This window comes from Anabrus simplex, chromosome 1 (assembly GCF_040414725.1).
Source record: "Anabrus simplex isolate iqAnaSimp1 chromosome 1, ASM4041472v1, whole genome shotgun sequence".
In the NCBI taxonomy this organism is placed as follows: domain Eukaryota; kingdom Metazoa; phylum Arthropoda; class Insecta; order Orthoptera; family Tettigoniidae; genus Anabrus; species Anabrus simplex.
In genome coordinates, this window is record NC_090265.1 from 1741558701 (window position 1) to 1741702879 (window position 144179).

The 144179-nt window shown below is 39.6% G+C and overlaps 1 protein-coding gene across 3 annotated transcripts; it reads right to left on the minus strand.

Moving 5' to 3' along the window:
* Nucleotides 1-16464: 16464 nt before the first annotated feature.
* On the minus strand, nucleotides 16465-113632 carry LOC136882526 (uncharacterized). Of its 3 annotated transcripts, none has more exons than XM_067155134.2 (8): nucleotides 113560-113632; nucleotides 59048-59173; nucleotides 50080-50167; nucleotides 41316-41490; nucleotides 31906-32064; nucleotides 31035-31254; nucleotides 24637-24706; nucleotides 16465-20240 (listed from the first exon to the last, which is right to left on the minus strand). In XM_067155134.2, exons 2-8 carry the CDS (start codon nucleotides 59143-59145, stop codon nucleotides 19107-19109), a joined length of 1944 nt encoding a protein of 647 aa, XP_067011235.2. In that variant the 5' UTR covers nucleotides 59146-59173; nucleotides 113560-113632; the 3' UTR covers nucleotides 16465-19106. The 3 variants fall into 3 exon arrangements, with proteins under 3 accessions (XP_067011235.2, XP_068085760.1, XP_068085763.1); XM_068229659.1 differs by lacking the exon at nucleotides 113560-113632 and adding an exon at nucleotides 96333-96433; XM_068229662.1 differs by lacking the exons at nucleotides 59048-59173; nucleotides 113560-113632 and adding an exon at nucleotides 52683-52808.
* Nucleotides 113633-144179: the final 30547 nt, after the last annotated feature.

The window sequence follows — 144179 nt, forward strand, 5'->3', positions numbered from 1 at the left end:
TAATAATAACAGTAATGATGCCGTTGGTTGATCAGTGAAATAATTATAATTGCGACCGATATCTTAATATATTTTGACGGAAGTGACCGGTTCATTAATAATAATAACCTCTTGAGTGACGTGAATAATAATAATAATAATAATAATAATAATAATAATAATAATAATAATAATAATAATAATAATAATAATTTCAAGGATGATAATTTCGTGGATAAATGAATATTCTGACGATAGTTAATTAATTAATTAATTGGTGACAACATCCCTCTATTCGTGTGTTGAATAATAAGGATGATAAATATTATAGTCATGGGTTACCTCGTTATCGTACGGTCTCCGCACGGTATTTCCCACCGCTTCTCGTTATCTCATCTGTGGCAGTAGTCTACTGAGGCTACTTTGTAACATCTCAGATCATGTGTAAATAAAATATAAATGCTAATTCAGTGGTATGGCATCAGCTGGACATCGTAAGATAGGAACTGTCCGTGTAATCCATTTTTCGTAATTCACGAGAAACATTACCCAGTCCGAGTACCGGTCTCGGAAAAATGTATATAGCCGGAGTACATCATCTTAGTTAAATCGAGAAGCCGACCGTAACATGCGTTATGCTCGGGCTCCCGATAAAAGGAAGCTATATCCTTGAACAACGGTTCGATTCAAATGGAATCGATCCATAAGTTATACTCCAATTGTATTTTCTTCCAGAAGCAACCCAGCAACATATTGATACCACTTGCGGTATAGCAAGTGATTTATTTATGTAACATGTGTGGGAATTTAAATATCGTTGTCAAATGTATCAAAGTTTCGTACGCCGGGTGGCGTAATAAACTGCTCCTTCTGGCAAATTATTTCAAAGGAAACCATTCTCATAATCTTTTTATTGTAGTTAGATGATGCCCTTTTTAAAAGTTAACAGTCACTTCCTAGTCCTATCATGGAGTCCTTAAATTCAAGTTTACAATCGAGCCTTCCCCATTTTAATTTTAAATTGCTCCGTTCATTCCCGTGTTCATTTATGCCGCTATATTTATATTTGATGACTTAAATAATGAACCGACACCCCTGAGATAAATGCTAGTCTGGGACTCGGGAGGTGGACGGGTGCAGTACCATATGGCTGAAAAATCAGACATGAGGGAGTTTTTAATAAGTAACTATGATCGGTGGAAAACGGTAAATAAAAATGTAAACAGACTCTGGGATGGGTTTAAAGAAATTGTTAAGGAATGTGAAAATAGGTTTGTACCTTTAAAGGTGGTAAGGAATGGTAATTTCTTGATGGATAAAGTACTTTTGTATCCATCTCTTGGCACAGGCCAGAGTAAAGTGTAGCTTCCACCGAAGTCCCAATCTCATCCATGGCTGTGACAATATGGAAGCTGCTGGGGCATGGGTGGTGCTGAGTAATGACGTTCAGAGCATGACTAGTGCATATGAGTGTTATGAAAGGTGTTGCTCATAGGGTCAGTCGTGCTGCAATAGCACTTTCTGACCCAGTGAGGAAAGCAATGGCAAACTACGTCACTCCTCGTCTTGCCTAGTACGCCTCATTTTGGTGCTGCCATTGGTTTTTGCGGTTTCCTTATAACCGCATAACCTTTGGTGGTGCTATTTGAGGATCCAACCAGCCTCTGGGCTGATGATCTAACAGACAGACAGAAAAGGAATGGTAAATATCCACTATATTATAACAGGGAAGTAAAGAGACTAAGAAGGAGGTGCATGTTGGAAAGAAATAGAGTTAGAAATGGCTGTGGAAGTACGGAGAAATTGAAGGAACTTACTAGGAAATTGAATCTAGCAAAGAAGTCAGCTAAGGATAACATGATGGCAAGCATAATTGGTGGCCATACTAATTTTAGTGAAAAATGGAAGAGTATGTATAGGTACTGTACCAGGAAGAAAATGTTTATCTTAGAGGCGCTTGACACTAAATTGATGAGCATGGAGTATATCTTAGGGTGTGGCTTAAAACATTGAAGTTGGTACAGAGAGGGGTATAGTTCATCGAACTTAGAGATTTTTTTGATAATCTGAGTTTATTGATCATTGAAAACAAGTTAATATCACCTTCATACAGTAGAATTGAAATGTTGTGGCCGGTTGGTAACTCCGGGTCCTGGGATGGTGCTGGATACGGCCTGGGTAGGAACCACGCCCGCCTGGATGTGAAGTTCTGGAATTTCTCAAAGTTCCAGATGCACACGTTCCGGGGTTCGATTTTTAAGATGTGATTCACATGCAAGTTCCATTTACTTGTGGCACTGTTAAATAGATATGACCTTTCAATGATTGCATCTACTCGTACAATGAAATGTGACAAGTGTTACTAAATCCTTGATTCAGATACTTCATTGAATCAAAAATGTTCCTAAATCGTCACTTAAAAAACAGGATGATTGTATTAAATATTTGACCTTGTATTGGTCGAACTGATGTGAAAAATGTTAAGTTCATGACATGATCTTACTAACACAGGCACGGTAAACTAGAATGTTCTATAGGGTTACCAGTTATAGTCACCGCAGTTCTCAATGCACAGTTTATGAAGGTTCGGAACACATTTGCACATTTGCAATAAGCTTAGTAAATGAAATAGCACTCGGAAAATGTCTTATTCGGTCGATAAGCAAAGTAAATAATCATTAAAGAAAAATGGTACTTGGGAAAAGTCTAACTCCATAAATTATGAGTTCACTTATAACGCTGGAAAGTTCTATGTTCCCTCGGAACATGGCATGTGTACTCTGAGTTGTCACAGTACATTATGTTGACACGAGCCTAAGCACAAGTCCTGATGCAGTACTCGGAAAGTATTTCATGTTTTCACAATCAAACGCAATGTTTAAAAATACCCTAAGTTCCACAGTTTGTCACAAGACATAAGTTCAATGTGGTACTTGGAAGAAAAATCATACCATTCACACAAAAGTTTACGTTGACACAGCTTTGTTGTAGAACACAAGTCCAACTTACACACTCAGAGAATTTCTATGTTCCTGAAATTGATCCACGAAAGTACAAGTTCGAAATATAAGTTCAAACGTGGTACTTGCAGAAGTCATGACACTCACGAGAATTCTAAGTTCCTTCAATAGTCACCGGAGCACAACGTCCCAACGTGGCACTTCAAGAAAATAACAAAGTTCCAATGCGGCACTTGAAGAAAATAACAAAGTCCCAACACTCGGATTTCAAAGACTTATCCAACTATAAGTTCAGTCTGCACTCACAGCGCTCCTCCCGTCACCCGTGCTGCAGAGACGGTGGAGTGACATATACTGAATTTGTAGTCCGGGTCATCCTCCTTTTATACCGGATTGTGGGGAAGTATCTAGAACATGGGTATTATCTACCCTTATAACTCTTAAAGTACACAGTGGATTTTCCTGAAATTTTGACAGGCTGCGTCCATTATAATGGTCTTTACGATGGCAGTGTCAAAATTTTGACAGGCTGCGTCCATTATAATGGTCTTTACGATGGCAGTGTCAAAATAGCAATATTTTAACGCAAAAATAGACTTTTGCAGATGGGCTGGGAGGGTCATGTAGAGCTCACTTGAGGCGGCTACGTCACTCGCTGCGTACGTCATTGAGTTCGGTGGGCTGCATATATTACGCCTCGTGCGAAGTTCAATAAACATACTTCGAACTTCGCTTCCATAGCGGCGTTCCCAGTACAGTACTTTAAGGCAGAAACAGGTTCCAAAAAGGACATTCCAGGAATCATTAATGAACAAGGGGAGTGTGTATGCGAGGATCTTCAAAAGGCAGAAGTATTCAGTCAGCAGTATGTAAAGATTGTTGGTTACAAGGATAATGTCCAGATAGAGGAAGTGACTAATACTAAAGAAGTATTAAAAGTTACCTATCACAACAACAATGACATTTACAGTAAGATACAAAAGTTGAAAACTAGAAAGGCAGCTGGAATTGATAAAATTTCTGGGGATATACTAAAGGCAATGGGTTGGGATATACTGTAGTACCATATCTGAAGTAATTATTTGATTATTGTTTGGATGAAGGAGCTATACCAAATGAATGGAGAGTTGCTATAGTAGCCCCTGTATATAAAGGAAAGTGTGATAGACATAAAGCTGAAAATTACAGGCCAGTCAGTTTGACTTGTATTGTATGTAAGCTTTGGGAAAGCATTCTTTCTGATTATATGTTTGCAAAATTAATAACTGGTTTGACAGAAGGCAGATTGGGTTTAGGAAAGATTAGTCCACTGAAGCTCAACTTGTAGGAATCCAGCAAGATATAGCAGATATCCTGGATTCAGGAGGTGAATTGGACTGTATCATGATTGACCTGTCTAAGGCATTTGATAGGGCAGATCATGGGAGACTACTGGCTAAAATGAGCGCAATTGGACTTGAAAAAAGAGTGACTGAATGAGTGGCTCTGTTTCTAGAAAATAGAACTCAGAGAAGTAGAGTACGTGAAGCTTTATCTGTCCCTGTAAAAATGAAGAGGGGAATTCGTCAAGGCAGTATTATTGGACCTTTATGTTTTCTTATATATATCAATGATATGTGTAAAGAAGTGGAATCAGAGATAAGGCTTTTCGCAGGTGATGTTATTCTGTACAGAGTAATAAATAACTTACAACATTGTGAGCAACTGCAGACCTCGATAATGTTGTGAGATGGACAGTAGGCAATGGTATGATGATAAACGGGGATAAAAGTCAGGTTGTGAGTTTCACAAATAGGAAAAGTCCTCTCAGTTTTAATTACTGCGTTGATGGGGTGAAAGTTCCCTTTGCGGATCATTGTAAATACCTAGGTATTAATATAAGGAAAGATCTTCATTGGGGTGATCACATAAATATGATTGTAAATAAAGGGTAGGCCTACAGATCTCTGCACATGGTTATAGGAGTATTTAGGGGTTGTAGTCAGGATGTAAAGGAGAGAGCATATTTGTCTTGGGTGAGACCCCAACTAGAATATTGTTCCAGTGTATGAGATCCTTACCAGGATTACTTGATTCAGGAACTGGAAAAAATCCAAAGAAAAGCAGCTCGATTTGTTCTGGGCGATTTCCGACAAAAGAGTAGCGTTACAAAAATATTGCAATATTTGGGCTGGGAAGACTTGGGAAAAAGGAGACGACCTGCTCGACTGTATGTTCCTAGCTGTCAGTGGAGAGATGGCGTGGGAGGACATCAGTGGACGAATAAATTTGGATGGTGTCTTTAAAAGTAGGAAAGATCACAATATGAAGATAAAGTTGGAATTCGAGAGGACAAATTGGGGCAAATATTCGTTTATAGGAAGGGGAGTTAGGGATTGGAATAACTTACCAAGGGAGATGTTCAATAAATTTCCAATTTCTTTGCAATCATTCAAGAAAAGGCTAGGAAAACAACAGTAGGGAATCTGCCACCTGAGCAACTGCCCTAAATGCAGATCAGTAGTGATTGATTGATTGATTGATTGATTGATTGATTGAATTTAATCACTACAAAATATAATTGTATTGAATAGGTGGACACAGTAATTTTATTCAAGAAAGAATTTACTTCTAGATTTTAGGTGTGAATTTATAGTTCCTTCATGTTCTGTAGTAATGTAAACAAGACAGTAAGTATGTGCATTATATTATCCTGTAGCCATAGCATGGAACTCATAGAAGCTTACACATTGGGTTGGCCCAGGAAACAAGCCGGGTAGGCTGGAACATCAAAATAATGAAAAATAACATTCTTGTTTTGTATTTAATGAAGGTTTAATATTCTGTAGCAAAAATTCTATCCAGTAGTTGAATTGCTCTATTACAGGCATTTTCAACTTGGTACTCCTTAAATGACATTTGGATCTCTCGTCGCCATCATCATCTTGAACATTTTCCAGCCTTTACCTGCGTCTGTTGTTGATTCTGGAGCAAATGTTGAAATTCTTGTCTTGCTCATGAGAATGAACACTCCAGAGACTCTTTCTTCAATTCAAACTTTGTTGAAAGTATGAGAATATTAGTGTTGCTATCCATCCAATATAATGTTTTAGCATTTAGTGACTTTAAAGTTCTTAATTTGGTTATGCTATCAGTAGTTTAATCTTACCTATTGTTCTATGTTTGGAAATATTTGAAATTTGAAAAAATTTGGCTGCTTGTTAAGAACTTGAACTGATAGATCTCCAGTACTCCTTAGCGCTGGAATATTTGTTCAAAAAGAAACAATTTGTTGTCTTTTGGGGAGCAGATGATAACATAATGTACCAGTACTAAATACTGTGGAGTGCTTCAAATGTTCAGCTATGTTCAGGACAATTAACTTGTGTACTAGGAAGTTAGTTTTCTCATTTTTAAAATACTGGGAAACTACTGGCAAAAATGAGTGCAATTGGACTAGACAAAAGAGTGACTGAATGGGTTGCTATATTTCTAGAAAAGAGATCTCAGAGAATTAGAGTAGGTGAAGCTTTATTTGACCCTGTAATAATTAAGCGGGGAATTCGTCAAGGCAGTATTATCGGACCTTTATATTTTCTTATATATATAAATGATATGAGTAAAGGAGTGGAATCAGAGGTAAGGCTTTTTGTGGATGATGTTATTCTCTATACAGTAATAAATAAGTTACAAGATTGTGAGCAACTGCAACGTGACTTGGAAAATGTTGTGAGATGGACAGCAGGCAATGGTATGTTGATAAACGGGGTTAAAAGTCAGGTTGTGAGTTTCACAAATAGGGAAAGTCCTCTCAGTTTTAATTACTGCATTGATGGGGGTGAAAGTTCCTTTTGGGGATCATTGTAAGTATCTACGTGTTAATATAAGGTAAGATCTTCATTGGGGTGATCACATAAATGGGATTTTAAATAAAGGGTACAGATCTCTGCACATGGTTATGAGGGTGTTTAGGGGTTGTAGTAAGGATGTAAAGGAGAGGGCGTATAAGTCTCTGGTAAGACCCCAACTAGAGTATGGTTCCAGTGTATGGGACCCTCACCAGGATTACCTGATTCAAGAACTGGGAAAAATCCAAAGAAAAGCAGCTCGATTTGTTCTGGGTGATTTCCGACAAAAGAGTAGCATTACAAAAATGTTGCAAAGTTTAGGTTGGGAAGACTTGGGAGAAAGAAGGAGAGCTGCTCGACTAAGTGGTTTGTTCCGAGCTGTCAGCTGATAGATGGCGTGGAATGACATTAGTAGACGAATAAGTTTGAGTGGCGTTTATAAAAGTAGGAAAGATCACAATATGAAGATAAAGTTGGAATTCAAGAGGACAAATTGGGGCAAATATTCATTTATAGGAAGGGGAGTTAGGGATTGGAATAACTTACCAAGGGAAATGTTCTTTAAATTTCCAATTTCTTTGAAATCATTTAGGAAAAGGCTGGGAAAACAACAGATAGGGAATCTGCCATCTGGGCGACTGCCCTAAATGCAGATCAGTATTGATTGTTTGATACTAAATACTGTAGAGTGCTTCACATGTTCAGCTATGTTCATGACAATTAACCTGTGTGCAAGGAAGTTAGTTTTTTATTTTTAAAATACCTCAACAATAAAGTCCTGCTTTGGAGAAAAGTTCCAAATTTCCAATTCCTAGGTGTTGACAGAAATATTCAGTGTGACTTAAATAGAATCTGATGATATTCTTTTAAGAACGAGACATGTCATTCTTGTTTAAGTGTATTTTTAATTGTGTTTATATGTTATAGTGTAATATTTATGTTGAACTTGTATGTTTGACAGACAGAAAAGCTTTTAAGTTACATATAAAAGATCTAGCTTTGTTGAAATAAGGAGGTATACAATGTGGTAAGACAGGAGGTGAATGGAGGATAGGAACATAAACAAAACAATATTGTTACAAATTTTGTCATTTTATTAAAAATATATTTGGTACTAACAGGATATATACATTGCATTTACATTGTAAATATTTTCATATTTTAAAAATTTTCATACAAAAATAAAACAAACTGAACTACAAGCTTGATAAATTAGAAATATTAGAAAGAAAGATTATAAGGAAAATATTAGGTCCTCTAAGAATTGCAGAGTTTTGGAAATTAAGAAGTAACAATGAAATTTACCAGAACATAGAAAACATATCAGAAACAACAAGAAAAAGGAGATTGCTATTTCTTGGACACATTTATAGAATGGATGACAATAGACTAACTAAACGAATCTTCAAGTACCTTTGGGAAAAGAAATCAACTACCACCTGTATTCAAGAAGTCAAGAAAGACCTGGAAAGGAACAACATTCAAGAAGAAGAATTATTAGAAAGAAAGATTTTTAGGAAGAAAGTCTTACAAATGGAAGGATTCCAATGGAGGAAAGAAAAGAAAACAGGCACAAAGTGGACTGAAGACAAGCGCAGTGAAACAATGAAAGAATACTGGAAGAAAAGGAAAGAACAACTAAGGAGGAAGAATTGAAATTGTAACGTGGTCCTTAGAAGGCTGGAATGCAAGAAGAAGAAGAAAACAAATTTATTAAAGCAGTGCTTGTAGAAATGATACTGTATTGTACAGAGTATTAAATAAGTTACAGGATAGTGAACAAACTGCAAAAAGATATTTGCAATGTTTTCAGATGGACAACAGACAACAGTGCAAATTCAGGTTGTAAGTTTCACCAAGAGGATAAGTCCTTTCAGTTTTAATTACTGTGCTGATAAAGTGAAAGTACCTCATGGGGACAACCATCAGTACCAATGTGTTATACAAGGAAAGATTTTAATTTGGGTAATCACATTAACAAGACTGTAAGTAAAGATTACAGATCTCTTCACATGGTTATGAAAGTATTTAGGGATTGCAGCGAGGATGTAAAGGAGAGGGCATATAAGTCACTGGTAAGATTGCAATTAGAGTATGGAACCCTCATCAGGATTACTTGACCCAATAACGAGAAAGGATCCAAAGGAAAGCAACACAATTCAGTCTGGATGATTTCTAACAAGTAATGTTATGAAAATGTTGAAAACTTTGATTTGGGAAGACTTGAGAGTAAGGAGATGAGCTGCTTGTCCAATCCAATCCGATCCGATCCGATCCGATCCGATCCGATCCGATCCAATCCAGTCCAACCTAATCCAACCCAACCCAACCCAACCCAACCCAACCCATCACCACTGATCTGCATTTAGGGCAGTTGCCCAGGTGGCAGATTCCCTATCTGGTTTTTACCTAGTCTCTTCAATTGCAAAGAATTCGGAAATCAATTGAACAACTCCCCTGGTAAATTATTCCAATTCCCAACTCCTTTTCCTATAAGCAAATATTTCCTATAAACGAATAACGAATATATGCTCTGAGCTGTCTGTGGAGAGATGACATGGAATGAAATGAGTAGATGAATATACTTGTTTGGATATTTTTAAAAATAGAAAATATCATAATGAATGAAAACCTATAACCTGTTTTCCAGTCATTGACCGGGTCAGGGATGGAATGAATTAAGCCCGCATCTTGCGGCGAGGATAAGAATTGTGCCGGCTGCCGAGGTCTGTCACACTCCTTTGGAGCAATGATTAATGACTGACAGATGAAATGAAATGATAGTGGAGAGTGTTGCTGGAATAAAAGATGACAGGGAAAACCGGAGTACCCAGAGAAAAACCTGTCCCGTCTCCTCTTTGTCCAGCACAAATCTCACATGGAATGACCAGGATTTGAACCACGGAACCCAGTGGTAAGAGGCCGACGAGCTGCTGCCTGAGCTATGAAGGCTTAAGAGAGATCATAGTATGAAGATAAAGTTGCAATTCAGGAGGAGAACCAGGGTAATATTTATTTATAAGAAGAGGAATTAGGGACTGAAATAATTTACAGAGAAAAAAATGTTTGATAAATTTCCAATTCCTTTGAAATCACTTAAGACTAGATAAACAATTGATGGGGAACTGTACCTTGGGCAGCATGCAAATCAGTACTGACTGGAGAAAGAAAATTGAATATCGATACTAGAAACTAGGGAAACTCTAGTCAGATTTTATCATTTCAGGTCATATTTCAAAAATAGGTTCATAGTTTATATGTCAATCTTTATATATATAGGTATATACACACACATGCATCAACCTGCTGTCACATCGAATTCTGGACAGATGATGTGTCCCTGGAGTATTGCGTGTGCTTGTGTAAATGTTAACGGAGGGTATTTTGAAGTTTCATCTGGTATGCTGGTACATTCTGTTTCCGTGTGTTTCCCATGATTAATGTACTATGTAGAGTTGTAGAAAATGAGTTCTAGCATTTCCGAACCCATGTCTATATAACATACTTCCTCCTTCTATGTGTATGGAATGTCTCCTGGAAGTCTGGCCGTACCTTATTGTTGTGTTGTGTATATTTAATCATATCATCTTCATCATCTTCATTTCCCGTTTTCCAGCTTCCCGGGTTGGGTTAAGAATCAAGGACCTCCATCGCTACCTGTCTCTCCACCAATCTTCTCCTTTTTTAAGTACATCTTCTGGTTTTCCTCCCCTCTTCTCTATGCATTCCCACACCGAATCTGTCCACCTCTTTCAGGGTCTTTCTCATGGTCTTTTTCTTGTTAACTTCTCTGAAAAATTTTTAGGCACTCTCCCTTCTCCCATTCTCATCATATGCCCATACCACTTTAGTTTTGTTGTTTCTATCCTGTCTTGAAGTTTCAAGATTCCTGTCCTTTTCCTTATCTCTTCATTTCTAATCCTATCCTTTCTGGTCTTGTCCTCAATACCTCTTAGGAATTTCACCTCCGCTGCCTGTATTCTACTCTCCTCTAGTTTTGTTGTAGTCCACGATCCAGCTGCATAGGTTAGTATGGGTTCATAATAGGTTGAAGATAATACTTTCTGACATTTCTTTGGGATATCTTGGTTCCACAAAATACCACTTACACTCTGGTAGAAGCTGTTTGCTTGTTGTATTCCTTTTCCAATTTCCTTGGTAATCTTTCCATCTTCTGTGATCACACTTCCCAAGTACTTGAAACTTTTAACCACTTCTGGAATTTTACCATTCAGTTTTATCTTTCCTCTTCCTTCCTTCCTTCCTTCCTTCCTTCCTTCCTTCCTTCCTTCCCCTTGTCATCCCTATTGTTTTACTTTTCTTTGTGCTTACTTCCATCCCAAATTTTTCTATCTCTTGATTCCATACATCTACCTGTTTTTGCACTTCCGTTTCATCATCACCCCATATCACTATATCATCTGCAAACAACATGGCTTTTGTTGCCTGTCTTCCCAATCTCTGTTTAATGTTCTTATGAATTTCATCCATGACTATGATGAATAGTATGGGGGGATAGTACACTTCCCTGCCGGAGACCAGTTTCAACTTTAAACCATTTTGTTTTTCCTATACTAGTCTTTACACTACTGACACAATTTTTGTACATAGCTTTTATCATTTGCACTTCCACTCTGTTTAATTTGTTTTTTCCTTAATGTTTATTTAATATTTAATCATACATTTTGTTTATTATGTTTAAATTTTATAAACATTTCTAAATTAATAGAAATGATTCAAACAACTTTAATAATTGTAATTTTATATGGCTACTGCTACCCTGATGCAACCCTCGTAAGACAGACCCTCCGACGAGGGTGAGCGACATCTACTATGTGTAGGAAACTGTGTGCTAGTGTGGTGTATGATCATATTGTACATGTTATATGAATTGCAGGGATGTTGGTAGCTGTACAAACACCCAGTCTCCAAGCTAACAGAATTAATTATTTACGATTGCAATCCCTTGCCCCAGTTGGGAATTGAACCTGGGGCCCCCAAGGAATGAAGGCCAAAATGCTAACCATTCAGCCACCAAGCTTGATGTTCAAAAGTCCACTGTTCTATCCCTTCAGGCAAGCAACTCAATGTTGAAAATATCCTAGGGATATGAGCTAAAAATTTTAGGTAAATAAAATATAATAAAGTATGAGAATATATTATTTATTCCTAAAAATTACTATCCTTTCCTTAATCATCATTATCTGGTCAATTAGATTAGCAGTTCACCCTTTTTTAAAGAACCACTTCCTCTTCTACTTCCTGATACGTTCCTGCTTATGCAGGTCGTTCAATATGAGTTTTTTGTACAACCCTTGTCCCATTTCCCTATTGGGTCGGGTATGAGGTGACATGAATCTGCCATGGCAGGTTTTTATGACCGGATGCCCTTCCTGACGTCAACCTTATCAGAGGAGTTAATGAGATTTCAGTCACTATGAGCGCTAATATGAGTCAATGCAGAGTTTCACTTAAGCCCTTATAACTACACTCGGTGTGGATACTTTTCAAAAAATCCAAAAACCCCTGAGGGTTTTGAAACAAGGAACACATTACAGAAAGAACTATGTAAGTTAATTTGGCTAGGATTTGAATCAAAAAGAAAACAAGTAAAGAAACAAGTGATCTTAGGCTTGTTTTCCAGAACTGCATTTAGGCTGAAAGTGATTTTTCAAAATTTGTTTTTTTTTGTAGTTTGATAGAGCTGTCCAAGACTCACAATTTGAAACCTTTCCAGGCCCTTTAGCCCTTCAGTGTTCAGCACAATTGAGGAAATTGCTTAATTGTATGTTTTTCCTAATATGGGGATCCCTTATTTAACTGCTAAAAAATGTTTTTAACATTAAAAGCTCAAATGTGGAGATGCTAGGCATAATCAGTTGAATCAGATCTTATTCAAACAGAGTAAATTAATTCTCAAAACATATAGAAGACAAGGAGAACAGCAACTTTCCAGGTGAACACGTGTAAATAGGGAGCACATAAAAGAACTGTTGTGTTAAAAAATTTCAGTAGCAGCCTTCATCAGTGGAGATCATTGGTGGAATATAGACACAGGTTGGAGATAGTGGGGGAAATCATAGGGACAAGGGAATGGAAAAATAAAGTGCTTATATGATAAGGACTTATTTCTTCAAAGAAAATGTGATGGTAGATGATGGCCATGGAATCAGCAGTGATGCCCTGTATAATCAACTTGGGAGATCATGATGTGAAATGTTGCGAGTACTTGGACCATGGACCATAGTTCATCGTACTCCAAATAGGAGGCCATGAACAATAAACTGACAGCTTCTGTAGTATTCCCATTATTCCTCTCTCCAGAAAGAAATGCAGCCTTTATAAATGTCCTTTATCTCTTGATTGACTTGCGCAGATTGATGATATATTGTCAAATATGCAAAATTATCCTGATAAGATTTGTCTGTCACAACCTTATTTTCTAATATTTTACATGAAGTGTCATGTTGCTCTACTGAAGAGATAAAATAAATTTCATTTCTAAAAAACTGCTTCTTTCTTTTTGCTTTATTCACAGTCATATCACATAGCCTCAACATTTAATTTGACTTACAGTTTAAAAAGTTGGGAGAGCTTAGGATTGTAGCTTTGGAACACCATTAAAAAGAGATTCTTAAATGTTCATATTTGCAGTGTTACATAGCAATAATTAGAGTATAATGCAATAGAGTGCAAGACAGTGTTGGGTTAGAGTGGGGAGGCAGAGGAGTAATTCATATAGCTGAGTGGAAAATGATCATGTTTATGTTGATGAAGATGAACCACTCGGACTCTGCCTCCCAAAAGCATTAACATCATCGATGGACTGACATAAAAAGTCTGAAGTACTGTACAACCGCATCTATACTAATATTATAAAGAGAAAAAGATTTGTATGTTTGTATATTTATTTATAATGGATAAACTCAAAAACTCCTGAATCGAGGCGGAAATTCTTTCACCTATAGAAAGTTACATTATCAGTGAGTAACATGGGCTGTATTTTATTTTCAAAATAATTAGAGATACCTTCAAAAATTGAAATAATGTAACCCAAGGTATCAAACATTTGCCTATAAATGTCCTTATAGGCCAATATTAACAAAATATCGTATTTGTTGCACAAGGACGAGACAAAGCTCATTTTAATCCTCACAATGCAAAGAACAAAACTCAGTAACATACAAATAACTGGTATATTCAGAATTTACACAAATTAAGCTATGATGTGTTCCTCCGTAATGTTAACCCATATTCACCCACCCGCCATTTGCTCTGACATTGCTAGGAATCTACCAACTTTTTAGTATGCAACCTGGGTGTTGCAAGCTTTCGGTTAAAATATTATAGTGGGTGATCGACTGCGCGTATTATCACGGGACCTGTTTTATATTATTGAGAAATTCCACACTATTCCTCATGACACAAAAAACAGAATAATACAGAAATATAACACATAAAAATCCCTTTGAAATTTTAAATTTTTCATTAACTTAACTCACCTCGGAAGTTCTTTAGTGTGTGTTATGGCCTTAATTATAAGACACGAGCCTAACATGTGCCTGATTTTGAAATAAAGAAATAATAGGAAACCAATATGACATGAGCCTAACATTTGCCTGATTTGGAAGTAAGGAACTAATGGGAAACAAATCACGAGTAAGCGAATGATGAGATTCGAACCTATATCCCAAATACGAACTTAGAGCCGTATGTCTCACTCGGTGTATTATTATTATTAAGATTCAGTCTGAGGATCAGTGGTAAAGTGTTCACATCCAGGTACCAAGATCGTAGGTTCAAATCCGGCAATCGCAATTGGATCTTGAAGGGCGGGAGAAAGTTAATTCGGCATTCCATGTCGTACGATATTACTACGCGAAAGATCTCTGGTGATATATTTCGTGTTCATTCATACACAGGATCACTAATACCTTCTTCCTCACTAACACTGCTGAAATCAGAACCTAAAACATCAAATATGCTTTGAATTTTGCTATTACTGAGCATTTCGCGCGAGCAAGCAACTTCCTTCTCAGCCATCTTGTCAACAACAGAATATAGATTTCTCGATCGATATTTTAATCATTTCTCTTTGCCAAAGAAGCATACCACAGCACTCTGGTGACACTTTGAGACACCAAGAACAGATTTAAATTAGAAATGTTTCTGGAAAAAGCCAACAGATGTCACAAATATCTCCAATATGTGACCTTGCATCCCGGCGTACCAGTCCGCTTGTGGAGTCCTAGCCCAGCCTCTCGAGCACGTACCAGTCCGCTTATGGGTGCATTGGGGTTAAGTTAATCTTCACATGGATACCAGGGCATTCTGTTATCCAGGGCAACATAAGTCCCCATAGGCCCTGAAAATAATGTTTTAAGGGCCTAAAACCAACCATTGTGGAGATATTGCCATCACTCTATCCCGCTCTAGGAATCAGATGAAGAAATGACCAGCCGTAACCATGGCAACATCAGCTCAAGGATTCTACAGTAGAATACGGGCCTGTGGTTCAAAATAGGCACGTGGATGAACGTAGGCTAGGCCAAGGAGAGATTCTGCTACACATATGACTATGTGGAAAAAAAAAACAAAGCACTGTGGGGATAAGCCACCCCTGTGGGTGGAGGTGGGCAGGGGATGGCATATAAAAATAATCAAAAGTATTGTTGAATCCATAGATTTTGGGGTTGCTGAGATGAACAGTGACACTCTGCATGTTGTTTAAGTCCAAGTTCAGCCCTCATTGACATGGGGAGTGAGAAGGCAGTAAAAATAAAGTACAAAGTGGCCCAGGTTATGGATTTATGTGTGTGCACCCTTCTGGGTAGGGGTAGAAAGTGGGTGAAGTATCAGTCAACGTCACAATAACGAAATATACAAAAATTTGCTTTACGGATAATTAACAGATTATAAAATACCTAAAAGTAAAAAAATCAATAAAGTACCCAGGCAGTGCCGGGTAATATAGCTAGTCATACATACAAAACTATCTTTCTAATCACATTGTTGGCAAAAGACATTATACTTCAAGTGTTTCCATACCAGGAGTCAACTGCAAATGATGATCATAACCCAATGACGGTTTATCAATATGGGCTTCTATGCTGTGGTACATTGTAAAATTCTTTGCAAAATTCAAGAATTGATTTTTATCCAGTTCCGTACTTTAATCTATTTGTACATTTCGCTTAAAACAAACTGGCACTGCAATGATGCTGAAACATAAATAGCATGTTAGCAAGCTGGGAGTCCACATGTGATCTCACCCATTCAGCCTGCCAGCATCAATACCTAGCCCCTCTCAACCTTCATTCCATCATGCTAGTGGGCTACTCCTGGCAATTGTTCTCCAGGTTCCAGATGGGAGGAAATTGTAAGCTGTATGTGCTTTCTATTTGCAAGTGATTGTGGATGTTGTAAAAAAGTTACATTCCTCTATTTAGTGCATGTGTTGGTGTCTCTAGTGTAAATAACTGACTTCAAAAATAGTTCAATATAGATGGTACAGAAATAAACATATTATAGTCATATGTCAGTCTCACATAGGGCTATAATGAATTCTGCAGATGAGCTTCTAAAACATCCCTTTTCTGCCAGGACTCTGGAAGAGAAAATGAAATGAAAAAAAAAAAAAGGAAGAAAAGAAAAATGTTGACCAACTCCAGATCTAAATATTATTAAAACAGTGAAGAAGAAACAAGATAAATATAGAGTTTCAATACCGGTACTTAAGAAGTATGAGATCACATCTTAACAGAAACACAGAGCCAATTCCAATCTCCTAGCCACCTTCATGTTGCCAAATTGCTAAATTCTGATAATTTTATTGAATGTTTACATGATTTCTCAGAAAATTTGTTACAGTAGACCATTAAACATTATCTTTTACAAAAAAAAAAAAAAAAAAAGAGAATTTCTGACAGACTCAAGGTTTCAATAAATAAACTTGATAAATTCCCAAGTTTGTTGAAAATATTTAAGAACAAGCTAAGTAAACAGTTATAAATAAATGTAAATATGAGGCAAACCATTGATAGAGAATCTGCCACCTGGGCAACCGCCCTAAATGCAGATCATTTGTGACGGATTGATGATTGATTGATGTGTCCTATGAAAAAAAAAGGACCTTCAAAATGTAGATGGTGGAGTACCACTACTAGAGATATAATTATATGAACAACAAATTGGAATACACCTTTTCTGAAGTAACTGCTCCTCACAACTGGTATAATTGTTATCATACAAATTATGATATCAAAACCTGAACACTGTTACTCCTCACAAAACCACATTGAAACCTTCCTTTGAAATACAATAAAATGGGAATGTTTGTGTGCAATCAGTGAACAGTATATAAGTAATAATAATAACAACGTAAACGTTTCCACCTTTTCAATACTAAGATATATTCACAAAATTATAAATTACACGGTACTAGTTTCGACCCATCTAGGGGTCATCATCAGCCGTATTGGAGCAAAGATCACTTTTGGCGAGTATATTTTAGTATTGAAAAGGTGGAAACGTTTACGTTGTTATTATTATTACTTATATATTATTCTCAGTTCAATATGGACCAAAAACATGAAATTCATAACCATTAATCAGTGAACAGGACGAAAGGGATTCAAAAGGAGGGTTATTGAGAAATATGTCCAGCAAAGAAAACAGGAATGGTGTTCAACTTCAATCAGTCAATACTGATCTGCATTTAGGGCAGTCGACCAGGTGGCAGATTCCCTATCTGTTGTTTTCTAGCCTTTTCTTAAATGATTTCAAAGAAATTGGAAATTCATTGAACTTTTGTCATTATCAGGTAAGACTTGTAAGATGTGAGTTAATTTCTGTGTGAACTGCCACTGTCATAATCACAGATGAGAGTGCTCCAATAAGAAAAGTTGTTTGTCTTTAACAAGCATAATGAATTTGGAAAATTAAGTGTAATAAACAGAGTCAAACAAGATATATGGTTCTTCCTCAGGTATTTACAGTCTTCTGTAGATGGTAATTCTGGTGCTTCATTGAAGCTGGGTCTTAGATCTGTGTGTTTATAGAATGAGTACTCTACAATACAGAGCGATGAGTGATTTAAACTTGTCTCCAATTGATATCCGGCTGTTAGAAAATTTGAACAATTCTTATTATGTGGGGAAAATGTGTAATAAAAAAAAAAAGTATTTAAAATTATGGCAAAAGTCCTTGACTTTCCCAAGTATTTTAATCTTAGTGTGAGGAGACATCTCCTGAAGAATTGTCTGATGTGAACGGCAGTGAACCCAGTCAGAGAGTCAAGCAAAGTAGCTGACCATGAGACCTTCCAGTAGCTGCAGGTCAAATGGCTGGGCAGTAGTCATCTTGGCAGGTCTAAGGCTCTTAATGGACTGTACAGGCTACCTGGAACAGAGGTGTGTTGTTCACCTATCAAGTTAGTTGAAGATACTGTTTGTTACCTCCCCCCTCTTTTTCATTGTTTATATAGAATAGGCAGTAAAGGATATCAAAGAGGAATTTGGGAAGGGAATCATAATCCAAGGAGAGGAAATCAAAACCCTGAGATTTGCTGATGATATTGTTATTTTATCTGAGATTGCAGAAGATTGGGAGAAATTGCTGAATAGTATGGACAGAGTCTTGGGTAAGGAGTACAAGATGAAAATAAATAAGTCCAAAACAAAAGTAAGGGAGTAGAGTTGAACAAAGTCAAGTGATGCCGGAAATATTAGATTAGGAAATGCAAGTCTTAAAGAAAGTAGATGAATATTGTTACTTGGGTAGTAAAATAACTAACAATTGCAGAAGTAAGGAGGACATAAAATGCAGACTATCACAGGCAAGGAAGGCCTTTTTAAGAAAAGAGATTTGCTCGCTTCGAACATTGTTATAGGAATTAGAAAGATGTTTATGAAGACTTTTTTCTGGAGCATGGCATTGTATGGAAGTGAAACATGGACAATAACTAGTTCACAAAGAAAGAGAATAGAAGCATTTGAAATGTGGTGTTACAGAAGAATACTGAAGGTCAGATTGATGGATTCAATCACAAAGGAAGAGATACTGAATTAAATTGGTGAGAGGAGATTGATTTGGCTAAATTTGATGAGAAGAAGTGATAGGATACATCTTAAGACACCCAGGACTTGTTCAGTTGGTTTTTGACGGAAGTGTAGGTGGTAAGAATGGTAGGGGTAGACCATGGTATAGATATGATAAACAGATTAGAGCAGATGTAGGATGCAGCAGTTAATTAGAAGTGAAATAAGGTTAGCACATGCTAGGGTGGCATGGAGAGCTGCATCACTCTATGAACGGATGACTCAAAAACAACAACAACTGATCATAAGGATAGAGTAAATGGATAATTTTTCATTTCATGCTTTGTATCAATCATGTCCCTAATTGCTTCTGGACTGATGAGAACAAGGAGGCAAGTACAGCGAGAAGCCATTATATACACTTTGCGACGATCTTCAGCATCTTGAAAGTCAAAATCTTCATCATCGATGACCATGATAACTACTTTGAACTCGAGACCTTTCACTCTTAACACCCAGGGTATCAGAAAATGGTTAGCTTTTCTTGAGAGTATAAAACTTTCCACAATGTTTACCGCTTGTGGCATGAAACCCCCTTCAACAAAGTGGTTCCCTATAACACTGTTCACTTTATTCAACTCGTAATTATTAGCTAGGTAAGGAAGGACACAGAGATCATTTGGTTTTATTCCTTTTGTAGAGCACAGATCCACCACCACAGAAACTACAGTGTCAATGCACGTTGCTTTGTAGTTAGAACTAACCCAGTATATGGGAGGACCAGCTATGTTATGTCCAATAGAAAGTTCTTGTAGCTTCTGGTACACTGGTAACTTCAAGGCAGCCGGAGGAACTTTAATAAGTGGTTCTTGGTAGAACCGATCAAAGATACTATAAATGGATTTAGTGGAACGAATTACTTTTGTTAGGATGATATCGGGTGTTTTAAGGAGGTTGGGAGAATATTTAGGTAGGAAGAGAGAAGCTTGGTTGATATCAACCATAAACCACAATGCTCCAGGTTCTTCTCCAAATGAGGTAGAATTTCCTTGCTCATAAAGATAGAAAATCCTCTGAAAAGTGTGGGTAATAATTTTCTCATCAAATGCTAGACAAATAGCTTCTGACTCGTCCATGAAGATATGTTTATAACCTTGGGAATGCAGATCTAGGAATCCTGGTAGGCTAATAAAGAAACGTTCTGTGTCAACATATTGCCCTATACCTAATGCCTCTAATTTCTGTTCAACGTCAGAGCGTATACCAGGCCAGTAACAGATGAACAGAGCCCGTGCTTTCTCGTGAAGACGTCCTTCTTCGTATAGCTGTTGAAGTTTTCGAATAATTAACATGGTCTTCCCAGTGCCTGCAGCTCCGTGGATGATGAGAGGACGTCTCTCATTGAATTCACGCCTGCTAAGTAAATCAACTTGTTCCTGAAATCAGAATCAACATATGATTACTGCAGTGATGGGGTGAAAGTTCCTTTTGGGGATCATTGTAAGTACCTAGGTGTTAATATAAGGAAAGATCTTCATTGGGGTAATCACACAAATATGATTGTAAATAAAGGGTACAAATCTCTGCACATGGTTATGAGTGTATTTAGGGTTTGTAGTAAGGATGTAAAGGAGAGGGCATGTAAATCTCTGGTAAGACCACAACTAGAGTATGGTTCCAGTGTATGGGAGACCCACACCAGGATTACTTGATTCAAGAAATGGAAAAAATCCAACGAAAAGCAGCTTGATTTGTTCTGGGTGATTTCTGATAAAAGAGTAGCATTACAAAAATGATGCAAAGTTTAGGCTGGGAAGACTTGAGAGAAAGGGGACGAGCTACTCAACAAAGAATGTTTAATATATTTTAATATTGAATGTGTTTTCTCTTGTAAAGTGAAGTGTATTGATTGGGTGGACCATTAAACCTAACACTAGTTCTTAATTTAAATTGTATCAATATGGATCTATATGATGAAGTTCGTAAATTGTAATAAGTAGTATGTTCTGAGCTGGCCCCATGGTGTAGGAGTAGCATGACTGCCTCTTACCCGCTGGCCCCGGGTTCGATTCCCGTCTAGGTCAGGGATTTTTACCTGGACCTGAGGGCTGGTCCAAGGTCCACTCAGCCTACATGATTAGAATTGAGGAGCTCCCTGACGGTGAGGTAGCGGCCCCGGTCTAGAAAGCCAAGAATAACGGCCGAAATAATTCGTCGTGGTGACCACACAACACCTCGTAATCTGCAGGCCTTTGGGCTGAGCAGCGGTCGCTTGGTAGGCCAAGGCCCTTCCAGGGCTGGAGTGCCATGGGGTTTGGTTTTAGTTTGGTTTTTGGTATGTTCTGAGCTGCTAGTGGAGAGATGGCATGGAATGACATTAGTAGATGAATAACTTTGAGAGGTGTCTTTAAAAGTAGGAAAGATCACAATATGAAGATAAAGCTGGAATTCAAGAGGATAAATTGGGAAGGGGAGTTAGGGGTTGGAATAATTTACCAACGGAGATATTCAATAAATTTCCAATATCTTTGCAATCATTTGACAAAAGGCTAGGAAAACAACAGATAGGGAATCTGCCACCTGGGCAACAGCCCTAAATGCAGATCAGTAGTGTTTGATTGAATGAGTGATTGATATGATATTGTGAATTACACTGAGATAAATATTTACGAAAGTTTACCGTGAGATGCATAATACAGGTTAAGAAAACAAATGGAAAGCAGTGACCGAAGCAGTCAGAATATGGTCAATAGGATAATAAAATACTCAAGAGAGGCAGAGAGTTTATGAATGTAGAATGCACTGACAATGGTTGTAACTTATATTTGGGTCCAAGTGATGTGTTTTCCCTCCAGGGCCATGCCCGGAATTTTTCAATGGAGGGCATCTTATTGAAAATAAAAATAGTCTTACATATAATTTTTGACAAATTTGAACCATTGGCCTTTATCTAACATGGTGTGTTCCAAGAGACCAGTCAAACTTTTGTGGTTATAAAGTTAAAAAACATAGTTTTAGATATAAAATGGGAATAAATATTGAGCAAAAAGCATAAAATGACAGAAATTATCACTTATTGTTCGTATTCAAAAAATTTTGAAGTTAGTGTACAAACATTACTAAAAAATACCTACATTGTACTATAAAAGAAAAAACATAAAATTCTTTACCTTCTCAATAGGCCTACATCAAGAATTCAGAAAATAATGCCATTTTGAAAAACTGTGACACTCTAGAAACTGAAATCCTTAATTTCCGGTTTAAGTTTCAGAAGTTTTCACAGTATTACTTGCAGATCTGCAAACAACGCTGCATGCAGATGGTTTCTTGCAGACAAAGCATGACTGAAAAGTCTTTCTTTTATTATATTCCCTGAAAATTCTGCATGTTTTCTTGATATTTGGACCCTTTGTTTCTTTGGATGGACCATCAAGTCCAAGTAGGAATGATTTAACAGAGAGAAGAAGGTCAAAACAGCTGAGGCAATGACTGCAGCAACACAGAATAATACATTAATGTGCATGACGGATGAAAGTTAAATGAGCAATATGAATCTGTCATAGAACACAGAAACACGCCTGATCATATTTGCTGTAAATGAGACATCTGAATGCAGAAGCCCGTCTGATTGTGTTGTTGTGAGTAAGACAACTGCCAGCTTCTTCTATAAAGGCAATGACCTGTGATGACATAGGTCTTTTGAACACCCCTGATGCAAAACTCTTTGAATTTTCTTTAGCATTGGTACTTGTCTATTATTTTAAAAATTAATTCTGTTAGCCATTTTTCAATTTTAAACAGGTGCCTCTAGAATTTTAGTCATTGTCTCCTTATTAACCCTGACAGTAACACCATACGTTTTTCTGACGTGTTATGCGAATGAATGCCATCTATTCCTCTTAAGTAGGGGAGAGTTATCCCCTCCACCACCTCTATTCCTTGTTCATTCCATCTGGTAACTTTAATGTAACTTTAAATAATAGGCTTTGAGTGACACGTCTTCGAAACGTGTGGTGTAACTAAAGCGATATTTATAGACGTGTTACTGTCAGGGTTAACTCCATCAGTCATTGGTTTTGCCAATGAAATTAATTCTTTATCTCATAACCTACACTGTTCATCCACAATCTCTGGGCCCATTATCTTGCAAAGGATCACCCTCAAGCTTCCCTTAGTTTAACCTTTCTAGTAATTTAGAGGCATTCATTAGACATTTGGTTTTAGTCACTTTGTGATAAATTTTAACCCATCACTCTGGTGAAAGTCTTGCATTTTGAGCCTATCTTTCCAACAAACTAACTCCTTCAACAATAACTTAAAGGGCTTTCACAAAGAACAAGATTACAGCAGCAGATGGACAGAGGAAAGAAAAGAGGCTGTGAGAGAATGAATACAGTGATTCAGGGCTGGTAAAATGTGTTCTAAAAATAAGTAATGGTTACTCAAAATGGTCCTTAATGACAATAAATGATATTTTACAATGAATCAGTAGCAGTAGGCTAGTATATTTTATCCCAGATGGAGGATTTTTGCACCCGTGAACAAAATGTAACTTTGAGCTTTTCAGTCTCTTCAACACACAAGTTAAATATATATTATTACACTATAACATACCTGTAAAAACATATGTTATTAACCCATTCACATCATTTGATGAGCTGTGGTTGCACCTGATGTTTTGGCACATGAATCAAATGATGAGCTCAGCTCGCAATGATGCAGGGTCTCGCTTATCTTCGTATATTACATTCCCTTTTCAATATAAGTTCTCACAATACACACTGTAAGGAACTAGAGATTTGTACTGTTGGTAAACAATACTGTCTGTATTTCTGAGGAACACTGGGATTGCTGAACAACTGTTTATCTTCATCAGTATTCAGTATACATTACGCAATAGAACAGGCATTGCGATAATGACGAGAGTTTGAATGCACTTGTAGACATTATTTCAGATGGCGATTATGGTAATAATTAAGTTTTAGAAAATGAATCCGTGTTCTAGGATAGTGGTAGCAACAGTAAAAGTTATTTATTGAAGAAAGTGAGAGTGAAAATGCTGCAAAAAGTCCTACCAAATGCGCGTGGCCAGTGACACAAAAGAACTGTAGCGATTGGAAATCGGAGAACAAATACATTAATCCTGATATATATCCATTTTGTGGATGCAGCAGTGTTTCAGAAATACTTACAAAAAATTTAGAGTCCTCCCACTGCCCAAACTTGCGGTATGCTTCGAGTACACGGATCCATTCTTTCTGAAATGATTTCAAATGAGACATTTATACGGCAGCCAGCAGTCATTCAATGAATGAAGAATGGGTAATCCACAACATTCAGTGCCATGTATGCAAAATTTGAGTGAATTATTTTTATTCGTTTGAATATTATGCTTGTTTTCTTGTGACAGGTACACTCGAACTACTGGCGGACAAATTAAATCTGATTCCACAGTCAACAGCGTGGCCATTTATTGAGACTTGAATGGGTTAAACAAGGAATAAAAATATAAAATAATGTGTTTTTACAGGTATGTTATAGAGTAATGTTTATATTTAACTTGTGTGTTCAACAGACTGGAAAATATTTAATTTAGTTTAACTGAGTTGATGCTGGAAAGTATGTCTTCCTTCTTAACAAAGTGAACGAAATGACAAATACTTCCAGCTTGTTCTTGAGAAAGGGAGAGATGAAGACACTCTGATTAAGGGGAAAATAATGATGTAAACATTTTCATACAGAATAAAATTTTACATGTGACTAAGTCAGAGTTTAAGATAATATTGGCAAGGGATTAAGTCTTCCTGTGATTAAAACTGAGCTAGTATTTACCTGAGATAAGAGTGCCAGCATTCCTTGATGGATTTCATCGACAAACACTCCACAGCTTAGTATGATGAACCTATAAAAACATGTTTAATAAGAATCTCAGTTGGACATTCTTATAATAATTCCAAACACATAAAATGTATGTTTTCTCTTGAGCAAATTTTAAGAGTTGAGATGCCCCAGTTCCAATGTAGAACTAAATAAAGGTTATATTGTCCATCGGTTGAGCCTACCAGAGTCAAATCATCAGTCGAGGTGTGAGCAATTTCCATCTTCATCACATACATCATTTGGAATGTTTCTCACAAGAAAGTTTCTATTTGTATTTTTGTTCCAGTATGGTAGAACATTTTTCTTTCTTTCTTTAAAATTTTGTGAAAAAATACAAAATATTAATATGTCTCATTATGCAAATAAAGGATGAGTACTGTGATCAAATCATTAACAGTCCAGTGAATATGTTCACACACAGGTTAAGCAAAAAAAATAGGACTAGAACACGGACGAGACCTCCTGCGTGGACAAAGTCATGTATGTGCTGATCATGGTGGACCTCAGGGTGGTGAACAGAAATGAGGTGAAGGTCATCTTGGAGGTCAACTTTTCAGAGGAGGTTGTGATCGTGAGAGAAGCAAATGCATCTACCAAAATCACTTGAATCAACTCAGTCCTCAGACTCTCGGGATAAGCCAACTTCAGTGTCATTATGTGATTCTTCTAACAGCCACTAAATTACCTGAGCTTCTGAATGGTCCATTGTTACTATAGATTACTATTATAACCTTCAGCACAGAAATGGTAAACAAAAAATTTTAAACATTCACCTACTGAACTGAATTTTAATACATGCAGTCCAATGATCTAATAATCACAACACAAAAACAAATTCTTTTAAATTTCACTAACACCATTGGTCAAAATGTGAGCGCTGCACTCATGGCTTCACAAAAGGCAATCTAGTTCACTTTAATGACTGGCACAAAACCTGTTGCCAGCGTTATTCAATTCTTAACATTTCAATGGACAGTTAGATGGCAGCATATAAGTAGAACAACAGAATAACATGTAGTGGCTGGAGAAAGTCTAATATTAGCGCTGCACTCACCCCTCAACTGATGGTGGTTTAAGTTAGATAAAGAGAAAATTCGCAACTAGCACTATGGCTTCTTCTGCTTTTGCCTTCTTACCTCAAAATCACAAAACATAACAATACTGTCTCACAATATCACAAAGAACCAATAATAAGAGTCAGACAGGACTAGCAGCCACCAAGCTGACGTGAGACAAGGATTAACAACAATTGGTTATCATTCCTTGTCTGAAAACATGGCTACAAAGCTGTGAAACTAGTTACAAGCTAAAATTTGCAACAAAGGTAAGATTTTTTGTTATTTTAATTACGCTGTGGTGTACCTAAATGTTTAGTACACATGAAATTTATTGCCACAAACATATTTGTAATATTTTAACCATAATCTTTGGTGCTGTTTTTCTAAATATCCATGAAATATAACATAAATGTTTGTTCGCTGTTGTTATTCAAATATTGGTACTGAAACATAAAACAATACTTCAACAGTTAATTCTAGCCGTACTAACTGTTGCTGATAGAATATTCCCATGTCAGTGATACTTGCCATTGATTAAGATTGCTAACTCCAAAATGTAAAAATACTTGAGATTTGAATTTGAAATAAGTGTTATATTGATATCAAGATTAAAGATCTCCTGAACCTGTCTATCTGATATTTATTTTTAACAAATAATAATTCAAATTACACAAGACTACAGAATATTATTGAAAACATTTTCTGCATGACATGTTGAAATTAATGACTACCAAAAGTTCAGCTCTTGACCCAAATTCATGTTCCACTCTTAGAAAACTTTGCAGAGGAGCACTTCTTGATATTTCCCAGAAATAAATGCATAAATCAAGGGGTCTACTTCCAGTGTAATGTGTAGCATGCCTACTGTTTTCTGAACCATCTCTGAGTTGCTCTATTTAGAAATCAGCTGGAGAACTCTACTACAATAGTACTTGTATATGATGCCACAGAGCATTTTTGTGATGACCCTGTTTTAATATATATAAACTTCATGTCACATCTGAAAGAATCTCATCATAACCAGGGATGTGCTATCCAGTTACTGGTTACTTGTTACTGTAGACTGGTCAATTGTTATAAAAATCAGAATCTCCCATTCAAAACAGTTGGCAGTCCTATCTGTGACAGACCTGGCAATAAGAATCTAATTTTCTTAATATTTCTGTTACCATCTATATATATAAAATAACTTGTCCTGACTGACTGACTGACTGACTGACTGATTCATCATCGCCGAGCCAAAACTACTGGACATAAAGAAATGAAATTTTGGGGATATGTTCATATTAAGATGTAGGTGCTCGCTAAGAGAGGATTTTTTGATATTCCTTCGCTAAGGGGGTGAAAAGGGGGGTTAAATTTTAAAATGAGTGTCTCTATATCTCAAAACTTTAAAAGTTTACAGATGTAAAAATTGGTATTTAGAATCGTCTTTAAAAATAAGGAAACACGTATTTTTTTGTTTTCAGAAAATCCCAATAGGAGGGGTGAAAATGGGTGAAAATGGGGAAAAATGGGTTGAATGCCTTTAATCAGGATACCGGTACTTATATCTCAGAAACTGAAGATATTACAGACCTGAAAATTGGTACTTTTGATCTCTTTTAAAAATAAAGAAACACGTATTTTTTGTTTTTGGGAAATCAAATTAATGGGAGGGTGAAAAGGGGGGTGAATTTTTAAAATGAGTGATTCTATATCTCCAAACTTTTAAAGTTTGCAGATGTAAAAATTGGCATTTAGAATGTTCATTAAAAATAAAGAAACACGTATTTTTTCGTTTTCGAAAAATCGCGATAGGAGGAGTGAAAAGGGGTGAAAAAAGGGTTAAATGCATTTAATGAGGCTACTTATATCCCAGAAACTGAAGATATTACAGACCTGAAAATTGGTGTTTGGGATCTCCTTTAAAAATAAAGAAACACGGATTTTTTTGTTTCTGGAAAATCCAATTAAGGGGGTGGTAAAAAGGGGGTAATATTTTAAAATGAGTGTATCTATATCTCAAAACTTTTAAAGGTTATAGATGTGAAAATTGGTGTTTAGAATCTCCTTTAAAAATAAAGAAACATGTGTATTTTGTTTTCGGAAAATCCTAATAGGAAGGGTGGAAAAGTTTGAAAAAGTTGTCCAATGCCTTTCATGAGTCTACTTATATTTCAGAACCTGAAGATATTACAGACCTGAAAATTGGTGTTTGGGATCTCCTTAAAAATAAAGAAACACGTTTTTTTCTCGGAAATTCCAGTTAATGGGGGGGGGGGGGTGAAAAGGGGGTAATTTTTTAAAATTAGTGTATCTATATCTCGAAACTTTTAAAGTTTATAGATGGAAAAATTGGTATTTAGAATCTCTTTTAAAAATAAAGAAACACGTATTCTTTTGTTTTCGGAAAATCCCAATAGGAAGGGTGTAAAAGGGTGAATAATGGGTTGAATGCCTTAAATGAGGCTACTCTTATTTCAGAACCTGAAGATATTACAGACCTGAAAATTGGTATTTGGGATCTACTTTAAAAGTAAAGAAACACGTATTTTTTCGTTTTTGAAAATTCCAAATATTGGAGGGTGAAAAGGGGGGGTGAATTTTTTAAAATGAGTGTGTCTTCATCTTAGAACTTAAAAATTTACAGATGTAATAATTGGTAGTTAGAATCTCCTCTAAAAATAAAGGAACACGTATTTTTTGGTTTGCTGTAAATCGCAATAGGTGGGGTGTAAAAGGATGAAAAATGGGTTGAATGCCTTTAATGAGGAAACATATATCTCAGAAACGAAAGATATTACAGAACAGAAAATTTGTATATGGGATCTCCTTTATAAATAAAGAAACACGTATTTTTTAATTTTTGGAAAATCCAATTAATGGCGGCTAAACAGGAGTGACAAATTGGGGTGAATTTTTTGAAAGACTATATCTACAGAATATCTTGGAAATGTAAAATGTTACAGACGTAAAAAGTGGGTGTTTGGAATCTCCTGTAAATGTAAAGAAACATAGGTGATTTGTTTTTGGAAACTCCACTTAAGGGGAACTCAAAAGGGGAGAAATTTTAAAATGAGAATTTTTACAGTATATCTAAAAAACATAGCATGTTACAGAAGTTAAAAATGGTATTTTTTATCTCTATTAAACATAAAGAAACGTGTATTTTTAGTTTTCGGAAATGCCACTTGGGTGGAGGGGGGTAAATGTGACTGAAAATGGTGTTGAATTATTTTAATTAAGCTACTGATATCTCAAAAATGAAGATGTTACAGACGTGAAATTTGATATTTGCAATCTGCTTTAAAAGTAAAGGAACACGTATTCTCGGAAAATCCAATGAAGTGGGGGGGGGGGGTGAAATAAATTTAGTTGACTTAATTGTATGAGAATACATACATCTAATAAAACCTAAAGCTGTTACAGACGTGAAAATTCGGATTTGGATCTCCTTTAAAAACAAAGAAAAACGCGTTTTTGGGAGGAAATCATCTTGGAGGGCGGGAGTGTAAAGGAGTTGAATTCCTTTCATAAGGACACATAAATAAAAAACTGAAGAAGTTAGAGTCGTGATAATTGGTATTTAGACGATCCTTTACTATTAAAGAAACAAGTAATTTTTGCGGGAATATTCACTTAGTTAAGGGGGTGGGAGTATTCTGAAATGAAGTGAAAAAATAAATTATTCTTATGGGGATACTTATATCTCAAGACTGAAGGTAATAGACGTGAATATTGGTGTTTGGAATCTCCCTTAAACATAAAGAAACAAGCCTTCTTTTAATTTTTTTTGGGGGGGGGAGTGGGTGGCGGTAAATAAACTTAACGGTGGTGGGGTGTAGAAGGAGGTGAGACCAATTGATTTTACTGTTCTTAATGTACTTATAAGGATCCTCCGTTGCTCAGGCGGCAGCGCGCCGGCCTCTCACAGCTGGGTTCCGTGGTTCAAATCCCGGTCACTACATGTGTCATTCGTGCTGGACAAAACGGAGGCGGGACAGGTTTTTCTCCGGATACTCCGGTTTTCCCTGTCATCAGCCATTACAGCAACACATAATAGAAACAATAATAATATAAATATTATTAATAATAATAATAATGTTCCGGACTGTCGTCAGTTGTGCGGACTGCGCTGGAAACGGCTCCTGGACTGGTAATGACTAAGAATGCAGTCCGGCCGCGGGTTTAGTGCCGCCAAGGCACCAATATGACACCACGCCGGTTCTCCTGAAGGATTTTGTCCATATTAAAAATGATTATAGGAAAATATGGCAAAGATTTAGGGACCCAACTGACCGGGAGGAATACCTGAGCCTAGCCCGGGAAGTACGAAATCGATTGCTGGAAAGGAAGATTGAAAAATGGGAGGAAACCTGCCGTAATCTAATAGAAAACGAGTCAGATCGGGAATTTTGGTGGATTCTCGCCGAAAACGAGTCAGATCGCGAATTTCGGCGGATTATGTATCTAAAATAATAAGCATTTAATTATAAATTTCAGTATAATACCGTAGCGAAGCGCGGGTATCTTGCTAGTACCTCATATGGTAACAATGTATAGGGCATAAATGGCAGAAATATATGTGATGTGAAAGATCAGAAATTAAATATTTTAGAACTGTTATTATTATTTTTCATTACAGCTAATATTGGGAAGCCTCCGTGGCTCAGGCAGCAGTGCTCTGGCCTCTGATCACTGGGTTTTGTGTTTCAAATCCCAGTCACTCCATGTGCGATTTGTGCTGGAAAGGAGAGGTTTTTCTCCAGGTACTCTGTCATCTTTCATTCCAGCAACACTTTCTAATATCATTTCATTTCATTTGTTAGTAGCCATTAATGATTGCCCTAGAGGAGTGCGACAGGCTTTGGCAGCTGGCACAATTCCTATCCTCGCTGTTAGATGAGGACTTCATTCATTCCATTCCTGACCTGGTCAAATGACTGGAAACAGGATGTGGATTTTCATTTACAGCTAGTATTAACAGAGAAATTTTACATTTCTTTCTTCTTTTTCCCCCCTCTCTTCCTTACTATTTGCTACACCACCATGCACCAATCAAATAATATAGAGCCTAATGTGCATACCCCAGCTATCCGTGTACTTATATACCGAGCTTGAAGATATTCTGTTTAGCCATTTTCTTCCTGATGTCAACGCAAGCAAGTAAACAAACAAACAGACTGGCAGAGACATCAAAATTCAACTGAACCTATTGTACTCCCAATCCAAGAATAGATAATGAGATAAAAATTTGTTGTGAATGGACAAAATTACAATAGAAGAAGGAGAAGAAGAAGAAACATATACCTTTGAAAAATGCGTTTCCATGTATCATCTCCAAAGACACTAGGACTTTGTAAAATGTTATTCTGAAACCATTCTTGAAAGGAATCCTCTGACTGGAAAATATCCTTAAATGCATGAAGATTCCCATCATCCTTCCATCGGGTGATGATGTTGTCTTGTGGGTCTCTTGTTCGTGAAGAAAGAAAGGGCCAGAATATGTGACAATCCAAGGTTATTTTAGCTGTAAACAGATCATTTTTATTACATCAAAAAGGCATTGTTTAAGTATGAGTTTAACAATATTATTTAGATAGATAGTTATATTTCCTGAATATTATTGTTACAACATCATAAGATATAAATTTTATGGTGATTCGTATTGACAGTTGTTATACTTGATAGGGTGAAGTGAATAGGTGGACCCATTTCACCCTATCAAGTATATTGTTGTTACACCTGCAAAACGTGCTAGGTATGTAAAAATACTGATTGAGAAATACTGAAAGATATACATTAAATAAAATTATATTACACACTTTTAGTCTTAAAACCATAACATGTACATGTATATCTTTCTATGCTTTTTAGAATTGTTCTGACTTCATTAAGTAAATGAAGATGTCTCAGAAGAAGGGATGGAACATGTCCTACTTGACATAATTATATTTTCATAAGTGAATACAGCCTCCGTGGCTCAGGCCAGATCCTAGATGATTACATGAATCGCTTGAGGTGAAACTTAATAAGCATTTCTCAGAGTGCAGCAGGAGAAGGAAGATTATTTTCACACACACATACTGTGGAGGTGCAGGCAAAGTTAGGTAGTAGGAATTGAGGCTCAACAAATAGTGTGATCAGACAGCTATGTTGACCAAATAGAAAGTGGACTTACCAAGGCCAAGATCATTGTACAAGATGTCTAAATGGTCCCTCAACTGATGCTGAGCTGTGCGCTTGTTATTTTTGATAGCCCTGGCATCACTCAGCACCAGACCTCCTTCAGTAGAATCACTAGTTGACTTCACTTCAATCAGTGTCACTCTTCGAACTCCTGTTAAAGAATAACAATATCATGTTGCTGTAAAATGGTAAAATAATGAGACATATTCAAGGAAAATCTGTTTCAAGGATTTAAAAAAAATGAAAAATAAATAAATAATGACAAAAACAAAAAACATCTGATGACTACAGATAAGTATTGGGACACCCTTGAGGAAACCCTAGACCACATCCCACATCATCATACGACAATACTGCTGGGAGATTTCAACGCTCAGATTGGGAGAGAACAGAAATACCGGAAGATTGTAGGAAGATACCCCGCCCATAAGAGAACCAACAAGAATGGGGAACGGATAATCAGTCTGTGCACCAAGTATGGATTACTCTTGAAGTCTAAGGCTTTTAAACGCCTACCTAGGAAGGCCATGATGTGGCGCAGCCCAGACAGCATGATAGGCGAGTTCCAAATTGACCATGTAGCAATAGATACGAAGCACCACTGCGACATTATGAACGTGAAGGTTTTACGAGGAGCTAACATAGACTCCGATCATTACCTGTCCATGGTTAAGATGAATCTGAAACCACTGTATAAGACCAAGGCTATGCTTATGAAGAAAAAGAAGATTCCTAGGTTTGATATCACCGAACTTAAAGAAAACAATGCAAGTTACCAAGAGAGCCTGAACCAACACATCAATAGGATTAACACCACTACAAATTGGGACCCACTTCGGGATGCTATAACAGACGCGGCTCAGAAGACGATCCCCAACAGACCTAAAGGAAACAAGCACCCATGGTGGTCAAACGAATGTGATGAGGCTATAGAAGCCAGGCGACTAGCATGGCTCAAATGGAACCATCATAAAAACGAAACCTACCTACAAGCCTTTATTACACAAAGAAAGAACACCTCCAGCATCATAAGAGGAGCAAAAAGAAAATACAACAAAGAACTGATTAAGCAAGCCGAGGAGGATTTTGGAAGAAACCACTCCAGAGACTTATACAAAGGTCTAAAACAACAGACGACACAGTTCACACCCCAAACTTTACACTTCCAGAGAACAGACAGATCACTGTGCCTCAATGATGATGACTGCATCAAGACCCTAGCTGATTATTTCCAAGGACTTTTGAATGCTGAAGAACCTGAGCAGCACCTCCCAGTTAGAGAACCAGCTAACCCGGACACCAAAGACATCCCTCCTCCCACCTATGAAGAAGTAAGAGAGACCATTCAACTTCTCAAGAACAACAAAGCTCCTGGAGAAGACGGAATAGTGGCAGAAATGTTGAAACAAGCTGGTGAGCAAACATTCAGGCACATACACAAAGTAATACTGGACATATGGGCTAAGGAAAGGCTCCGAGATGATTGGACATCAGCTGTTATCCATCCAATCCACAAGAAGGGAAGCAAAACAGATCCCAGCAACTATAGAGGAATATCACTCCTTTCAGTATCGTATAAAGTCTTTTCCAAGATTCTGGAACAGCACATAACAAGACAACTGGATAAAGAATTAGGAGAATATCAAGCAGGGTTCAGAACTGCAAGGTCTTGTGCTGAACAGATACAAAATATGAAGACCATCCTTCAATATAGCAAGAAAAGGTGCCGACAGTGGGTAGCTATCTTTGTCGACTTCCAGAAGGCATACGACTCCGTGGATAGGATCACACTCTTCAACACCTTAAGAGAACTGGGACTAAACGAAAAAATGAATAGGTTAGTGCAAGCCACCCTGCACAACACCACTTCCAAAGTTAAGTTTTGAGGTCTATTATCAGAGAGCTTCACAATCAAAACAGGGGTGAGGCAAGGAGATGGTATCTCATGCATATTATTTCACTGTGTCCTGGAAAAGATCATAAGAGAATGGACCAAGTCATTACCTGAGAACACCGGATTAAGGATGGGGTTTAAATCAGGCAACCTGAGGATTCCATGCCTGGCCTTTGCTGATGACCTTACTTTATTAGCAAACGACATGCATGAGGCCACTATGCAGCTTCAAACACTGCACTCTATAGCAGCTAAAGCAGGCCTCATGATCAACATTGGAAAGACCGAGTTTATGACCAACATCAAAGATGCCCCTACAACAATGGGAGTCAGTGATACAAAACACATCAAGAGAGCTAAAAATGTGAAGTACCTCAGAGAGTGGATATCGGAGGACCTAAGTAAAACGAGAATAAAATTAGACAAGGCCTACCATGCCTGCAGAAAACTGTATGCCTCAAAGCATTTATCAAAGAATGTAAAACTTAGACACTATAATGCAGTAGTCAGACCATCAGTCCTCTATGCAGCAGAAGGCCTATCCCTAACTAAAAAGACCCCACTGAGAGCCCTGGAAGTGCAAGAACGGAAATTCCTGAGAAGAATAATAGGGCCAAGGATCCTATCAGATGGAAGGCGATGGTACAAACCCAACAATGAGCTCTACCAGCATCAAGAAAACCTCATAGATGCCATCAGGAGAAAACGTCTGACTTTCTATGGACACCTATACAGAATGGATCCTAATAGATTATCCCATAAGATCTTCAAGGTTGCTAACAAAGGCAAAGCTACTGGATTCCCCTGGACCAAACAAGTGGACAAAGATCTTGCAGAGCTTAATATTAATCAAGCCGCCATTACTGACAGAAATGCATACCGTTTAATGGTCAAAACTAAACCTTTCCTAACATCCCTAACATCAGCTAGCCACAAAGGAGCCGGGAATTGGTCAGAGGACTGCAGGAAAGAATTCAGCAATAAAATGAAGGAATACTGGGCCAACAGGAAGGCTCAAGAGGCCACTAAGAACACAATCCAGTATGCTAAATGGGCAGATGACAACAAAAACACAGCTATAGAACGTTCCAACCTTAAATTGCAGTACAGCAGTAATGGGATAATTCCGTCTCTTTCCTTCTCCCATGTTTTGCGGGTAGCGCTGTCCTACTCTAACGCAGCGCGTTTGCCAAATATCCGTGAATCAGAATGTTATCGGTTAAAATGGGTGAATATTGTGTTATGTACAAAATTTCAAGGCGCATTTGATGCCGTTAACAAAAAAAATGTAAAAAAATAATTTAGTGTGAAAATGGTAATATAATGGAAAGTTTCGCCAAATGCAAAATCTTCATTGCATAGAACTTATCATGCCATAACTCCTATTTTATATTCATTATTTTCCTAATTTTTTCACTGCTGGTAAAGAAACATTTCAGTTCGATGTAGATAAGTTTATTTTTAAATTTAAATGATAACAAAATGCAGTATATGCGTTTATTTTCAGTCATGTTCAGGAAATTTTATGTGCAGGCACGAAAAAGTCAGTCACTGGCCAGCGTCTTTCCTATTGAATTTGCATGGGGGGTCAAAGTGAGGCAAATGGTCTTCGGATATGGAAGTTATTTTTAAAACAATCCCGAAGTTCCTATCTTGCTTAGTTATTAATTTGTGACAGGAAGAATATCTCCTTGAATTTTGGTTTCACGCGTGACTCGGCTGGCTGTCTGGCTGGCTGAAGTACTGGTAGTCATCTCCCAAACATGCGCTTTTTTTTTTTTTGCTAGGGGCTTTACGTCGCACTGACACAGATTGGGATAGGATACCTACTATCTCCCGGATGCAAGCTCACAGCCGTGCGCCTCTACGCTCACGGCCAACTCGCCCGGTAACATGCGCTTTTAACATTTCCAGACAGTCGCATGCAGTGCAGTGCTCATTTCGTCAGTAGATGGGATAGGAAAGGCCTAGGAGTTGGAAGGAAGCAGCCGTGGCCTTAATTAAGGTACAGCCTGGTGTGAAAATGGGAAACCACGGAAAACCATTTTCAGGGCTGCCGATAGTGGGATTCGAACCTACTATCTCCCGGATGCAAGCTCACAGCCGTGCGCCTCTACGCTCACGGCCAACTCGCCCGGTAACATGCGCTTTTAACATTTCCAGACAGTCGCATGCAGTGCAGTGCTCATTTCGTCAGTAGTATGTATAATAGTGATTAAATACATATCAGTGACATATGTACAATTCTTGAGGGAAAGTGTATTTCGTTTGTGTGGTTTGTGAGTTCGTGCTCGTGCATGGGGATCTAATTTCGAAGAAAATGTGCAGAAGGATCATGGCGTGGCTAAAGCAAAGCAAACGCTCTTCGAATATGGAAATTATTTTAAAATCATACCTCAAGTCCCTATGTTGTTATCTCTTAATTTATGACAGGGAGAACGTCTCGTTTTGTTTATGTTTCATGAGTGACTCGGCTAGCTGAGCTTTTAAATATACTGGCAGCTGTGTGCAGTGGTGTTCATTTAATCAGTATTCTAAGATTGATTAAATAAAGATCAGTGATATATATAATATTTAATGGCGTGTGGCCTCCGAAGAGGCCGAGTGCAGGTCTTTCCAGTGTTGACGCCCCATAGGCGACCTGCGCATCTATAAGAATGGGGCCCCTACCTGTGATGAATTCTAATGCTAAAAACGGCACACACACACCCAGCCCCCGAGCCATTGGAATTAACCAATGAAGGTTAAAATCCCCGAACCGGGCAGGAATCGAACCCGGGACCCTCTGGACCAAAGGCCAGCATGCTAACCATTTAGCCATGGAGCAGGGCAAGATCAGTGATAAATGTATAGTTCTTGAGGACAAGTGGATTGTGTTTGTGTAGTCTGTGTAGTTGTCAGTTCGTGCTCGTATGTATAGTTCTTAGTTCAAAGAAAAAGTGCAGAAGGATGTATAATGGATCGTCAAATTAAAAAGAAACGTTCCGTAGGTAAACTCAGGGGAAAAGAACGCAATATTATAATGAGTGTCCTGGATTATTTTTTAAAGACTATGAATATGCGCAGCGCAATCAGTGAAACAGCTAAAGCTACAGGTTGTTCCGAAAGAACAGTCTATGCTATAAGGGAGGAACACACACATGGTCGTTTGTGAACTCTCGAAAAAAAAAAAAAAGGAGAAGAGCGACAGAAAAATTAAATATGATGAAATTGTTAGAAGTGGATGCGTCGGGTGGTTCACTCTTTTATTTGCTAACATACCACCGACATTGAACGTGATTTTGAGTCGCGTAAATGGAGAAGATTCTTTGCCACGATTTTCCAAAACTACGTTGAATCACTTCTTACATGATATAGGCTTCCATTATTTAAGACGGGGTAATAAAGCAGCTTTCGCTGAAACCGATGAAATTATTAATTGGAGGCACAGATATCTCAGGGAGATTAAACGTTTAAGAGCGCAAAATAAAGCTATAATTTACACAGATGAATCGTGGGTAAATATTGGGCAGACAGTGACAAGAGAATGGAAGGATACGACAGTGAAAAGTGCACAGCAGACCCCTTTTGAAGGGGTGTGTTCGGGACTTAGGCCACCGAAAAAACGAGGACCGTGATTTGCCTTAGTGCACGCGGGTAATGAACATGGTTTTGTTCCAAATGCTGAACTAAAATTTTTATGCCATAAAAATATAAGACAATTGGGCAAATTACGTGAACGAAGTAAAGAAAAATGAAAGAGTTTTGTGGAAGGCAGGCGAATTACAGGACGATGTCCACGATGAAAAGTTTTTAATACGACTTTCTTCATCGTCCGGATCATCCTCAAGTTCATATCCCGAACCCGTTTCATCCAAAGCGGGAACATCAGGCCTTGCAGAAATGTTAGAAGGTGTACGTCCAATGTCTGAGAGCAATGCCAGTGATTAAGGTTTGTTGTATTTATTTTACCATCCTACAAATATTAATTAATGAATGAATGAACTTAAAATTACAAAATTACAAACGAAAAATGTGGAACTGTGACGCCCTGTTTGAGTCACACTCGAGCGTGATCTTCACGAGTCGATTTTGCAACAGCGCGCTCCATCTACGCTGTACTGCAATTTAAGGTTGGAACGCTCAATAGAACACAAGCACTGTGGTCCACATATGGCCTAAATGCAAATAAAAAAATAAAAAAATAAATAATAATAATAATAATAATAATAATAATAATAATAATAATAATGGTCTGCCTCTGTGTAGTAGTGGTTAGTGTGATTAGCTGCCACCCTTGCAGGCCCAGGCTCAATTCTCGGTTCTGCCATGAAATTTGAAAAGTGGTACGAGGACTGGAACACGGTCCACTCTGCCTCGGGAGGTCAACTAAGTACAGGGGGTTTGATTTGCACCTCAGCGATCCTCGAAGTGGTTTTCCGTGGTTTCCCCACTTATCCTCGAGGAAAACGCCGGAATGGTACCTAACTTAAGGCCACAGCTGCTTCCTTCCCTCTTCCTAGCCTATCCCTTCCAATCTTCCCATTCCCCCACAAGATCCCTGTTCAGCACAGCAGATGAGGCTGCCTGGGCAAGGTACTGGTCCTCCTACCCAGGTGTAACCCCAAACCAAAGTTTCAGGAGACAGCCCTTGACGCGTGAGAGGTGGGATCCCTCATTGAGTCTGAGGGAAAAACCAACCCCGGACAGTAAACGGATTAAGAAAGAAAGAAAGAAAGAATAACAACAGCAGCAGCAGCAACAACAATGATGATGACAATAACAAGATAATAATTATAATAATAATAATAATAATTTCATGGGGCTATTTCTAGTCGGGTGCAGCCCTTGTAAGGCAGACCCTCCGATGAGGGTGGGAGGTATCTGCCATGTGTAGGTAACTGCGTGCTATTGTGCTGGAGGATAGTGTTATGTGCAGTGGGTGAGTTGTAGGGATGTTCGGGACATCACAAACACCCAGCCCTCAAGCCAGTGGAATTAACCAACGAAGGTTAAAATCCCCGACCCCGTGACCCCGTGACCCCAAGGCCAGTACGCCGACCATTCAGCCAACGAGTTGGAAAATAACAAGACGATTCAAGCTGAAGGACATTAATATCAATTGATCTTGAGGGTGATGGTGATGAGGAGCCGACTTTACATCTGGTCCTTCTGTGGTTTTATGCCTTAAAAGTCCATTGTACTCTACAGGATGATGATGAAGAACAGGTAATATTTCATTGCTTGTAACTTTTAATGCCAGTGTCCTGATTATTTAAATGTAAAAATGTTTTCATACTAAATTAATTTTCAGTACGTGAAGCTTTTGAAAGAAACCGGTGGTGTCTTCCTAGACCAGAAAATGGAAGTCACTATGTTCCACAAAATTACAACTTTTTGGTGCCTAACTATCGCACATTAAAGAAACTAAAAGCAGGAGAACAAATGTCTGTTTTTTATGACAAATTTGTACTGAAGGTACGATTCTGTGGTTATTTTTTCATTATTATTATTATTATTATTATTATGTATTATACTTATGCAAACGAAGAAAATTCAGTGCAATGTAAGAAAGCTAAATTTGATGATTGGGCAGAAAATTCGCCAATGATACATGATGAGGTCAGTAGGTACTTGCAAGAAGAGTTTACAACTGATGAGCCCACCCTAGCACACGAGGGCGAAACGCTGGCAACCAAGAGTGAGCTAGCTGGAAAATTTATAATGTCCCTCCAGTGAGACGGTCTTCAGCTGTTCGGGAAATTTAATCAGCGAGAAATGTTCCTGTCTTGATGCACAAAGACTTAGTGACCTCATAGTAATACACACAAACGATAATGTGTCCATGCATTAAATATTGGTACCGTATGCAATATGTACAGTATGAGGCGACCACAAACCAAGAGAGCAAGTGGTAAAAATACACTTCTAAACTGATTAGGTTTATAATTATTTCTTCTGGTTTTGTGGGGAAGAGGTTTCTAAATTCAAAAAGTTACCTATAAAATTAATCTTTTTAAAGATATTTATGACCTGTAACTACATTATGTATATCTTTGCTTCTAATTTTATCAAATAATCCATATTACATTATATTTATGGTCATATTTCCATGAACTGTCATTATGTTTATTTCAATATTCAAATACTTTGTTCAGGGAACCTACTTTTTATTAAGTAACTATTTTTGACAGAGAGAAATATTATTTGTTAATTAGTTACATAAGACGTCTGAATTATGAAATAAATTTAAACATAACTTTGTAATGATTAACATAATACCAAATAACCTTATAAAATAATATTTGGGTTGATGAATCCTATATAAATTCTGGCATATAATAACTCCTTTCCTGTCTGCATTCATGCGAGTCTCATATCAGCACAATGAACGAGCAAACATCGATTAATGCAGCAGGAAGAAGAAAGCAAGCAAGCAAGCTAACCTGTAGCCTGCCCAAGTTGGGCTGAGCTTGACCTGGCCAGCAGTGCAGCAGCCTGCCTGTACTGTTGTTTACGTACAGGCAAGCATGGGAAAGTTAAATGTGGAGTTTGTATACCTCTGTCTGCAGTCTAATATCTTGGAACTTGAAAATAGGTTCAATGAGTATGAAAATTAGCCTTTCAAAAACTAAATTGAAGTCAGTAGGTAAGAAATTCAACAGAATTGAATGCCAAATTGGTGATATAAAGCTGGAACAGGTAGATAATTTCAAGTATTTAGGTTGTCCCAGGATGGTAATATGGTAAGTGAGATTGAATCAAGGTGTAGTAAAGCTAATGCAGTTAGCTCGCAGTTGCGATCAACAATGTTCTGTAAGAAGGAAGTCAGCTCCCGGACAAAACTATCTTTACATCGGTCTGTTTTCAGACCACCTTTGCTTTATGGGAGTGAAAGCTGGTTGGACTCAGGATATCTCATTCATACGTTAGAAGTAACAGACATGAAAGTAGCGAGAATGTTTGCTGGTACAAATAGGTGGAAACAATGACAGGAGGGTACACGGAATGAGGAGATAAAGGCTAAGTTAGGAATGAACTTGATGGATGAAGCTGTACGGATAAACTGGCTTCTGTGGTGGGGTCATGTGAGGCAAAGGGAGGAAGATAGGTTGCCTAGGAGAATGATGGACTCTGTTATGGAGGGTAAGAGAAGTAGAGGGAGACCAAGATGATGATGGTTAGACTCAGTTTCTAACGATTTAAAGAAAAGTATAGATGTAAATGATGCAAATAGAAGATTGTGGTGATGTTTAGTAAATTCACAGAGGCTTGCAGACTGAACGCTGAAAGGTATAACAGTCTATAATGATGTTGTATGCATGTGTGTATGTATGTAGGTAGTTTATAAATTAACTGAGTCAAGAATGAAAAGAGATGGCTTCAGATATCACAGACTTCTTGTTGTCTCTCAAAATATGTTGACAGACCACTGGTCATTTCAGGTTGTGCTGTAGATGGAGATCTCAACAGAATTCATCTAAAGCATGAATGTAGAGGAACAACACAGCTATCCATTATTTACTTACCATTATAAAAGGTGAAAAGCACATAGTCGTGCTCTCGAATCATAATTCTTCCCAAATCACTTTTCCGTCGAGACGATCGTCCACCATAGCTGCTGCCTTGGAAGAAGACAAGCCATAGTCCAGGAATATTCAACCCCTTTAGGTGATCAAACACAATGCGTTCTGCTTGACTAGCCTAGATTGGTACACAAAGAAATTCTTTTGAAACTATTATAGACATGTTCTACATGGTAACAATAGCTTAAAAATAAGTGACGGTAAATAACAGCCTCGGAAAGGAGAGGCAATGGTGGAGAAGTACCAAACTGGCAGGGGATGGACAAAGGGAAATGAAAATGATAATGATGATATGTATACACTACAAAAAACAGATTAAAATATCATGCAACAGTACTTATAATTAATTTTGACTGTTTAATTTAAGGATCAGAAAAGCAATTAATATAGATATCAATCAGTAGGGTTAGGATATAAATGAAAAGTCATATTTCTTTCCTGAGGTCATTTTACCTGAAATCTGAAAAATAAGTGTGAATGATGGATCCCTGGCCCCATTTAAAGCGATTTTTATGTTGCATATAAATGCATATTTTGACCATTTTTATTGCTTTGGTCATATTTTGCTAATTTTATTGATATAAGGTTGTATATGGTTATATTTTGCTCATTTTATTGATATAAGGTTGTATATGGTTATATTTTGCTCATTTTAGTGATATAAGGTCGTATATGGTTATATTTTGCTCATTTTAATGATATAAGGTTGTATATGGTTATATTTTGCTCATTTTAGTGATATAAGGTTGTATATGGTTATATTTTGCTCATTTTAGTGATACAAGGTCGTATATGGTTATATTTTGCTCATTTTAATGATATAAGGTTGTATATGGTTATATTTTGCTCATTTTAGTTATATAAGGTCGTATTTAGTTATGTTTTGCTCATTTTAGTGATATAAGGTTGTATATGGTTATATTTTGCTCATTTTAGTGATGTAAGGTTGTATATGGCCATATTTTGCTCATTTTAGTGATATAAGGTCGTATTTGGTTATATTTTGCTCATTTTAATGATATAAGGTCGTATTTGGTTATATTTTGCTCATTTTAGTGATATAAGGTTGTATATGGTCATATTTTGCTCATTTTAGTGATATAAGGTTGTATATGGTCATATTTTGCTCATTTTAGTGATATAAGGTTGTATATGATTATATTTTGCTCATTTTAGTGATATAAGGCTGTATATGGTCATATTTTGCTCATTTTAGTGATATAAGGTTGTATATGGTTATATTTTGAGCATTTTTGTTTGAGGTAAAGCATCGCTTTTAACAAGGTACATGTTATCGCGTCTATTTTCAAACACAGGATTTCAAAATTAGTTGATGTATTTTTCTTTCTTTTTTTTTTTTTTTTTTTTTTTTGAAAAGGGTAGGTAGCAGGTTTAGAAGACATGATTCTGAGAAAGAGATGCTGTACGAACGTTCGCTTACAGATACCAGAAGACATGTTAGTAATTAATTAGGGTTTCCTTTTCAGGAAAACAGAACAAGAACTGCACCTCAGGGTTATGATATTGAATGATGTATGAAGTTTTAATATACCTACTGTAACTCTGTCAGTCTGCATGATGAAATGTATATGCTGTATTATCGCTTATCACTTTTTGACACTTTTAATGTTAGTAATACTCTATTACTTGCAACCTAACCCTAAAATATTGAAGTAATATTTTACCCTTTAGGTCATATTCAGCTAGTTTTTAGGACATATTTGCTTGCATATTTTGTAATTCTTTAGGTCAAAAACTTCCAAACCCTAGTTATCAGATATCATGGTTGCACTTTGGAATTAAGAATACTGTATTTTAAGGGGAGAAACACACTGACCTGCAGCACATGTATCACTTAGAATGAACATTTATTGACATAGTTCATGCGATCTGAACCTTAATGACAGAACTTTTCTGGTCAGAGTTTTAAGCTTAAATATTACCACAGAGCAGTTTTTCTAAGTGCAATGATGATATTGCAGGAACTGAGTAGTGCTGGTAGTGTGTAGATGTATCTTAAAGGTGGTATTATATAGGGTGTCCCAGGAGGAATGGTCAGTCTTCAGGGATATGACAGGAATGATCATTCGAAGCAAAAATCTTCATTTGGACATATGCCCTGTTCAGAATGGTTTCCGAGAGAGAATGTATTTAATGTACATTTATTTTTCAGCAAGTGGCGTGCACCTCTCTGACGTTTTGAAATGGGTACAAGTTTTCCAAATGTAATATTCGCCATACACGTGTTCGTGGGACATTGATACGTGCAGAAAGTTGCCGTGTGCTGGTAATAGGACTAGGCTGCACCATTTCAACAATGTGTTGCTGTTCCTGCACAGCTTGTTGAACTACACGTTCAGAAGAAAAATGGGAACTTGGAAGGACACCTGTTTCACGCAAATGATGAAAACTCTGGTAAACACTCTACGATCAGGAATTCGACGTGTCAGAAAGCGCTGACGGTATTTCTCGATAGCAGCATGAGCACTACCATTGTAGGAGCCGTAAAACACCATACCTGAAAAATATTCTTAATTAGTGTAGATATGTGGTATTTTAGCCAGCGTGTGTTCAAACACAGTTAACCCATGCTTCTCTCTGGTACACTCTCAATCCTTTGCATCACTTCACTCACAACACACCCTGGACAACTGCCTGTTCAATGGGCTTGTTTAAAAGCAGAAAGACATCCCGAGCAAAGAGGTTGAAAGCAACGAAGTAGGTTGGGCTAGAATAAAACATCAAAGAGGTTGGGTAAGACACATACATACCATATTCGTGTTCTTGTAAGCTTTGTATGACATAAGATCATTTAGATTCATTGTCTGTACAGTAAGTATTATTGTAAGGTTATACAGGTGTTTAAATTACCTCATGTCCTAAAATCTCTTCTTACTTCTGTCCATTTCCCAGTGAAGTTGGCAATTTATGTGAATAGAGCTCAGTTCTACAGCAAGATGGTTTTCCTGATACTTGCTCTATGCAGAGAGATGTATATGTATTAACTATTGCATGTCTCTGTAATGGTCGATAGTGTGATATGTTGCGTTTACAAACACCTAGTCTCAGAGGACTTAACAAGACATGGCTAAAATTCCTGGCCCAACCTTTAATATTTTAGTACTGGACCCAGTCATCATTAGAATGACCCCAAATCATATCAATGAGGTTGTTAAGAAAGGTTACAGATCTCTTCACATGGTTATGAGAGTATTTAGTAGTAGTAGTAAGGATGTAAAGGAGTCCCTGGTAAGATCACAGTTAGAGTATGGCTCCAGCCCTCACCAGGAATACTTGATACGAGAACTGGAAAAAGTTCAAAGGAAAGCAGCTCTATTTCTTCTGGGTGATTTCTGACAAAGGAGTAGTGTTACAAAAAATGTTGCAAACTTTGGGCTGGGAAGACTTGGGAGTAAGGAGAAGAGGTGCTTGACTAAGTGGTATGTATTTATTACAGAACTATTTAAAATAGTTTTACTTGAGTCCGCCTTGTCAATACACCTTATAATGATATAAAACTATTTATTTTGCCATACGGTACATGTTTCAGCAAAATCATCCATTCCCTTCATCAGTGATGTCAGTTCAAATAACTGGTTGATTGATTGATTCATTGATTGATCAATTTATTGACTGATTGATTGATTGATTGATTGATTGATTGATTGATTGATTGATTGATTGATTGATTGATTGATTGATTGATTGATTGATTGATTGATTGATTGATTGATTGATTGATTGATTGATTGATTGATTGATTGATTGAAAATCTTAGAAAAGCTAATTTCCAACCAATATGACCAATAGACAGATGGGTTCTTTAATTTTTTAATGTATAAAGTAACGGAAACCAATGATTTAAGCTAGTTTGTAGTGTCTCTTGGCATGAAGTAATCGTTTTTCTATCGCTCACCACTGTGGTCTTATTTTCTGTCATATTGGAAATTTCACTGTGTTAACTACAAATATTTCTAATAATATATTAATATTCAGGTATGAAAGTTAGCAAGAATGAAATATGTAATTATACATCTAAGAAACAGATGGAGAGCAGCAACTTACCAGGGAAGATGACATGGATAGAGTACACATAAAAGAAAAACATGGGTCCAAAATTTTAGGCTGCAGCCTTCGTCTGTGGAGGAAAGAATGATGATGGTCATTGTTGGCAAGTAGATGCTGTGTGAGGTGAGGGGAGTTAGAGGATGAACAGACAAGAGAATGGAAAAAAGGAGCAGTTATTTAATGTTAAGGCCGGGTGCTTCCCTGGACCTGAACACTAGTTGATATCCCACTATGGAATTTCTAAAGGCAAGAGGGTGGGAAGTAGGGGGTAAATTATTGAGGACTTTAACAGTGAAACCTTCATTGAATGTGGTTTGAGGGTGCCCAATGTGAATAAGAATGGGAAGATCTATGTTTGGGGTTTTTCAGGTACTGTGGTGGCCACGTATACATTTAGCTAGTGTATTTCTAGTATAGCTAATGTAGAAAGCTGGGTAGAATTTGCACTGAAACTAGTATAAATGATGGATGAAGTACAATCGTGATGATGTTGTATGGGATAAGACTTGTTAATGATGCTGCTGGTAAAAGTGGTGGTTGGTGTATGTAAATGGCAGGTCTTACAGGGGCTGTGTTCACACGGGAAAGAGCCAGAAATGGGTGGAAGTTAGTATTATATATTAGTTAAGGATAATGTTTTCAAGTACATTTTTCTAGTGTGCTCATCCTCCTCCAACTTCCTCGTGCATGCTCTCTCTGTCTCTCCAGTAGCAAGTTTAAAATTGAAATGGCCTTTGCTGAGGCAGAACTACCATTCTGACTGAATCCCCGAACAGAAATGACTTGATAGCTCAAAAAGATAAAAATTAAGTACCAAGGAAGTGTAAAGAGATTTTGTACAAAATGTATTAAGCACACATATCGAATTATGTGGCCGAGACCTGGACAGTGACACGTAGGGAGGAGAGTAGAATTCAAGCCAGTGAAATGAAATGCCTAAGATGTATGGTAGAAAAGACAAGGAAAGACAGACTGAGAAACAAAGATGTGTGAAGAGGCGTACTAGGGAAATGAGGAGTGAGGTGGTTTCCCGTTGCTTTCCTCAACTAAGATGGTTTAGACATGTAGAGAGGATGGAAGAGAAAAAAATACCAAAACAGATGATGGAGATGAAGTTTGAGAGAAAGTGAGTGAGAGGGAGAACTAGAACAAGGTACATTGAATCAATAAAGAGGAGTACAAGAAGAAACTTATAGAAGAGGAATGGTGGAATGAGACAGGAAGCTGGAGAAGTGCCATAAATGCCCCGACCAGACAGGAGCTGGATAAGGAGAAAGAAGCAGTAAAATGACAAAATGAAATGAAATAGCGTATGGCTTTTAGTGCCAAGAGTATCCAAGGACATGTTCAGCTCGTCAGGTGCAGGTCTTTCAATTTGACACCCATAGGTGACCTGCATGTCATGATGAGGATGAAATGGTGATGAAGACAATACATACATCCAGCCCCCGTGCCAGCGAAATTAACCATTGATGTTTAAAATTTCCGACCCTGCCGGGATTCGAACCCGGGACCCCAGGGACCAAAGGCCAGCAAGCTAACCATTTAGCCATGGAAGTATAATGATGATATTAGTTCTTGAAAATTATCAATTACAGTGGAACCTCGATATCTCAAATCACCTCGGGAGCTAAATTTTATTTCGAGTTATCAAAATTTTTAGATATAGAGAATACCGTTTTTGATCATGTGTATCTATGGGATTATACTGAATACATTATTTTTAACAGTATTTAAAAATATACAAACAAACTATTTTACAGCATCACTTCAATTATAACTTTTATTATAGTAACTTTTTAGAAGACAGGATACAGTACATGTGGTAGTGAAACAAGAAACAAACCTCCGTTAACACCTTTAGAGAAAAAAATCCGTTAACTTCTTCTGTTTGTTACTGTTAAAATATCCTCCCTTCATGTAGAAACTTCTCGTCAATACCACGCAGCCGAGTTTCATAAATGGAGCTTGTCATCCGTGACTTCGGCGGTTGCTTTCGTACGTGACCGGTAATTAATTCACAATACCAGTATAAATGGTCCGTTATTGGACATTATAAATTTTCCAGCTCTCATTCCTGGTTGCCAGCGTTTTGCCCCTATGTGCTAGGCTGGGCTCATCAACATCTATATCATCTGATGGCCAAGCAGGCATCAATCTTTGGTAATGAGACAAAGTCTGTCATAGTGCATTGGCACTGCCGGTGGCTACAATTAGCCTACGCAGTGGCCTCCACAGTATGCACTAGCCATGCATCTTGGTAAGTGTGCTAGGTACCAACTGATGAGCCCAGCCTAGCACACGGGGGTGAAATGCTGGCAACCAGGAATGAGTTAGCTGGAAAATTTATAATGTCCAATAATGGACCATTTTTATTGGTATTATAAATTTACTCATTCGGAACAAATGTTTCAGGTTCCCTACGGGAATCAACATCTATATCATCTGATGGCCAAGCAAGCATTAATCTTTGGTAATGAGAAAAAGTCTGTCATAGTGCATTGGCACTGCCGGTGGCTACAATTAGCCTACGCAGTGGCCCCCACGGTATGCACTAGCCGTGCGTCTTGGTAGGTGTGTTAGGTACCAACTGATGAGCCCAGCCTAGCACACGGGGGCGAAACGCTGGCTACCAGGAATGAGTTAGCTGGAAAATTTATAATGTCCAATAACGGACCATTTATATTGGTATTATAAATTTACTCATTCGGAACAAATGTTTCATTTATTGAAAAACACAGGGGAATTACAATTTATTCTTCCACATAGTTTTCTGCTTTGGAAATGCATTTGTCCCAACGTATGGGCAGCTTTTTGATGCCCTCATCATAAAAACAACAGGCTTGTGTCAACAGCCACTTGCGCACAAAGTCTTCCACACTCTCGTCATCTTCAAATCACTGCCCTCCTAGAGCTCCTCTAAGCGGTCCGCACAAATGGAAATTGCAGGGCAATACGTCTGGGTAAGGAGGATGATCAAGTGTAGTCCAGTGCATTTCCTGTAGCTTGGAGACAGTTAAGGCCCGCTCACATCTAGCGGAAGGGAGACGCGGAGAGAAGAAGTTCCGAGAAGAATTTCTCACATATGCACTCATACCTACCGGAAGCGTGCCTCGCCATTTAGATAGCTGTTATCATCATTCTGTCACAGTAGTGCGTATGAAGCGTGACTCAGTCGATCGCAACTAATGGATCGCTTGTTGGCTCTTGCTCTGTTGGCTGAAGATCCCGAGAGGGAAGAACAAAGGCAAAATCAAAGATTTTGGGTTCACGACATAAATTTATCCAGGAATTTAAATGGTGAATTTTGTACATTGTTTCAATCGCTGTTGCACGATGAAGAGAAATTCAAAGTGTATTTTCGAATGAGCAATGAGAAATTTCAACAGCTATTTCAGCTTGTTGAAGAACATTTAAATAAGCATTTTGTGTGATTTCGTGAATCTATATCAGCAACCCTACGACAGGTTGTATGTTTAAGGTGAGTTAATTATGTTGCATATTTTAATAGTTCTTTAGAACTGCAGCATGAGGCCGCGCATCATCGTGGAGGAGGATGACCTGTCGAATCGGTTGATTTCGTCTTTTGTGGCAATATGGAAACCTCGCCTTGTTCAGCAGCTTGCAATAGTAAGCAGCATTGATTGTGCGTCACTCAGGCAAAAAATCAATCAGCAAAATGCCTCGCTGATCAAAAAATAACTGTTGCAAGAACCTTGCCAGCTGATAGCCGAGTCTTGGCTTTCACTGGTGCTACCTCCTCTTTCTGCCTCCACTCCTTACTGGCTTGTTTGGATTTAGGAGTGTGGTGGTGGACCCATTTTTTCATCGCAGGTGATGATCCGACTCAAAAATGCATCACCTTCTTCCGCAAACCTTGGTGTAAGCCTCTGACAGCCCTCCAAACATTTCAAATTCCGATTTTCAATCTAAAGGCGAGGGACCCATCTGGAACACACTTTACGGAACTGTAGGTCTTTTTTGATGATTACTTAACAGCTCCCATCACTGATTCCGACTTGTTCTGCAATTTCTGATACTCTTGCCCGTCGATTGTCATCAATAATGTCTTTGACCACACTAATGTTTTCGTCTGTAATACTGGTCCGAGGACAGTGATCATGTTGCTGATTTTCCACACGTTCTCGTCTTTCCCTGAACTTTTTATGCCAGGCAAACACACGCATCTTTGACAATGTTTGATTACTGAACTGTGCAGTCAATCTCTGGCAAATTTCCGCCACTGTAACTCCTTCACGAGCAAGAGATTTTATAATTATGCATTGCATAGTGGAGGGGTGCACATGTTGCTCCGACATCGTGAGTGTTACTGATGAAATGATGGGAAATATCTAACAGCACACTCTCCTCACTCCTAATAGTCCCACCTAAGCATAGAAGAAGTGTGGGGCCAGTCCTACCAACTGTTGATGTTCAGGAACAAAAAATCCTGTTTATATTTGATCGACCTTCGTATTTTAGTGTACTTTTATAGACAGATGCTGACTACTTTTTGTTATTATTATTTATGAGGTATATTATCATTAAGGATAATGTTCTCAAATACTCCTTTCTTTGCGTGCCCATCTTTGCCCACCCTGCCCACTCCCTCACCAGTAACAAATTTTAGACATGTTACCTGCTGTTCTCTCCTGGGGATACATTGTTGGGGAACACTGTAGACTGTGCAGGCTTCAGACTTATGGGGAAACTCCTGTTCAACATATCTGTAAATAAGATGTACATAACTCATTATCTCTAGAAGTAATCTACATCAGATAATTAGAAATAAAATTAATGAATTATATCACGAAATTATAATAACTTTATTTCAAGCTTGTAATGGTAAATAAAGAATAAGGATCCAATAGACCCAAGATTAAACTAACACAAAATTTAACCATCAGAAATATAGATTCAAGATAGGGTATAGAAGAAACTCACTTTGAGTGACAACTTGATTGTCACTGCTTCAGACCGCCCAATACAACACAAATACTTAGCATTTTGATTCATGTTACATGGACCAAACAACACAGCCTAGTTGTGAATGCATTTTGTTATAGCATATCAATTACACATGTGCCCAACCAAAATTTATTTGTACAATGTTCAGTAATTAAATACCCAGACTGTACTTCCCACACTCGTTGTAGGGTTGCCATACCAGAAATATAAAAATTCAGGACATTTTGATGCAACAAAGTATTTTCATACCTCCCATTGCAGAAATAAATATAGTGGATGCCGCTTATTATGATGACTCTGGGACGCAGATAATTTGATAACATTAACTGGCTGATAACAGTAGCCGAAAAATAAAAATTGATAGGTAGCCTACTGTATTTATTCATAACCTACATGCACTACAATGAAACAGATTCCGGTACACAGCACTGCAGTACAGCATGTTCGGGAAGTTTCGGCAACATTGTCATCATCAGCATCACTATCTTCTGCTCCATGTTCTTCACCTCTCATATCTAATTCTGTGGAAGTAACTGCCTCACATATGTCGTCTTTTGTTTTGCATCGGTAATGGTGCCATCATCAATGTTCATCCATTCCTGAAATTCATCTTCTGTTAAGCCGGTTGGACAAAGTTCAACATCCTCGTCTACTTCGGGTAACTCTCTTAAAAATCCCCCATACCGGAAACAGTTTTTTATTGTATGTGCTGAGACATTATACCATGGCATGGCTAGAAGATGCAGGGCATCAAGAAGGCTGATTGTTTCGGCAAGGGCACTGGCAATTTTTTATGTGAGTCTATGTTTTCTAAGATTCTTGTGTGCATTTCATGGCGATAATACGCTTTCATGGTGCGAGTGATTCCTTGATCGCGTGGTTGAATTAATGAAGTCATATTTGCCGGTAAGAAAACCACATTGATGTTTTTGAGCTCACAATTCACAATGTGTGCTGCACAGTTGTCAACCCGCAAAACTATTTTGCGGTTCAGCCTATTATCCCACTCCAGTAGCCATTCTTTGAAAATCAGGGCAGTCATCCATGCATTAGTGTCGGAATGATAGTCCTCTGCATACTTATTGTTGCCTTTAAAGTAATGTGGGTTCTTACTTTTCCCAATCACTAACACTCTTTTCTTTTCACCAGACATACTCGCACAACATAAAACTCTTACTCATTCTTTCAAGGTTTTACAGCCTTTAGAACTTTCATATTTGAAGATGTGTGTTCAGGCAAGGCACAATAATACTCGCATACTTGAGGACGAAATACTTGACATCAAATATGATGATATAAACCGAATTCACGATCACAATAAACAGAATATTTTAATAATTAATGTTATTTGTTTTACGTCCCACTAACTATTCTTTTATGGTTTTTGGAGACACCGAGGTGCCGGAATTTAGTCCCACAGGAGTTCTTTTACGTGCCAGTAAATCTACCGACATGAGTCTGACGTATTTGAGCACCTTCAAATACCACCGGACTGAGCCAGGATCGAACCTGCCAAGTTGGAGTCAGAAGGCCAGCGCCTCAACCGTCTGAGCCACTCAGCCCGGCCAGAATATTTTCAATGCTTTAGTATTTGTCTGTACGGGACTTCATAAAAGTGATTGTATAATATGGTCGATAACATTATCCGTGATTACAATAAACGGCATTCACTGTACTGTAATTTACAATGTGAGGGTAGTATATTAATAGCACATCAAAACAATGTTAAAGTGGATTTATTTTACATGGTTTTACATTGTCTAAATTTGCATTACTCTTTTATAAGTAACAGTCACACTGAACAGTTTGTGAAATCTTTGTTAAAAAAGACTCATTATTCAGAATGTAAACATGAAAGGCAACATATCATGTCTTTAACATTATATTGAAATATTAACTTTTATTTTATTTTATTTTTCAGGAGTCATTTATTTATTATCAGAACAGTTTAATAAACACAAAGAAGATAGAATAGAAATTTCAACACTACAAACAAAGCAAAGAATTTCAAAGTACTGTATAAACAAACTGATAGCTTTACTGACATCTAATTCCAGTGGAGTGCACTGAATGCCAGCTACCCCAGAGCTGCTGGGGTAAAGAATTTTGTATTTACATTTTTGTATTATTCCTAAGAATGCTTCTTTATCAAGTTAAAAAACCTGAAACAGCTAAGCTAAGGCAAGTACAGCTGTCTTGATGACCCGTTTGTTTTACCGCAATTCAGGACTCTCCAGCGAGCTGGCTTTCTTTGCGGCATGAAAGAGAGCTTACCCCAGCAAAATTCAAGTCACTTGGTTGACGCAGGAGCTTCAAGCCGCCTCCTCTTGGGGTGGTGGGGTGATAGCTGTTGACCTCGCTCAAGACACGCAGTATCTTATGGCGGCAGAGCAGCTAGCTTAGGTACATACAATATTAGTTTTAGTTAACACTCGAAATGTTCAGCGCCTCACACCAGAGGCTACAAGAAAAAAGAAACACAGCAGAGCCACTTGCAGGTACTCTTGCTAATAGAAATAGCCATTTTATGAAATGAATTGATTTATTTATTATTTATTTTATTTTTGGATTTCGGCATGTATGAAAATTTGGGAACGATTCATTGATGGCATATGTAGAGTTATGTGTAGAGTTTGTTTATCGAGGCATGCGGAAAAATATGTAGGTAGCCCAGCATGAACATGGAGCCAAGTGCAAAGTAAAATAATTTTTTATTTGGTTGCTCTGTAAGAGTAGGTTTGCCTGTTATGGTGGTATATTGTGAATTTTTGTAGGTTCCTCTTGGAATATAGGTGAAATTTAGGAGTTCTAGAGCATTCTTCATGAATATGACAGTGGTATACATCGTGAGGAACATTTCTCCTCATTTGTCGTTGCTGTACCTACGCTCAGTAAGCGAATGAAACTGTAAAATTTTGGTGACAGTAAAATACCTGCTAAATTTTGCTCATTGAGTTTAGGTTAGGCTTTTTAAGTTATAAAACAAAAAATTAGTCCCTGTATATTTCTGTAAAAACCATAACTGTTCTATTATGAAGCATCAGTGGGTGAAACTCTTAAGTGTAATTTTTCAAAATCTGCTGTAGCATAAATTATAATGGCTCCATCACTGGCGTGAATATATTGTTAAAAATATTCTTATTCAAGTGAGTTATAATAAATAAGTTCTTTAATACCTAAAATGCCAGGCTGATTGGCTCAGACCCTCAGGCGCTGACCTTCTGACCCCAACTTGGCGGGTTCGATCCTTGCTCAGTCCGGTGGTATTTGAAGGTGCTCAAATACGCCAATCTCATGTCGGTAGATTTACTGGCATGTAAAAGAACTCCTGCGGGACTAAATTCCGGCACCTCGGCGTCTCCAAAAACCGTAAAAGAGTAGTTAGTGGGACGTAAAGCAAATAACATTATTATTATTATTATTATTATTATTATTATTATTATTATTATTATTATTAACACTTTATTTATTTATTTATTTATTTATTTATTTATTTATTTATTTATTTATTTATTTATTTATTTATTTATTTATTTTGTCTGATCCGTTTGCGTGTTGTATTTCCACTTAGTTATCGAGTGAGTTTATAAAATACTAATGTTGGCTTTAAAGAAAGTGATGGGGGCTGTGCTTGCTTTTAAAAACCTTACAGCTGGGTAACAAATGTGTTCATCACATGCCACTGTCTAATTCAGAATCAAGTAAACAGAAAAGACAAATCAAGCTTCTTGTGACTTTGGAGAGTTAATTAACAAAATTTAGATGAATTGAAAGTACTTACATTCAAAAAGAAAACACACCAAATTATGTGCACAGAGACAAGCTCTTTCTAGTAATAGTAAAAATTCAGGAAATTAAAAATTCAGGTGGGACATCTTTCCTCTAACGCTTAAATTCAGAACATCGTGCTTCATCAGGATGCATGGCAACCCTGCTTGTATGGCGCATTATTATTGTTACATGCCATAAGAAGTACCACTGTGTTATGATGAGTCAGTACACCAGTCCGTTTCGAATATGCTCAAGAAAATGAATTCCTAAAATGTTTCTGATCATGGTAGCGCCACTGGAATCGAAACCCCATAAGGGGAATACCCATAATTTGAAGATGAAGGGACTAATAATGTTTAAATTATTTATGCAATCAGACTGACCTTATATATACAGGATGTCCTAGGAGGAATTGTCAATGTTCAGGGATGTGACACGAACGATCATTTGAAACAAAATTCTTTATGAGCGTAGATATGTGGCATTTCAGCCATTGTGTGTACAAACACAGTTAACCAATGCTTCTCTCTGATTACTCTCAATCCCTTGCATTACTTCACTCACAAATCAATCAATCAATCAATCAATCAATCAATCAATCAATCAATCAATCAATCAATCAATCAATGATATGCATATAGGGCAGTTGCCCAAGTGGCAGATTCCTTATCAATAGTTTACCTCATAATTACATCTATATACTGTATATAATTATAAAATAACATGTCAGGACTGACTGACTGACTGACTGACTGACTGACTGACTGACTGACTGACTGACTGACTGACTGACTGACTGACTGACTGACTGACTGACTGACTGACTGACTGACTGACTGATTCATCATCGCTGAGCCAAAACTACTAGACATAAAGAAATTAAATTTTGGGGATACATTTATGTTAGAGTGTAGGTGCTCACTAAGAATGGATTTTTGGATATTCTGTCACTAAGGGGGTGAAAAGAGGGGTGAATTGTTTAAATGAGCATATCTCTATCTTAAAAGCTTAAAAGTGTACAGATGTAAAAACTGGTATTTAGAATCTCCTTTAAAATAAAGAAACATGTACTTTCTTATTGGAAAATCCCCTTAAAAGGGGGTGAAAAAAGGTGAAAAAGTGTAGATTACCTTTTAAGAGTATGGTATACTTATATCTCAAAAACTGAAGATGTTGCAGACAAGAAAATTGGTATTTGAAATCTCCTTTAAAAATAAAGAAACACATACTTTTTTGTTTTTGGAAAATCCAATTAATGGGGGAGGGGGCAGGGGGGTGAACAGGAGTGACAAAGGGGGTGAATTTAAAAAAATACTATATCTATAGTATATCTCAGAAATGTAAATTGTTACAGACAGGAAAATTGATATTTTGAATTCCCTGTAAAAGTAAAGAAACAGAGATAATTTATTTTCAGAAAATCCACTTAAGGAGAACTGAAAAACAGGGCGAATTTTAAAAATGGGAATAGCTACAGAGCATCCTATAAACTTAACATGTTACAGATGTGAAAATTGGTATTTTAAATCTCTTTTAAAATTAAAGAAACACGTATTTTTATTTTCGGAAAAAGCACTTAAGGGGGGAGGTAAAAAGATCTGAAAAGGGGGTTGAATTCCTTTTATTAGGATAATGATATCTCAAGAACTAAAGATGTTACAGAGGTGAAAATTGTGTTTGGAGTCTCCTTTAAATAAATACATATGTATTTCGTTGGTTTTTTTTTTGGAAAATTCACTTACGGGGGAGGGGTGAATGACTTGAAAAATTAGTTTAATTCTTGATGATGATGGTGATGCTTCTTGTTTAAAGGGGCCTAACATCTAAGGTCATCGGCCCAGTTTAATTCTTTGTATGAGGATACTCATATCTCATAAACTAAGGATGTTACAGATGTAAAAATTGGTATTTGGAATCCCCTTTCACCGAGCTCGATAGCTGCAGTCGCTTAAGTGCGGCCAGTATCCAGTATTCGGGAGATAGTACTGTAGGTTCAAACCCCACTGTAGGCAGCCCTGAAAATGGTTTTCCGTGGTTTCCCATTTTCACACCACGGCTGCTTCGTTCCAACTCCTAGCCCTTTCTCGTCCCATCGTCGCCATAAGACCTATCTGTGTCGGTGCGACGTAAAGCAACTAGCAAAAAAAAAAAAAAAAAGAAAAGTATCTCCTTTAAAAATAAAGGTACATGTACTATTTTTTTTCGGAAAATCCATTTTAATGGGGTGAAAGAATTGAAAAATTAGTTGAACTATTTGTATGAGGATACTTATATCTAAAAACTAAAGATGTTGCAGACATGAAATCGGTATTTGGAATCTCCTTTAAAAATAACGAAACACGCATTTTTGGGGAAAATCAACTTGTGGGGGAGGGGGTGTTAGAAAGAAAGGAGTAGAATTATTTTTATGAGGATACTTATATCTCAAAAACTAAAGATGTCTCAGACGTAAGATTTTATATTTGGAAGCTCCTTTATAAATAAACACGTATTTTTTTTGGAAAATTCACTTAATGGGGAGGTGAAAGGAAGTGAAAAAATGAATTCCTTTTATGGGGATACTTATATATCAAAACTGAAGATTACAGGCGTGAAAATTGGTATTTGGAAGCTCCTTTAAAAATAAAGAAACGCGCACTTTGGCGGGGGTGGGGGCGAATCAACTTAATGGTGGGTAGGGGTGAAAAACGAGAAGAATTATTTTTATGAGGATACTTACTGAAAATCTCAAAAACTGAAGATGTTACAAACATGAACATTTGTATTTCTAATGTTCTCTCAAAGTTAAAAAACACGTATTATTTTTTTAAATTTACGTAAGTGGGGGAGTGGGTGAATGAATTGAAAAATTAGTTGAATTATTTGTATGAGGATACTTATATCTCAAAAACTAAAGATGTTATAGACGTGAAAATTGGTATTTGGAATCTCCTTAAAATATAAAGAAACACTTATTCTTTTGTTTCCGGAAATTTTTGAAGGGGGTGGGGGTTAAAAGAATTGAAAATTAGTTGAATTATTTGTATGAGGATACTAAAGATGTTACAGACGTGGAAATTGGTATCTTCTTTAAAAAGGAAACACGTATTTACTGTTTTCGGAAAATCGACTTGGGGGGGGGGGTGAAAATAGTAAAGGAGTTGAATTCTGTTTATGAGGATACTTATATCTCTGAAACTAAAGATATTACAGATGTGAAAGTTGGTATTTTGAATCTCCTCTAAAAATTAAGAAACACATATTTTTTGTTTTCGGAAAGTCCACTTAAAAGGGGGAGAAGGGCGGAAAGTAGTGAAGAAGAAGTTGAAATGAGGATACTTATATCTCAAAAACTGAAGATTTTACAGACGTTGAAACTGGTATTCGGAATCACCTTTAAAAATAAGGAAACATATTTTTTTGTTTTCGGAAAATCCACTTAAGAGGGTGAACAGAATTGAAAAAGCGGCTGATTTTTAAAATGAGTACCGGAATATGTCAAAAACTTAACAAGTTACAGACGTGAAACGTGGTAGGCCTATTTGGAAGTCCTTTAAGAATACAGGAACATGTATTCTTTAGGAAATGACACTTAACGGGGGTGAAAAGAAGTGAAAAAACTGAATTATTTTTTATGAGGATAGTTATATCTCAAAAACTGAAGATGTTATAGACGTGCAAATTGGTAATTTGGATCTCCTTTAAAAATAAATAAACATGCATTTTTTGTTTTCGGAAAATTCACTTAGGTGGGGGTGGGGGTGGGGGTGCGGGAAGGATTGGTAAAATTATTGAATGTTTTATGGGGATACTTATATCTCAAATACTGAAGATGTTACAGACGTGGAAATAAGTATTTGGATTCTTTTTTAAAAATAAAGAAACATGTTGGGGTTTTTCCCCGACTTTCTCACATGCACAGTTCTATGTCGCATGGTCATCTTAGCCGCAAAAGCCAATACCACAAACGTGCTTTACAAAGAGTTTCTGGGTTGAATGAAACTCAGTTTTTCGGTGAGTTTTTATACTTTATTGATATTCAGATAATGTCTTAGTACAGTACGAGGAACGATTACTTTTAACATATTACGAAATCCACGCGAGCGAAGCCGCGGGTAACTGCTAGACTAAGATATGCAAGGAAATAGATTTCATTTCCAGTTCAGAAGGTGACTATTCGGTAATAAATTCAAATTAATAGTCTGTTTATCGTAATTTTAAGGCATTCTTAATCTTCTTTCTCTGTCACTTCTTCGTAAAGTTGAGATGGCGAACGTATTTCCAGGCGGCAGCTTCTGATCCTAAAATGTGGCCCCTCCTAGTGATAATGAGCGCTGTCAGTTTCTTTCCTCTGGACACTAGGGGCGCGAATCCACACTCCCCTGGGTTCTCCTCTTAGTCATCTCTTACAACAGGTACAGGATACCGTGGATGTATTCTGCCACCTCAACCCATAAAGGGAGCATTCCGAACATATTATTATTTTCTTTATTTTGTTTACGTCGCACCGACACAGATACAGTAGGTCTTATGGCGACGATGGGATAGGAAAGGCCTAGGAGTGGGAAGGAAGCGACCGTGGCCTTAAATAAAGTACAGCCCCAGCATTTGCCTGGTATGGAAATGGGAAACCACAGAAAACCATCTTCAGGGCTGCCGACAGTGGGATTCGAACCCACTATCTCCCGAATGCAAGCTCGCAGCTGCGCGGCCCTATCCGCACGGCCAACTCGTCCGGTGAACATACTATTATGTTCATGCCTTTGTTACTGCATCTCTGAAGATTTAACATCACTACCATTACCACAACTTCAGTTTTGTAATTCAGAAATTATTATCATGTCTACAATTAGGGCGGTGAATGCATCAATCAAAATATTAGAAATTACCTGTTTATCTCTTCATCGATTGGAACTCCCTCACTGAAGCAGTTCTCGGTTGTGGGATAACTCTCACCTGCTGGTAGGTAGATGTTGCTGATCACCATTCCCACAATCACAATGCATTCATGATATCTACAAGAGAGTGGAAACAAGTTATAAAAATAGAAAAATCCGGACTAACTCGGTTAATTTTCTGCATATACATACAACAAACTCCTGATTGTCTATGTTTGGATTACCCAGTTGAGGATTTTCAGAACACGATTATTAAAATGTGTATTTTTTGTTGAAAGAAAACACAGAAGAAATTTAAAGTACGGTAAATAAAAGCAATGGAACTCCAAATTCCTTTTAGCCCTTTACAAATATGAAAGGAATTTATTGACCAGCAGACATGTGGATATGGGACTGATAATATTATTTTTCTTGAACCTTAGTATAATGGAATCATGTGCTGACTTTCGGTCTGATAGTTCCAGAAGTAGCGATCCAATCCGAATGGTTGAGATGCCATTTGTTTAGAAATATGGGCCATGAGTGTATATTTGACACTTGGTGGGCCTCAGTTAAATACGTGGGCGGCGGTCATTTATAGCCGTAGGCGGCAAAAAAAAAAATTAAAAATGGATGTAAAATTTTGGGAACTTTACTAAAACCATGAAAATGTACCTAAATATACCACGTACCTTCTTTAGGAATGGAAATTCAAATTTAAAGCGGTTTGAAGGCAAAATAAAAATCGTAAAGTATTTTTTTCATTGGAGGAACGGCACAAGGCACACTCCACTTTATGATGTGACAGTGGTTAACTTGAAGTACACTGTAGTCCGCTGCTGTGAAATATATGTGCAATATGTGCATATTTCCTTCCCCATGAGCAAAGTGCAGATTCCAAGAAAATAAGTAAAAACTCATCCCGGGAGAAAACATCACTAAACAATTGCATTTTGTTAACCCAGGTCGTTGAAAAATAGTACTATGGATGTCTGAGAGGTGGTGTGTTCACTCCTTGTAGGTCCATAAGAACAGTGCTGTTTTTTTTAACATGGAACGAGCTTACAGAACACTAATAACAGCAATTTGTTGCTACTATGAACGATTACTTGGAGCGAAAGGCATGAACAAGCTTCTTGAATGTGCAATGTTGAGTATTAACATGGGTGCTAGTAAAATATCAAACAAAACGACTGTTTGGGGGTGTCCATTAGGAAAGTAGCAAGGAGTGGTACACAAAATACCCATTCGACCAAGAATGATTAATAATTCATTTTGTCATGAACCTTCTAACGGGTTATAAATAAGATTGAAATCTATATATATAAACTAACATGTCCTGATTGACTGAGTGACTGATTTATCATCGCCGAGCCAAAACTACTCCACATAAAGAAATGAAATTTTGGGGATACATTTATATTAGAGTGTAGGTGCTCAATAAAGGAGTATTTTTGGTTATTCCGGCGCTAAGGGAGTGAAAAGGGCGGATGAGTTGTTTAAATGAACATATATCTCAAAAACTTAAAAGTTTACAGACGTAGAAATTGGTATTTAGAATCTCTTTTAAACATAAAGAAACATGTTTTTGTTTTTGGAAAATCCAATTAATGGGGGTGGGTAAGAGTGACAAGGGGCATGGATTAAAAAATAGACTATATCTACAGTATATCTCAGAAACATAAAGTTTTACAGACATGAAAATTGGTATATGGAATCTCCTGTAAATGTAAAAAAAAATTACCGATGATTTATTTTCGGAAAATCCACTTGAGGGGAACTGAAAAAAGAGCGTGAACTTCTAAAATGAGAATATCTAGAGAACAACTCATGAACTTAACATATTACAGAAATGTTACAAAATTGGTATTTTTTTATCTTTGAAAAATTAAGAAACATGTAAATTTTTGTTTTCGGAAAAATCACTTAAGGGGGTGGTAATAAAAAGGAATGAAAATGCGGGTTGATTTCTTTTTATTAGGATACCGATATCTCAAGAAATGAAGATGTCACAGAGGTGAAAGTTGGTATTTGCAGTCTCCTTTAAAAATAAAGGAATACGTATTTCTTTGTTTTCCGAAAATCCACTTAAGGGGGATGAAAGAATTGAAAAAAGTTGGTCGGCAGCCCTGAAAATGCTTTTCCATGGTTTCCCATTCTTACACCAGGAAAATGCTGGGGCTGTGTCTTAATTAAGGCCACGGCCGCTTCCTTCCCATTCCTAGCCCTTCCCTGTCCCTTCGTCGCCATAAGAGCTATCTGTGTTGGTGCGACGTAAAACAACTAGCAAAGAAAAAAGTTGAATTTTTTGTATGAGGATACTTATATCTCAAAAAACTAAAGACGTTGCAGACGTGATCATTGGTATTTGAAATCTCCTTTAAAAATAAAGAAATATGTTTTCTTTCGCTTTCGGAAAATCCACTTAAGGGGCGAAAGAATTGAAAAAAATAGTTGAATTATTTGTATGAGGATACTTAAATCTAAAAAACTAAAATGTTGCAGACGTGAAAATTGGAATTTGGAATCTGATTTAAAAATAAAGAAACACGCATTTGGGGGGAAAATCAACTTGGGAGATGGGGGAGTGCGAAAAAGGAGTTGAATTCTTTTTATGATGATACATATATCTCAAAAACTGAAGATGTTACAGTCATGATACTTGGTATTCGGAAGCTCCCTTACAAATAAACACGTAGTTTATTCTTTTTGGAAAATTCACTTAGGGGGGAGGCGAAAGGAAGTGAAAAAAAATTATTTTTTGAGGACATTTTTGTATCTCAAAAAGTGAAGGTTACAGACGTGAAAACTGGTATTTGGAATCTCATTTAAAAATAAACGCATTGGGGGGGGGGGGGGATAAACTTAAGGGAGGGGGTGAAAAGGCAGTTGAAATCTTGTTATGAGGATACTTAGTGTATATCTCAAAAACTGTAGATGTTGCAGATATGAAAACTTGTATTTGTAATGTTCTTTCAAAGTAAAGGAACACGTAGCCTACTATTTTGTTTATTTGGAAAATCCACGTAAGGGGGAGTGGGTGAATGAATTGAAAAGTTAGTTGAATTCTTTGTATGAGGGTACTTACAGTACAACCCAAAAACTAGTTATAGACGTAAAAATTTGTATTTCGAATCTCCTTTAAAAATAAAGAAACGCGTATTCTTTTGTTTTCGGAAAATTACTTAGCGGGGGTGTGTTGAAAGAATTGAAAAACATTGGTTGAATTATTTGTATATCTAAAAAAACTAAATATGTCAGACGTGAACATTCGTATTTTTGGAATCTCCGTTAAAAATAAAGTAACACGTATTTTTTTCTTTTCAGAAAAATCTACTTAAAGGGTGGGGGCGGGGTGAAATTAAATAAAGGAGATGAATTCTGTTTATGAGGATACTTATATGATATCTCAGACCATGAAGATGTTACAGACGTGAAAGTTGGTATTTTGAATCTGCTTTACGAATAAATGAAATACGTATTTATTGTTTTCGGAAAGTTCACTTAAAGGGGGTAGAGGGGTGGAAAGAAGTGAAGAAGGAAGTTGAATTATTTTTATGAGGATATCTATATCTTAAAAACTGAAGATATTACAGAAAAACTGGTAGGACTATTTGGAATCTCCTTTAAAGATAAAGAAACACGCATTTTTTTGTTTCGGAAGAGGCACTTAACAGGAGTCAAAAGAAGTAAAAGAAGTGCTGAATTATACTTTATGAGGATACTTACATCTCAAAACTGAAGATGTTACAGTCGTAAAAATTGGTATTTGAATATCATTTAAAAATAAAGAAACATGTATTTTTTATTTTCGGAAAATCCACTTAGGTGAGGGTTGGGGATGGAGGAAGGACTGATAAATAGGTTGAATTATTTTTATGGGGATACTTATATCTCAAAAACTGAAGATGTTACATACGTGGAAATATGTTTTTCTAATTTCTTTTAAAAATAAAGAACATGTTTTTTTTTTTTTCGACTTGGGAGACGACTGTTTCTCACAGGTACAGTTCTATGTCGCATGGTCATCTAGCCCCAAAAGGCAATACCACAAACGTGGTTTTCAAAGAGTTTCTGGAGAAAAAATACTAATTTTTCGGTGAGTTTTTATACCTTAGGGATTTTCAGATAAACTATTACTTTTAACATATTACGAAATCCACGCTAGCGAAGCCGCGGTTAACTGCTAGTTTGTCATAGTTTTCTATCACATCAGCCCAGAGGTAAGAAAACATAGGTAACGATCTAAAACACCCAGTTTCCGCGGGGAAAAATATGAAAGGAAAATAATAAAAAATGTGTCAAACCTATAATTTAAATTTCGTTAGAATTCTGTTAGACGCTGACCCATTCATTTATATAGAAGGAGCTTGTACATGGCTCACGGTCAGAATAGATCACGGTGGGAGAAGAAAAGCATATGCCTGTGCACGCACGAACCAGACACCTTCCTACGTTGAGGCCACTGTATTTTGATGACGCTGTACTAACAAGGAGGATCGACAGAGTCTTGTTGATCGAGTGTGATGCATGAGCCGTGAGTATGGGCTTCACTTCAATGGCAAGAAGAATACAATAAATATTTGGTAGCAAGTAAGACACTTATACCTTCAAGTATTCTCACAGCAATCCAGCAACTTGTAGAGAGAGCGACTACGTATACCAAGCTAGGTTCCTGCATAAATAAACTTTGGGATCACCCGCTCGAAGTAAGATGTAGCATCGATGTTCTTTCAAGCAGATGAAACACCTAGGCCGGTGGTATTCGTGTACCACTAGGCGTCGCCGGGTCGTCGTAGTTGTTTTAAAGTGAGTAGTTCAGAAAAGAGCTGAGCCTGCCCATTTTTAATAGAATCTTGGTTTGATTTAGTGTTTTCGTCTGCCGCTACACAGGGTGCCCTTTCTGAACTATTCCTTCTAAAATATGTGTCGGTTTGTATCTCCCATTGTCTAGCTATGTAAAAATACTTACTTATACTGCATTGCTCTTGTTTTCATTTTTGTTTCGATATCCACTCGTTCACTTCATTTTTTTTTTTCAGTAGCAGTGTACTGTATACCGGTACGCAGTAGAATAGTAAAATGTTGCATTAATAATTTTACACGTATATCGTTGCAAAGCAATGAAAACCGCGTAATTCCACTCACGAGATAACCAATGTTTCTCCATCTGTCTTGAGAAGGCTTGCCGCGTTGCCTGGGAAGGGAAGAGAAGACTCCAATGGTCGAATAATTGGGCTATCATTGAACAGTGAAAATGCCAGGAACAGTTCTCCGGCCATTGCTCACCACTCAGTATAGGACTTTTCTCCGAAAATTGTTCACCACTCAGAATAGCGCTTCTGTTCTCCGACCATTGCTCACCGCTCAGTGTAGCACTTCTGTTCTCCGGCCATTGCTCACCGCTCAGTATTGGGCTTCTGATCTCCGGCCATTGCTCACCGCTCAGTATTAGGCTTCTGTTCTCCGGCCATTGCTCACCGCTCAGTGTAGCACTTCTGTTCTCCGGCCATTGCTCACCGCTCAGTATTGGGCTTCTGATCTCCGGCCATTGCTCACCGCTCAGTATTGGGCTTCTTTTCTTCGGCCATTGCTCACCGCTCAGTATTAGGCTTCTGTTCTCCGGCCATTGCTCACCGCTCAGTATAGGACTTTTCTCCGAAAATTGTTCACCACTCAGAATAGCGCTTCTGTTCTCCGACCATTGCTCACCGCTCAGTGTAGCACTTCTGTTCTCCGGCCATTGCTCACCGCTCAGTATTAGGCTTCTGTTCTCCGGCCATTGCTCACCGCTCAGTATAGGACTTTTCTCCGAAAATTGTTCACCACTCAGAATAGCGCTTCTGTTCTCCGACCATTGCTCACCGCTCAGTGTAGCACTTCTGTTCTCCGGCCATTGCTCACCGCTCAGTATTGGGCTTCTGATCTCCGACCATTGCTCAACGCTCAGTATTGAGCTTCTTTTCTCCGGCCATTGCTCACCGCTCAGTATTGAGCTTCTTTTCTCCGGCCATTGCTCACCGCTCAGTATTGAGCTTCTTTTTTCCGGCCATTGCTCACCGCTCAGTATTGAGCTTCTTTTCTCCGGCCATTGCTCACCGCTCAGTATTGGGCTCTTTTTCTCCGGCCATTGCTCACCGCTCAATATTGGGCTTCTGTTCTCCGGCTATTACTCAGTATTTGGCTTCTGTTCTCCTGCCATTGCTCAACGCTCAGTATTGAGCTTCTTTTCTCCGGCCATTGCTCACCGCTCAGTATTGAGCTTCTTTTCTCCGGCCATTGCTCACCGCTCAGTATTGAGCTTCATTTTTCCAGCCATTGCTCACCACTCAGTATTGAGCTTCTTTTCTCCGGCCATTGCTCACCGCTCAGTATTGAGCTTCTTTTCTCCGGCCATTGCTCACCGCTCAGTATTGGGCTTCTTTTCTCCGGCCATTGCTCACCGCTCAGTATTGGGCTTCTTTTCTCCGGCCATTGCTCACCGCTCAGTATTGGGCTTCTTTTCTTCGGCCATTGCTCACCGCTCAGTATTGGGCTCTTTTTCTCCGGCCATTGCTCACCGCTCAGTATTGGGCTTCTTTTCTCCGGCCATTGCTCACCGCTCAGTATTGGGCTCTTTTTCTCCGGCCATTGCTCACCGCTCAGTATTGAGCTTCTTTTCTTCGGCCATTGCTCACCGCTCAGTATTGAGCTTCTTTTCTCCCGCCATTGCACACTGCTCAGTATTGGGCTTCTTTTCTCCGGCCATTGCTCACCGCTCAGTATTGAGCTTCTTTTCTCCGGCCATTGCTCACCGCTCAGTATTGAGCTTCTTTTCTCCCGCCATTGCACACTGCTCAGTATTGAGCTTCTTTTCTCCGGCCATTGCTAACCGCTCAGTATTGAGCTTCTTTTCTCCCGCCATTGCACACTGCTCAGTATTGAGCTTCTTTTCTCCGGCCATTGCTCACCGCTCAGTATTGAGCTTCTTTTCTCCCGCCATTGCACACTGCTCAGTATTGAGCTTCTTTTCTCCGGCCATTGCTAACCGCTCAGTATTGAGCTTCTTTTCTCCGGCCATTGCTCACCGCTCAGTATTGAGCTTCTTTTCTCCCGCCATTGCACACTGCTCAGTATTGAGCTTCTTTTCTCCGGCCATTGCTAACCGCTCAGTATTGGGCTTCTTTTCTTCGGCCATTGCTCACCGCTCAGTATTGAGCTTCTTTTCTCCGGCCATTGCTAACCGCTCAGTATTGAGCTTCTTTTCTCCGGCCATTGCTCAACGCTCAGTATTGAGCTTCTTTTCTCCCGCCATTGCACACTGCTCAGTATTGAGCTTCTTTTCTCCGGCCATTGCTAACCGCTCAGTATTGAGCTTCTTTTCTCCGGCCATTGCTCACCGCTCAGTATTGAGCTTCTTTTCTCCGGCCATTGCTAACCGCTCAGTATTGAGCTTCTTTTCTCCGGCCATTGCTAACCGCTCAGTATTGAGCTTCTTTTCTCCGGCCATTGCACACTGCTCAGTATTGAGCTTCTTTTCTCCGGCCATTGCTAACCGCTCAGTATTGAGCTTCTTTTCTCCAGCCATTGCACACCGCTCAGTATTGGGCTTCTGTAAACTTTACTCCGAAGAAGTTACGAGGTTTCCTTTGCTCACCGATGTTTCATATACAATACATTATAGTTATTATTGGGGAGTAGGATGGTGTAGCGGCTTAGCTGCTTGCATGTCATCCCAGCGACCGTGTTTTGATTCCTGCTGTTGCTGGGGTGGGATTTTCAGTTGAAAATCCTGTGGTGTCAGGAAGGATATGCGACCTTAAATCCCGGCCACAACTCTTTTCGTTCCTCAGTGCTTGCAGGGATCCTGAGCAAGCGGGATAAGCTGCGGAAGATAAAGATTATAGTACCGTAATCTAAAAGACGCACACACGGGATGCTGTCAATTGTGTACACTGTTGTGTTTACAAATTATATACACATTTATACACACATTACCGAACCGCCATCTTGAACAAACACTTGACTGCTACATTAGCATGTTAACCAACTACCAATACAACACAATCACAACATGAGTTCACACACTGATTTCGATTAGCGACTTCCGCTAACAACTCAACTCCAGTCCCCACGACTGTCTCTTTATATACCTTGCCTGGCCAGGCTTCTAGAAAAGTATAACACGACATGTTTTCTCGTATCTTTTCGAGTCTCCAATAACCTATGTAGTGGATAGAACATTCTATAAAACTCTAGTGGCAAAATTTGCGTTGTTCTGGACGCTTACCCTATGTTACACAACATTACATCGGATTTACACATCATATTTACAGGTTAGAATAAATTATATACTATTAATTACGTGTTCTTACATTAAATAAACTCGTATTAATATACAAACAGCAGACGTATCGTGACATAACCTCACATGTTTTGTTACAGAAGACAGATCATACAACACACAAATAATAAATGATACGGCCACGATTTATACCAAATAAAGTCCGTGCATGACTACGTAAATAATAATAATAATAATAATAATAATAATAATAATAATAATAATAATAATAATAATAATAATAATAATAATAATAATAATAATAATAATAACACCACTTACTAATCGAGCTGGATATTTTAACCATTTACCCATAGGTTTAGAGAATCGTTTCCATGTTATACTAGTCCATTACACTTGCATCAATAGTTAATATTATTTGCCATTATTTGTCATCCAGCAACAATCATTTGTTATTTCTGGTATAATTGCAGTATACTCGTACTTCGGGTGGTTAAGGGTAAAAACATTTGGATTTCGATGGTACGTCGACCAAAAGTTTGAATACCACTGACGTAGGCAACTACGTTGCCGCGGTCTAAGCCTAGACCCTAAGAAGAGGATCATAAGAAGCCATATCTTCTCGTTTCTTCCATAAAGTGTTGAAAGGTGGACTACTTATGTAGTTATAAAGAAGAAGATCGATGTTTTTGAACTTTGCATGTATAGACGGATTTTGATGTAGTTACAAAGACGCACAAAAAATGCTGTCAGTTGTGTACCCTAATTTTATTTATAAACTGCATACATTTATCACACACACATCAATAAACCACCATTTTGGACAGCTGCCTATCACGAAGATTAAGAAGAAAACTGTACCAGATGCATGTAAACGACCAACTCAGCAAAACCAGTTCAAATACTTGACTTCCACACAAATCATCAAAACAACTCCAACTAACCAATAAATCAACTCCACCATCAAGAACGCCTCCTTATATATGTTGCCTGGCCAGGCTTCTAGAAAAATAGCACAACGTATCTTCTCGTAAATTTTAGAGTGTCCAATAGCATAGTTACAATGTTAGGAAGGTTATACATAGTTCTCGTCGTACTTAGCGTTGTTCTGGATATTACGGTGTGTTGCACAATATTGGAGTGGATTATTCATCATATATATAGGTAATAATAAATTATATACTACTAATTACGTATTCTTACATTAATTAAACTCATATTAATATATATACAGCACATGTTTCATGACATAACCTCACAAATAATACGATCGTCCGTACATGACTACGTAAATAATAACAATTCAAATACTAAATGGATGTGAACACTTCATAGCCATACCTCACAAGTAATAATAATAATAATAATAATAATAATAATAATAATAATAATAATAATAATAATAATAGAGGAAGAGGTGAGAATGTGGAACCCCACTTTGTTTTTAAGCCATACACATTAGACAATAAGATCGATTCATTCAAATGTATGGAATTTTGTATCCACAATCTATTGATGTCCAATCCCTTAATTAATTATTTGGTATACCAAACAAGAAATTTTATATTTAAGTTTTTGTGAACACACAGCAAACTCGTCTTCAGACTTAAGGTGTGGGTGATATGGACCCCAAAGGTGTCACCTGAAAAACTTCAAATTAAACGCACATAAATATTTGTAAATGGCGTTTATTCACAAAATATTGTTAGAATTGTGAGTTTTGATGACAAGTACAGTAGAAATTATAAAGTGATGACTGCCAAAATGATTTACAGGAAGTTCAAGACCGTTGTCCTTTTAACGGCAATAGTCACACACATACGTACTTCTTTCAGCTCCAACACAATCATTGTGAGCCCACATCTCACAAATCAAACATTGGACCCACAATTCCCCTTTTCTGTCATCAGAAAAACTACCATCGCTGAACGAACAAGATGCATCTTCTTTATCAGGTTGAGGCTCGCCGATGGGCAGTTCCAAGGAACAATCAGAGTGATCTGAAGGAAAGTTTACAGATTCACTGCTTGAATCCTCACTTGCGGATTTATCCTGTTGAGTTTGTTCTGTTCTTCCTCCTCGTCCAGATCCTTTACCTTCAGGTCCCTGTCCTTTACCTCGACGTCCATGTCCTCGGGTTGTAAATGGATTTTGTTTTTCACTTATTTTCTTAACTGAGGCCTCTAAATGAGCTTTGTACGGTGATCCAGTTACAAGGGTTGCGGGGCGTGCTTTTCTACCCCTTGTCTATTTCTTCTTTCTTGAAATGGGCACAGGGCGGATATCTTTAGGTGAAACTGAGAGAAACTGGGATCGGTATTTTGTAGCAAGAGAGGATACTGGTGTTTCGTTGGGTGAGGAGTGGTGTGAACATCTAGGAATAGCAGGTTCCGAATGCACGAGTTTCTTAGATGGAGCAGCTGTGGTGGGTTCTTGGTCTGGTGGAGGAGGTTCTTGTCTTTCGGCTTCTTGCTCGGCGGCGAGAACGTTAGCGTCAGTGAAGATCGTTTGATTGAAGGGCCAGATTCCTGTTTCCTTAAAGCCATTTACTGCAATGGCACCAGTTGTACACTGCAGGTAGGCTTTCCCAAAGAGTTCTGCAATAACATAGGGTCTAAGTGGTTTTTCATGGTGTACCATCCACTGCCGAATGTGTTCACCGTAGTGAGTTTTAAGGGGACCCATGAATGTACGGTCCAAAAGTTGGAGTGTGTGGGTCGTATGGGACGGCAGGGAAAGTAGATGGGCGTGATGTCTTCTAGCCATGTCGATTATGTCAATGTTTCTCGTAGGAGAATAATGTCCTTCGAAAATCAGCAAAATCGGAGACGTCTCTGTTGGCACAGTCTTCTCAATAAAGTGCTCAAACAAAACTGTGAACAGCTGGTTTTGTACCCATCCTGAGGGATGAGCCCTCCCGATTGATCCAGGGGGAGCCCCTCTCATCAGAGTGTCAGTCATGTTCTTTCTGGGAGCGATAATCATTGGTGGAATATATGAGCCCCCGCACTCATCAAACATATCACTGTGACCAAAGAGCCTCGCTCAGCAGCAGTAAGAGCGCATATTTGACGTTTCCCCTTCAACCCAACAACTTGGGGAATTTTACTCCGCACTATCGTGGATTGATAGCATCAAGGAAGCCACGGCTCTCAATTTAGAAAGACTTCGGAAAATAGTATACGACAGGAAGAAATGGCGCACTTTGGTCTATGGGGTCACGGAGAGTCGAAAGCGACTGAACAACTAACAACAACATGTTCAACCCAGTCTCACCCACGTTCCATACTCTGTCAGGGGAAAACCCGAACTGATTACACAGCGCCTCTATTAGATCATAAAATACAGCAACAGTCTCGTGTCTAAACCCCTTAGCTCGTGCATACGGCGTTCCAGTTGGTTTCCTGATGGCCAACTTGTCACAATGACGTCGCATGAAACTGTCAAACCAGGCTCTGCCTGCACATTCGCCTCCAAAAGGATTTTTCACACCATTTCTGACTGCTAGCTGGAATGCCATTTTACGAACGTCCATGCGCGTGAATCCGTAATATTTGTCTTCCAGTAGAAGGAGGTAATCCACAAGTTCATTTTCTATACACTCTGGAAGGATAGGTTTCCTTCGTAGTTTTTAATACCATATTGTCAGGGGAAAGCACAGTATCGAGGGCCAGTCTCCTTAATGTTGTTTTTGGAACAATATACTGCTTCGCCGCTCTCTTCAGTCCCATTTTCTTCTCCCGTACAGCCATAACAGCCTCTTTCATCTCTTCCTTATCCCATAACTTCCTTTTTTTACACGATTTCGTCTGAAGCTATGTTCGTGGCATCTAAAAAGTGTAAAGAACACCATTCGGATGGAGTTACAAAAATGTACTGTAGTACGCCTGTAATATGGAACCCGGTTCCATATTACCAGCATTGAAGGGTTCCATATTATCGACATCGGCATGCTGAAATGAACACTATATATGACCTCAACAAATACAACTATAACATTTGGAACTACAAAATGAGGTTAATTAAAGCCTGTGTAACAAGCCTTCATATTTACAAGATAGTTGAAAAACGCAACGACAAAGAAATAAGCAAAACTTTACAACGTTTTAAAGTTTTATGAGGAGCCGAAAAATACATGTCATGCTCACTAGAGATCTATTACTCAACTGCCGCCGCCAGCAGTTACACTAACCATTGGGCACGTAAACAACTAGTTTCGGCTGTCACCGCTAGGGAGCACCTTATTGTTCTAGAGATAATTAGGGGTTCCATATTACCAGCAGGGTTCCATATTCGCACCTCTTCCTCTAATAATTCGAGCTCGATAAAGGCATTATTTACCCATGGGTTAAAGAATATTGTTTTCAAGTTATAGTAGTCTATTACACTTGCATCAATCATGTGGACCGACCATATTACAAATAAGGAGATTCTTCACAGAATGAACTATCAACCTCGTTCGATGTTGGATTTGAAAATAAGCCAGTTGAATACTTATCTTGGGCGCATTACGAGGAATGAGCACAAATGTTATGTTCTAAGAGTCCTAATCCAAAGAAACCTAGAAGGCAGAAGAAGAATTTCCTGTTTAGTGAACTTGAGCTTTTTTGTTTGAACACTATTCAAGTCTTCAAAACTGCGCTTGACAAACCAAGGATATACATGAGGACCGCTATCCCTTGTGGATTTTCTCTCCGACCTATGAAGGGATGGCATGGAATTAGTTCTTTTGCGTCTTATGATGGGACAGGAAAGGGCTAGGAGGGAGAAAGAAGCAACCGTAGCATTGATTAAGGTACAACCCCAGCATTTGCCTGGAATTACATTAATATACAGCACAAGTTTCATGACATAACCTCACAAAAATGCGATCGTCTGTACATGATTACGTAAATAATAATACTAATACTAAATGGTTGTAAATACTTCGTAGCCATACATCACAAGTAATAATAATAATAATAATAATAATAATATTAATAATAATAATACCGGGCGAGTTGGCCGTGCGCGTAGAGGCGCGCGGCTGTGAGCTTGCATCCGGGAGATAGTAGGTTCGAATCCCACTATCAGCAGCCCTGAAGATGGTTTTCCGTGGTTTCCCATTTTCACACCAGGCAAATGCTGGGGCTGTACCTTAATTAAGGCCACGGCCGCTTCCTTCCAACTCCTAGGCCTTTCCTATCCCATCGTCGCCATAAGACCTATCTGTGTCGGTGCGACGTAAAGCCCGTAGCAAAATAATAATAATAATAATAATAATAATAATAATAATAATAATAATAATAATGGAATGGAGACTTTACATATAGGAAGTATTATAATATGAAGATTGTAACGGTTCAAATCCCGTTACAAACATTCGTCTGTATTATTATTATATCTGTATTATTTTTATTATTATCATTATTATAGCTATTATTATTTGCTTCAATTATATAATCTGATTTCGCTATGTATTAATTAATTATCGCTTGCTTCATTGTATTTAATTTATCACGTATATATATGTATGTTAGCATTAAGATAATGCAGAGTAAGATTTGCTGCCTAATATCGGATATGGATATATTATTTGTGAACTACTTTTAAGACATTGCAACATATGGTGCTATACTGATACAGTAACTGTCCAGTCATCGCTCTGTCATTGTGTGCATTTAGAAGTATGAGATAATTTAGGGAGTTCCTAATTTGCCTGAGGCTATTTCAACACAATCTGTAATACTTTGGAGCTGGGTGGGAGTGATATCATGGACTGATTTAACTGTGACGTGGGTGTTATACAATGTGACAACTAGCGTCTATATATAGAGGAGGATCCTATAGCCGTCAGTCAGTAGTTGGAAGGACAGCCTCGAACGATAAAGTGTTGTAGTTAGTTGGATGGAGTCTTGGTCGATGGCCAGTCATATGGAGCGTGAGGCCACAGTTGGATACAGTGACCTGCCATCAGGAGTACTACTGAGATGATAGTGACATGGGTACGTAGTCGTCAGTGACCAAATTAATTAAATGTTCGGAGTGTGTTTCGTGTATGTGTTCGATCGAGTTCTTGTGTCAGTTCGGTAACAGCCGAATATTGAGTCGTCATAATGCAGACTAACAGTTATCAGTGAATTAACTGTAAAGTAGATTTCGAGTGTGATTATATTTTCAAGCCATGCTATATCTCGTTTATGAAACTAAAAGAATACTTCATCAAATTATGTTTGAGATACCTACACCTGATACTCAAAGGGATACGTCGTAATAACACTCAAAGTGTTCAAGGTACTGTTAAGTGAAACAGTGAAGGATATATTTCTTGTACAACTTTTGAATGTCCGGTCAAGAGGATTTCAAATTTAATACCTAGTGTTTCTTTCAGTTGTAATTTCAGAGTTTTATATTATCATGTAAAATTATCGCAGCAAATCTCGCCCTTTAAAGTTTAAATTTAAAGAATATATTTTGTTTGGTATTAAATACAATTAATTGTTTTATTTCAATGGTAGATCAGTTAACCTCAAATTTTAATTGGGCAACCAAACGACAATGTCCTTTTCCCAGAACCTATATGTTATGCTGTCAAAGTAAGCTTATTACCATACACCCTAGAGATATTCAAGATTATCCTTCTATTATCGTTACATTTGTTTGTAGCTGGCGCCCATCAACAATTGGATGTGTAAGTAATCAGGTAAGTACGAAGTGAGGCTACAAAGTCCGACGATTGAGTATTTTGTTTCGTGAATAGTTAAAATCTGTTTCATTCTAAATTAGTGAGAAAGCACAAGATAAAGGTGGTATTCAAGAGGGAGTATGGGGCAAATGTTCGTTTATAGGAAGAGACCGAGTGGAGTGGGCGCGCGTGTTAACACGCTACGTTTGTGGAGCCAAGCTTTGCATTCGGGAGACAAGTGAGTTCGAACCCCACCATCGATTGTCCTGAGACAGAGTGGATTTCTATGGTTTCCCATTTTCGCTTCCAGCCATTGCCTGGCAGTCCCTTCTCACCCAATTTCATTCACCATAATTCATTTCATCTTCATTAGCTCCTCGAGCGAGGTTGATGTCAGGAAGGGCAGTCGGCCATAAAAACAAGCCATATAATTTGATCTCACCTCATCTACTGATCCCGTACCAAGAAACGGTACTAATGGGTAGACAAACATTCGTTTATAGAGAGAGGAATTAGGGAATGGAATAATTTATCAAAAGAGACGTTCGATTCCCGGCCAGGTCAGGGACTTCTACCTGGATCTGAGGGCTGGTACAACGTCCACTCAGCCTACGTGATAACGATTGAGGAGCTATCTGACGGTAAGTTGGCGGCCCCGGTCTAGAAAGCCAAGATTAACGGCCGAGAGGATTCGTCATGTTGACCACAGGACACCTCGTAATCTACACGCCTTCGGGCTGAGCAGCGGTGGCTTGGTAGGCCAAGGCCTTTTGGGGCTGCTGTGCCATGGGGTTTGGTTTAGGTTTGATGTTCGATAAGTTTCCAACTTCTTTGATAGTATGAAGGAAAAACTAGGTAAACAACTGATAGGGAATCTGTCACCCGTGCCACTGCCCCAAGAGCAGATCAGTGGTGAATGATTTCTTATTAATTCGTTAGCGACATCATGTGCTTTCATAGCGGCTACCTTAGCTTTCGATACTTCCTGAAGTGTCCAAACCAGAAACCAAACCCCATGGCTTCTTCTTCTTCTTTTCTTTTCTTTTCTTTTCTTTTCTTTTCTTTTCTTTTCTTTTCTTCATGGGGCCTCTAAATACTAGTTCCTAATTAGCGTCGACCTCTAAGATCTTTTGCTACCATGTTTTTCCTTCATTCCCACCTAGATAATAATGTTCTTATTGGTTCTTCTTGGATTTTTTTCCCCTCTCTTCGCCTGGTGGTCCTAGAGTGAAGAGTCTTATTCTACCGAGCGCCTCACATTCGAGAAGTAAGTGTTCAGCTGATTCCTCTGCTTCATTGCATTTCCTACATATGTTGTCTCTTATTACTCCAATTCTATGTAGGTGTTTTTTCAGATGGCAGTGTCCTGTCAAAAGAGATGTTGGCGGCCTCGTTCTAGAAAGCCAATCCTAATCACGTAGGCTGAGTGGACGTTGTACCAGCCCTCAGATCCAGGTAAAAATCCCTGACCTTGCCGGGAATCGAACATCTCTTATATTTTCTCTGCTGAGTTTCAACAGTTCTTTAGTATGTTTCTTGTTTGGTCCTTTTATCAGTTCCTTTGCAAGCCTGCATCCTGGAGTATTTTTCCAGTTTTCTATTTGTTTCTTTTGTACCCATTTTCGTATATAGTATTGGGCTTGTCCATAGGAAATCCCGCATACAGGTTCTGAGCCTACAAAATGTGTTTCTGCTCCTTTCCTGGCCAGTTTATCTGCCTTTTCATTTCCTTCTATACCTGCATGTCCTGGTACCGATAATCCCATGGCTATAGCCCTGATGGGCCTTGGACTACAAAGTGACCGCTACTTTTCCCGAAGGCATATTGCTAGGTGATCCATGGTCAGCGTGACGAATCCTCTCGGCCGTTATACTTGGCTTTCAAGACCGGAGCCACCATCTCACCGTCAGACGGCTTCTCATTATAATTATATTTTGTATATAACGGAGTAATAAGTAAAATGTTTTTTTTTCGTTGGAATAAATAATCAGTTGTTTCCATCTGTAATTTTGCAACTTTTAGATCTCAAAATAAAATAATCTTCTCAGAACATCAAGAAAGAGTGGCACATTTAGTAATGATCTATTTATCAAAGAATTAACTGTTGGTTCAGTTAAAATCAATCAATCAATCAATCAATCAATCAATCAATCAATCAATCAATCAATCAATCAATCAATCAATCAATCAATCAATCAATCAATCAATCAATCAATCAATCAATCAATCAATCAATGATCTGCATTTAGGGCTGTCGCCCAGGTAGCAGATTCTCTATCAATATTGTTTACCCAGCTTTTTCTTAAACATTTTCAAAGACCTTGGAAATTTATCGAACACTAGTACTTGCCTGTCTTCAACAGTTGAAATTACTATCTATAAAGTAATTGGAAATTCTAAATGGATTATTAATACATCGTTTTCTTTCTTAATCCGTTTAACCTCCAGGGTTGGTTTTTCCCTCTGACTCAGCGAGGGATCCTACCTCTACCGCTTCAAGGGCGGTGTCTTGGAGCGTGAGACATTTGGTCGGGAATACAACTGGGAAGGAGGAACAGTACCTCGCCCAGGCGGCCTCACCTGTTATGCTGAATAAGGGTCTTGTGGGGGATGGGAAGAGTGGAAGGGGTAGACAAGGAAGAGGGATGGAAGCGTCCGTGGTCTTAAGTTAGGTACCATCCCGGCATTTGCCTGGAGAAGAAGTGGGAAACCACAGAAGACCACTTTTCGAGGATGGGTGAAGTGGGAATCAAACCCTCCTCTACTCAGTTAACATCCCGAGGCTGACTGAGGCCCGTTCCAGTCCTCGTACCACTTTTCAAATTTTATGGCAGAGCCGGGAATCGAACGCGGGCCTCTGGGGATGACAGCTTATCACATTAAACTCTACACCACAGATGCGGACAGTTACAGTTTTTTTTTCTTTTTTCGTTGGAGTAGATAATCAGTTGTTTCCCCGTTTACTATCCTGTGCTTTTGCAAGTTTTCGATCTCAAAATAAAGAGCTTCAGACAGAACATCAAGAATGAGTGGCACATTTAGTAATGACCTCTTTATGAAAAGATTAACTGTTGGTTCAGTTAAAATAACGTACTCAGAAATTCTCCTTAAAATAATGCACTACGGTAGCCTACTTTATATAGATGAAGAAACAAATTGAAGCTATAAAAATAGTAGATGATTATAACTGTTAAATAAATCCCTTCTTCTTGTGAATAGCGCATTTAATGCAGAGCGGAAGGAAGACGTGGGCGTGAATTAGTCTACCGTGTCGTAAACAAGTGGTCTAAGCATGGCCGGTCCGGTACTGCCGTCATCGTTGAAGATGATATCACTTCCACGGGAAATAACGAAGCAGCAGTGCTTCTTACTGCACGAAACCTCTGGGACTGTGTATGAACTGACGTACAGTGTTGCCAACCCGACTTAAGCCAGATCATCATCCAATATAAGCTAAAAAGAACTAAATGAGAACTAGAAAAAGTTTTTTTTAAAAATAAGCCATACATTTATAGCACTGCTCGCTTGGAATGAAATGACTCCTTCTTCTGCTAAATTAGCAAACTACTATACAGTAATTGCAAATTAATTATGTACACTGAGCTAGTCTTGGCAGGTGGAGGTCGTGGTGATTATTGTTTAAAAGTGAAGTACAACTGGGTAACCATCCTCTATTAACACTAATCAGAGGGAAAAAATGGAAGAAGTCCAACACTTCGAAAAATGAAGCTATCGCCAAAGAAAGACAAGGGCCACGAAGGGTGCGAAAGTGAAAGACTCCCGAAGCCTCATGACCTAATACCGGCGGGGTCAGGAAAGAACAAGAGTTGACCAAGGGAGGTGGGATATGATAGATGAAAGTGATGACCGTGGCACAAGTAAGGTCTTCGGGCGATAGTAAAACTGAAGTATGAAAAGAGATGTCATAATATACATCATAAAGGCACCTTCCATCCTCCCGCTGGACCAGTGGTGAGTCAGGTGCCTACCATGACTAAGTCATCATAGCTAATTTCGCTGTTGCTACCACATCATACAAGAAGAGAACATAGGGTGAGAGTCTTCATTCAAACTGGGGGAAGTACAACGCCACATCACAAGAGGCACGTTGAATGAAGTAAGCTAGATTTAGCGGGAAAAAATGTTCTGCCGCTAAACGTTGGATTAAATCAACTAGATTTAGCGGGCAACACTGCTGACGTACTCCCTATCAAGAAACTAGCTGACTAAGTAGTGCGCTCTAACACGTACAAATCGCAATGAATTTTAAGAAGAAAGTCCAGCGATAAATAGGTCTACATGATATTTTCAATGGAAAGCCTCCGTGACTCTGACGGCAGCGAGCCGGTCTTTCACCGCTGGGTTCCGTGGTTCAAATCCCGATCGTTCCATGTGGACAAAGCGGTGGCGGGACAAGTTTACCTCCGACGTCTCCCTGCCATCTTTCATTCCAGTACCACTCTCCAAAATCATTTCATTTCATCTGTCTTTCATTAATCTTTGGCGCAGAGGAGTGCGACATGCTTCGGCAACCGACACAATTTCTATCCTCGCCGCTAGATGGGGGCTTCATTCGTTCCATTTCTGACCTGGTCAAACGAATGGAAACAAGCTGTGGATTTTCATTTCATTATCAATGGAGCGGACGTGCTATACAATCTGCATCCGTGTTGTCCAACTTCAAATTAATCGAGGCCTGCATTACAAGCTAAATAAAGCGTATGGGCCGCATATGTTGAAATTTATAATGAGACTTACTTTTAGAAATGCTACAGTACAAAGCAAAGAATCGCAGTCGGCCCTCTGGCGCCAACCCTGCTAATTCCACAGGGAAGCAACATTGGGCATGGCTAGTACCTGGATGGGTGACCACCGAGTCTGCTGCCTGTCCTTGAAACAAACATATTATAGGAACTATTGCAACAGCCATGGCACGATGACACAAGCTCACACGTCAAACTAATGTTTAATATCCGACACTCTTCTTATGAATGCCACTATCACAATACATCTATTATTATTATCAACCAACAAATATTTCTATTATTCTTAAATCTATTTCCCAAACAGCCCAGGTAAGGATCGCTAAAGCGAAACCGGTACTGGGATACAAGCACAAATCCGGAAACATTTGGCCACAAATTAATGAATAGTATGAAAGGACTTCTTTTCCATATTTTTACTAGAGTTATTAATCTTGTTAAACACCAATATAACATTAGAACTATGGTTGTTAACACAATACCACAACAAAACTACCTACTGAAGATTGAGCCCCCTCGCCTATGAGCAAGCAAGTGTGCCTGGAACTAACGAAGAAAAAATATGCATACGCATTCCTACGCAAACAGTCTATTATTTTATACTCACAAGTCAGTGTACCTATTTCATTTTCACTCATTAATTACTCATTTTTTACATCAAAATATTATGTCAGACATTTTGTATAAAATTCTCGGCATATGTATAATACAATAACCTCCCAATCACGCGAAAGGAACTGAAGTATGAATCGAAGATGTTATAAAAGCAGGGTTACGAATAAAATAATGACAAGCATACGTTTTGCAGAAGAAGAGAGAATGGAATTATATGACGGAGATAACTTTATACCTCACAAGTTACGTGTCTGAACTGTATTACTACTCCTTTAAGGTGTAAATCTGCCTTGTGTTTGCTTGATATTTCAGTCCACCTTCATAACTCCTTCGTATCGTAAGACATCAGAGAAAGCTATAGAAGTAGATTACAGCATTTAGGTATATATACAACAAAATTACCTTCTAAACTCATGTGTAGATTGTAAGGTTAGTTTGGACCGTCTCCACGGTGTAGGGGCAACGTGTCCGCCTGTCACTCGGCGGCCCCGGGTTCGATTCCCGACTTGGTCAGGGGTTTTAAATTGTAAATGATTAATATCCCGAATAAATAGCATTAAGAAAAGGTTAGTTTGACAACTCTGGAATCCTATCTCCTATTCACTAATTAGTCACTGAAATACCATATCGCTTCAGATGCGCTAGTGCAGCAGCTTTCGGTCGTCTCCTCAAGGAGGTCCTCTGCAATTTGTTACATTCTATAAACATTTTGTATTCTGAGGGTTGTAAATTGCCCAGTGGATCCTTTTGGTGGTAGCATCAAGAAACCTCAGCACTCATTCTGTTTGCTGTGTATGGAAGACAGGTTTATTTAAAGGTGAGTAGGACCTACTTCTATTTTCAAGTAATATTGTTTGCTGTGTTGTTAGCTATGAATTCACGGGATATTTAGCCGAAGAATTATAATTACAATTAAGTTAATTACGAGAGCTGGAAGAAAATAATAGCAACATATGAAGTCATATACTGTATTGTAGAGCCGCTATATCTCTACAGACCTACAAGGCAATCCTCTGCAACATGTTTCCCCAGTTGTCAGATGTGTGGGAGGCGCAGGATACCTTTGTTGTCAAAGCTGGAGCGTCGTACCGCTTAAAGTATGGCATTTGCTATTTGCTTTACGTCGCACCGACACAGATAGGTCTTATAGCGACGATGTGGTAGGAAAGGCCTAGGAATGGGAAGGAAGCGGCTGTGGCCTTAATTAAGGTACAGCCCTAGCCAGCATTTGCCTGGTGTGAAAATGGGAAATCACGGAAAACCATCATCAGGGCTGCCGAGAGTGGGGTTCGAACCCACTATCTCCCGGATGTAAGCTCACAGCGACCCTCGGAGTGGTTCCTTTAATTTAGAGAACAGATCAGAAGTATCATGTCCGGTGAATAGAGAGGATGCTCCAGGACCTCTACCATGCCAACAATTCCTTCATAGGAGCAGTGGGCATTGTCGTGAAGACATTGCATTTGAAAATGGGACCTGTTCCCGCGGTTTAGTCTTGTTAGCTATAGCACTCATTTCCACAAGTTATTTTCTAGCCTGCAGTGGCAGGCATCAATTAATGACAGTTTAGTATGTAAAATGTGAGTCTGGCTCCTGGCTGAATGCTTAGCGTTGAGGCCTTGCGGTTCAAACGGTCCCGAGTTCGATTCTCAGCCGAATCGGGCATTTTAACTGCTTCTGATTAATTTTTCTGACTCGGGGACTGAGTGTGTTTGTCTCAATACACATAACTAACCACCAAGGAAAAACGCTGTAGTAAATACACTGACTGAGCAAATATCATGGTATAGCGGAGCACTGATGCGCAGGTGTGTTGTCCGCGCACCACACGCCCCATGTGCCAGCGGCAGTTGTATAGGAGACCTTGTGAGCAGTGGATGTGCATGTGACAGGTGTAACATGGAAAGTCGTCGTGAGCTGACACCGCTCGAACGGGGTATGGTGGTCGGTGCCCGACGGATGGGAAGTGCGATTTCGGAAGTAGTGCGGGAATTTGGCTTCACACGATCAACCGTGTCCAGGGTGTATCGTGAATGGTTGAATGCGGGTGTCACCGTCCACAACAGACGAACGACCGACCGTCCAGCCACCCTCGATGACCGTGACCAGCGACATCTGAGACGAATTGTTAATAGTGACAGACGGGCAACCGTGCAACAAATCACGGCTCAATTCAAAACAGGCCGTGCTAGACACGTCTCCCAGTGGACAATCCGTAGGAACATGGGTTCTATGGAGTATGGGAGCCAACGCCGCCCACGGGTGCCACTGTTAACCCAACTTCATCGGGCAGAACGACGCGCATTTGTCGCCAGTCAGCAGGGATGAACATTGGAACAATGATATGGTCGGACGAATCACGATTTCAACTGCACCATGCCGATGGAAGGCACCGTTTATGGCGCAGACCACATGAAGCGATGGGTCCCGCCTGCCTCGAAGGTGTGGTCCAGGGCGCTGGTGTCTCTATTATGGTCTGGGGTGCATTTTCCTGGTATGGAATGGGACCCCTAGTTGATCTGGAAGAGACTTTGAATGGTACGCGGTATGTTGAGCTGCTCGGAGACCATCTCCACCCATTTTTGCCCTTCCAGCGCCTAGACGGTTCTGCGGTGTTTCAAAATGATAACGCGCCGTCACATCGCTCCCACGTCGCACAGTGTGCCGAATCCCCGATCTAGGTGGAAAAAATTAATAACGTCGTTAATAGTCCTGGGATCCTATTAAAAGTTGGCACTATACCGTTTTCGAGGTCGCTGAATTCATATCTGGCATCGTCTAAAGTGTACGATGTTCGGGGGTAAATATATAAGGGGTGAGGGGCAAGGGGAGGTTTAAAAAATGACCGAAAGCAACAAAAGAATCGTCTATTTACGGGAGTAAATACACGATTTGGATGTGTATATTATAGTTTATAACAGTGGTAAACATACAATTTAAAACTGGATAAAATATGAATAACAATGAGAATTTCAGTCCAGTATTCTTGTTACACCTTATTTGAGGGAATAGACGAAGGCATTGTATGTAAATTCTTCCAGATTGAAAACGTATTTTAAATACGTAGTTTTAGTAAAACACACCTTACACACGAAAACAATATTATATATATTATATTTCCATATAAAAAAGGTTAAGATTACACTCAGAAACATTTCATAAAAAACGTGAAAGGATCATATTGCAGTATTTGCAAGTAATTGTCTCATCAATCTCATCCTGTTCATAATAACAACATGTCCAATGTTCAATCGTCCCCTGATTCGTCTGTAGAGTCCAGATAATCGTAGTCGTTGCTATACTGGTCTTCTTCATTTGATGTGAAAGGATCTTGGGAGTCAGTAAGTAACTCAATTGCTTCCATAGGTAGATTACCATGAGTTTTACGTGGCATTGTTCGGTACTTGTTTATTAAGGGATTTGATGTAATCAACAACATCTTAAGCTGCTACATTTTCGAGTATGAAGTTCACGAAACCTCCGACAATCTTTATTTCTAGCTTCTTGAGCTTCTTCAGATAAAGTTCTTATTGGCACAAGAAAATGTTTAATTACTTGAGTAATGTGTACTAATATGGCATGCACAGTTACGGGCATATAATTCCATGGATATAGTTTGACATACAAAGCCGCAGTTTGCGCACGAAATTCTTTGAACTTATTCACATTTATTTCAGAGGCAGAAGAAAGAGCAGCTAGTAATACACGATATCGTTTTATTAAGCCTTCATCTTTTCCCGCTTGATCGAAAAGAATCTTCAGCAGCAAACGCGACTTCCTCCAAATTACGCGATTCGGTAATATCACAAACATTTTGCTTCTTCGTCTTTATGGAAGAGTCCTTAAATTCCTTAGGGTGACGGCCGGCTTTGTTAGGTACACAACTTGTTTTTGGATCATACGCTGGATCAATGTCGTCTTGTTCACTTAACACGATGAAATCCGTCACATTTCCCTAATCACCGAATTTTTCTCGGAATCGTTCTTCTCTTCTTCCTGCACTCTCCCATTTTTGTTGATATTACGGGATATCAATTTAATTTTGTTTCTTAGCTCCAGAAATTGAGTGTCAGTAAGATTTGTAGGCTCTAATTTATCCATAACATATTGAAATATGATTTCTAAATGCCCCTTTTTACGACAGGACCGCCACGCGTTGAAATATTCTTCTCGCGGTAACGCCCACATAGTCACTGAAAATAAGAAAATAAACCATCATGCACATTCGTGCGCAACCAAACCACTACAGATCCTGAATCTACATTAAATTTCCCATCGAATGACGTTTAAAGTAAAGTGGCACTATGAGGCACTCATAAAGTTTTTTTCGAGCAAATCGTAAAAACAATCTAATTTTCTACAACTGCTTCCTTTTACAATGCACTGTAAATAAATTGTTTACTGCAGAACGCTTGTATTATGCTTAAAATGAGAACACATACCTCTTTTCACTATTCCATGAACCACAGAATACAACACCTCGTTGAACTTACTAGAAACACAACGTTCGGTTCTCTCCGACACCTCCTATCAACTGAGTTGATAACTGCAAGGAAGATGTTTCAGCACCTGTCCCCTCCATCCTACGTACCAGAAAGCGAAAAGAAAGACTGAAGGTCAACATCTGGTTTGTTTACTATCGAATGAGCCAGGTTGCGCTTTGATTGGCGACAGTGAATTTTTTCCACCTAGATATGGGATTCGACACACTGTGCGTCGCCCGGGAATGGTTCCAGGAACATGCAGCGGAGGTCCAACGACTGCCATGGCCACCCAGGAGCCCCGATATCTGAGATGTCCTGGAACGCAGGCTCCCTGCCATGGATCTTGCATCCACGAACAGACCAGCATTGGCGGCCGCTCTGCAAACGATTTGGTGTCAGCTGCGTTCAGAGGACTACCAGGGACTTGTCGACTCACTTCCACGGCGGCTCACTGCAATTCGCAGGGCCAGAGGAGGCCCCACACGCTATTAGGTGACTATCCCATGAATTTGCTAAGTCAGTGTACATCCCTCCACATGCAGTAGGGATGGCGTCAGGAAGGGCTACCAGCCGTAAAACAGCGCGACATATGCGATATAGTTCTCACTCGCGACCCCAGCACGCTATGGGAGAAGAAGAAGAAACATGTAAAATGTAAATGGTCAGCTAATATCGTAACGAAAGAGAACAAACTAATATTACTGGCTTTACGTCTCACTAACTACTTTTACTGATTTCGGAGACGCCGAGGTGACGGAATTTAGTCCCGCAGGAGTTTTTTACGTGTCAGTAAATCTACCGACAAGAGGTTGACGTATTTGAGCACATTCAAATACCACCGGACTGAGCCAGGATCGAACCTGCCAAGTTGGGGTCAGAAGGCCAGCGTCTCAGCCGTCTGAACCACTCACCCCGGCCCGCGAACTTGAGCTCAGAAGGCCAGCGCTCTGCCGTCTAAGCTTCTGAGCCCTCAAGTGAACATGAGCTGACCAAGTGAGGTCAAATAAATGAAACCAACAAAAAATAACGTGGTCGATAACTGCAGTCGCTTGAGTGCGACCGGTATTCAGTATTCGGGAGGCAGTGGGTTTCCTTCCCACTCCTAGCCCTTTTCTATCCCATCGTCGCCACAAGACCTATCTGTGTCGGTGCGACGTAAAGCAACTTGTAACAAAAAAATAAAGTGAGGAGCCTGGGACAAGAAAGTGGAAGTAGCTAGAGTCAGCTAGGGTCGCTTACCGACGCTACCTTGGGGATTACCCCTCTTATATAGTCGCCTCTTACGACAGACAATGAATACCGTAGATATATTTTCCCGCCTCCACCCACAAGGGAAGCTGGTCTGTAGCAACAATGTAAGTCACAAGACCTTCATGCGCTGGAAATTCCCTCGCCCAAGGACCAGTTAAGTTACAGTCAGCACACAGCGGAGATCAAAAGGGGGAGCCCACTGTTTCATGATCCAGCAAAACAACAATCTCTAGCATGAATATAGTAGTGACAAGAAGAGTAGAGAAGAAAAGTAATTGGGCTCGTTTGGCCGGCCCCGCGGTGTAGTGGGCGACGCGTCCGCCTGTCACCCGGCGGCCCCGGGCTCGATTCCTGGTCGGGTCAGGGGTTTTAATTGTAATTATTAATATCCCTGGCCTGGGGACTGGGTGTTTGTGTCGTCCTTAATGTTCCTTTCCTCACAGACAACACTTAAAGGCCGCTACACACGTTCAATTCGGCTTGTCAATTCGATGTGAACAAGCCGAACGGACAAGCCGAATTGACCGTGTGTATGCAAAAGTTTGTTCAAACGATGTGAGCTCAAGCCAGAAATTTGAACTGTTGGCATGATGGAAATTCATCAGTTTTGCTTGACACATCGGCTTGACGGCAAGCCGAATTGATCGTGTGTGTGGGAGCGTCAGTTCAGTTCCTCAAATCAGCTGTTCTGCGCATGCGCACCAGTGAATGGCAAGTGTCCCGCGTATTTTTTGCCGTGGGCGTAGTCAGTACATTGATAGCCCTTTTTCAAGTGACACCAGGCTTTGCTAAAGTAGTTTTTTTATTTACATTTATTTACCTCTAAAGATTATCATAAAGTGAAACGTGAGACAGCTTATAACAAGCTCGTACAAAAAGTTAAAGAGATCGATCCTCTTGCCAACAAAACACTAATGGCAAAGAAGATAAACAGTTTGAAAACTGCATTTCGTAAAGAACTGTGTAAAACATACAGTTTGGTTAGTGGAATGAGTGCAGAAGACGGGTGTGTACCTAAAATATGGTACTTCGATCAATTGTTATTCCTGACGGATCAAGAGGTGCCAGTGATGTCCAAATCTTCGTTATCAGTGTCCTTTATCAACGGAGAAACACGGGACAGCAGATCTAGATATGTTTCTTCGTTCATCCGCAAATATTTAGGCCAATCCTTGGGGTGAAACCGAAGCTCTTTTAAAAGGTTAAGGTGGGAGTACTGGGCTCGTTTTAAAAGCCAGTCTTTAACCCACACATTCCGCTTGAATTGACGCCTTCTTTTCACAATTACTCAAGCCACTGCACCATACATCAGTAATAACTCGTCGTCCGAAAACATTAAGCTGCAATTTCCGAAACACAAGCACGACCAAATTTTGGAGTTAACCACATCGAATTGACACACCAAACTGAACGTGTGTATGTGATTGTTGCGTCAGTTAGATTTGTCAATTCTAACTGACAAGCCGAACTGACAAGCCGAATTGAACGTGTGTAGCGGGCTTAACACTCCACACTTCCGCCATTCCAATAACACGCAGGTTCATACAATATGGTGCCAGTGGAGGCAAAAGATCCACAAGGGTCGACGCCCCGAAAAAATAACGTTTTTTAGAAATTGGGCTCGCTTACAGTTACTTGAGAAATATTTTACACAATTACGATTACAAATTGCTTGTTAAAGTAATCAGTAAAATGAACTTACTACCACATTGATTTTACAGAATGACAGCCTTCAGGAAATCTTTGATTTTTTTCTTAGGACAGGAATAATACAAAAGTATGTATGGAAAAGGAATATTTCTCTTTCTTTCTTTCTTTCTTAATCCGTTTACTCTACAGGGTTGTTTTTTTTTCTTCGGACTCAGCGATGTATCCCATCTCTACCGTCTCAAGGGCACTGTCCTGGAACGGGGAGATACAATTGGGAAGAAGGACCAGTACCTCGCCCGGGCGGCCTCATCTGCTATCCTGAACAGGGGCCTTATGGGGGATGGGAAGATCGGAGAGGAGAGACAAGGAAGGGGAAAGTAAGCGGCCGTGACCTTAAGTTGGGTACCACCCCGGCATTTGCCTGAAGGAGAAGTGGGAAAACCACTTCGAGGATGGCTGAGGTGGGGATCGAATCCCCCCTCCCCTCTACTCAGTTCAACCCCCGAGGCTGAATGGACTCCGTTCCAGTCCTCGTACTATTTTTCAAATTTCATGGCAGAGCCGGGAATCGAATCCGGGCCTCCGGGGGTGGCAGCTAATCACACTAACCACTACACCACAGAGGAATATATTACTTCGTTCAAGCATAGACGCATTACTTTTCCAAGTGATCTTTTCCCCTGAGTTTTATTTTAGTTAATGACTTTTGGCTTTGTCATCACTAATCCTCGACGTCTTGTAAGGGAGTGGTGGGTGGAACGTACATATTTGCATTTACTAAAGACGTCCTACAGGGGCACTTTATTAATTTTAAGAACATCGTCGGAATGTCATTGGTAGTACTGGAGAGGTAAGAAATTTCCTTGTTCAGAACTGGTGGAGCTACTGATTCTGCTGTAATAGAACTGAAAAAGTTTATCTTCATAATTTATACCTTCACATTTCTGCTTCCGTGCCATGTATATCAGTTACTAGAATATAACGATTACAATTTTATTTCAAGAAGTAAATTACAAGTAAAAATTAAATTTTGTAAAAGGTAATGATGTCCACCTCTGTGATGCAGAGATTAGTGTGATTACCTGCCACCCCCCGGAGGTCCGAGTTCAATTCCCGGCTCTGCCACGAAATTTGGTACGAGCCTTGGGCTGGGGGTCACCTAAGTAGAGGGGGTTTGATTCCCACCTGAGCCATTCTTGAAATGGTTTTCCGTGGTTTTCTATTTCTCTTCCAGGCAAATGCCGGGATGGAACCTAACTTAAGGCCACGGCTGCTTCCTTCCCTCTATCTTGTCTATCTCTTCCATTCTTCCAATTTCCCACAAAGCCGCTGTTCAGCATAGCAGGTGAGGCCGCCTGGACGATGTACTGGTCTTCCTCCCAAGTTGTATCCCAGACCCAAAGTCTCACGCTCAAGGACACTGTACTTGAGTTGGTAGAGGTGGGATCCGTCGCTCAGTCCGAGGTAAAAAAGCAACTCTGAGGGGTTAGGAGGATTAAGAAGGAAGGAAGGAAGGAAGGAAGGAAGGAAGGAAGGAATAAAAAGTAACGATTCCAAGTAAAAATTACTGAGAATGTAATCGTTAGAACTAAACCGATTACTTTTACACAGTTACTTCCCATCTAAGCCTCCGTGGCTCAGGCGGCAGCGCGCCGACCTCTACCGCTGGATACCGTTGTTCAAATCCCGGTCATTCCATGTGAGATTTGTGCTGGACAAAGTGGAGGCGGGACAGGTTTTTCTCCGGATACTCCGGTTTCCCCTGTCATCTTTCATTCCAGCAACACTCTCCACTATCATTTCATTCCATCTGTCAGTCATTAATCATTGCCTCAGAGGAGTGCCACAGGCCTCGGCAGCCGGCACAATTCCTATCCTCGCCGCTAGATGGGGGTTTCATTTATCCCATCCCTGACCCGGTCATTGACTAGAAAACAGGTTGTAGGTTTTCATTTTCACTTCCCAGTACCGGTATTTTGTTTGGGATGTGACAGGTGTACAGCGGTATGCGCAAGTGTAGTTCAATGATCTGGAGGTAGGAACCCGTGATTACTATACATCAGTTCGTGAAACCACGAAATCTCTCACGAAAAGATACGTCAATGACATCGCCTAAAACATTATTAAGAATTCACCAAAAATTCCCCATCACCATTTGTATATCACGTGATCGGGAGTCAATCCTATTACTATAATAATATTATTGGCTTTACGTCCCACTAACTACTTTTACGGTCTTCCGAGTCGCCGCGGTGCGGGAATTTAGTCCCAAAGGAATTCTTTTACGTGCTAGTAAATCTTCCGACACGAGGCTGACGTATTTGAGCACCTTCAAATACCAGCGAACTGAGCCATGATTGAACCTGCCAAGTCGTGGTCAGGAAGGCCAGCGCCTCAACCGTCTGAGCCACTCAGCCCGGCAATCATTTTACTAACTTATGCATACTGATACACAACAATGCATGAAATTGTGTTCTTGTTTCAGAACCTCCTTATTCACTTTCTGTTTGTAAGCCGGTATCTCTCTTGGAGAAAATTAATATCCACAGCCTGTTTCCAGTCATTCGACCGGGTCAGGAATGGAATGAATGAAACCCCCATCTAGCGGCGAGGATAGGAAATGTGCCGGCTGCCGAAGCCTGTCGCACTCCTCTGGGGCAATGATTCATGAATTATTAATGAAATGAAATAATACTGGAGAGTGTTGCTGGAATGAAAGATGGCAGGGAAAACCGGAGTACCCGGAGAAAAACCTGTCCCGCCTCCGCTTTGTCCAGCACAAATCTCACATGGAATGACCGGGATTTGAATCACAGTATCATGCGGTGAGAGGCCGACGCGCTGCCACCTGAGTCACGGAGGCTTCTCTCTTGGAGAATAAATAAATAAATAAATAAATAAATAAATAAATAAATAAATAAATAAATAAATAAATAAATAAATTAAATAAATAAATAAATAAATAAAGACATACAAATATACACCGCTACACTTTGACTTCTATTTATTAGTAGGTTGTAGACAGATTTATGGCCTTAAAATGTAACTTCCTAGAAATGTGCGTTTACCCTCGAGTTTGTTGTGAAGGTCAGCAAGCCTGTCAAGGACTGTTTGAGAAGACCATGATGCTAATGAATAGTGTACGTACATCACTACATCTTACTTGTCATGCTTTTACATGTGACGACAAAGATCGGTTTGAAAAAGGAAATGCAATTCATTGTAGTTAACGTGCGCCTTAGGAATGCGCGACGTACAGACGTACGAGTATGATCAATATTGAGTGGGTCAGTGCAATAGTAGTCTAACCCACTCCAACACACAAACTGAGATATTGATGCAATCTACGGTATTTCTTTTGATGAGTCCTATGCTTTATTTATTTATTTATTTATTTATTTATTTATTTATTTATTTATTTATTTATTTATTTATTTATTTATTTATTCATGAAGCACAATGTACAGCCACACTGAAGAAATTTCACTTGCAGTGTCAACAGACTAATTAACAAACGTAAACTTTCATGATAAAATACAACAGACATAACAAAATATAACAGGATCAGGTGCACAGCCTACTAATAACAACTGTCCAAATCGAAAAGTTTGAGAATGACTTCCTTGTTATGAAGCGGGTTAGACCGTGGCATTAGACACCCATTCACCTTATTTGTCTTGTTTTGAAGTCACTGCTGTATATCTACACTCGAGAGAAAATGTTTCCATTTAGCCTACAATGTAATAACAAACCTCAAACCACCAATGATAGGCCAGCATTAACGTCACATTTGACAACAAGGATGGCTGGCCTTCATGGTACTAAAGATATCTCGAGTGCTAAAATGATGTAAATAACACGAGTATTCTAGAAAATAGTGACAGAAAAAGGAATAGGAGTGTGAATTCACGAGCAACAAACATTAAGATGAGGAAAAGAAATGCAGGGAGAGTAGACAAGAAAAATCAGCAAACGGCCGTAAAACAGGGCATGATCCACATGTCCAATGGAAATTGGAGGAAAGGCCACGAAATAAAAATATTATTAACATGAATATGTTCAATCAATCACTACTGATCTGCATTTAGGGCAGTCACCCAGGTGGCAGATTCCCTATCTGTTATTATCCTAGAAAATGAAAATCCACAGCCTATTTCCAGTCATCTGACCGGGTCAGTAATGGAATGAATGAAGCCTTCATCTAGCGGCGGGAATAGAAAATGTGTTGGCTGCCGAAGTCTGTTGCACTCCTCTGGGGCAATATTATGAGCACAGGATCTATGAATCTTTCAGTGAAGAACATCGCGAGGTCGTGTTCAACGTATTTTGGAATATTTGTGATTTCAGTTTACAAAGTGTCTATATTAGTGAGTGTGTGAAAGTTAAAGACGTGAAGAAAAGATACAGTGCCAGCGCAAATGAAATATGAAGCTCAAATAGAGAGTTTTGTGAATGACCTTTTTTTTTTACTTACATGTTGGTAATAATAATAATAATTCAATTAGACAAACAGTGATCACTTTTGTAGACTTCAAGAAAGCTTGTGACTCACTCGTCAGTAGAACGACACACACTATTCCATGTTCTAGAAGAATCCAAAGTTTACAAGAAAACGAGAGACTTAATTCTTAAGGCGCTGACAGGCAAACTTCAAAAGTTAAATTTCAAGTTGAACTTTCTGACCTTTTTGATATTACCGTATTACCACATGACTTCAACAAGGAGATGGCTCATCTCCGTTATTGTTCAATCCTGTGCTTAAAAAAGTTATCACGACATGGGAAAATGACACAAAGGGAATAATTATTGGTCGACTACACAAAAATAAAATTCATCTGCAGTGTTTGGCCTTCGCAGATGATCTAGCTATTTTTTCTAACAACGGCAAGGAAGCAGTTCAGGCCCTTGAAAAACTTCATGTAATTGCAGCTAAGACTGGCCTCCAAATATCTTATGATAAAACTCAGAAAGTGGAAGGAACCACTCTTTATCTAGATGGAAAACCTCAAAAGACTAAATTCGGCAAAATTAATCATGTGAATGAGTTCAAGTTCTTTCGAAAAGTAATTCAGCCATATTGTGGAGCAAATAATGAGAGGATCTCAACATTACAGGACTATAGATTCACCTGGAGCAGATATACCAAAAAACAAATATCCAGGAATGCAAAATTAAGACATTACAACTTAGTTATCAAACCTGAAGCACTATATGCCTGGGAAACCTTGATCATCGGAGGCAGATCACTTATTAAAGACAAAGAGAAACAGAAGAGGAAAATATTGAGGAAAATAGTTGGTCCAGTCTACTTAGAGGGAATCTGGATGGAACGGAATTCTCGGGAGCTTTATCAGCATTCTGGAAAGATCATCAACACCATCAGGAAATGGTGATTAAAGTTCTATGGCCACATTCTCAGAATGAACGATAACAGACTCACCAAAAAGATTCTCAACCTTCTTTCAATGAAAGTCAAGGACAACTGGCTATATTATTATTTATTTATTATCGTTCCGGCCATCTATGGATCAAGTTTTACAGTCTTTACGTTATTTTTCACCAGTCCTGACTTCACATTCTGCCAGTACTTCTTCATCCTTGCACTGACTTCTTTCTTCTGTTCTTCTGTGTAGGTTCTCTTCTTCTTCTTCTTCTTCACAAGTTCTTCCCCAGTCTCCTGGAAACCCTTGAACTCCTTCACTTTTTGTCTAAAATTTTTTCTGTCCAGTGCGTCCTCTTTTTCTACTCCTATCCTGGCCAGGTCGGTCCTTACTTCCCGAAACCATTTTGGTTCCGTCTTCCTTAGGCTGAAGAAGCTGAAAATCCTTTTTGTCAGTCGGTTGGTGTCCATTCTCTGTAGATGTCCATAAAATTGAAGCCTTCGCTTTTTCATCAATACGACGACTTCCTCTGTCTTCTGGTATAGCTCTTTGTTGAGTCTAAGTCTCCTCTCCCCACCTTTCATTTTCGGGCCCAAGATCTTCCGGGGCATTTTCCTCTCTTTCTTTCTGATGTTCTCTAGATCTCCTTTTCCAATCATGTCCAATGTTTCTGCTGCGTATAAGCATTCAGGTCTGATGACTGTGTCCAGATGTCTTAATTTGGCTCCATATGACAAAGCTTTCTTGTTGTAGGTGTCTCTAGTGAGCTGATACGCTGTTTCCATTTTTCTCGCTCGTTCTATCAGAGATAGCTTCTCTGATCCATTCTCTTGAACTATTTCTCCAAGATACTTGAAGCTCTTTACTCTTTTGACTTTCCCCTCTTTCAACTTTAACATTTGGGGAGCCTCTTTGATGTTGGTCATAAATTCAGTCTTACTGTATGATATTTGCAGTCCAGTCATTTCTGCTATGCTATGGAGTTGTTCCACTCTTTTCTTTGCTATTTCTATGTCACTGGCAAAGACTGCGATATCATCAGCATATGCCAGGCAGTCTATCCGTAAGCACCTGCCCCTCTTCCAATACGGAATGCTTCTTTGTCTGGGATTCCTTCTTTCCACTTCCTTATCACCTTTTCCAAGACACAGTTAAAGAGAATTGGTGAGAGTCCATCCCCTTGTCTCACACCAGTCTTGACTTCAAAGGACTCCGATATTTCACCCATGAACTTGACCTTTGACTTGGTGGTGGTAAGTGTCTGTTTGATGATATTCCTTGTTTTACTGTCCACACCAAATTCTTCCAGTATTCCGAATAACGTCTCTCTATCTACCGAATCGTAGGCCTTCTTTAAATCCACGAAGACTACAACATATTTGCTTCGTCCCAGCATCTTGTACTTTATGATGTTCTTGAGATTAAAAATCTGCTCAGCGCATGATCTGCCTTTCCGGAATCCAGCTTGGTACTCGCCCAGTTCTTCATCGAGTCTTTCTTCAACCCTGGTTTGAAGGGCTTTAGACAGCATTTTATATGGGACCGAAAGCAGCGAAATTCCTCTATAATTATTGACATCCTTCTTGTTCCCTTTTTTGTGTAATGGATGTATTAAAGCAGTTAGCCAGTCTTCTGGAATTCTTTCCGTTTCCCAAATAATTTTAAATAAATGGGTCAATGATGAGATTAATTCTGCATTTCCCATTTTGAGCAGTTCTGCCACAATACCGTCTTCACCTGCTGCCTTGTTATTTTTTAGCTCCTGGATGATTTTGGATACCTCACGTTCGTCAGGTGGCTTTGAATCTGGCATTGTTACCTGCGATCGTTTAATTGCCAGTCTTTCTTGTGGACCGTCGCAATTCAGTAATCTTTTGAAATATCTGGCGAGAATTTCACAGTTTTCCTTATTGTTCATTCCTAGTTTACCCTCTTCATCCTCAAAACATAGACCAGGTGATTGATATCCTTTTAACCGTGACTTAAAGGTCTGATAGAAATTTCTGGTGTTAATTTTCTGGAAATCTTCTGAGGTCTTCTTCAGCTGATCTGTTTCATATTGTCTTTTCGCTTGCCTGAAAGTTTGTGCTGTCAATTTTCTTTGATCTCTGAAGGCAATCAAGTCACAGTTCCTTCTGGTGGAACTCCATTTCTTCCATGCCTCCATTCTGCGCAAGAGTGCATCTTCACATGTTTCATTCCACCATTCACGTTTCTTTCGTTTCGCCAAGAGAATGGTTTTACTTGCAGCATGTTTAATATTGTCTCGAATGTCATCCCAGTTTACTGAATTAATGTTTTCCAGCTCTTTTTGGTATTGATGCTTTAGTTCCTCATTAAGTTTTAATCTTCCCACATGGTATCTTGGTATTATTATTATTATTATTATTATTATTATTATTATTATTATTATTATTATTATTATTATTATTATTATTATTATTTGCTATAAGTCACACCGACACAGATAGGCCTTATGGCGACGAAGGGATGGGAAAGGCTTAGGAATGGGAAGGAAACGGCCGTGGCCTTAATGAAGGTACAGCCCCAGCATTTGTCTGGTGTGAAAATGGGAAACCACGGAAAACCATCTTCAGGTCTGCCGACAATGGGGTTCGAACGCACTATCTCCCGGATGGAAACCCACAGCTGCGCGCCCCTAACCGCACGGCCAACTCGCCCGGTAACAACTGGCTTGGTGAAATTCAAACAGACCTTCAGGAAATTGGCATCCCAGAGATCGACTCCAATTCATAAAAGCAGCCAACAACCGTCATTTGCAGAGAAAATGAATACTAGGACCAATAAATCAAGGATTGAAGAACGGAGGAAAATTTTTAGTGTCCAGATGAAGAGATTTTGGGAGATGAAAAGTCAAAATCAGCTAAAGAAGTTCCATCGCGCTCCACAGATGGGCATAAAGCTGAAAAAAGGAATCCGGCTTGTTGGCTGAATGGTCAGCGTTGAGCGCTTTGGCTCAGAGGTTCACTAGGCCGAGGATTTTAGCCACATCGTCTTAATTCATCTAACTCGGGGACTAGCTGTTTATGATTGTCCCAACACACTCTTATTCATATTTTCATAACATACTACACTACCAATCTGCACAGAAACATGCATTAAATACATGCCTTCACAAAAAGTTGGCGTCAGGAAGGCCATCCGGCCGTAGAATAGGGGCAAGTCCATATGCGTGACGCAGTTAACATTAGCGAATCTACCAAGGCGTGGGAAAAGCTGAATTAATAATAATAATAATAATAATAATAATAATAATAATAATAATAATAATAATAATAATAATAATAATAATAATAATAAACTAGGAGTTTCCCGCTGGCTCCGCCCGCAATGTACAAAGTATGGTGTTGTTCGTTACTATTCTCACGGATGTATTTGCAAAGTTTCGAATTAATGAAATAAAGCACATGATCTGCTGAGGTAAGAGAATGTAATATTACTGTATGTCAACAAAACACTTGAAAATACATCACACAAAGAAATTGAATTAAACGTTCCTTGGAACAACACTACGCGCCGAACTGTTAAAAAGTCCTTCAAAGATCTTCGTCATGGAGACAAATGTAGCATAACTTTCTCAGAATCTACCAATTTAAGTAGTTATTACCTCAAAAGAAATTGCTTGATCCACTGAGTGTTTTAGACCAAAACGAACTGCCTACCTCAGAATGAAATATATGATTGCTTCAATGAGAAAAAATGCTGAAGAAACGAGACGTCAAATTGAATGTGCACTCATAACTTTCCTCAGAATTAACCAATTTGAATAGTTAAGAGCTGAAATGAAAGAGCTTGATCCACTGAGTGTTCTTAGGCCAACTCCGTAACTCAATTAGAACCAAAGGAATAATTGCTTCAAAGAGACAAAAAATTGAAAAAATCAAATAATTTGAGGTAGGCGGAAGTTATGTGATTTATAGTACCTGATGACAAATCTGTGCATGGATACCTTTCAGTTAAAAAGAAATGAAGGAAATCGACCGGATAGAATGGCCGGACTGACTGACTTTAGTTTTCATATTTTTTTAAATATATAGATAATAACAATAATAATAATGATGATGTGGATTAAAAGGAGAATAGCGGACCTCTGCTCTTTAACTGACAGGTTCACGAATGCCGTACGCAAGAGACGCCTGCAATTCTACGGCCATATCTATAGAATGGACAGCAACAGACTCACCAACAGATTATTTAAAGTAATCAACTCAAAGAAGACTGGCTAGTAGAAACTAAGGCGGACGTCCAAGAAATGAATATTACGCACGACATCATAGAAGATCGTGGAGCTTGTAGCACAATGGTAGCCAAGCACAAATTCGTGGAGAATTCTAAAAAGAAAACGAGTAGTTAGTGGTCCACAGAACGCAAGATGCAACACAGTGCGTTCATGAAAATATTTTGGGAGAAGAAGGCGAAAACCATCAGGTCAACGCGCTCTTTGAATGGGCATAACGAAGAAAGAAAATAATAATAATAATAATAATAATTGCAAGGTAGGCAATACTTCTTCTGCCTTACAAATAGTAACCACCAAATCCCAAGTCTCTTGTACGGAAATACAGTAACAGTTTTCGACTATAGTCATCACTCATCACTATTTACCTGAAAGGAATATCATAACTACGACCATGATAAGTGAAAAACGCGTGAAGTGGTGATAATTCACGCCCAATGACTTGAGCAATACATTTGACGTCTTTAATATTTCTCGGAGAAGAACATTATCTCCTAATTCTTCCGCGTTACCGAGATAAGGACGTCGGTATCTAGGCTTAGTCGTTCAAACTTTTTCAGAGATGAAACATCTCTTTACTTGGGGAATATGACACATTCCATATCTAGCATTGCTCTGGCTCAGGGACTAGGTATTTATGGTTGCCTTAAAATACACTCAACACCACACTACCAAACACCTAATAGTGAAAACGGTGGCGTGCCAGATACGACCGAGCCGCATGCGACCGCATAATCTGTAACCGTGCCGGATGCGACCGGCGTTGACAAGCAAATTGTCATTTGATAAGCTTTGTCATCACGCAAGATAAGGTAAGCTAAATCAGAACTTGAAAAAGTTAGAAAAATGGCCAAAAATTGCGAACACTGCTTACGGGGTAGGGAATGAAATCGTCTTTGTTCTGTTCAACTACTAAACCGCAAACTTTGCACATCATTAATGTACACTGAATTAGTCATCGGGAAATACAACCCATACAGCTCTTTCTGAGAACATTTCGAACGATTGCATGAAAGGCTCATAAATAATAATGAATGAGTACATTTCTTACGAAAGTTTAAATAAAACATACATCACCACACACACACACACACACACACACACACACACACACACACACACACACACAATTCAAGAACTCGTTGAAATATGTCAGTGTAATGTATAATTTGGATTGCCATAAACCGAGGTATTCCTTCCCCAAAGAAACCATAGATGGGTCATAAATAGGCATAACGCAAGAGATATTTCAAGGACAAAATCCTAAAAAATTGGGGGAAATATACAACCAGGTAATCTTCTGCTGAATACTAGAATAATACAAGTTCGGTTACATTTTAACAAGGATTATTTGTTTTACAGTTAACTGATCTGTAAGTACGGTTCTTGGGGATCATCAGAACCAGTCCCTGGATTTTCGGGAAACAGATATGACAGAGCAGCATCTTCTTCAGTTGCTTTTCAAGAACTTTCCTGTGAAGTACCAGTACGGAGTGCAATGTCATTTCAACAAGTCCTATAAGCATCTGCTGCCCCTACTTTTTGTAACACTTCTGAGGGAAACTCGTCTTACAACACGAAATATGGTGATACGTTTACATCTTTTCCTAAAATATGTCCATATATGGAGCTGCGTTTCCGTGTCTGGGAGAAGGTACCAAGCAGGTTAGGTCAGTGCATTGCAGCATGACTAGTTACAGCTTCTTCGGTAGGCTGCTGGGTTGGAATACCCCGTTGGCCATCCTCGAAAATGGTTTCTCGTGGTTTCCCATCTTCAGGAAAAAGCCTTGATGGCACCTTCCTCCAATTTCTAGCCCGTGCAGTTACACTCACAGACAACACCCTCACACAGCATACATCCTCGGACACTCCTGGCACTAAAAGCCAGATGCTAAAAAATGTTAATCAATCAATGATTTGTTGTGTCTTCTAGTGAGGCGTGTTGTAGCAGGTATAGGCCCTACAGAGAATAGCTGACATTGGAAACGCCATGCCCATGCGTGAAGCTGGTGGGTCTAGGCCTGATCTTCGTACAGAGGACCGCATATTAGAATTTACTGCAGAGGACCCCAGCAGCAGCAATACTCGCCAAATCGCGGCATTGGTAGGAGTGGACCGTCCTACGAACATAACGGGAAGACCAGCAACATCAGTATCATTTGCAGTGCGTTCAGCACTACTGGAAAGAAATTGTGCACCGCAGATAGCCTTCTGTGAATAGGTCCATCCTCAAACCAAAGACTTCATGTTCACAAATGAGGTCTCGTTTACGAGGAATGGCAGCTTCAGTTTTGAGAGAACAGTTTTGGAGAACAACACCCATGCTATGAGACGTTCCAACACCAGGTTCGGTTTTCCCATTTATGTTTTGACAAGGATTTTGGGGAGTATTATCAGAGGATCTGTGATATTACCTCATAGAATGGCTAGCCTATCTTATCTACAGTTTCTAGAAGGCACTCTACCACTACTACTACTACTACTACTACTAGAGGATGTTCCACTCCATACGCGACGGCATCTGTGGTTGCAACCTGATGGAGCACCCCCGCACTTTACCAACGCAGTGCGTCGTCACCTGGACGCCGCCTATTCGCAGCAATAGACCGGCCGACAAGAAGTCCCGATCAAAACCCCTTAGATTACTTCTTTTGGGGGTTCATGGAATTTAAGGTTTATCGCAGAGAAGTGGAAACTCTGCAAGAGTTCCGGGAATGTGTCTTGGAAGCTGCTCAGGACATCAGTCTAAACAACGAGGTACTGAGGCGTGTTCAAGAGAATTTTCTCCGAAGGTGCCGAGCATGTATTGCCGCCAATGGTGTTTCGAACACTGCTGTAACAATGAAAATCATTTCCCACGGCCAATCTACTCAAGTGTGGTATTCTCTAAAAGGTACATAAACGCTTTGTTGTTGTTTTAATGTTTTTCTATTAAAAAGTAAATACGCTTAGAGTTTTACGTGACTTTTACTTTTGAGATCATAAACCACAGGACCTCCATTTTTATGTAGAATCCGACCCATAGAACGTGGCATTTAATTTCGTAAATCCCACACGTATTGGCCGGGAATCAAACTCGGACTGCCTTGGCGAGAAGCGAGCAGTGATACCACTGGGCTCGTTTCTATTACTCCCCACTTTATTCGGTTTTAACTGTGGGTCAGGGTTTGTAGCAGATTTGGCAGACTTTTACGGCTGGATGTTTTTCTTGACGCCAACAATTAGACGAGAAATGCTACGTGTTAATGTGGTGGTGGTGATTATCAGAGGGGAAAAAATGGAAGTCATCCGACACTGCGAAAAATTAAAATATCAGCAAAAGAAAGACAAGGGTCATGAAGGGCGTGAAAGTGAAAGACTCCTTAAATACCGTCGGGGTCGGAAAAGAACGAGAGTTGACCAAGGGAGATGGGATAGGATAGATGAAAGTGAGGAGCCTGGTACAAGTAGGTGGGAGCAGTGCCAGGACTCAAATCAGTGTCCCGTGGTCGCAAACCCACGCTCCCAAGTTGAGAGCCTCTTAAGACAGGTAGGGAATACTCTGGATGTTATTCTACTGCCCCCACCCACAGAGGGATGTGGAGTTAGATAACTTTGTTGTAGCATGACATTCCTCTGGTTCATCGATTGTCTGATACTACTGGTACATGCTAGCACAGAAATGGTGTCCCGACGTAAACAATCAACACTGCCCCACTCCAGTACTGAAAGGAGGTGAGGGAGTGAAGGGGTAGTGTCGAAGGCCACTCCTGTACCGAATAAGAGGGGAGGGAGTGAACGGGTAGTGCTGAAGGCACAGTGTGTGTATTGCTATACATCCACCACCGTGCCCATTTCAGTCACAACAGTCTTGTAGCGGGGTGTCTACCTGCAGCAATGCGTTAAGCGTGGAGGTGGGGTATACCATGCTTTGTTTATACCGGGACACCATTTCTGTGCTCGCATGTACGTAACGCACAGGTTTATCATAGTATTCCACGCATTTGATCCTTACTCTGAGGCGCTGATTGGAATAAGTAGTGTGCATTCTTAAAGGAATAATGGCAGAGGAGTGTTCACGGCCGTCTGCGGCCTGGTCATTCCAGGCCGGGAACTTTGGATTGTTAGATCGGCAGCATAGCACTGTTCGTTAAAAATGAGAAAATGTGCGATTTTCTATTTGATTATTTCGTATGATAATACTGCTTGTAATCGTGACATTCCTACTGACTTCATTGTAATGACCTATGATGAATTCAGTAGGGAAAACCACAAAGACAGCCTTTCTACGGACGTAAAATGGCAGGTGGAGAGTGATTGTCTGCCATTATCATCAAACTGCCCAACTCAACTGACTGGCAGTAGGAAGTGGGCCTTCCATCGCAATGAAAACTCCCCAAGTTCATTGTGACTGATAGTAGGCAAGAGCAACTGCCATTACAATTCCCTAACCCAGTCTTCACATTAGAAAAGACGTATGGTGACTTTCCCGTCGCTCTTCTGGGTAACTTTAAGAACTATGCAATTTAATATAATCTTACAACGTGCAGAGTACTTAATCTACTGTAGAATTCTGAATACAATGTAGGATTCCGTAGCGAAGCACGGGCACATCAGCTAGTCTTATCTAAATTTGTTTCAGAATCTAATTACGCTGTACTGGGGATTCCCTAACCGCACGGCCAACTCGCACCGTTTATTATTATTATTATTATTATTATTATTATTATTATTATTATTATTATTATTCCTTTCGGGTTCTTCCACTACTTTTCCCACATCCTGGTGGAGTAGTGGGTGCGAACTCTGATCCCAAGGATAATCTGAAAAATGTTATAAGCATGAATAGCACAGGTTCTGAGCTTATACCGTCCCAGTGTTCCTCCCGGAAAGGTACCATTTGCGGTCTTATGATCGCCTACAGGAATCTTATCATCACCACCACTATCACTGACGTATACTTTAAAGTGAAGTACAATAAATTAAAGTTTGCATGAGCGATACTGTACTGGAGAAGTGGGTTTGAGTCATATCCGCCACAAATGCTAGGCAGACTGCGTGTGTTCATTTCACGACACTAGTGGTACGAAAATCTCTGAGAGAGAATTGATTAGGAAAAAAAAAAGAACACATTGTTGTTGAACAGTCGACTAGAAATGCCCTGTTACATTAGCACGAGTCCCCCTCTATGGTGTAGTGGTTGGTGCGATTAGCTGCCACACCCGGAGGCCCGGGTTATATTCCCAGCTCAGCCACAAAATTTGAAAAGTGATCCGAGGACCGGAACGCATTCCACTCAGCTTCGGGGGGGTCAACTGAATAGAGGAGGGTTTGGATGATGATGATGATGATGATGCTTGCTGATTAAAGAGGCCTAACATCTACGGTAATCAGCTCCAGAGAGGAGGGTTCATTTCCCACCTCAATCATCCTCGAAGTAGTTTTCCGTGGTTTCTCCACTCCTTCTCCAGGCAAAATGCCGGGATGGTGCCTAACTTAAGGCCACGGCCGCTTCCTTCTTTCCTCCTTGTCTATCCCTTCCAATCTTCCCATCCCCACTCCCCTACAAGGCCTCTGTACAACATAACAGGTGAGGCCTCCGTGGGTGATGTACTGGTCCTCCTTCGCAGTTGTATACCCCGACCCAACGTCTCACGTTCCAAGATGCTGCCCTTGAGGGGGTAGAGGTGGTATCCGTCGATGAGTCCGAGGGAAATTCCAACCCTGGAGGGTAAATTGATTAAGAAAGAGAAACACTACAGGGTCTGCTACCCCTCTCTCATGTAAATAACTATAAATTAAGTAGAACCTCATATATAGAGGGGAAATGTTTGGCAGCCGTCTCATTGACGCATGGTACCAGCTAAGGGTTAAAACGAAAAAACCCAGTCCCCGAGTCAGAGGAACTAATCATATACATTAAAATCCGCAGCCCGGCCGGTAGTTCGAACCAGTAGCCACTACGTTGACCATTCGCAAAGGAGATTACTGTCAACAGGAACATTCTGATATTCTCAAAATCACATTGACATGAGTCGTATATATACCATTCCATGAATTTTCAGATCCCTTACATTGCCTATAATCTCGTTCATATGACAGATCCTGATACTCAACGTAAATCAATCAAACAAACAAACAAACAAACAAACAAACAAACAAACAAACAAACAAACAAACAAACAAACAAACAAACAAACAAACAAACAAACAAACAAACAAACAAACAAACAAACAAACAAACAAACAAACAAACAAACAAACAAACAAACAAACAAAAACAAATAAACAAACAAACTGCAGTGTTCTAAAGGAATAATAATAACAATAATAATAATAATAATAATAATATTAATAATAATAATAATAATAATAATATTAATAATAATAATAATAACTTGAAAATAGGTGCAATGAGTGTGGTATGAACATTAGCCTTTCCAAGACTAAATTGATGTCAATAGGTAAGAAATTCAAGGGAAATGAATGTCAGGTTGGGGATACAAAGCTGGAACAGGTAGATAATTTCTGGTATTTAGGATGTGTATTGTGTCAGGATGGTAGTACAGTAAGTGAGACTGAATCAAGGTGCAGTAAAGCTAATGCAGTGAGCCCGCAGTTGCGATCAGCAGTATTCTGTAAGAAGGAAGTCAGCACCCAGATGAAACTGTCTTTACATCGGTCTGTTTTCAGACCAAGTTTGCTTTACGGGAGTGAAAGTTGGGTGAACTCAGGGTATCTTATTCGTAAGCTAGAAGTAACAGACATGAAAGTAGCGAGAATTATCGCTGGTACAAATAGGTGGGAACAATGGCTGGAGGATACTCGGAATGAGGAGATAAAGGCTAAGTTAGGAATGAATTCAATGGATGAAGCTGTACGCCTTACCCGGCTTCGGTGGTGGGGTCAGGTGAAACGAATGGAGGAGGATAGGTTACCTAGGGGAATAATGGACTCTCTTATGGAGGTTAAGAGGAGTAGAGGGAGACCAACGACGATGGCCAGACTCAGTTTGTAATGATTTAAAGATAAGAGATATAGAACTAAATAAGGATTGTGGCGGCGATTAATAAATTTACAGAGGCTTGCAGACTGAACGCTGAAATGCATTACAGTCTATAGTGATAATAATAATAATAATAATAATAATAATAATAATAATAATAATAATAATAATAATAATAATAATAATAATAATTTGTGTGGCTATTCATAGCCTGGTGCAGCCCCTCCGACAAGGGTGCCTGTATAGGATGCTGCGTGTTATTGTAGTGAAGGACAGTGTTGTGTGTGTTGTATGGATAACAGGGATGTTGGGAACAGTACAAATAACCAGCTCCCGAGCCAGGGGGAAAGAACCATTTTAGGATTAATCCCCGACCCGACCGGGAATCGGACTCAGGGCGCTCTAAACCAAAGTCCACTACGCCAAGCAGGGTCAAAAAGCAACTCCTTTCAGGCACGCCCCCAATGGAGATGAGCTGCGTGTACCATTTTTACCATATACCAGCCCTCCTGCTATTTTAAATGTCTGGTGGTACCGGGAATCGAACCCGGGTGGCTAATATCCGTAACCATTACACAACGGTGCGGACAGTTTTCTAATGAACTATGATGTTAACGAAGCACATAGCATTATGATGAAAATCCCAAATAAATATTATGGGATATGTAGGGACTAAGCCGGTCCCGCGGTGTAGGGATAGCGTACCTGGAGGCCCCGGGTTTGATTCCGACCAGGTCAGGGATATTTACCTGCATCTGAGGGCTAGTTCGAGGTCCACTCAGCCTATGTGATTGCAATTGAGGAGCTATCTGACGGTGAGATAGCGGCCCCGGTCTAGAAAGCCAAGAATAACGGCCGAGAGGATCCTCGTGCTGACCACACGGCAGCTCGTAATCTGCAGGCCTTCGGGCTGAGCAGCGGTCGCTTGGTAGGACATGGCCCTTCGGGGCTGTTGCGTCATGGGGTTTGGTGTGGTTTGATATAGGCTATATGGACTAAACAATTCTTGTATTATTCTACGGTATGTTGAATAATAGTAGCCTAAGGCATGGAGACGCTACTCGGTACCACGACATTTCAGAACGTTTGTTGTTGTGAAGTTTCACCATAACTCCAACGGCTTAGGCAATACATCATTCGGATAACTGAGACTATCTTGTGTACCCGTGACTTCTCTCCGTAATGGAATCAATCATGAACAACTTCTTCGGACGTCACCGTATTTCGTCAAGAAATTATAGAAGTCAAGTGTCAACAACAAAGTCAAGACCTGCAGTGACTGTAATTGGCTTCGTACAGCCATCTGACGTTCACTAATATTATAATGGCTACCTCTCACGTCAGCTAAACTGTGTAGGTCTAACTTCACTAACTGCTTGCCCTCAAAACTGGGTGCTTTACTTGACCTGTGATTGAAATAATAATCGTAATAATTTGAAATATCTGTCACTTCGGTACCAGATTTCACCAAAATGAGATCTCTCGAATTTCTTCTCTCCCAGGGTGTTTACACGAGGCTGTGTACTGTTATATCCGCTATCATCCTCTGAAAACGACAGAATGGGTAGGAATTGCACCTAGGTTCTTCAATAACTTCTCCACACTAATTTAAAACAAGCAATCTATGTTCTAACGTTAACATCATCTGCGCAGGAACACTGCATCGACACAAAACAAAACATCATCGCCCTTATAGAGATTGACAAGAGCCTAAAAATGTTCGCTCCGTACGAAACTGAATCTGTAATAAAAGTACTTGAGACATGCAACAAGCAATGAGCTGTAATTTGTAGCAGGAACTTAGGTAATGACCAACCAATAAATCGATAATTTTTCTTCTTCTTTTGCTACCGCTTTTTCCCACATCTGCGGGGTCGTGGGTGCGAACTGCGTCGCACATGTGGATTTGGTCCTGTTTTACGGCCGGATGCTCTTCCTGACGCCAACCGTATATGGAGGGATGTAATCACTATTGCGTGTTTCTGTGGAGGTTGGTGGTTTGGTATGTTGTCTGAATATAATGAGGAGAGTGTTGGGACGGACACATACTCCTAGTCCCCGAGACAGAAGAATTAATCAGAAGGGATTAAAATCCCCAACCTTCCTGGAATCGAACCCTGGAACCTCTGAACCGAAGGCTAGTATGCTGACCATTCAGCCAACGAGTCGGACAAACCAATAAATCGAGAACACCCTTCACTAATTTTGTGTATATATACATACATGTCCCATAATTTAAACATTGGCACATCGTATCCTGATTTGAATTATCTGAATAATAATAATAATAATAATAATAATAATAATAATAATAATAATAATAATAATAATAATAATAATAATAATAATAATAATAATAAAACTAAGAGGAGATATATGAAGGGGCAATATTAGAATCCACTGAGAAAAACTTCAGAGACTACAACACACGAGACTTCTATTGGACATTTGCAGGAAAGATCGGAGGATACACTTCACAGAATTTATGCTTCAGAAAAACAAAACAAAAAATATGTGGCAAACTTGCACTGACCAACCTAGATAACTGCAAGGAGTTGGCTCGATACTTCTCTGTGCTACTCAATTGTCCGGAACCACTACTGAGATGTCCCATCATCTACCGACGAAAGAAGAAATTCACAGGCACATCCTTAGACTCAAAAACAACAGGACATCTGGGAATCATAGTGGAACTACTAAAGAGTCTACGATCGAACACGCTTAAGAAACTCACGTATATCTTCACAGACATTTGGAAAACGTAAAAACTACCCGAAGACTGGAAATGTTCACTCATCCACCCACTACAAAAGAAAGGTGACAGGTCAGACGTGAATAACTACAGAGAGGTTCCCTTCCTTCAAGTCATTTACAAGATCCTCTCGGCATGTCTACTTCAAAGAACACAAGAGCAACTTGAACATAAGATCGGCGAATACCAAGCGGGCTTCCGATCAGGACGTTCCTGCTATGAACGACACTGAGATATAGGGCAACTAGGAACTGTCCAATCATTTGCATGTTCATTGACTTCGAGAAGGCGTACGATTCAATCGGCCGACCGTCCCTCTTTGATTTCCTAGAAGAACAGGGACTTGACCCAAAGTCTTTAAACCTCGTCAAGCAAACTCTCTCTGACACAAAATCAAAAGTAAAATTAATCGGCGAAATATCAGGTCATTTCAAGGTTAAGACTGGCGTTCGACAAGGCGATGGACTGTCACTACTCCATTTCAATCTCGTTTTGGATAAAGTTATTAGAGAATGGGAGAAAGAACTAAAAATTCAAAACCACTGCAAACCAGCTCAACTCGAACGAAGAAAAGATGACATGAAGTTCAGTTGCTTGGCTTTCGCAGACGACCTACAAATACTAGCGGACAGCGAAATCACAGCAATCAAACAGATAGAAGGTCTCAAGGAATGTGCTGAAAAAGTTGGACTACAAATTTTATTTGAGAAAACTAAGTTCATTTGTACTAGATTCAACATTCAGCAACTAAAGACAAAATATGGACAGATGAAACGGGTTCCACACTTCAAATACCTTGGTGAAATTGTAGAACCAACAGGGTTAGAAAAGGAAACACAGAAATTTCGCCTACAGAAACTCAAGAGAGCATTCTGGAGACCATGCAACATTTACAACAAACAAAAAAAAAAAAGAAACATGTCCACAAAACACAAAGATCAGGCTGTATAATACTTTGATCAAACCTGAAGTTTTATACGTGAGTGAAACGCTGGTACTCGATAGAAAAGGAGATCTTGAGAACATTCTGAAGGAAGAACTAAAGATCATGAGAAAAATTCTTGGTCCAGAAAAAACTGAAGACGGATATAGACTGACCTCCCGTAAAGCAACGGAGAAACTGTCCAATCTGGCAGCAGATGTTAGAAAACGAAGATTGAAATTTTATGGGCACGTTCAAGGACTCCCAACAACAAGATTTACACACGAGATCATGACATAAAGCAGAAAATTGAAGAGTCTGCCATGGATTGAAGAAGTCGAAAAGGACCTGGAGAAAGCCCAGATAGATATATCAGAAATATTAGACAGACATCCGTTCCGTAAAAAATATAAACCGATGGGTAGTACAGCCAGAAAATGGAATTCCAAGGAGACCAGCAACCAACTGGACTAAAGATAGGATGAGAGCCCATGGAGGAAAAATGAAAGCCAACTCAATATGAATAAAATATTGTACTCCAGTACAATGCTTTTTCTGGCGAGACCTAGTGTTGTCAGTGTTCTTTGTCTTCTGGAATGGGCTAGAAGAAGAAATTTGTTACCTTCATTGACCTATCTCAGTTCCTCAGTGACTGAGGTATGAGCGATGTTTAGTAATGCCATTCCTTATGCATCCAGTCCCTGCTGTGAATAGTGTGAAATTTTATCCATAGGATAGGTGAAAAAATGTTATTTATAGGGTCGGTTGGTGCGTCAATTTTAGTGGTCTTGGCAAGTTGATATGTAAGAGGAACTTCTGGTTCGGTGAGGAAAGCCACGGGAAACTACCTCACTTCTCATTTCCCTGGAATTCCTCTTCAGTGACATTTAGGCCAGAGGTTCTCAAACTATTATGAGATTGTACCCTTCACTCATGGTTAAAAGTTCAATGTACCCTCCACAAAAAATCTAATTGATAGGTTTAACAACTATGAGTACCTGGCTAATTATTAAGGCATTTTTAAATGATTATAAAGCATTCCTTTATACACCTACACATTGTAAATAATATGAGATTATGAAATTAAATACATTTTTATAACACATCATAAGAATTTTGAGAGTTTGTCTCTGTATGAAGTATAATATAAGTTGCTTTTTACGTCGCACCAACACAGGTGGTGGTGGTGGAGGTGATTATTATTTTAAGAGGAAGTACAACTAGGCAACCATCCTCCATATAACACTAGCCTAATCAGAGAGAAAAAATGGATGGGGTCCGACACTTCAAAAAATGAAGGTATCGGCCAAAGAAAGACAAGGGCCACAAAGGGCGTGATAATGAAAGACTCCCTAGGCCTCCATACGTAATACCGTCGGGGTCTGAAAAGAACAAGAGTTGACCAAGGGAGGTCGAATAGAATAGATGAAAGTGAGGAGCCTGGCACAAGTAAGTGGAAGCAATGCCAGGACTCAGCTGAGGGCCCCCTGGTCGCTAACCCACGCTCCAAAGTTCAGAGCCCCTGGGGCCCCTTTTAGTCGCCTCTTACGACAGGGACGGGATTACCGTGTGTGTTATTCTACCACCCCCGCTCACAGGGGTCGCACCAACACAGACAGGTATTAAGGCGACGATGGACAGGAAAGGGCTAGGGGTGGGAAGGAAGAGGCCGTGGTCTTAAGGTACAGCCCCAGCATTTGGCTGATGTGAAAATAGGAAACCAAGGAAAACCATCTTCAGGGCTGCCGAAAGTGGGGTTCGAACCCACTATCTCCCGAATACTGGCCGCACTTAAGCGACTGCAGCTGTCGATTCGGTAAAAAGAATGTAATGGCGTATGACTTTTTTTGTGCCGGGAGTGTCCGAGGACAAGTTCGACTCGCCAGATGCAGGTCGTTTGATTTGACTCCCGTAGGTGACCTGCGCGTCGTGGTAAGGATGAAATGATGATGACGACGACACATACACCCAGCCCCCGTGTCAGCGAAATTAACCAGTTATGGTTAAAATTCCCGACCTCGCCGGGAATCGAACCCGGGAATCCTGTGACCAAAGGCCAGCACGCTAACCATTTAGCCATGTAGCCGGACGTCGATTCGGTGATAAAGTAACACAGGGCACTTTGTTTGTATGTATGCAAGTTTCACAAAACGCTAGATTTTAGCCTCAATTTCCAATTAATAAATAAGGATGAAGTATTTTCGATCTTAATTCTCGAATTCAGACATTGCGAACCATCAACATTATAATGGGATGGGTGCGCCTGCATGGCGTGACAGTTTTCTGATGTGTCGTAATCCAGGTGAAACTTTGAAGCGAAGTGTGGCTCCATATATACATATTTAAATTTCTTCTTATTTATTTCCATATTTCAATTTTTCTTCATTTTTCCTGAAGGCTGCTCGCGTACCCCACTAAAAGTCTCAGGCCCAGGGGTACGTGTAACACGGTTTGAGAACCAGAGATCTACTACACATACACCCAGCCCCCGTGTCAGCGAAATTAACCAGTTATGGTTAAAATTCCCGACCTCACCGGGAATCGAACCCGGGAATCCTGTGACCAAAGGCCAGCACGCTAACCATTTAGCCATGTAGCCGGACGTCGATTCTGTGATAAAGTAACACAGGGCACTTTGTATGTATGAAAGTTTCACAAAACGCTAGATTTTAGCCTCAATATCCAATTAATATATAAGGATGAAATATTTTCGATCTTAATTTTCGAATTCAGACATTGCGAACCATCAACATTATAATGGGATGGGTGTGCCTGCATGGCGTGACAGTTTTCTGATGTGTCGTAATCCAGGTGAAACTTTCAAGGGGGGCGTGGCTTCTTATACACATACACATATTTAACATTCTTCTTATTTATTTCCATATTTCAATTTTTCTTCATTTTTGCTGAAGGCTGCTCGCGTACCCCACAGGGGTACGCGTAACACGGTTTGAGAACCTCCGATCTAGGCTAGCTATGGCAGTTGATGGTGGAGCTATTGAGGATCAAACCAGTCTGCGGGTTGAAAACTCAGTACAAACACATGCGTGAAAGTGTTTGACGTAAACATATCAACTCATCACTTTCGGCTCTTGTAATGTAAATAACTATGACGTCATTCATCTTCCGTGTCCGGTCGATCCCCTCGGACTAGGTGAGGGATCTCACTTCCGTACTGGAGCTTGACATTCAATTTGGCTACAGATGGAGATGGGTAACTGGCAGTAGCGGTGCTAAGAAGCTCGCCCCCCCCCCCCCGGCCCCCCCCCCCCGCAATTAGAAAATGGCCCCCTCGTTACCTGATAAGGAAAGTTACAAGTTTATTTCGTAGTACAGGGTTGTATATCATTACAACAATGAACAACGACGCAACGATAATAATAATAATAATAATAATAATAATAATAATAATAATAATAATAATAATAATAATAATACCGGGCGAGTTGGCCGTGCGTGTAGAGGCGCGCGGCTGTGAGCTTGCATCCGGGAGATAGTAGGTTCGAATCCCACTATCGGCAGCCCTGAAAATGGTTTTCCGTGGTTTCCCATTTTCACACCAGGCAAATGCTGGGGCTGAACCTTAATTAAGGCCACGGCCGCTTCCTTCCAACTCCTAGGCCTTTCCTATCCCATCGTCGCCACAAGACCTATCTGTGTCGGTGCGACGTAAAGCCCCTTAGCAATAATAATAATAATAATAATAATAATAATAATAATAATAATAATAATAATAATAATAATTACATAATTTAGTTTTCAAATCCGAAGGAATAAAAATAATACACTTCTGTGGTACGAACACACAAGAAATGCATATTCAAATTATAGTAACCAAAACACGCTGACCGTCACACTATTAAGAAATAATCTCGTTCCTTGGACTAAAATCATTTACAGGTCAACCGTCCATTGTAAGCCTACTCAGCTACACCGACTGACGAGGCTCTAAACTTCAGTATTTAGAGTTTAGATAAAGAGGATATCTTTCTTATCGCATCTTCGCTGACTACTGGGTTCTCAGACCTGGCTAATTACTTCAAAAGCCTTGTTGATTGTTGTGAGTGATAGCAAGGGATGGTTATTGTTGGAACAAGTTGAGAAACCCACATTCTTTCAGAAATAAGTACCATACTCCTATTGACGAAAGAATGGAGGCCTAAGTTTGGAATAACCCCCTGTAATACAAATAATACTGTGCTGTGTGCTGTAGCTATATCAATATGTGAAATCACTCTTCAGCTACTGAATTAAGAAACAGTCATGGGCCCCCCGCCCTGCGGGGTCTGCAGGGCCCTTATTGCCGCCACTGGTAATTGGGCCAATCAAGGTGGCTGCACCCGAACGAGGGCATTTCGGGAATGGGAATCAGGAAAGGACAACTCAGGATTCGGAAGGAGATGGCCGTAGCCTTAAGTTAGATACAATCTCCGCATTTATGCGGAGTGGAAATGGGAGATTCAGAGAATGTTGACGATCGGGACTTTAACCTACCAGTCCCCATAAGACTGAGAATGTACGTGTCCCAACTCTCTTCAGAAATTGTTGTTCTCTGGCAGAGCTGCGAATCGAACTCGTAATCTTAGACACAACAGTCTCAATAAGTATCTGGAGTCCACGAAAGCATTTGACAATAATAATAATAATAATAATAATAATAATAATAATAATAATAATAATAATAATAATAGAATGAGCAGTAAAGGAAATCAAAGAGAAATTTGGAAAGGAAATCACAATCCAAGGAGAGCAAATCTAAACCTAGAGATTTGCCGATGATATGTTATCTGAGACTGCAGAAGACCTGGAGAGATTTCTGAATGGTATGGACGGAGTCTTAGGTTAGGAGTAAAAGATGAAAATAAATAAGTCCAAAACAAAACTAATGGAGTGCAGTCGTACTAAGTCAGGTGATGCAGATAATATTAGATTAGGAAATTAATTCTTAAAGGAAGTAGATGAATATTGTTACTTGCGTAGTAAAATAATTAACGATGTCAGAAGTACGGAGGACATACACTGTTGGCTAGCACAAGCAAGGAAGGCCCTTTCTTAAGGAAAGAAATTTGCTCACTTCGAACATTGATATCGGAATCACCGAGCTCGATAGCTGCAGTCGCTTAAGTGCGGCCAGTATCCAGTATTCGGGAGATAAGTAGGTTCGAACCCCACTGTCGGCAGCCCTGAAAATGGTTTTCCGTGGTTTTCCATTTTCACACCAGGCAAATGTTGGGGCTGTACCTTAATTAAGGTCACGGCCGCTTCCTTCCCACTCCTATCCCTTTCCTGTCCCATCGTCGCCATAAGACGTATCTATGTCGGTGCCACGTACAGCAACTAGAAAAAAAAAAAAAAAAAAAAGATATAGGAATCAGACAGACGTTTTTGAAGACTTTCGTCTCGAGCGTGGCATTGTATGGAAGTGAAACATGGGCGATAACTACCTCAGAAAGAAAGAGAGTAGGAGCTTTTGAAATGTGGTGTTTAGCAGGATGCTGAAGGTGAGATGGATAGATCGTATCACGAATGAAGATATACTGAATCGAACTGGTGAGTGGAGATAGTTGTGGTTACATTCGACGACAAGAAGAGATAGAATGATAGGACACATCATAAGACACCCAGGACTTGTTCAGCTGGTTTTTGAGGGACGTGAAAGGAGTAAGAGCGGTAGGGGTCGACCAAGGCATGAATATGACAAGCAGATTAGAGCAGATGTAGGAGATGCAGCAGTTATGTAGAAATGAAAAGGTTAGTACCGGATAGGGTGACATGGAAAGCTGCATCAAACCAGTCTATGGGCTGATGATAATAGCAACTTATGACTCGATGAGGAAAGCAACGGGAAACTACCTCACTCCTCATTTCTGTAGTACGCCTCTTCAGTGGTGCCTAAGCTGTTTACGACAGCTTTTGGCGGAGCTGTGGAGGATCAAACCAGCCTTCGGGCTGAATACCCAACATACAACGTACATAAATAATAATAATAATAATAATAATAATAATAATAATAATAATAATAAAGCTCCTTGGCTGGCCAGAAGATGGTTTCCCTTGGTTTTCAATTTTCACACCAAGCAAATGCTGGGACTGTACCTTAATTAAGGAAACGGTCGATTCCTTTCAAAATCTAGTCCTTTCTTATCCCATTGTCACCATAAAGCCTGCAAGTTACTAACTTACCCTCGCCGTTAATACTGATGTTACAAATCGTGGTATTGTAGAAGATATAGAAAAGCGTAAATTGTTCTTGTGGTTCCGAAAGTTGTCTTTTATATTTTCCTGACTCATAGTGTGGAAAAAAAATTCCACTTCGTAGGCGAGTTTCAGGAGCCCCGCCCCCCAAAAAAGAGAAAAATACAGAAATATGCTGTTCAAGAATAAGTTGTCTCACATCTATAGGGTCAGAAAATAAGAAATATAACGTTTGTTCACTAAAATGGCATCGTAATGAAGCTGTGAGTCAATAAAAGCTATGTTTCATACAAACATATTGATAACTTGTTTATCTTACCTGTAGAACTGTTAGTTCGAGGGCGTGACGCGTCGCTCTGGCTCTAGACAGCAGAAGTGTGAGTCGCCTCTGCACGATGACTGAGCCTTCTCTGCAGTCTACGCTGGTGGGTTTTCCCCACATGCGGTTATCGCGTCACGTGTTCTTGAAAGAGTGGGGGAAGGCACAATGCCCACCGTGATTATTACGTGTTTTGATGACGGTTAATAAAACAGATTTCGTAGAGGACGCCGCGCAACAAATTCCTGTCTTGATTTACCTCAATTTAATAATTTCAGGACGGTCATTCTTAATAGAGGCCTACACGGATTCAGAGTTAAAAAGATAAAAACTTGTTGGACTCGGTCCGGGATGAAGCTTGATAATGATGAAAATCCGCAGTCTGTTTCCAGTCATTCGACTGGGTCAGGAATGAAATTAATGAAGCCCCCATCTAGCGGCGAGGATAGGCATTGTGCCGGCTGCTGAAGCCTGTCGCACTCCTCTGGGGCAATGTTTAATGAATGACAGGTGAAATGAAATGATATTGGAGAGTGTTGTTGGAATGAAATATGACAGGGAAAACCGGAGTACCCGGAAAAAAACCTGTCCCGCCTCCGCTTTCTCCAGCTCAAATTTCACGTAGAATGGCCGGGATTTGAATCATGGAACCCAGTGGTGAGAGGCCGGCGCGCTGCCGCCTGAGCCACGGAGGCTCAGCTTAATAATAATAATAATAATAATAATAATAATAATAATAATAATAATAATAATAATAATAATAATAATAATAATAATAATAATAATAATACGATGAAGAAAAGGAGGCTGGCATTTCTTGGACATCTATACAGAATGAACGCAAACAGACTTACCAAACAGATATTCGATTACTTCTGGAGAAAAAAGACCACTACAGCATGGATTAAGGAAACGAAGAAGGATATGGAAAGGTTAAGCATTTTGGAAGACCAGCTGTTAGAAAGGAATACGTTAGGAACATACTGAAGAATTTGGAAGGTGTTCAAGCCGCAGGAAGAACTAGGAAGACCGGAAGAGCCTGGACAGATGAACAACGGAAGCAGGCCAGCGAACGCATGAAGGAGTAATGGACACAGAGAAAACTTCGCACGAAGAAAAATAAATTAAGTTGTAGCGTGATCCTTAGTGGTCCATTCGCTTGTAAAAATAAATAAATAAATAAATAATACATGTCATAAAATGCCTTAAATAAGGCATTACAACACCGTAGTCAAAACAGAATGCCTGTGCCAGCGAATGCCTCTCGGTGAATTACAGGTTGGAGAAGCTGGAGATCCTAGAAAGTAGAATACTACGCAAAATCTTGGGCCCAATCCAGACTGAGACCAGCTAAAAACTTCGAAACATCAATGAAGCCTACAAAAATGTGCAGAAAATTTCAGAGATCATGAAAAAGATGAAGTTATCATTTTTCGGACTTGTGTACAGAATGGACCCAAACCAGAGTAACCAGAAAGTTATTCGACTACCTGTGGAACAAAAAGACAATGACGGCATGGATTGAGGGACTAAGAAAGTTCGTAAAGATCTAGAGAAGTCCAACATCCAGGAAGTTCAGCTGCTAGACAGGAAAACATTTTTGGACCATGATTCAAAATTTGGAAGGGTTTCCATGTCGAAAGAACTGCAAAGACGGAAAGAGCCTGGACGGACGAACAGAAGAAACAACATGAAGGAGTAGTGGAGGAAGAGGAAGTTTCAGACAAAGAAACCGAAATTGTAGCGTGATCTTAAGTGATAAGTTCGCAAATTTAATGAAAAATAATAACTAGCTGAAACCCGTCAAGAAATGACGGTTAATGGGGGTAAATATTTATTAAAGGATTTCCTTACATACGACATTCCTTGTACTTCATTTTGTTTACAGTTTTCTTTAAGTCGCACAAACACAGGTAGGTCTTACGGCGACGATGGGAAAGGAAATGGCTACAGGTGGGGAGGAAGCGTCCGTGGTCTTAAATTAAGGTAGCATTTGCATGGTGTGAAAATGGGGAAACACGGACACCCATAGCATTCCTTGCTTCTTCCCATTTTGCACTGTCATAAAGAGCGTCTGCTAACTGGTTAGTTTTCATTTTGTATGCCTTTTGTATACAAGTGTTCTGTAAACTTTGCATGTTCCATTTATGCTGGATCGGTTTCATATTCTTCCTTAGCTTAATGTTACACTTGGCTAGTGCAAGATTGTGGTCGCTGTTCTCATCAGTTCCCGGATAGCTGTGACTGGATTTAATCTGGTTTCGATATCTCTGTCTGACTAATACCGGTATATAATTAATCTGATATCCTGCATTATCTGCAGGTACTTTCCATGTTGATTGTGCGGTCTATGGTCAAATGCATTATTATTATTATTATTATTATTATTATTATTATTATTATTATTATTATCTTTTTTGCTATTTGCTTTACGGCGCACCGACACAGATAGGTCTTACGGCGACGATGGGACAGGGAAGGGCTAGGAGTGGGAAAGAAGCGGCCGTGGCCTTAATTAAGGTACAGCTCCAGCATTTGCCTGGTGTGAAAATGGGGAACCACGGTAAAACATCTTCAGGGCTGCTGACAGTGGTGGTGATTATTGTTTTAAGAGGAAGTACAACTAGGCAACCATCCTCTATATAACACTAATCAGAGGGAAAAATGGAAGGGATCCAACACTTCGAAACATGAAGATATCGGCCAAAGGAAGACAAGGGCCACGAAGGGCGTGAAAATGAAAGACTCCCTAGCCCTCGCAAACCTAATAGCGTCGGGGTCGGAAAAGAACAAGAGTTGACCAAGGGAGGTCGGATAGGGTAGATGAAAGTGAGGAGCCTGGCACAAGTAAGTGGAAGCAATGCCAGGACTCAGCTGAGGGCCCTGTGGTCGCCAACCCACGCTCCAAAGTTCAGAGCCCCTGGGGTAGGGCTGCTGACAGTGGGGTTCGATCCTACTATCTCCCGAATACTGGATACTGGCTGCATATTATTATTATTATTATTATTATTATTATTATTATTATTATTATTATTATTATTATTATTATTATTATTATTACGGAAATATTGTGGTTTGCAGAGGTGAAAGAAGGTGCGAACATGAATGGGTGGATATAAAAAAGTCAGAAGAATTTAAAACATTAAATTGGAAATATATATCTTCCTTACATCTTATGATTCTTCTCAAATTTTGAACTTTACACTTTTTATAAGTTAAAAACAGATCAGGCACAAAAATTGAGCTCGTAAGCTTGAGGAACAATTTTAGAGAGGTCTAGAGTAATCAGATAAGAATAATTTAACAACATGAGCTTGAAGCTCCCTAGTTACAAAGACAACATGGGGCAAAATGTGCCAGCTTATATAGCGGAGAGGAAGGTTCTAGATTTCTCTGGGTCGAAACCCGACACCCCGCTAATTTTCATTGGACAATGGACTTGAGCACTACTGCTCCTTTCAATCAACAGTCAAGGAGACGTATCTCCCAATTTTTTACACGAGTAGAAAGAGCCTCATTGCTCTACAAATTTACATTTTCCCGGCCTATCAAAGGCACAACCTACATTTAACAAAATCAAACAGCATTCACTGTATTATCGGCTCTACAGTCTTATTTTCCTTGCAGTGAAATGAATAAGGTTGACAGGAGCAACAAGTGCCCATTCTACGTGGCCTTATTTATAAACAAAAGGTTAAAGTTACTAGCCAACCATAAAAACGTTAGGAGGCGAACATTTGCACTCCTTGAAATTTACATGAACTACTTAAAACCTTTATGGCCCGACTTTACAGTGGCTAAGCTTACACTCTGGAGGTGACTAGATGGAGAAAAATATTTAAGTTAGAGAAATTATTAGATAGATTGTAAAGGTTACAAAATTACCTCAATATCAAGTTGGGTTCCTCTCTCTTTATTCCCTACATTTGGTTAAGTTCTTTAGACTTTGTTTGAAATTTACATTTGAGATTTGAGATTTGAATTTGAGAAAATAGAAGTTACATTACTAAAATTTGGAACCTTCCCCTCGAGCTAGCTTTCAAGGACTATCACTTTATGGAACAGAATCTGCCATTAACTTGAGCTGGAGGACCTCCCGCCTCCGTTACGAACACACTCTAGACTGGAATGATCACAAAGACAACATGGGCCAAAATGTGTCAGCTTATAGAGCGGAGAGGAAGGTTCTAGATTTCTCCGGGTCGAAACCCGACACCCCGCCAATTTTCATTGGACAACCAAATAAATATCAAAAGCCGTGATTGGTTGCTTAAATAAATATATAAAACTTCTGATTAGCCAACATCTTAAGTTGGCGGGAAGAGATAGAAATGTTGATAACGTTTGAACATCACAAACAAACTATGACCAATTCAGTTTAGGAAACCTTGACATACAAAATTACTTTGAAATTAATAGTTCATCTTCACCGCAGAGGGCGCAACTTAAGTTAATAGTAGCGACATCTGTTGAGAAATGTTCAAACTATTTCCAAAATGAGTATCACATTTCCTGATCTAGATAGCCTTCTACAAGGCGCTAGTTTTGAATGCACGGGGCGGATGTACCTCCGGTACAATTATTTTTATTATTATTATTAAATACATCGTAATTGGGAAATATCCCGGTGGCAATGATCACTTACGGTAGTGTGATAATAAAGTAAGATAAAACATAATTACCCAACAGCAACAACAATAATAACTACAACAGCTAGTGTATAACAAGCAATTCCATAGAAATAAAATATTACAAGAAATACTACTAATTTAACATTCTAAATCCAGCACCATCATATACAAATTCACACACAACTTAGGTATTTCCAGTTATTAACCCTACGACTTACAATACTATAGGTTGAGCTTACTACTAGCTTAACGTTACAACACCGTCATTTACAAATTCACACGTACTGTATTTCAAAATTTTGCACTATGACTTACAACAATAACAATGTGTGTTTTTTTCGGACAGGTAGTTCAAAGGATGTGTTTATTACAACCCCGCCATGTTGTTCACAAAATTCTAAAAGTCTCTGACCTCTTTTGTTCATGTCCCCTATTCCGAATTTACCGGCATATTTCAAGCTGTTATATGAACCAACGGAGGCATTGAAATCGCCGATTTTGACCACATCATCTTTGTTTCATATGAGCTCTAACAAGCTTTCAATTTGCTCGTAGACTACCTGTTCGTCGGAAATGCTTGATGTTGGTCAGTATACCTAAATTATATGTATTTTATGTTGAGATTATTTATGAAATTGTATATTGGAAGACTGAACACTTCTGCAACGAAAGGAGACCTAACAGCCTACTTGAAAGAAAACGGAATAACAGACATCAGGGGATGTACATTCCTAAACTCTAGATCCACATCGACAAAAGCTTTTGGAATAGGCATTCCATATTCATAGAGGAAAAAAGTCGACAAAAAAGACTTCTCGCCAGAAGGTGTGACTTTTCGCCGCTATAAATTTAACTAGAGACAATGAACATGACGAAATCCTAATAAGGGACTCCGCAATCAAAACGGCATACGACGTAAGTACTGATATTAAATGCTTAATATGGAACATAGAAGTGTTAGCAAGTGTACTTGACGCATTACCTTATGATAAATTCTCCGAATATGATATAGTGCTTCTTACGGAAACATTTGCAATGAAAGAACCACACATAAGTAAGAGATACACAATCCATATGTTAGCAACTCCAGGTGAATCTGGGAGACCAAAGAGAGGACTGGCATGTCTCTTATCAGTCAGAATGTCACCTTTCAGTTTAGTGTATAAGGCAGATATTATGCTAATGATTAAAACAACATTCATAACCGTGATGTGTGTTTATTTTCAACCTGAATGGAATGACTATGACATTATAAATCAGGAATCTCTAAAGTAGTAAAGGCCGATCATCTTATGATTGCTGGTGAATAAATTGTCGGATAGATGTTGCAACCAAAAAAAAAAAAACGGAGATGGTAGTCAACTATCTAAAGATAGAGGGATTCTCATAACTTAACAAGGAAAATGAGAAGATACATAGCCCCAAACAGAAGCAGCACTATTGATCTTATATTCAGTAATAAGATAGGCCCAAAAGAAGTGAAACCATCGGTACTAAAAGAAATAGCAATAAGGAAACATCTACCAGTAGAAATTATTCTAACAGGAAACCAAAACGAATCTCAAGGAAGCATCATCACGAAAAATGGACAAGGATAAATTAGAGGCCTATTCTGTAACAGTGCCAATAATTCTGAACGAAATACACCGTGGTAACTTAAACGAATCCCTTCAATATATAGAATATATAATCAAGCAAACATCAGTACTACGAAGTATCAAAGAACGAAGGGCTAAACCATGGTTCAACCATATCTGTTACAAAACAAGAAAAGCAAAACTAAATGCCCTTCATAAAGTCAAGGAATGCCAAACACAGGAAACACTTGTAGCTTCGATCATATATATCCAATAGATGGCTGATGACGTCACATTCTTGAAGCAGGGATCTCAATCAGCTGACTGGTGGGTAGAGCGAGAGTTTTGAACATTGTGTTATAGGCGAGAATAGTGATCAGCGTACTTAAAAGTGACTTTTAGCTACTGTTAATGAAGCGATGGTGCACTATTGCGTAGCGTATGGATGCAAAGAGACCTTCAATAAAGGATCTGGCATTTCCTTTCACGGGTAAGTAAATATCTACGTAAATATGATGATGATGATGTAAGGGGTTTCATACAGTTGTTGTCAGGTGTCTGTAGAATACGTAAAATTACATGTAATTTATTTCATTGGTTACAGTTCCATTTTCCCGGTTACAGTAATTTTGAATACTGTGCTTTTATTGATTTCAGTTTTCCTGCTGATGAGACAAGAAAAAAGCAATGGGTAGTTGCATTAAGAAGAGATAATTTCTTGCCTGGAAAGCATTCAAGATTATGCTCTAAGCATTTTTCACCGGAATGTTTTGATAATGAAGCATTTGGTGTGGGAGTTAAACTGAAGCCAAATGCAGTACCAACAATTTTTAATTTTCCACCCCACCTTTTACCAGCTGAGAAGAGGAGAAAACCTCCTGTGAAAAGGAAACTTCAAGTGGATCCTGTTGCATCAACAAGTTGTGTGTGAGCAGATTTTCTTATTGTTTTTATTTATTATTTTCCATAGATTTATGCAGGAATGTGTCCTGTCATCCTTATGTGAAATATTTGTGTTTAAGACATTTAAGATACTGTTCAACTGCAACATCTATTGCAGCATATCAGGTTACTATATTATACATAGGTAAGACATTTTTGTTGTTGACCCTTATAATTTTCATATTTCTTCAGTGTTCCTCAGGAAGAGGAGAATGAGTCTCTTCCTAAAACAAAGGTGTTCAGAAAATCTTATGTTTGTGATTACACTGAGGAAATGGTAAAGTCACCAAGGAAAGCCCAGACCTTCATGCAGCTTGCCAGGGAAGTTATTCATAAATCCCATAAGAAGCTAAAATTGGAAAGGCAGAAGTATCGGCGAGCTATTAATCAGTTACAGAATGGGAAAGCCTTAGTAAACCATCTGAAGGAGAAAATAATGATAACTGAAGATGCTGCTTGCACGCTTGAGGTAAGAAAACAACAGCTTAAATAATTTTTTTTCGGTTTCCCTATATCTGCTAGCCTTTGGTGGTGCTATTTGAGGATCCAACCAGTCTCTGGGTTGATGACCTAACAGCCAGACATACATACATAAAATTTGGAGCCTTTAGAAGTCTGTAATTTGTTTTTATTGTATCACAATCTCTGTTAAACAAATATTTCAAAAATAATGTAATACCATAAATTAACTTGTGAAAAAGCATAATGCACCTTTCAACTTCCATTGTTCCAGAAATGTCTTTCTCCTGCTGCTGCCCAACTTCTGATGTAACAAAGGATGGTGATACAAGAGCAGAGTATCCTCCTGAACTACGCTGCTTTGCACTTACATTGAATTTCTATTCAAGCCATGCATACAGCTACTTGAGGGATGTAATTCCTCAAGGTTTGCCCCATCCAAGTACACTGCGGAGGTGGTATCACTCGGTGGATGGTAAGCCAGGATTCAGTTCAGAGGCCGCAACTGCTCTCATTTCGAAAGGGAAGGAGATGGCTATCAATGGAAAGCTCCTAGTGTGTGCACTGATGATGGATGAAATGTGCATCCGGAAGCACATTGAATTTGATGGAAAACAATTTCTTGTTTATGTGAATTGTGGTACTGAAATCGAGGATCAGGATTTACCAGAAGCCAAGGAAGCTTTAGTTTTTATGGTGGTCTCACTAAATGGACATTGGAAAATTCCAGTGGGTTATTTTTTTATTAACGGTTTAAGTGGCTCGGAGAGAGCAAATCTAGTGATTGAGTGCCTTAAATTTTTACATGACCTAAATGTAATTGTAGTGTCACTTACTTTTGATGGTGCTGCTTCTAATTTATCCATGGCCAGTTGTCTGGGACCTTCTTTTGATGAAAATAATATGGTGAACTGGTTTGAAAATCCCTCAAATGATTCTAAAGTGTTTATTCTTGTAGATGCTTGCCATGCTATAAAATTAGTGAGGAATACTTTAGGAGCTAAGAGAACTTTTGCCAGGGGTAATAATCTCATAGACTGGAGGTACATAGAAGAGTTAGAGAAACTTCAGAGTATCGAGGGCCTTCATCTACGAACAAAACTTACCAAGAGGCACATTTACTGGGAGAAGGAACCCATGAAAGTAAAGCTCGCCACACAAACATTCAGTGAAAGTGTTGCAAGTGCAATGAAATATTGTGACAGAGACTTAAATCTTCCTCAGTTTCAAGGGTGTGAGGAGACTGTAAAATTTGTTAGGCTCATGAACAATATATTTGATATCTTGAACAGCCGTAATCTTTGTTCAAAGGGATGGCAGTAACCACTGAAAGCAGAGAATATCCACAGTACGAGGGCTTTATAATATAATTATTGCATTTGGTATATAAACGTGTTAGAGTGTGTAGGCCTATATGAGGATTTCTATGCTTCCTGTGACTGGAATATTTATATAGACTCAAGTTGCTTATGTAAGAGGATGCTGGTGTGGTATGTGCTAGTTTCACTGATTTGTATTAGTGTTCTACTTTTAGGCATATTCCCTCTAATCATTCTGTCTATGAGGCAGGTTGATTTTTATAGAAATTCATTCTTAAATTACTTTCATATAGGCATGTCTTGTTTCTGTACTTTGGGAACAACATTACTGAATGCTGCAGGATGTTTTCTTTTTTTCAGATGTGACCTATTTTTAGGCCTACTTCAAATGTGGCATGTACATTAGTTGGGCTTTAAACTAAGCTTAATTTAGTAGGTGGCAGTGGAGTGAAATTTTACCTTGTAGCATTTTATGTATCCCTTTATTATTATTATTATTATTATTATTATTATTATTATTATTATTATTATTATTATATTTTGTTATATTCTGTTATATAACAGATCCCTGCTTCATGGGCATAAATAGGTACTACAACCAGTGCTAATTGATATGCAGTTGACCCTACTGTATTGTGAATTTTTATAACTTAGGCTATGATAAGTGAATATTTCATGTTATGGTGCCTGTTTATCCTTTACCCTGGAGAGTTCATTTTTGTTGCCATCTGTTGGTGGTGTATGGTTCACTTAAGTATGATACTTGTGTTATTTTCTTTCCATAATGGTCCTGTAGGCTATGTGTCACTCTTTGCATCTTGTGTTGTTGGGCATTGGTTTGAAGTAGGCCTATTTCAGTCAAAAGTACACCAAGCACGGTAAATACAGTATTTTAAAGTTGTTTCTGGAAGTTATGAAGTGTTTATTGTAGATGTCAGTCGCATTAATATTTAAAATTAGGCTACACTTCCTTATGGACAACTTTCAGGGGTTACCTTTCAGCTATTAATCCCAATATGATGCGGTAATTGGAAAAAAAAATTACTTGTCTCTTACATTATAATAAATAATTAACATTAAACAATTAGTGTTACTCACGGGGATGTAATACTTGCAAAAAATACGGTCATAATGAGGGTGTATCCTATCGTAGGTCTCTTTTGGTTTTAAACATTTCCGTCGTAATTACGCATTTATGACCACAGTTTTTATTGCAAATCACGCTTAACCTCAACAGCTAAGCAGGGTACATCTCATATTCCGATTTCGCCGCCTTTACGAATGTCACTGTTTGACAATTTCCTTATATCCTCTCGGACTCTGCTTCGAACTACTCCCCAGTCAACTGATCGAAATGTTGGCTTCAAGCCGCAACATGGACGAGGTGGCGCTAAGCGCACTCTATAGTTTTAATGCTCTAAGACTTGTGGACCGAGTGAGTTGGCCGTGCGCGTAGAGGCGCGCGGCTGTGAGCTTGCATCCGGCAGATAGTAGGTTCGAATCCCACTATCGGCAACCCTGAAAATGGTTTTCAGTGGTTTCCCATTTTCACACCAGGCAAATGCTGGGGCTGTACCTTAATTAAGGCCACGGCCGCTTCCTTCCAACTCCTAGGCTTTTTCTATCCCATCGTCGCCATAAGACCTATCTGTGTCGGTGCGACGTAAAGCCCCTAGCAAAAAAAAAAAAAAAAAAGACTTGTAGAATACTTCAAAAGAAGGAAACATAATCTAATTGCTGCCTTCAGTGACATTTATTATTATTTAATTTATTTGGAATGTTGAGTATGCAGCCCGAAGACTGGCTGGATCCTGAACAGCTCTGCCATCAGCTTCATGATGGTGTAGGTTTCACTGAAGAGGTTTGCAAAAGTGAGGTAGTTTCCCGTTGTTTTCCTCGCCGAGCCGGATGTTGCTGTTAAACCTCAGTCTGCCCAGCCTGCGCCATTCATAACAGGAACTGGCTGCATGAGGAATGACATTGCTCATAATGTCAAAGTGAAGGATGCGACTGAGACAGGTCAATGAAAGTAACAAATGTATTCTAGCCCATACAAGAAGACACTGTGCTCTGTCAGCACTGAGTCTTGCCATCAAAAGCAGCATTTCTTTCATTTTAATCATTTTTAACATTTTTAAACACTCATCCAGCAGGCAAACAGTTATTGCTGCGTCAGGCCACTAGTTATTTTTCAATAAGTGACTCATGTAAACAATGAAGAATAACGAGTCATTCTTCGTTAAATAATATATTAAAAGCAAAGTCACCTCCGTACAGGCCATGAAGGCCCTTGGAGGAGTGGAAGGTAAAGGCTTCCACCATTGTTAACCTCGGCACATGATGGGGTAGAGTGGTTAGCTCTACGCCCGGCCGCCTTTGCCCCCAGGAATTAACCTGGTACTCATTTTTGGTGTAGGCTGAGTGAACCTCAGAGCCATATGCACCTCCGGAAGTGGAAATCTCGTTTCTTAAATTTTACGACTTCTTGACGGGGATTCGAACCCACGTCCTTCCGGGCGAACCGAGCACGTCTTTACCGCCTCGGCCAGGCAGCCCCTTAAATAATATATTAATATAAATAATATCCATTCCTAAGTAGGTTTAAAGATTAATAACAAAAAGACTAAGGAAATGCGCATAAACCATCGTAACAATATTGTAGCTTGACTCTAGATGGAATGGATCTAGAAAGAGTAGAGGAATTTTGCTACTTAGGAAGCATGGTAAGCCAGGATGGAGGTGCTTTTAGAGATGTGGCGAGTCGTATAAATAAAGCCAAAGGAGCTTTTACACAGTTACGACCAATATGGAGATCCCCTCACATTCATATAAAAACGAGGCTAAGGATATTCAACTCAAATGTTAAATCTGTGTTACTGCATGGAAGTGAGACCTGGAAAGGGACCAAAGACATTACCACAAGGTTACAGACTTTTGTAAATCGGTGTTTGAGGTACATTATGAGAATATGGTGGCCAAAGGCCATCTCAAACAAAGATCTTTGGGAGGCCACAAGTCAAAATCTCATACAGGAACAGATAATGAGAAGAAAATGGAGATGGATTGGGCACACCCTGAGAAGACCACAAGAAATTATCACAAGGCAGGCATTGAGTTGGAATCCACAAGGCAGGCGCAGGCAAGGCAGACTGAGGATTACCTGGAAGAGAACCATAGACAAGGAGATTGCTGGACTTAATAAGACATGGAGGGAGGTGAAAGCATTGGCGACAGATAGAACAAGCTGGAGAAATTTCGTAGAGGCCCTATGTTCGACCTGAAATTAAATGAAATAAGTCAAGAATACTGAGTAAAATGTGATTTCTGTACATGAACAATGCCTTGTTCTTGATGGCAGGTTATATTAGAAGGACTCTGTTTATTTTGTCTTTGCATTCGGGAAATAGAGAGTTCCAACCCCACTGTCGGTAGCCCTGAAGATTGTTTTCTGTGTTTCTTTTGCTAGTGGGTTTACGTCGCACCGACACAGATAGGTCTTATGGCGACGATGGGATAGGAAAAGCCTAGGAGTTGGAAGGAAGCGGCCATAGCCTTTATTAAGGTACAGCCCCAACATTTGCCTGGTGTGAAAATAGGAAACCACGGAAAATCATCTTCAGGGCAGGCGACGGTGGGATTCGAACCCACTATCTCCCGATGCAAGCTCACAGCTGCGCGTTCCTAACCGCACGGCCAACTCGCCCGGTTTTCCCATTTTTACAGCAGGCAAATGCTAAGGCTGTATCTTAAATAAGGCCACGGCCGCTTCCTTCCCACTCCTAGACCTTTCGTATCCCATCGTCGCCATAAGATCTGTATGTTTCGGTGTAACGTAAAGCAAATTGTGTAGCCTATAGGTCTATTATTGAAAGCATGGCACGAATGATGTAATTAATAATTATATTCATCAAAATAGAGTACAGTAGCATAAGGAAGATATGTGCAATACTAGAGGATCGGTTCTGGAAAAATTCTAAGAGGATTCAAGAATAGTTGAATAGAAACTAACAGGAATTTCCTTAGAAATCTGCAGTGTTACTGCAACATCGCAAGTGTAAGCCAACCGCAAGTTGGTTAGACTTACGTCAGGAAGTGCCTGGCTACAGCCACAAGAAAGATTGTTCATAAAACATGACCCAAGAAATTTTCAAAGTGGGAAGTTGTTTCGGTCGCAGCCAGTGACATATGAATGTTGCCGACTAGCGGTTACTGTACCACAAAAATAATCTTCTTCTTCTTCTTCTTCTTCTTCTTCTTAATCTGTTTACCCTCCAGGTTAGGTCTTTTCCTCGGACGCAGCGAGGGATCCCACCTCTACTGCCTCAAGGGCAATGTCCTGGAGCTTCAGACTCTGGATCTGGGGATACAACTGGGGAGGATGACCAATACTTCGCCCAGGCGGCCTCACCTGCTACGCTGAACAGGGGCCTTGCGGGGGGGATGGGAAGATTGGAATGGATAGACAAGGAAGGAAGGAAGGAAGCGGCTGTGGCCTTAAGTTCGGTACCATCCCGGCATTTGCCTGGAAGAGAAGTGGGGAAACCATGGAAAACCACTTCCAGGATGGCTGAGGTGGGAATCGAACCCACCTCTACTCAATTGACCTCCCGAGGCTGAGTGGACCTCGTTCCAGCCCTCGTACCACTTTTCAAATTTCACCACAAAAATAATACATCTTGTAATATTGTCGTTGCTCTAAGAATGCAAGAATATCGTAGGTTACAAGCAAAAAAATAATAAGTCAATTTTTGACGTTTTGACATTTTTCCACTTGTGATGTCAGTTAAGTCGTACGAGGTCAGTGTGGTTACTGATTTGTTTTATTTTTTAAATTTTTGCTGTTTGTGTAACGTTTCGCTGCCGGCCTCGTGGTCTAGCGTTAGCGTGCCTGCCTTTTACCCAGAGGTCCCTGGCTCGATTCCCGGCCAGATCGGAGAATTTTACCTGTATCTGAGGGCTGGTTCGAGGTCCACTCAGCCTACGTGATAACAATTAAGGAGCTATCTGACGGTCAGACGGCCGTCCCGGTCAAGAAAGCCAAGAATAATGGCCGAGAGGATTCGTCGTGCTGACCACACGACACTTCGTAATCTTCAGGCCTTCGGGCTGAGTAGCGGTCGCTTTGTAGGCCAAGGCCCTTCATGGCTGTTGAGCCGCGGTGATTGGATTTTTGTTAACGTCGCGCTAGCACATCGATGGTTTTCAGCGATGGAACGATAAGAAGGGGCTAAGATTGGAAAGGTAGCGGCCGTAGCCTTAATTACGGTACAGCCCCAGCATTTGCCTAGTGTGAAAAGAGGAAAACCATCTTCAGGGCTGCCGACGGTGGTATTCGAACTCACTATTTCGGGGATGCAAGCCCACAGGTGCAGTATCCTATTCGCACGGCCAAATCACTCGGTACTAGAGTCTCAGCTACACGGATACTCTCAAACGGGGTTTCCAACTGGCGGGCCGCGAAAGTTAAAAATAAAATGTTTTAAGAAATTTACAAAACTCGTCCGAAGCTTGTTAAAAATGTAATCTTCAAACCCATTACACACTCGAATGAGAAAAAAAAATCATTCTTTAATATTATTTCCTATTTTTATGTATCACTAGATTTAAATAGAGTTATGTTACAGACAATAAATCTCATGTTAGATCCGTATTGACGGTTGCACTTCTTACAAATTGTACAAAATTGTGTCGATTATCGTCCTAGTCAATACTCAACATTACATCCAATTAAAAGGAAATTTTAAATAGACATGTTTCTACCTGGCATAGGGCCATCCTCGGTGAAATATACCGTAATACATCAAAAACATTAGACACACAATATGAAGTGATTGATTGATTGACTGTAATAATTGAGAGGGGAATTCCTCAAGGCAGTATTATTGGACCTTTATGTTTTCTTATATATATAAATGATTTGAGTAAAGGAGTGGAATCAGATGCAAGGCTTTTTGCGGATGATGTTATTCTGTATACAGTAATAAATAAGTTGCAAGTTTGTGAGCAACTGCAAAATGACCTCAATAATGTTGTGAGATGGACAGTAGGCAACGGTATACTGATAAACGGGGTTAAAAGTCAGGTTGTGAGTTTCACAAATAGCAAAAGTCCTCTCAGTTTTAATTACTGCGTTGATGGGGGTGAAAGTTTCTTTTGGAGATCATTGTAAGTATATGGGTATTAATATAAGGAAAGATCTTCATTGGGGTAATCACATAAATGGAATTGTAAATAAAGGGTACAGATCTCTGCACATGGTTATGAGGGTGTTTAGGGGTTGTAGTAAGGATGTAAAGGAGAGGGCATATAAGTCTCCGGTAAGACCCCAACTAGAGTATGGTTCCAGTGTATGGGACCCTCACCAGCGATTACTTGATTCAAGAACTGGAAAAATTCACAGAAAAGCAGCTCGATTTGTTCTGGGTGATTTCCAACAAAAGAGTAGCGTTACAAAAATGTTGCAAAGTTTGGGCTGGGAAGAATTGAGAGAAAGAAGACGAGCTGCTCGACTAAGTGGTATGTTCCGAGCCGTCGGCGGAGAGATGGCGTGGAATGATATTAGTAGACGAATAAGTTGGGGTGGCGTCTTTAAAAGTAGGAAAGATCACAATATGAAGGTAAAGTTGGAATTCAAGAGGATAAATGGGGACAAATATTCATTTATAGGAAGTGGAGTTAGGGATTGAAATAACTTAGCAAGGGAGATGTTCAATAAATTTCTAGTCTCATTGAAATCATTTAAGAAAAGGCTAGGAAAACAACAGATAGGGAATCTGCCACCTAGGCGACTGCCCTAAATGCAGATCAGTATTGATTGATTGAAGTGCTTGTTAAATATTTTTCCCTAACAAGCATGATGAAAGTTATTAAACATGTGAAGCGGAGGTCGCTGAAACAGTTTTTGAGCTGGAAGCCTTTTTGTTGTGATATTCCCGTTATCTCCTGACATCTGTACACTGTTGAATTAACGAATGTGTTCTGTCATAGGCTGACAATATAAGTTGCTACTGAAGTTGAACCGTCTGTCTTTAGTGTTACGTGGCCCGTTTGTGTTATCTGATGACGGAGTCCAGCTCTTACTGAGGATGACCCTATGCCGGGTCGAAACATCTCTATTTAAAATTTCGTTTTAATTGGATGTAATGTTGAGTATTGACTAGGAGGATATTCAACACAATTTTGTACAATTTTTAGAGTATATGCGATCAGTTGTGCAGAAGAGGTCCTAAAGTAGGGCATTTAATTTCTGAGGTTTTTTGTGGTTTTAAATTTGGCATAAGATAATGACTATTTAAAAAAGACTGTTAATACTTTTAGGCAGTGCCGGATTAATGTGTTTGGGGGTCCTGGGTTATTTAAGAGTGTGGCGCCCCTTCTTTGTAACATCACGTAAGACTAGCATACTGAAGTCGTTATAGAACTACTTCCACTGAAATTGATGAATAGATAGACTTAGATATAACACTATTCGCTTACCTGTAGAAGATTCCAATTCACCAGTAACAGTCTCTTCAGTCGTCGATGCACTTGTAGACTTCCTGTCGAAAAATGTTGATATTTTCGGCAACTTTTCAATGTCTTTCAAATTTTGTCCTTTTAATTTACGTTTTTTTTTGGCACCACTGGGTTATTTTCTATCCATTTAATAAGAACATTACTGTTGTAACTTGCGAGTGGTTCAATAATCAGAGGTGAACTGAAAGTTCTCTTCCTGATGCAAAGATATAGTATAGCATGCGCATTCCACCGTGCTTCCCCTGTCCTCTCCCGCTCAACTTCCTAGACCTCTTCCCCCCTCCCCCTCTGCCCGAACTCGCAAGCTGCCAGATTTAAATTTTCGTCAACAATAACTTTTACAACAATTACAGTGCGTAAGTAGCGAGGATTCGTGTCTCCGGATGGTGATTGATTCTAGCAGTAATGAAATACTAACGCGGACAGCTGATAAGAAGGAAGGAAGAGCGCGTGTTCGATATTTTGCGAGCGTTAATATTCATATACATGCACGGAGGTGGAGCAGCAAGCCTTTTTATACAATTTTAGGTTCGGCCAAGAGCCGGGGCCCCTTAACACGCGGGGCCAGGAGCTGCAGCCCCTTTATCCCCCTCCCTTAATCCGACCCTGCTTCTAGGTACAATATTTCACAAAACATTCATTATTGATTGTTGCTATTAAGAAAACTGTACATTTAGAAAAACGTTTTCACTAATTTTCTTACCAATTGTACAAAGTTTTCATGACATCGAGTGGAAAAAAACCCGATCTGCTGCGAAACTTAGTCTGTTAAGAAGACCCATAGGTTGCCCAAGAAGGCGAAATGGAGAAAGGCAATTTTTACACCTCATATATTTTTGTTCAGCTTCACTGTAACACGTTCACTTCCGACTTTGGGTCACTTTCTGTGGAATTGGTCTTGTATTTTCTTGTTTAAAAATTCAAACCCAAAATGTCGGGAAAATAAGCCCTCACAAATATGGCTATGGGATCCATTCAAAATCTTGAAATCCATGCCAATCTCAGCAGTGGAAATGTTATGCAAGGAAGCATACAATGAATACAGTACAAACAAAAAATGACCCTTTAATTTCCATTGGTGAAGGAGGCGGTTTCAGTTCTTCATTCTTCTCTTGTTGGTAGTACTGGCTGGTACACAGCGCTGTGCTTTCGAAGACATTTTCAGGGAAGTACTTTTGGAAGTCGGTAGATGCAGAGTGGGTCTCGGCCCACAAGTGGCCACGGCTGGTCCGTGGTCCAACAGCTCTGCACTCTGACCGGCCAACCAAGCAGAGGAGGGGTGGCCACGGCTCTACCGTGGCTCTGCGCCTCTGCATTCGAGAGACATGACAGGGCTGAACCTCACGGCTGGCCCCAACCGTCGACTGTCCTGAGAATGGTTTTCCGTGGTTTTCTATTCTCCTGCACTAAGGCGAATGCCGGGACAGTTCCTAGTATAGGCCACGGCCACCAACTCTCTCACATTCTTCGAGCATCTCCTTCACCGTAACAAATCTCCCAGCCTGAGAGTCGGCCTTTTCCTCCCCTTCAGGGGAGGATTGAAACATTTTAGTAGTAGTACATTGCTGGGATTTTAAGCTCTTGCAACTGGATATCAATATTCTCTCCACTAGGAAACTCTTTGGATTTGGACCAGACAATAAAAGGGATCACATATTTTTTAAGTGCCCTCCAGCGAAAAATTCCCGAACTTAAAAACGATATGGGCTAAAAATGACTCCAGTGTTTGGGAGCACGTACACATGTGAAAGTGTTTTTCCTTTCTATGACATTAATTAAGATGGTGACTTGTCCATTCTTCCTTGCTGCACCTTATGAGAGCAGCAAATAGATAGCTGGAGGTGTACATTCGTTCATTGGTAGATGAGCTGATCGTCCACAGCACTATCACTGAATTCTCCTTCTTGAATATGGCCCTCAAGCGTATACAACTTAGAAACCGCTGCTCCTAACCATGCACTGCTTACCGGGGGGAAGTAACACTCCAGATAACTCCATTCTGTTATGTACTTTAATTGCGCATGTGCACATAGCCCCCTCTCTCCGCTATTCTTTCAACAATGACTGAACTTCGTATCAGTGAGTAAGCGAGGAGAATTCGCCTGGCGCTGTTCACTGTGAGGACATTGAGGCGATAGCGTAAGAGAGGAGAATTCGCCTGGTACTGTTCACTGTGAGGACAATGAGGCGATAGCGTAAGAGAAGAGAATTCGCCTGGTACTGTTCACTGTGAGGACATTGAGGTGGTAGAGAAAGAGAGGAGAATTCGCCTGGCGCTATTCACTGTGAGGACATTGAGGTGGTAGCGGAAGCGAGAAGAATTCGCCTGGCGCTGTTCACTGTGAGGACATTGAGGCGATAGCGTAAGAGAGGAGAATTCGCCCGGCGCTGTTCACTGTGACGACGTTGAGGCGGTAGCGTAAGAGAGGAGAATTCGCCTGGTACTGTTCACTGTGCGGACATTGAGGTGGTGGAGAAAGAAAGGAGAATTCGCCTGTTCGCTGTTCACTGTGAGGACATTGAAGCGATAGCGTAAGAGAGGAGGATTCGCCTGGCTCTATTCACTGTGAGGACATTGAGGCGGTAGCGTAAGCGAGGAGAATTCGCCTGGCGCTATTCACTGTGATTACATTGAGGCGGTAGCGTAAGCGAGGAGAATTCGCCTGGCAATGTTCACTGTGAGCACACTGAAGCGATAGCGTAAGGGAGGAGAATTCGCCTGGTACTGTTCACTGTGAGGACATTGAGGCGGTAGCGTAAGCGAGGAGAATTCGCCTGGTACTGTTCACTGTGAGGACATTGAGGTGGTAGAGAAAGAGAGGAGAATTCGCCTGGCTCTATTCACTGTGAGGACACTGAGGCGATAGCGTAAGAGAGGAGAAATCGCCTGGCTCTATTCACTGTGAGGACATTGAGGCGATAGCGTAAGCGAAAAGAATTCGCCTGGTACTGTTCACTGTGAGGACATTGAGGCGGTAGCGTAAGCGAGGAGAATTCACCCGGTACTGTTCACTGTGAGGATATTGAGGCGGTAGCGTAAGAGAGGAGAGTTCGTCTGGCGCTATTCACTGTGAGTACATTGAGGCGGTACATGAGATGCTCTAAATGTATATCGATTACAGCTATGTTGGAAATCTATGCCTTCTCATCAATGATGGATAGCTCACCTGGTAATAATCAATTAAATAGAGGGGAAAATAATGGGTGATTAGCGTTTGTGTCCCAATCGGAAATTGTTCAACACTTTAAAAGCTTTTGTTGATGATTCACAGGAATTCTTTCCAATTGGTGAATATTTTGAAATTACTCATACTTGCAGAAGAAGAACAAGTGAATGTCGATAAGCAATATCTCCTCGATATCCAGTATAACGATCGAACCAATACGAATCAGTACTTCAGCGAATTTCAAGGACTAAAGACCTTTCTCAGGGGTAGTATGACAGCCTACAAACTGTTGTGGAACGCCATCATCTAAGTCCTTAATAGTTCTTAACCGAAGTACAAGAAAAACACGCAGAATCTGAAACAATACTAAACGAGCTACAACTTGGTCAAAGACTAAGGAAACTGCGAACCCGCCGTCAAGAAATTACAGAGTCCCACATTTTAAACGTTGTTTCACGAATTTTAACGACATGAATTATACTTAAAATCTATTGGATACATTGTAACTTTTTACTGAATTTGGAATGCGTGTGTTTGCAAATGTTCTACTCGGGGATCCATGTTTGTTAGCGAGAACAGTTTTAGGAACTAAATTGAAATGAAATGTAGTATGGCTTTTAGTGCAGGGATATCCCAGGACGGGTTCGGCTCGCCAGGTGCAGGTTTTTCTATTTGACTCCCGTAGGCGACCTGCGCGTCGTTTTGCAGGGTAGAATACTCGCCGGCCTGGAAGCAGGCCAAACACACACCGATGTCGCCGTATCCTTGAATATGCCACAAAGTGTCATTTCCAGGCTTTGTAGACGATCTCGAGACACAAGAGATGTTAGTCGTAGGCCAGTACAAGGTCGACCAAGGGTAACCACCCCACAGCAGGACCGATATCTTGCCTTAACCGCCCGACGAAATCGGAGTGCACCTGCAAGACAATTTTGTCGGCAGTACTTGCAGCCATCTCAGGGGTTGCCGTTTCCCGGCAAACTGTGTACGGGAGGCTCAGAACAGTAGGGCTGTTTGCCCGACGTCCAGCGGTGTGCATTCCGCTCACTCCAGCACAGAGACTGACCCGTTTACTGTGGAGCCGTCAACATCGAAACTGGACCGTGAATGAATGGAGGCATGTGCTCTTCACAGATAAATCCCGCTTCAGTTTGCAGAACGATTCCCGTCGCACATTAATCTGGAGAGAATCGGGTAGCCGGTATAACCACAGGAGCATCGTGGAATGGGACGAGTATGGTGGTGGTGGCGACATGGTGTGGAGCGGCATCATGTTGAATGGCCGTACGGACCTGCACATCTTCGTGAGTGGTCCGAGGAACACTTTTAACGCTCGGAGATACAGGGATGAGGTATTCAGTCTATAAGTTCGACTCTTCAGAGGTGTGGTTGGTCCAGACTTCCTCTTAATGGACGATAATGTCCGACCGCACCGTGCTGCTCTGGTGGATGAATTTCTGGCTGGGGAAGACTTTCATCGCATGGACTGGCCGGTGAGGTCTGCGGATCTGAATCCTATAGAACAGAACATGCCTGGGATGCATTGGGGAGGCGAATTGCATCCCGTCAGCCTCCACCAAGGACCCTCCAAGACCTTTGGATTGCCCTTTCGGAGGAATGGGATAGACTGCCACAAGAGCTCTTGGACCATCTGATAGAGAGAATACCACGTCGCTGCGAAGCGTGTGCGGCCGTTAGGGGTAACCATACACCCTATTAACAGCTTATTTTGTTGTGGAAGACATTGCCAAGTTTTGTTAGTTGTTGTCAAAGGCATACCTTAGCTATCAGAACCTTTCTGACACTGTTTTTTTGGACAAGTTGTGTGACATATTGGTGTGTGAGTCAGCTTCCGTTTGTTCATTCCTATCAGGCGGTATGGCCTCGTTTAGTGATTATGCTTAACTTTTGGACACTAGTGTAATTTAAAGGATCCTTAAAGGGAGGAAATCAGAAGATGAATAATAATAATAATAATACTAATAATAATAATAATAATAATAATAATAATAATAATAATAATAAAGCCGGGCTGAGTGGCTCAAATACGCCAGCCTTGTGTCGGTAAATTTACTGGAAAGTAAAAGAACTGCGAGATTAGTCCGGCTCCATGGCTAAATGGTTAGCGTGCTGGCCTTTGGTCACAGGGGTCCCAGGTTCAATTCCCGGCAGGGTCGGGAATTTTAACAATAATTGGTTAATTTCACTGGCATGGGGCTGGATGTATATGTCGGCTTCATAATCATTTCATCCTCATCACGACGCGCAGGTCGCCTACGGGGGTCAAATCAAAAGACCTGCATCTGGCGAGCCGAACTTGTCCTCAGACACTCCCGGCACTAAAAGCCATACCTATTTCGTTTCTTCCTGCGAGATTAAATTCCGACACCTCGGCGCCTCCAAAATCCGTATAAAAAGTAATTAGTGGGACTTAAAGCCAATAATAATAATAATTGTACCGGAAGGTACACCGGCTCCGTACATTTAAATGGAGCTCCTTGGGAGAATGCCATCTAACATATAAATCTCGCAACAACTAATACAAGAAGTTTGGACATTTCTCTACAGGTGTCTCTACTATAAACTTACTTTATGCCATCTGGTGTGAAGAATGACTGTTAAAATTGTAAAGTTTTTTTTTTGTATTCTAAGGTTTCCTAAACTGAATTGATTATTCTTTGTTTTTGGCATGTTAAAGTTTACAACGCTTCTATCTCTTCCCGCCAACTTACGATGTTGGCCAAGAGAAAATTGTGTATATTTATTTTTCATCCAATCAACAGTGTCTGGTATTTATTGAATTACCCAATAAGAATTGGGGGTGTGTTGGGCCTTAGCCCAGAGTTTTCTGGAACTTTCCCCACGGGTATAAAAGCTGGCACATTTTAGGACCAGGTTGTCTCATTGATCGTTCCAGTCTACAGAGTGTGTATTCATAAAGGAGGCGGGGGCTCCTCGTCCATCTTCGATAAGTCCACCAGCTCAAGGTAATGGCAATTCTGGCTTAACTAAGTGATAGTCTTTGAGAGCTAGCTCGAGGGGAAGGTTTACAATCTTTAATAATGTAACTTTAATTTTATAAAATGTAAATTTCAAACTTTAAATGTAAATTTCAAACAAGCCGAAGGAACTTAACCAAAATGAGGGAATAGAGAGTGAGCTACCCTCTCGTGTTCCCTATCAACTTGATTTTGAGGTGAATATGATTTTGTAGCCTTTTTCAGTTTGTAATCTTTTAACTTAAATATTTTTTCCATCTAGTCACCTCAGTAGTATAGGCTTAGCCTCTGTAATTTCGGGCCTATAGCCCAAATAGGGTTTTAAGCTTTTCATTTCAATTTTCAAGGAGCGCAAGTGTAAGCCTCCTCTCCATTTTGATTTTTGGGCCAGTAACTTTAACCTGTTGCTTTTCACAAAGGCTTGGTAGAATGGGTACTCGATACTCCTGTTAAACTCTTTCTTTTCTTGTAAAGATGTTAGACTGTTGAGCTTCTAAAATAGTGAATACCGAGCTCGATAGCTGCAGTCGTTTAAGTGCGGCCAGTATCCAGTATTCGAGAGATAGTAGGTTCGAACCCCACTGTCGGCAGCCATGAAAATGGTTTTCCGTGGTTTCCCATTTTCACACCAGGCAAATGCTGGGGCTGTACCTTAACTAAGGCCACGGCCGCTTCCTTCCCACTCCTAGCCCTTTCCTGTCCCATCGTCGCCGTAAGACCTATCTGTGTCGGTGCGACGTAAAACAACTAGCAAAAAAAAAAAAGTGAATACTGTTCTATTTTGTAAACTATATGTTGTGCCTTTGATAGGCCTGGACATGTCTGGAAATAGGTTCCTAAGCGTAAATTTTATAGAGCAAAGACGCTCTACCGAGCTCGATAGCTGCAGTCGCTTAAGTGCGGCCAGTATCCAATATTCGGGAGATAGTAGGTTCGAATCCCACTGTCTGTCGGCAGCCCTGAAAATGGTTTTCCGTGGTTTCCCATTTTCACACCAGGCAAATGCTGGGGCTGTACCTTAATTAAGGCCACGGCCGCTTCCTTCCCACTCCTAGCCCTCTCGTATCCCATCGTCGCCATAAGACATATCTGTGTCGGTGCGACGTAAAACAACTAGCAAAAAAAAAAAAAAAAAAAAGATGCTCTTTATATTAATGTAAAGGCTGAATGGTGCCTCTGGAAGGCTATAATGGTGTAATGTTTGGAGAATAGCCTCCTAGATAAGTTTTCTGGAGCAAAGGTGATCTTGTCATTTATTATAATACTTCTATATCTCATTGTTGTACCTGAAATCTTGTTTTCGCTTAGCGAATTGTTTGTAAAATTTTAACATCTGAAAAGAAACCAAAAGATAGCAGAGAAAGAAATATAGCCCTAATTTAAAATTTTTAAATTAATCTTCTGACTGTTTTATATCGACCCATTCATGCCCGCACCTTCTTTCACCTCTGTTCACCACGGAACCCCCGTAACAATAATAATAATAATAATAATAATAATAATAATAATAATAATAATAATAATAATAATAATAATCAATATCATCATCATCATCATCATCATCATCATATACATAAAATCGCAAGGCTCACGTGTCTGTACATTCATTATATGAGCAAAATGTCTTTATAATTATTTGTTTCGTACGTGGCACTGATAATTTAAAAGACTTTTCCCTTTGGTGTCAGCATGCCTGGTTACCTGTCTATTTTTGTTCTTAAAACTGGACTACTGCTGGACATGTTTCAACCAAACTAAGTCTTATCAAAAAGCCATATTACTCTTTTCGATAGAGCAGATGATAAGGGGGGTATCATCAGCGATGCGTTTCATGAGTCTTCAGTCTCAACGCCATGCCAGCGATCAGACGAACAACAATATTTAACTGAGAAACGAGGGAGAATTTTGCACAACTTCGGACTAGGCCCTGAACCTTACAATACATTCTGAAGTTGTCCTCATTCTGTCACAATCAGAATTATTCGACGAAAGGGACTCGAACTGGGTAACCACGGTGTCAGACTTAACGCCTTATCGATCTGACAAGAAGATTTCGGCTGATCACTTTCTGTTACGTTACTCCAAGGGAACTATGGCCATCACTGCAGTGTCATCATTATCTTTTCGGACTTTTTCACGTTCATCGTTGATTGAGCCTAAAAAAATAATGAAATGAAAATCTACAGCCTGTTTCCAGTTATTAGACTGGGTTAGGGATAGAATGTACGAAGTCCCCATCTAGCGGCGAGGATAGGAATTGTACCGGCTGCCGAAGCCTGTCGCACTCCTCTGGGGCAATGATTAATGACTAACAGATGAAAAGAAATTATATAGGAGAGTGTTGCTGGAATGAATGATGACAGGGAAAACCGGCCTCCAGCCTCCTCTTCGTCTCTCACAAATTTCACATGGGATGACCAGGGATTTGGACCACGGAACCCAACGTTGAAAGGCCAGCGCCTGCCGCCTGAGGCATAGAGGCTATCTATCTATAATAATAATAATAATAATAATAATAATAATAATAATAATAATAATAATAATAATAATAATAATAATAATAATAATAATAATAATAATAATAATAATAATAATAAATTACTCTATTACCATTCATCATGCACCATCCACTTATTACTTTAGATAGAACGCTCTCCTAAAAGAGGCAGCTGGAAAATACTGCAGCCAAACTAAGAACCAGAAACAATATCCTCCATAAATTATGTGGCGCTACATGCGGTTCCTCTGCCGACACACTGCGCATCTCTGGACTTGGACTGATGTATTCAGTGGCAGAATATTGGTCTCCAGTGTGGCTAAACAGCGCTCACACAAGAAAAGTTGACGCTCAGCTAAACAGCGGGATTTGCAGTTGCTATACACGACCAGGTAATAGCTACAAACAATTAAAAGAAGTACATCATGAAAGACACCAGCGTACTCTCCGACAAATGCAGACGATGCTCCGTTTATCTCTAGACCATGGACCATATCACTGCGGGCTGCCCAGCACTTGCCCCCGTAGAATACACGAGACGGCACAATCATGTCTCGGGAATCATTCACCAGGCACTTGCTCAAGAAAACCAATTAACTCAGGAGCGTATCTCTTATTACAAGTACCATCCAACACCAATCCTGGAGAACGAGTCGATTAAGCTTTATTGGGACACTGCTGTACTAACAGACAAAACAGTCAACCATAACTGACCAGACATCATACTGGCAAACAAGAACACTGGGACAACTTTCATTATGGACATCGCAATCCCCAATGACACCAATATCGACAGGAAGTACCATGTAAAAATCTGCAAGTACAAAGAACGTGCAGAAGAGATCAAGAGGATCTGGAAGATGAAACTGGTACGGATAGTCCCTGTGATTCTGTTAGTCAACGGCCTCATTCCACACGTACTCACAAGAGTCTGCAAGAACTGGACCTTCCACCGAACATCTACAAAATTATGCAACATTCTGTCCTCCTGTCAACATGCAACATTGTGCCATAGTTCCTCTCGCAAGAATGAAGATCCTGTGATCTAGAGTTTTGTATATAACCTGTACATCAATGTTTATATTATAATGTGTAAATAATTGAAAGGCACTTGGTGCATCCTGTGCCTGGTTACTACCCATATTTCCTGTGTAGAAGTCTATGTATAATAATAATAATTAATAATAATAATAATAATAATAATAATAATAATAATAATAATAATAATAATAATAATAATAATAATAATAATAATAACAACAACTGTATTACCATTCACCACGTACCATCCACTGAAATGGATACTCGAGGGTGTACTGATTAATATGTAATAATGAACAACCACACGGCGCTACAGCACTAATCGGTCTTGGCCTACTAAACGACCGCTGCTCAGCCTGATGGTTACGTAGCGACGTGTAGTTAGCGTGATGAATCTCCTCGGCTATTATTCGTGGCTCTCTAGCCTGGGCTTAATGTATCTGTGAATTTATTGATGCAAGACTCTCCTACCCCTGCCCGACATTTGAATTGCCACAACAAGATGAACTTCAAAAAGCAATCATCAACCTGTCGAAATGGTCCAAAGAAAACAATTTAGAAATTAATGAACAGTAGTCATGGTTTTTAGAAGGGGAGGAAGGCGAGCAGCAACAGACGCACTCAGTTACGAAGGCTCACCTCTAAGAATGTCCGACTCGTTGGCTGAATGGTCAGCGTACTGGCCTTCGGTTCAGAGGGTCCGGGTTCGATTCCCGGCCGAGTCGGGGATTTTAACCTTCATTGGTTAATTCCAATGGCCCGGGGGCTGGGTGTTTGTGCTGTCCTCAACATCCCTGCAACTCGCACACCACACATAACACTATCCTCCACCACAATAACACGCAGTTACCTACTCATGGCAGATGCGGCCCACCCTCATCGGAGGGTCTGCCTTACAAGGGCTGCACTCGGCTAGAAATAGCCACACGAAATTATTATTACCTCTAAGAATTGTAAATACAGTCAAATATTTCGGAATGACTTTCCAGACAAATGGGACTACATTTACAGCTCACATAAAACAAAGACTTGCTTTTGTGCTACAGGCTTTACGTCGCACCGACACAGAAAGGTCTTATGGCGACGATGGGACAGGAAAAGCCTAATGCCTGTTGCTCACGGTAAAATTTTCTGTCAAATTTATTGTACAATAATTTATTTTTATAAAATTTCTGTTGTTCACGGTCAAATTCAAGTTTTATAAAACCTTTGATAAAACTTTTCATAGAATAGGACATGTTCTATTCCGTAAAATTAATTTTACGAAACGAACCAATCAGCGAAGCTGACATCACAATGATGCTGGCGCTACATAGTGAGAAGATTGTGAAGCTCGATTGTAAACAAACACTTCTTTCTAAAATGGCAGGATCCGGGTGGACTAAGGCAGCTGTTAGTGTTTTACTGGACGAATACCAGAAATATCCTTATTTGTACGAAGTTAAAACGACACTTTACCACAGCAGAAATGCAAGAAGAGAGGCAGAAAACACAATGGCCGAATTCCTATATGAATAGTGGTCTTCTAACCTCAACTAATTTTCTACCAAGGACAGCAATCCTCTACCTTCTTCTCTTCTTTTGATCCAATTCCGCGTCCAGCATTTCCTGGCATTTCTTTTCTTCCTTTTTACCACTGTACAACATATAATTGCAGCTAAAGCAGCAAGTTTTGCTTTGTTTGTTGGAGCCATACTCTCAAACACATTGTAAGTTGAAGAGCTTATTCTTGGTTTAAAAGTTTATCGATAGATGGCAGCACATACACATCTTCGTTCAGAAGTAAGTTCATAGATGGCCATCCTGATGTTTCCACGGATTTTATAAAATCATTTTACCGTGAGCAACACAACTTGTTTTCACCAATTTTTTATAAAATTAATTGTACAACAAATTTTACGAAACATTTTTACCGTGAGCAATAGGCATAAGAGTTGGAAGGAAGCGGCCGTGGCCTTAATTAAGGTACAGCCCCGGCATTTGCCTGGTGTGCAAATGGGAAACCACGGAAAACCATTTTCAGGGCTGCCGACAGTGGGATTCGAATCCAGTAACTCCCGGATGCAAGCTCACAGCTGCGCGCCCCTAACCGCACGGCCAACTCTGGCAGCAATACTAGCAATAAACGAAAATAGATCATCTTAGTCAACTATCGATCTAAACAGCCTGGAAATTTTTCCGTCTAAAAATTACATCAATCGTGACCTACGGCATTGAAATAATGTGGACGTTCCTGAAAAAAAAAAAATGATCTTGGAGATAAATGGTGAAAGCAATTTTCCTTAAAAGAGCGCTGTGTGTATTTAAACACACACACTCAAGACTTGTATATGAAAAGACTCGACAACTTTCCTTCATTGATGTCCTACGACAAACTATGACTCTTATCTACAAAAGAATGTCAAGGAGCCGTTACAAATCGAAGAAGACAGAAATTTGGAGTGACTTTTATATAACGGACGCAATGAGAACAGACACCTGGTGCCAACGCCGCTTCGATCTCAGGCATACAGTGACTCGTGCAGCGGTCCATGGTTTCCATCATAAGGCACGTGTGGTACCTGTGTTTTTTTTTTTTTTTTTTTTTTTTTTTTTTTTTTTTTTTTTTTTTCTATTTTACGTCGCACCGACACAGATAGGTCTTTTTTTTTTTGCTAGTTGCTTTACGTCGCATCGACACAGATAGGTCTTATGGCGACGATGGGATGGGAAAGGCCTAGGAGTTGGAAGGAAATGGCCTTGGCCTTAAGTAAGGTACAGCCCCTGCATTTGCCTGGTGTGAAAATGGGAAACCACGGAAAACCATCTTCAGGGCTGCCGACAGTGGAGCTCGAACCCACGATCTCCCGGATGCAAGCTCACAGCTGCGCGCCTCTACGTGCACGGCCAACTCGCGCGGTACAGATAGGTCTTATGGCGACGATGGGACAGGAAAGGCCTAGGAATGGGAAGGAAGTAGCCATGGCCGTAATTAAGGTACAGCCCCAGCATTTGCCTGGTGTGAAAATGGGAAACCAAGGAAAACCATCTTCAGGTCTGCCGACAGTGGGGTTCGAAACCACTATCTCCCGGATGCGAGCTCACAGCTGCGTGCTCCTAACCGCATGGCTAAGTCGCCCGGTGTACCTGGTTTTCACGAACCAAACCATGACTGTGCCGATGGTGTGAAACATTTTGTGGTCGTTACCACGCCCTAAAGCGGCCTTGTTCTCTGACAGAGTTCTGTAGCGAATACGCTTGTATTCTCACACATTGTGTGCTTTTACACTTAACTATCATTTCTACGAGAGAACAATAACGCTGTTGAAGTATGAATTAATATCATTCTAGAAAGAGGACATCAGTGATACGAATAATGGTCACAGCAGGGCAGACGCTAAGCCGTCCTGGACGAGTGACCAGTCGTGACGGACATTAGAGGGATAAGCTTTCTCTCAACCAGCCATATGGTGTCATTCCATTCATAAAGCCGTAACGCTATCGGACGACAAGATTATTTTTATCAGTGTGCGAAATTCCTGGAGGAGAGAACATGATAAGTCTGCTAGAAGCATCTGTTCAAACACCCACAAGTTTAATTCGGCAATAAATGTGCTTTATCTCAAATATATAGTTCTTTCGCCCAGACAAATAAACAAACCGATAACGAACTTACGTAAGTTACTGTAAGTTTTCCTCATATCTTCGTTACTGAATTATATAGGTTTTCATTATATAGGTTTTTATTTTGTTTTATTTTATTATATTTTTATTATTTATACATTTACATATATTATATTATATTATATTATATTATATTATATTATATTATATTATATTATATTATATTATATTATATTATATTATATTACAGATTAGAGCAGATGTAGGATGCAATAGTTACGTAGAAATGAAAAGGTTAGCACGGGATAGGGTGGCATGGAGAGCTGCATCAAACCAGTCTATGGACTGATGACTCAAACAACACAACAACAACATATTATATTATATTATATTATATTATATTTACTATTTTTATTTATTATTTATCAGTTTCTAACGATTTAAAGATAAGACATATAGAACTAAATGAGGCCACAACACTAGTTACAAATCGAGGATTGTGGCGACGTTTAGTAAATTCTCAGAGGCTTGCAGACTGAACGCTGAAAGGCATAACAGTCTATAATGATAATGTATGTATGTATGTATGTATGTATGTATGTATGCATGTATTATTATTATTATTATTATTATTATTATTATTATTATTATTATTATTGTTGTTGTTGTTGTTGTTGTTGAATTGTTGTGCCATTAATTACTTTGGCCTGCAAAGATGACTACTGTCCATCCAGATATGCCGTTCAACATCATACAAGCGCATACAGGTTTCCAACGACGCGGGGTAGGAAAGGCGTCAGCCCCGTGGTTTAGGGGTAGGGTATCTGCCTCATACTAGGATGTCATTGGTTCAAACATTTCAATCTGAGG

Coding starts and splice junctions, on each gene's coding strand:
- LOC136882526 (XM_067155134.2), bottom strand. CDS start 59,145: ATGGTGATCAGCAACATCTACCTACCAGCAGGTGAGAGTTATCCCACA. Junction 50,168..59,047: donor ATCGATGAAGAGATAAACAG/GTAATTTCTAAT, acceptor TCTTATTTACAG/ATATGTTGAACAGGAGTTTC. Junction 31,255..31,905: donor GTACAATGATCTTGGCCTTG/GTAAGTCCACTT, acceptor ATCTGTTTACAG/CTAAAATAACCTTGGATTGT.